This window comes from Rana temporaria, chromosome 4, assembly GCF_905171775.1.
Source record: "Rana temporaria chromosome 4, aRanTem1.1, whole genome shotgun sequence".
NCBI lineage: Eukaryota > Metazoa > Chordata > Amphibia > Anura > Ranidae > Rana > Rana temporaria.
Window position 1 is genome coordinate 85,860,008 of NC_053492.1, and position 125,154 is coordinate 85,985,161.

At 47.3% G+C, this 125,154-nt stretch overlaps 3 protein-coding genes across 4 annotated transcripts; 2 read left to right on the plus strand and 1 right to left on the minus strand.

Annotated features, from left to right (window-relative positions):
- The first annotated feature begins 16,945 nt into the window (after positions 1-16,945).
- LOC120936341 (ornithine decarboxylase 1-like) lies at positions 16,946-42,240 on the plus strand. Its single transcript, XM_040348597.1, has 10 exons — positions 16,946-17,106; positions 17,226-17,517; positions 17,612-17,785; positions 17,878-18,050; positions 21,716-21,850; positions 24,249-24,414; positions 28,853-29,015; positions 29,123-29,235; positions 41,709-41,923; positions 42,012-42,240. The coding sequence occupies exons 2-10, from the start codon at positions 17,431-17,433 to the stop codon at positions 42,133-42,135; spliced, it is 1,350 nt and encodes a 449-aa protein (XP_040204531.1). The 5' UTR covers positions 16,946-17,106; positions 17,226-17,430; the 3' UTR covers positions 42,136-42,240.
- A 10,579-nt stretch (positions 42,241-52,819) lies between these two features.
- Positions 52,820-99,905, plus strand: LOC120936344 (ornithine decarboxylase 1-like). Of its 2 annotated transcripts, XM_040348600.1 has the most exons (10): positions 52,824-52,966; positions 62,943-63,216; positions 63,311-63,484; positions 63,575-63,747; positions 65,270-65,404; positions 68,401-68,566; positions 90,180-90,342; positions 92,325-92,437; positions 99,021-99,235; positions 99,323-99,905. In XM_040348600.1, the coding sequence occupies exons 2-10, from the start codon at positions 63,130-63,132 to the stop codon at positions 99,444-99,446; spliced, it is 1,350 nt and encodes a 449-aa protein (XP_040204534.1). In that variant the 5' UTR covers positions 52,824-52,966; positions 62,943-63,129; the 3' UTR covers positions 99,447-99,905. The 2 variants fall into 2 exon arrangements, with proteins under 2 accessions (XP_040204535.1, XP_040204534.1); XM_040348601.1 differs by lacking the exon at positions 65,270-65,404 and having other exon boundaries at positions 52,820-52,966.
- LOC120936342 lies at positions 93,504-98,907 on the minus strand. Its single transcript, XM_040348598.1, has 2 exons — positions 97,794-98,907; positions 93,504-94,123 (listed from the first exon to the last, which is right to left on the minus strand). Exons 1-2 carry the CDS (start codon positions 98,899-98,901, stop codon positions 93,528-93,530), a joined length of 1,704 nt encoding a protein of 567 aa, XP_040204532.1. The 5' UTR covers positions 98,902-98,907; the 3' UTR covers positions 93,504-93,527.
- Positions 99,906-125,154: the final 25,249 nt, after the last annotated feature.

Consider the following 125,154-nt stretch of genomic DNA (forward strand, 5'->3'; position numbering starts at 1 on the left):
AAGAATGCCCCTTATGTAGGTGGTCAGTAAGTAGAATGTCTCTAACATTGGTGGTCAGTGAGTAGAATGTCTTTTACATTTGTGGTCAGTGAGTAGAATGTCTCTTACGTTGGTGGTCAGTGAGTAGAATGTCTCTTACATTGGTGGTCAGTGAGTAGAATGTCAACTATCAACTTCCTGAAACTTAATAGGGGAAAAACTGAGGTGATCATCTTCAGCGATCTGGCCACCCCACCAGATATCCCACCTTGGCCTCCCTCATTTGGTCTTGCTCCGGAGGTGGCCCCCCAGATCCGTGATCTGGGATTTGTCCTAGATTCAGGTTTGACTTTGGCTCCTCAGGTAAAAAATTGTGTCAGTACATGTCACTGGCAGCTAAAACTCCTGAGGGGGCTGTTTAAATATCTGAATATCTCGGACAAATCTGTGCCACGATAGGTAGCTGCCTAGACTACTGCAACTCTCTTTATCTGGGATTGCCAAAGATGTTAGTGCAGAAGCTTCAACCTATTCAAAATGCTGCGGCAAGGTTACTCATGGATGTCCCACTGAGGGATCATATCACCCCTGTCCTTCGTGCTTTGCACTGGCTGCCGGTCCACTATCACACCTTATTTAAGGCTGGATGTATCATGTTTAAGATTATGAGAGGCCTGGCCCCAAGCTATCTCTGCTCTCGTTTTCATAAACAAGCTTTTGTTAGATCACCCAGATCTACCGGCAGAGATCTCCTTTACATCTCGGTGCCCAAGAAGATCCAGCGTGGTGGTCAGGCCTTCTCCCACCATGGTGCCGTTCTATGGAATAGCCTCCCTGTCGAGCTCTAGGAGGCCCCTACTATTCCGGTCTTCCGCGGGTTACTGCAGACTTGGCTTTTCACGCAAGACTTCCCTGCGTAGCCTCTCTCTTCCACCCTTTCTGCTGCTTCTGGTTCCCTGGTCCTCTTTTCCCAGGAACTCTGCTATGCGCGTCGGGACCCTTCGGGGACCCTTTTTACCGCGCTATATTAAGATACCTCTTAACTCAACTCAATTCTTACATTTGTGGTCAGTGAGTAGAATGTCTCTTACATTTTGTGGTCAGTGAGTAGAATGTCTCTTACATTGGTGGTCAGTGAGAAGAATGTCTCTTGTATTGTGGTCAGTGAGAAGAATGTCTCCTTACATTGGTGGTCATTGAGAAGCATGTCTCCTTACATTGGTGGTCAGTCAGAAGAATGTCTCCTTACATTGGTGGTAAATGAGAAGAATGCTCCTTACATTGTTGGTCAGTGGGCAGAATGTCATTTACTTTGGTGATCATTGGAAAGAATGCCCCTTACATAGTTGGTCAGTGACTAGAATGTCTCTTACATTGGTGGTCAGTGGGAAGATGCACCTCATATTAGTGGCTGATGAGAAGAATGCCCCTTAAATTGGTGATGAGTAGGAACGCTTCTTACATTGGTGGTAAGTAGGAAGATATTGTTGGTCAGTGAAGAAAATGCTCCTTACTTTGGCGGTCAGTGAAAATCATATAAAGTAGATAAAAATATATATATTTTAAAAATGTAATGTAGGGTGTTATGTAGGATGAGCACATGTATGTAAACAATAATAGTGCCACACATGTATGGTAGCCGCTGCATAGGTCCAAAGACCATAAAAATACAATTAGTCCCCAATCACTGTGCTCTTGCAATAAGTTGTGAAATAACTTTCACTTGTAAGGCCCCATACTCACGACCAAACATGTCTGCTGAAACTGGCCCGCGGACCAGTTTCAGCAGACATGTTTGTTCGTGTGTAGTTACGAGCGTGCAGAATTTCACCGTACATTTGCCCGCCGGGCCGTTTTTCAGCAGACATTTATTTGCAAACTTGTTTTAAAACCGTCCGCTCAAATCCTGTCCGAACGGACATGTTTGGTGGTGAGTACACAAAACCAACGTACAAAAACCCCGCGCATGCTCAGACTAAATGAGGCCACGGGAGCGCTCGTTCAGGTAAAACTCACGTTTGTTTGGGATATGGCACATTCGTCAATAGAAAGATTAATTCTAGCAATAGAACACTGAAGCAAACCACACAATAAACAACGCTTGATGCCGTCGTTTTATTCATTCTTCTCTTGCTATAACTAATCAGTTATTTAGCTCATGTTATTTCAACTGAGTTGTTCCATACTGAAAAGTGACATTTGTTAGCTGTGATGTAGTAAGATTTTAGCAAACTTTTATTGGCCCGACGTATCATATTTTTAGTGGTCCTCCACATGTCAAATTTTTTGCTTTTAATGTTTAATGGTTATCTTTCCCACTTTATTTAGGTGTTTATAGTTATGTCACCATTTAGAATATTTTAATAGGAAATATTTTTGATTTTGCTTTTGTTTGTATATTTAACAGGATTATTTTGAAGGTTGTTTAAATTGTCTACCATGTTGGCACACCAAATGCCCCCCCCCCCCCATGAGTTAGTGAATATTTTAGATTAAACATTTTATTTGTTTGTAATGTTTGATGCCTAAAATAATACCCACAGTATTACAAACAATAGGCACGTTTTTCAAATCAACAAAAAGGCTTTTATTTGAGCAAATGATAAAAAGGAACAAAACCAGAATGGCAGCACTTGAACAGCTAGCAACATACATGCAAACTTGCATTTCAAACATGGTGAAGGATAAACTAGCCAACCTCAGGAGGCACACAAAATAAAATCTGAAGCAGCAGCACATAACACCAAAGGAACCCAAGCTGTGATAGTCCAAACAAGATGCCATTTGTGGGGGATCAAATGGAAGGCAGGGCATCAACGTCTCCTCTTCCTTGCAACCTTCCTTCCAGGCTGCCTTACAGCGGGTCTTCCCTGGGCCCTTGCAGGTGGGGATGATGTGGCAGCAGGAGTATGATGTTCAGCAAGCCGGGCCGGGTCACATAGCCCAGTGTCTGGGCAGCTCCCTCTGCATCCACCAAAGGGCCTGGTTGATGATGCCCTTGGCCAATTGCCTCTGCTCCTCCGTGCCTTTATTGAGATCATGTGCCACGGAGGCACTGTAGGCCTCAGTGGGGTTGAGGGGGGCCCTCATGATGGCACTCGCCTCCTGAATCATTTTGAGGCTGGCTTCCTCCACTGCCCCCAATTTCTTCTTACGGCCTGGTGGCCTAATATAAAGGGGAGGAGCCTGGCTGGTGGTGCTTGTCCTGGGGAGCTGCTGAACGCCACTGGGCCCGGCCTCCTCCTGGCTGCCACTGACCCCTTCGTCCTGGCTGACAGTGAGGAGAGGATCTGCCACCTCCTGGCTGGTCTCTTCTTCCTGTGTAAAAAAAAGGGATATGTTGTAATATATTTAGGAATATAATCACTCACATTTTCATGCTTGAATCTTATTTTTTGCCTTGAATTTAAACTTGAAAACAGACTCACCCTCTGACCCCTGCAGTTGTCATCCCTGACACCTATTTGTTTGCCCACGACTTTAGATTTTTGCTTCCCAGCTTGTATTTTATTAACCAATATCAAGTCAAGAATCAAACAATAAATAATATTATTCCCTAAATAGTTATGAAACTACTATACCTCATCATCGTAGAGGCGCAGATCTGCCTCTCTGTCAGCCAGGCCCTCTTCATCCGACTCTGCAGGGCTGTGGTGATCTGGGGAAGTCCCGCTGGGAGGTAGCGTGGAGGGAAGGTTGGGATTCAGACTTGACATAGATGGCCTGCCTTCCAGTTGATCCCGCAAAAATGACATCTGGCTGTAATACCACAGCTTGGGTTCCTTTGGTGGTCTTGCTGCTGCTCCAGATCTTAGCTGCTTTTGGTGAGCTTTGTATGCTCTCCTATATGTGCCCCTGAGGTTGGCAAGTTTATCCTTCACCATGTTGGCACTGCATTCTGGCACCCATGTCCTCATGTATGCTGCTAGCTGTTCAAGTGCTGCCGCTCGTACGTCCTTGTTGTGGTAGGTGGGCTGCTTTGAATCCCACAGGATGGGCATTTCCCTAAATTTATCCAGCAAGTGCTGGATAATCTCTTGGGTCTGCAGGAGATCCATTGTGAAATTATGTTTTTTTTTTTTTTAATTCTAGATTTAAAAAATAAAAAGAAACCAAAAACACAATTAAAAAAAGCCTCAGCATTTACATTGATAGAATCTGTTGTTTAAAAAGTAGTACCTATATATAAATACAAACACAGTGTCTCTTGTTTAGAAAATGCTGGCCAGCTCGGCCCCATTGGTTGGTTTTAGCTAACATTTTTTTGATACATGCCGCCCCTTTGGTTACATTGCAGGAAATAATAGAAATGTACAACCATACACAATTATTACAAATGACAGCATTCATCAAGGCACTATTGCATGTGTAGATATCCTGCCCCTCAGCATTGATTACATGAAAGAAACTTCCTAATGACCTCTGTCCAACCAACACTGAACAATACTTGGCCTGATCTGAATACACCCTGCATAATTGATAATGAGTCACAGCATTTTTGACCTCTCTATTTTGTGATGTCTACAAAAGCATTTGGGTACGAAAATCACATTCTGGTATCCAAGAGACATAATAGCTTAATAAAACTGTGCAACCAACAGACCAAACCCCCATCCCATGGCTCTACATTTTAGAGCCCGCTGCTGATCCAATGTTTAAATTTCTTACCTGCCTCTCTCAAAATCCTCGTTTGTTACGCTCGCTGAATTAACACGTAACCTACGTAATCACGTCAAGCGCCTTTTATCCACTCCGCATATGTATGAAACGCCGCCCTCGTCACCTTTGCCATGCCCCTAATCAATTTAAAAAGTAAATATGGCGTTAACTGTGTAGGTTCTGGAATCGCGCGAATATTCTCCGCGTAACCTACGTCAATACGTTGTTGGCATTCGCGACACTCCGCATATGCAAGAATCCCCGCCCTCATCTCCGCCCCTGACGGGACATTTCCTCGTTTCCACGCCCCTAATCTCTGTGGGAAGGAAAGATGGCGATGTCACACGAGCGGGCACGTAGCTCTCATGGCGCAAGTGAAGGGACAGAGGCAGGACCGTCCCGATCCAGGCCTAAAAGATATAAAGCCACTAATATGGCGTTTGAAGAAATGGTGGAGTTGGTTTACATCATGAGGAGGAAGGATTATGATGGTGAATGTGGGCCCTACAAAACACCGAACCGTAGAAAGTCACACATAATGGACAAGGTGGCAAGGAGAATGAGGAGAATGTTTGGTGTCACCAGGTCAAAGGAGCAACTCCGGAAGTGTTGGTCCGATTTAAAATTGAGGGAGCCACATCACATGAAGAAGATACTCAAAATTCTGCGGAAAAGTAAGTCCATATTATTTAAGGGGGGGGGGAATGTCTGCAATAATGTGTTGACATGTAGTTTTTCACATCTGCCTCCTTGGCCTGCTTGTACTTTTGAACACGTGTAGATACTGTATTGTGTTTATGTCAAATAACAACCCTTACCAAATTTAGTTAAATAGTAAACGCGTAATATGACATTGTTTTGCTAAAATGTGACGTTACTCCAGGAACAACACACCTGGACATGGCTGACTGGCCCCAAACTTGGTTTTCCAACATTGTTGAATAGCAAAATCACAGAAATTAAATTGAGTGCATGTGACAGGCAAACAAGATTCATTCTCCAAAATGAAAATAAAGCTGATGTTTTAACATCTGGAAATGCAAAGCACCTGTGTCTCAATAATCAAAGTATATTTATTTGGAGGGTCGACGAGAATTAATGTTTTGGGGGGACATCCATGTGTGTCACTTCTTTGCAAAAAAGGGGCAGGATCAGAGCTTGGCCTAGAACTACGCCAAAAATGGAGGATTGCTGAAAGAATAAACAAACAAAAATCATCATAAATGTATCGTCTATGCAATGTGTGCGATTTATGATATCCAATATCTGTGTGCTGATGAGTATACCTTTTGTTTTTACTTATTTCTTATAGGGGAAAGAAGACGCCAGCAATTGGAGGAGGCAGAGAGGGCCAGACACCCACAAAATCAAACACCTCCACATGTTGAGCAGGAGGAGGCTGGGGAAGGAAGAGAGGAGGATGTGGAAGGAGAAGAGGATGTGGAAGGAGAAGAGGATGTGGAAGGAGAAGAGGATGTGGAAGGAGAAGAGGATGTGGAAGGAGAAGAGGAAGGAAGAAAGGAGGAAGGAAGAGAGGAGGAAGAAGTAATTTTGGACTTAGAATTTATAGCAGATGAAGGGCAAGTGGCGGAAGAACAATTTGGCGAATTGAAAGAAGGTGGATTGATGGATGAAGGAGGAGTCGAAGATGATGGGGAGGTGGTGGAAGAAGGAGGAGTGATAGAAGATGATGGGGAGGTGGTTGAAGAAGGAGGAGTGATAGAAGATGAAGAAATTGGGGATGTGGAAATTATCAGGCCATCAGGTCAGTGTCACCCCTATATTAATAGGGCCAAACATATGCAGATAGGCTGGAAACTATTTACATATTTTGAATGCCAATTTGTTTCTTTTTAGGGGATGAAGATGGTGTAGCACATTTTTCACGTGCAAGTGCTTCTATAATTGTACAGCAAGTAATGGAGTGCAGCACGGAAATGGACAATATGCGAGAAAGGATGCTAGTCATGGAGCAGAATGTGCGAAATGTCATTTCAGAGTGTAGCACGGAAATGGACAACATGCGCCAAAGGATGCTAGTCATCGAACAGAATTACAAAAATATCATTGACATGATGGGCCGTGTCAAAGACTGAACCACAGAAGCCCATCCCCCGCCCATCCCCCGCCCACAAAACCCTTTTTAATTTTTGTACTTTATAATACGCCAAAATTTCTAAATGCACACACAGTGTGCCAATATGTGCTATCTGCCATCACAGACTATCTATTGTCTATGCTTTGTGGGTACAAACCCCTCCTCGATCCTCAAGTAGTTGAGAGGAAGGGTTTGCTCCCACAAAACACAGACATTGATCACCCATGATGTCAGATAGCACATGTGGCCATTTGTCTGTTTAACCAATGACATTTGGCGAGTTTGCACTGAATGTGTGCATTTAGAAATTTTGGCGTGTTCCAGTGTGAAAGCACACCATCCATGACTGACTGCTGTTCTTTTTTTTAATTTTTGTTTGGTGTTGATCTTTTTTGGTTTGTAAATGTTTACAGTTTCAGATCTCAAAACGAACAAGAAATCTCACCTAAAGAAATAAGTTAAGGAATTTTCTTTAAAAAAAAAAAAAAAATTTTGTTGTGTTAAAATCTTGGTTAAAAAATTATACACAAACAAATACAAAGCCAAAAAATGTTTTGTATAAAAACAATACCCAAACATTTCTAAATGTAAATAAATGTCTTCGAAACAAATACCAAAAAAATATAAAAAAATAAAAAATACCCTAAAAAATTTCAACATAAATTAGTCTGGGTTATTGAAAACCAAACTAAATAAGAACTTTAATTTTGAACCAAAGTCTAAAAAAATTATGTTTAGAAGTGTGTATATATATATATATATATATATATATATATATATATATATATATATATATATATCTATATCTATATCTATCTCTAGAGATAGATATATAGGAGACAAGCCCAAAAATTCTTGCGTATAGTTTCAGTGAAATTATTCTTACATTGTGTTTCGATCAGTATTATTGCTAATCACTGTCAATAAAGACAAAAAAATTAATAATTCAAAGCCAATATTTTGTACCAAAAATTTGCAGGAAATGTTTTCAGCCAAAAAATAAACATTTCTTGTTACAAAATGACTAAAATAAAAATTTTTTATTGTGACATCAAAAGCAGAAAAATGAGTGGCTTCTTATTTCTAGACTGAATACCCAGTTAGTAGATGAGTGAATAATGTGCAAATGTGGTTAGTTAATACATCTGAGTAAGTAAATCTGGCACTAGAAGTGCACTATTTTTGGAGAGAACCTGGAAGACAGAAACATAGAGAAAAAGCAGTAATGACAAACAACTGGATAAAGTCCAATGGTCTAATTATTTATTAGTTGTGAGAATATTCCTTTCTTTGGGGGCCGAATTAGAAAGAAATATGATCTGGCATAGCAATGGCCCCCCGACCCATGAAGTACTCAACATATTTGTCGCGTACCTCACGAGCAGATTGGGGGGCCAAGCCAGCGCGACCAGTGTCCAGGCCAGGAATGTTCTCTGAGGGTAGTCCTGCCTCAGAGCCCATGGAGGCTAGGTACGTCTGGGAGTGCCTGCGTAGAAAATTGTGCAAAATGCAGCAGGCAAATATAATGGTGTTCAATTTATATTCCGCCAAATGTATCGATGTCAGGAACAGGCGGAACCGGTTGCTGAGGATCCCAAAGGCATTCTCGACTACCCTCCGAGCCCTGGACAACCGAAAATTGAACACACTCCTCTCTGAGGTGAGGGTCCTCTGGGGAAAAGGCCGCATTAGGTGAGGTCCAAGGCCGAAAGCCTCGTCCGCTAGGAACACAAACGGAAGTCCTTCCACATTATCTTCATGCAATGCCAGACCACCAGTTTGGAGACGATCATAGAAATCAGTCCGTGCGAACACTCCCCCATCTGACATCCGGCCGTTCTTCCCCACGTCCACATATAGAAACTCATACTGTGCCGACACCACCGCCATCAACACGATACTATGATAACCCTTGTAATTATAATAGTAGGACCCCGAGTGGGGTGGGGGCACAATGCGGACGTGTTTCCCATCTATTGCTCCACCGCAGTTAGGAAAATCCCACCGCTCGGCAAATTGGGAAGCCACAGACTGCCATTCCTGTGGTGTGGAGGGTAGCTGTGGGGACAAACAAAAAAAGAGATTTAGTACTTTGGCACATAAACATTGCAAACATAATCCTACAAGCATCCTTGTGCAACTTTACATTTTTAAAATAGCATTTTCAAATTATGAAGGGAGAATTTCGGGGCACAAATATATAGGCCCACTTAATTAATAAGAGACTCCCCAGCCCTCTGATGGGGACAAAAACACTTTGAAGGGGGGGGGGGGGGTTTAAACAGTTTTTAGAAAACCAAAAAAAATAAAAATAAGTGGCAAGGTGGGGGTTGGCCCGAAGATAGCATGCTGGACAGGTTAATATTGGGTTAAATCAAAATATGCAGGTAGGCCAAAATAAAAAGAACATGTAAAAGCTGATATCAACATGCATAGGGAGAAAAGGGAACGTTAGTTAAACACACAGCATATCTGGGAAATAAAATAAAAAGTTAGTTTGCCACATTATTAAAGACACATTGTGAGGTTAAAATGAGGAAACTTACCTTCATATACTCCTCGTGCATAACTTTAATGATGGCAGCACACGTGTCCGGTATGATGACCCCAAGCGCCTGCGGAGAGATGCCTGTCGAGAACTTGAGGTCCTGCAGGCTCCTCCCAGTCGCCAGGTACCGCAACGTGGCAATAAGCCTCTGCTCGGCCGTGATGGCTTGGCGCATCACAGTGTCCTGCCTCGTGATATAGGGGGACAGAAGTTCCAGCAGACTGTTGAATACGGGGTCCGTCATGCGGAGAAAATTCCTATAGTCATTAGGATTATTCTCCTGGATTTCCCTAAGCAGAGGCATATGAGAGAACTGGTCACGCTGGCGCAACCAATTCTTGGTCCAGAAACGCCTCCGCCCCCTGTTTCTGGCCAAAGTACTGGAATAATGAACATATCCAGCAGCCATCCCATAAACAGCACCAACTCGCGAAAATTGACGCTGCTGCTCCATCATGGCTTCAAACCGGCCGGCTGGTCAGTCAAGAACACACTCCAACAGAAAGCACAATCAAATCCAGCGGTACCTGCAAAGAACGCACGACACACAGATACGAACGCACAGTACGAATCTGCAAAGCAGAACGAACTGCACGCCTGTACCCGAATGCCAACCTACGTACCCACAAGCACACGCACTGAACGAGAAAATACTACCTGCTAAAGCCTGGAGACCGAGAAGCGCGAATCAGCTCTAACCAAACCTTCACTAACACGAGCAAAGCCGTAACTAGCAAAAGCGGAACAGAGGGCGTCGCCATTGACTTTGGCCTTTCCCTTTATAGTGACGTCAAACGTGGATTACGTGCACGCGTTCAGGTCCGCAGGGAAATATCGTCCGCTGGTGTGTACAAGCCAGCGGGCCAAATGAAAAAACAGCCTTGTACGCCGGAAACAGCCCGTCGGACATTTCGAGCGAACATGTTTGGTCGTGAGTACTCGGCCTAAGAGTAAATAAAAACCTTATAGATCATATAGAATCTTAAAGAATTGGAATTTATGAATAAAGGGGGCAACCGATAAGTTTTAAATTTCACACCCATCTATTTATATGTGCAAAATAGGTCCCTATAGGCATGTAACAGTTCACTATTTTATGAGCTAGTGTTTATAATGATATTTGGAAATATATGTCATTAGTTTCTTCTTCTTTGTTTGTTCCCTCTTTCTCTCTCTTCTCCTTTCTTTTTCACCACTCAGTCACTTTGATATACAATGAATGAGTAACTTGTATAGCACTACAAATGCGAACTAAATCACCTCAAGGTGCTTTTGCAGCCAGTGTCCGCCTGTGCCTTCAGAAGAGATGGGTCTTAAGATTCTCCCTGAAGGCGAGATGGTTTTCTTCCAAGTGGATGTCTGTGGGTAGAGTGTTCCATAGCGGGGTCCTTGGACTGCAAATCTTCGTTCGCCTTTTGATTTGAAGCGGGTCTTGGGAATGTGGAGGAGGTTCTGGTTAGTGGACCGCAGGGGGTTACATGGGGTGTAGTGCTTTATTTTTTCGCAGGTATTGCGGGGCTTTGCCTTGTGTACATTTGTGAGTGAGGCAAAAGGTCTTAAATGTAACACGATCCTTCACGGCTAGCCATTGGAGGATTCTCAGGGACAGGGTGACTGATTCTCAGTTTTTTTCCCAGTTACCAGTCTGGCTGCTGTGTTCTGGATGACTTGTAGATGTAAAATTTGGTATTTGGGAAGTCCTAGGTAGAGGGAGAAACAGGTGAAGAAGGTGGTGAAGAAGGTGGTGAGATCCGCTGAATACTGATCCTATTTGTGCATCCATTGCATGTCCAAGTCAAAGATGACTCTAAGGCCCCGTACACACGACCGAACATGTCTGCTGAAACTGGTCCGCGGACCAGTTTCAGCAGACATGTTCGGTCGTGTGTACGGCCGACCGGACAGGTTTCCAGCGGACATTTGTCCAGCCGACCGTTTTCCAGCGGACAAAAATTTCTTAGCATGCTAAGAAACATGTCCGCTGGAAGCCTGTCCGTCGGACATGTTCGGTCGTCTGTACAGACTCACCGTACATGTCCGCTCAGCCGCCATCCCTCGCATGCGTCAAAGTGATTGGATGGGGTGGGGTGGATCCAGGCGAAAGGGATGGAGAGCCAGGTGGATAGGAGGGGCTGCAGCCAGGTGTATAAGAGGGGGGGGGTGTAGCCAGGTGGATAGGAGGGGCTGCAGCCAGGTGTATAAGAGGGGGGGGGTGTAGCCAGGTGGATAGGAGGGGCTGCAGCCAGGTGTATAAGAGGGGGGGGTGTAGCCAGGTGGAGGGAGTCATACATCAGTGATAAGGTCTGACTAGAACTTGGAAACCTTCACCCCCAGCGCTTCCCCGACCACCTGACAAGTTCTTACCTTGTACACTTCTCTTCAGATCAGCTCCCTCCACATGGCAGCGGGCAGCAGTCAGTGTCACAAGTCCCAGGATTAGCGGATAAGGTCTCTTACAGGCTGTGAGTCACAGCTCCTGCACAGGAGACCTCCTCCAGCTTGTCCCCCGTCCGATTAGCTGATCGGTTGGTTCCACCCCCGGGCTTCGGCAGACGACTGCGGAGAGGCTGGGTATGTAAGCAGGGCGGGCTGCAGGACCCAGCGTGTGTCCTATGGCTAGTCCATCCGGGTGTCTCTGTGCACAATGCCCCTCATCCTGCTCCTCCAATGGCTGCACGCCTGCACATCACCCAGGGAGGGAGGTGGGGTGGGCAGAGAGGTAACACCCACAGGTGCTGGACATTGATATGGTCGCTCTGGGTGAGGGGAGGGGGGGGGTCTGCCTGCTCCTTCTCCCAGACAGCCAGATGGAGCTGCGGGAGCCGCTTCCCACTACACTCCGCACCTCACCAGCCACCACCTGCCAGGGGGGAACCAATCTTCTTGAGGGGACAAAGCGGTTCTCACTCGATCCGATCGCAGGCATTTTTACTTGCAGTGTTTGGCTTCTACGGACATGAGAGTGAGAGAGCACAGTGCAGGCAAAATGTGACGTCACTGGTTGCTACACGCCAAGCGGGGCGGCCTTAGCAACCAGTGAGTTTAGCTTTGTTTAGTTACAGTGGCAGGCTGGCTGGCTGTGGATACTCTATTGTCCCGGAATTTCGGTGCATCCCTAGTAATTACGTTAACGCAGCCCAAGTAATGAGAACGGCGTTGCCGTGAGGGGGAGAGTAATCTGGTAGATTACTTGTTACCCTCAAAAGGGGCTGCATTAGGTAACGGCGTTTATTTAAACGCCGTTACTTACAACACTGCAAATCACTGTACCTTTCTCTGTGCTCTCAGCTTCTGTGCTGTTCAGCCCACAGCTTTGGGTCCTCTGTCTATACCATGCAGACATGCATGCTTCTCCCTTGCTTGCCTGGACTCCTCAGGAGGGTGGAGTCCAGAACACTGGTCCTGACTCTACTATAAGCCCAGGAACCACCTGTTCAATCAACCAGCCAGACTCCTGGCTGTTTCCAAAACCCGGTCCCAGGATTGGAAAATCCTGCCTATTTGAGAGTCCTGGGCGACCCTTACCAGGACAGTGAACTGTACTATCACAATATATATAAATTAAATAGAAATCACCAATGTGAATGGTGTACAATCAAAATGAATGATCAAATGCAAGAACATATGTGAGTTGGAAAACCATTCCAATAGGTGAAAAAGTCCTATACAGACATTTGTGGATTGAAAACCGTGAATTTCCAATATGTGAAAAGTCCTATATAAACAGGAAGGCCGAATGGTGTTTCCACAATCTGGACGTGACACACACTGTGAAAAGGCCGCCACCAAATTGAAAGAGGCTTACTAAAAATGTTGAACCCTGAAGAGCGTATGTTCAAAGGGTCAACAGAGCTTAGTACCGGTATGATCACTGGATATTATCACTGCAAGACCGAATCTTCAATAGCAATAAACGAATGACTTTCAGCGATGATGATGATGCTGCTGGGTTAAACGATTATGCCTTTTTTTTCCCTTTTACTCCAGAGCGCAAAATAGGAAGCGATGACGTGAGATGAATAGACGTTTAAGGGTAAAGCGCAGCTGAACAGAGGCATAAAAGCTCCTTTTTGCAACCGCTCAGCAGGAAAAGAGAAGGAAAAAAATAAAAAGAACAGGAGAGGGGAAAAAAGGGAGGGGATGGTAGGGGTGAGAGAGTCTCTCACCCCTCCCATCCCCTCCCTTTTTTCATCATACCAAGCTCTGTTGACCCTCTGAGCATACGCTCTTCAGGGTTCAACATTTCTGGTAAGCCTCTTTCCATTTGGTGGCGACCTTTTCACAGTGTGTGTCACGTCCAGATTGTGGGAACACCATTCGGCCTTCCTGTTTATATAGGACTTTTCACATATTGGAAATTCACGGTTTTCAATCCACATTCGTTTGTATAGGACTTTTTCACCTGTAGCGCCTGTGTACTTTCAGTCCAGGTGCTATCTTAAATTTAGAGGGGGATGAAAAGAGTTACTTGGCTCTCATCCAGCTAATTTATGTAAATTGTGCCTCTGCTTTAGCTGGGCTATACTGTCAGTTCATTTTGTGTTCCAAAGGTGCCTTTCCACCTCGGTGCGACAGGTGGCGGCAGTGGAGTTCAGTCTGAAGCGCCTCTTGCCAGCAGCCAATCAGGAGGGGTTTTCCCTCGCGGGGCATGCTAGGGGAGGGTACTTCTGACGCAGACGCCTTTGGGCGGGAGTCGGTTTCCGGGTGCGGCACCCACCTTCAGGGTGTGTGCACATCACGGGCCCCGGCGATATGGCCTACCAGGCCGGGGCGCACGTGCTACAAGGTGTTCTTAGTTCCGGAACCATGTTGGCCCGGAGCGACTGAAGCTATGGCGGGACCCAGTGATCTACTGGGTTCCCCAAACTTTGAAAAAGATCCTAAGCGAGTTGTGCTGTTCGGTGAGGAATCAGTCTGAGGAGAGCCCGGAGGCAGGCAATCCAACAGGGCCTAGACAATCCACCAGGGATCAAGGTGACCGGACATTGAGAGTTTGTCTGTTGGCAACCTGTCAGTCGGTGACCATTTTAAAGACTACCTAAGGGCGATTCAGGCACTAAATTCACTGGGGAAGATTCACTTCATATTTCTACGTTCGAGGGAAGGGCCTGTGGCAGAGGTTCTCTCCCGTATATCCATTTGCACCAGGTCTGTGGCAGAGACTTGTTCTTCCCCCCAGTGCTCCGAGTGATACCCTGGCTGCCAGGTCGGTGTGAAAGGCCTGTCCAGGTACACTATACCCCCTCGGCTGAGGGGCGACGAAAGTAAAGTGTTATTTGAAGCAGGACTGCTTCTTCTCTTGTTCAAGCCTGAATCTGCAATTCTCCTTCTCACCCATCTTTTACTATCTACCTCAAGTTTACTGTTTTCCGTTTTGGGCAGTAATAAAAGCTACAAGAAAGGACACCTGCTGCTTGGACATTCCGTCATTGCTCTCATCATCATCATCATCATCATTACCCCTAGATGCTCACAAAAGGTAACACGCCATCCCTATTCTAACCAGCGGCTCCTGCAGGGGTGAGCGCTACATGTGGGGGCTCGTCCGGGATCGTCTGTTACCGCTTGCAACGGAACTGTGAGTTTTATTTCTACTATTGAGAGCAAGGAATTGTCATGGTGTTGGACTGTGTAGCGAGGAAGGAGTTAACCTCAGGTAGCGAAAGTTTGGGCGCACTGCTCCATTCCCGGAAGCGCCTGTGTACTTCCAGTCCAGGTGCTATCTTAAATTTAGAGGGGGATGAAAGAGTTACTTGGCTCTCATCCAGCTAATTTATGTAAATTGGGCCTCTGCTTTAGCTGGGCTATACTGTCAGTTCATTCTGTGTTCCAAAGGTGTCTTTCCACCTCGGGGCGACAGGTGGCGGCAGTGGAGTTCAGTCCGAAGCGCCTCTTGCCAGCAGCCAATCAGGAGGGGTTTTCCCTCGCGGGGCATGCTGGAGGAGGGTACTTCTGACGCAGACACCTTTGGGCGGGAGTCGGTTTCCTATTCAAATATGGTAATGAGGGAGATACGTCGATTCACGAACGTACTTGCGCCCGGCGCATAATATACGCAGTTTGCGTAAGTCGTACGCCCGGCGTAAAGTTATTCCCCATATAGGAGGCGCAACCCATGCAAAGGTATGGACCAGGGAACACAGCCGTCGTATTTTACGTTGTTTACGTAGTACGTGAATATGACTAGGCGTAGGTTACGTTCACGTCGTAGGCAGTGATTCGTTGTATCTTAGGCAGTTGTTTCGACGTGATTCTGAGCATGCGCACTGGGATGCGGCCATGGGGCGGCGCATGCGCCGTTCATTTTAAGTACTTCTATGGCGATTGGCCCATCATTTGCATGGGGTCACGCCTCATTAGCATGGCTCACGCCCACTTCCACCTACGCTGGCTTACGCCGAGGAATCCCAGCGTATATTTGACAGCGAGTGGGAGCAAGTGCTTTGTGAATACTGTGCTTGCCTCTCTGCGCTGCGTCGGCGTAGCGTATATTCAATAACCCTACGTCGGCATAAATATGCGCCGATGTATGTGAATCCGGGCCGTAGCATTTTGCTTTTAGGCCAAAAAGTTCAATTTTGGTCTCATCTGACCACCTTCCACATGTTTGCTGTGTCCCCCATATGGCTTCTCGCAAACTGCAAACAGGACTTCTTATGGCTTTCTTTCAACAATGGCTTTCTTCTTGCCACTCTTCCATAAAGGCCAGATTTGACCAGTGCACAACAAATGGTTGTCCTCTGGACAGATTCTCCCACCTGAGCAGTGGATCTCTGCAGCTCCTCCAGAATTACCATGGGCCTCTTGGCTGCTTCTCTGATTAAGGTTCTCCTTGCCCAGCCCTGTCAGTTTAGGTGGACGGCCATGTCTTGGTAGGTTTGCAGTTGTGCCATACTCTTTCCATTTTCGGATGATGGATTGAACAGTGCTCTGTGAGATGTTCAAAGCATGGGATATTTTTTTTATAACCTAACGCTGCTTTAAACTTCTCCACAACTTTATCCCTGACCTATCTGATGTGTTCCTTAGCCTTTGTGATGCTGTTTGTTCACTAAGGTTCTCTAACAAACCTCTGAGGGCTTCACAGAACAGCTGTATTTATCCTGAGAATAAATTGCACACAGGTGGACTATTTACTATTTAGGTGACTACTGAAGGCAATTGGTTCCACTAGATTTTGATTAGAGTTATCAGAGTAAAGGGGGCTGAATACAAATGCATGACACACTTTTCAGATATTTATTTGTAAAAAAAATTGAAAACCATTTATCATTTTCCTTCCACTTCACAATTATGTACCACTTTGTGCTGATCTATCACATACAATCCCAATAAAATACATTTACGATTTTGGTTGTAACATGACAAAATGTCAAGGGGTGTGAATACCTTTTCAAGGCACTGTATACAGGTTCATTGGGTTGGTATTCCTTGGTGTATTGTATGTTTGCATTTTTGTACTTGCCATTTATGGTGCCATTTAATAAACCACGTTTTGTTTTCTTTCAGTAATTACCGGTAGTCTGGTCATCTCTGCACAGATATAAATCTGTCACATTTTCTTATGTTTTTTTTTACAGGATACCAGCACCCGGTATCCTGACAGACAGCATTCCGGTGTACACCCATGTTAGAACATCAGAGAAATTTCAGTTACATCCAATCACTTTCGTTAGAAAGTTACCATTGTGCTCTGGACCAATTATACATTCCTCATGATGGTCAATGGGAGTAGCTGGCTTAAATACCTGGAGGCCAGACACCTGTAGAGAGCACTCACAGAAAGAGGGAGATATTAAGAAGTGTTCACCTCCTAGGATTGGTAATATAAGATATATTTTTTCCTGGTTGAAATAGATTTGGTTTCTGCTGCATATTATGACATGCTGTTTCTTGCAATGTTGATGGAATTTATTGCATTTTGGTGGCTTTATCATGCAGAACACCATCAGCCCAGCAACAAAGAACAATAGCTATTTTGTTGGAAGTACATCTTGTGCTATCAGAGGGGCTTCTTTTTCATCAAACAACCACCTTGGGAGCAAAGCTGAGGCCCTCTTTGCATGAAACACCATCTCTTCCATGCCTGTCTTCTCTTTTACAGTTTGTGGCATTCTTCATTAATTGGGCTTGTGACTCCGATAGAATGAATAGCTTTGACTTTAGCTTCCTTGAGGAAGGATTCACTGCCCGGGACATCCTGGAACAGAAAATCAATGAAGTTTCCTTGTCTGTAAGTATCTCAAGTAATGTTTTATAGAGGCTTGGTTGCAGATGTAATGACTGTTGAAATGTCTAACCTTAGTAAATTTCTTGCATTTTTCCAGGATGACAAGGAGGCTTTTTATGTAGCTGATCTTGGTGACATTGTAAAGAAACATATTCGGTGGCTTAAAGCACTTCCACGTGTAACTCCATTTTATGCCGTTAAATGTAACGACGGCAAAGCCATTGTGAAGACAATAGCCAATTTGGGGGCAGGATTTGATTGTGCCAGCAAGGTGTGTAATAGAACACGAGCCAAGAGAAAAATCTATCTACAGTTTTCTTTTATAAATGCCATATGTGTTCTAATGTTTCCATTTCTCCTCAGGCTGAAGTTAAGATTATCCAGAACATTGGTGTCCAACCAGAGAGAATCATTTATGCCAACCCATGTAAACAAATTTCAGAGATAAAATACGCAGCAAGCTGTGGTGTTGAGAAGATGACATTTGATAGCGAAGGGGAACTAATGAAAGTGGCCAAGAATCACCCCAATGCCAAGTAAGGAACTAAATGATATAAATGCTTTAACCACTTAAGACCCGGACCATTATGCAGGTAAAGGACCTGGCCCCTTTTTGCGATTCGGCACAGCGTCGCTTTAACTGACAATTGCGCGGTCGTGCGACGTGGCTCCCAAACAAAATTGGCTCCTTTCCCCCCTCCCCACAAATAGAGCTTTCTTTTGGTGGTATTTGATCACCTCTGCGGTTTTAATTTTTTGCGCTATAAACAAAAATAAAGGCCTGGATTCACAGTCAGCTTACGCCGACGTATCTATTGATACGCCGCGTAAGTTCTAGGATGCGCCATCGTATCTATGCGCCGTATTCAGGAAACAAGATACGCCTGAATTTTGGCTTAATACGACTGACGCAAGTCTCCTACGCCGTCGTATCTTGGGTGCATATTTACGCTGGTCACGAACGTACTTGCGTCCATCGCAGTAAGCTACGCTGTTTACGTAAGGCGTACGTCCGGCGTAAAGTTATCCCACCTAAAGCAGGGGTAAGTCAGGCACTCATGTCAAACTCAGATATTGGAAGCTGGTTACGACACTTTACTCACGCCTTCAGTCAGCGGGGGTTAAACCCTTCCTAATTGCTCAGCGGAAATGGGGGGTGGATATTCCGGGGCTGTCCGAGGAGGGGTAGGAGGAGGCCTCGGAGGTTTGCTTACTTGATCTTATTGGGTCCAATGATCAGTATGTTCAATTTAAATTTATCCACCAGTTACACTATACTCCTGCCAGGTTGGCCCGTATGGGTCTGGTTTCCAGTGCTTCCTGTCCTAGGTGTGACTCCACCGAGGCCGACTACTTACACATGTTTTGGTCATGCCCTGCTGTAGCATCGTATTGGAAGGACCTGTTTTCTTTTTTAGGGACACTCTACACTTCCCTCTTCCCCTCACCCCGGAGGCTGGATTGTTGGGTGTGCTCAATGACTCTATACCTACAACTCATGCTCGGACTCTGATACGAATAGTTTTGTTCTATGCTAGGAAACTGATATTGTTACAGTGGAAGAGTGAGTCCGCCCCGGACATTCAAATGTTGTATCGTATGGTGAATAAGGTTTTACCCATATTTAAGTGCATATATAAAGGCAGGGCCTGTCCCAAAAAGTTTAACAAGATCTGGCAACCCTGGCTGGATATTGCAGACTCTTTCTGGAAGGATACCCCACTCTCTCAGCCATAAAGGGTTATGGGCGGGGAGGTTCTGGGTGCTCTGGTGATCGTCGGGGGGGGTGGGATGTGGACGGTCTGGGTGTCAGGGGGGGGGGGTTGGTAGAAGGTCCGGATGGATGCTTGAGTGTGCGTGAGTGAGTCGAGGGTTTTGTTCTGTACCTATCGGGTAGCTCCACTTGCGTTGGGTATCTATGGTAGGTGGCCATGTTTGGTCCACGTGGGTTACCCTGGAGCAACTGTTGTTCTTGTTCCTCCGTTGAGGGACCGGGTACTTATTCTAAGGGAGGGAAGTACTGTTGAATGATATGAGCTGGTTGAATTCTGCGCCATTCTATGCCAATGTTGTACCGTTTAATGTGCCTTTTCTTTTTGATGACTGTAATTGCAGAAAACGAATAAACAAAGTTTAAAAAAAAAAAAAAGCAGGGGTAAGTCATGTTAAGGTATGGGCCGCGGGAACAGTGTCGTATTTTACGTCGTTTACGTAAGTCGTACGTGAACGGGGCTGGGCGTAGGTTACGTTCACTTCGTACGCATTGAGCCGTCGTATCTTAGGGAGGATACGCGACGTGATTCTGAGCATGCGCGCGCATGCGCCGTTCGTACAGCCATTCATTTACATGCGGTCACGATTCATTTTAATACAACACGCCCACTACCTGCCTACTTTGAATTAGGTGGGCTTACGCCGGCCTATTTACGTTACGCTGGCGTAAATATGGGAGCAAGTGCTTTGTGAATACTCAGCTTGCCTCTCAATGTTACGTCGGCGTAGCGCATATGAGATGCGCTATGCCCGCTTAACGATACGCCAAGCTACCTAAATCTGGCCCAATGTGACAATTTTGAAAAAATTCTATATTTTTTAATTTTTGCTATAATAAATATCCCCAAAAAATATATATATAAAAAAAAAAAAAAAAATCCTCAGTTTAGGCCGATACGTATTCTTACCTATTTTTGGTAAAAAAAATCGCAATAAGCGTTTATTGATTGGTTTGCGCAAAAGTTATAGCGTTTACAAAATAGTGGATAGTTTTATGGCATATTTATTAATATATATTTTTTACTAGCAATGGGAGCGATTAGTGATTTTTTTCATGACTCCGACATTATGGCGGACACATCAGACACTTTTGACACATTTTTGGGACCATTGTCATTTTCACAGCGAAAATTGCTATAAAAATGCACTGATTACTGTGAAAATTACACTGGCAGTGAAGGGGTTAACCAGGAGGGGGCACTGTAGGGGTTAAGTGTGCCCTAAGGGAGTGTTCTTACTGTGGGGGGGTGTGGCTGTGCGTGTGACGTCACTGATCGTCGTTCCCTAACACAGGGAACAGACGATCAGTGACAGCCACACTAGGAAGAATGGGGAAAGGTTTGTTTACACTTACCTCTCCTCGTTCTTCAGCTCTGTGACCCAATTGCGGGACACCGGCGGTGATCGGGTCCCACAAAATAGGGGATAGATTTATGACATTTTTATTATTTTTTTTTTTACTACTAATGGCGGCGATCAGCGATTTTTTTCGTGACTGCGACATTATGGTGGACACATCGGACAATTTTGACACATTTTTGGGACCATTGTTATTTTCACAGCAAACAATGCTATAAAAATGCATTGTTTACTGTGAAAATTACAATTGCAGTTTAGGAGTTTACCACTAGGGGGCGCTGTAGGGGTTATGTGTGACCTCATATGTTTTTCTAACTGTAGGGGGGCGGGGCTGGATGTGTGATGTCATTGATCGTGTTTCCCTATATCAGGGAACACAGATCAATGAAGCTGCCACTGTGAAGAACGGGGAAGGTGTGTTTACACACACCTCTCCCCTTTCTTCAGCTCCTGTGACCGATCGTGGGACACCGGCGGCGATCGGGTCCCGCGGCCACAAAGTTTTGGACCGGGTCTCGGGCGCGCGCCCGCGACCCACGGCTGGGCACTTAGAGGACGTACAGGTACGTGCCTGTGCCCAGCCGTGCCATTCTGCCAACGTATATCTGCAGGAGGCGGTCCTTAAGTGGTTAAGTGGTTAAAAAACATTCTGTATATACCTGTGTAGCGGGTGGTTGCTATGAGTTACTACATCCACACATTTTAGTCTGCTACCAGACATCCATTAGACACACTCCTTTAGTCAATGAACAGTCTTTTGTTTGTTTTTGTTATATTATTAGGGTTTTGAACTTGGTTGGAGAAGGGACATGGGATGCCCATAGAAACAATTAATATTTTTTTGGGGAATATCAATGTATACACTTATTTAGCACAGTCTAATCTCCTGTGGTATGCTAGAGCTGTTATGTTGGCAAATGGCTGGAGAAATACTACTAAATTCCTGAAAAAATTATGCTGTACCATAAGTAAATTTTTATTTGGATCAAAAGCCTAAAAGTAGGATGTTTAACAGTTTTTCTGTGGGTATAATGGAAGAAGAAAAGTTCTCTGCCTTTTTATTTTGCAGGCTTGTTTTGCGAATAGCCGCAGACGACTCCAAGGCTGTATGTAAGCTCAGTATGAAGTTTGGTGCCACTCTTAAAACAAGCAGGTTGCTTCTGGAGCGTGCTAAAGAATTGAACATTGATGTCATTGGCGTAAGGTATGGATGTTATAGAAAGTCCTACTTTCATTTAACCACACACAGATAAAAAAACTTAAGCTGTTAATATAAAATGTTAAGGTCTGATAATACTTTAGGACATTTTATGGAGAAGGAAGGAATAAATATATGTATTTGCCCATGGTGTAATAGTTGAAAGCTCTCGGGAGTGATGGTGTGTAATTATTTACATGTTGTCTGGATCAACACATTCTGTTTGCTGCATAGCTAATAGCTTTTTTTCCAATAAGATTAGGCAGTTTTACAAAATCATTGTTTAAGATGTACAGATGGATCTGGAGTATTAAGAGTTCAAAGTCTTATGACAGGGGTACTGAATTTAAATTCAGTGGTCTGATCAGTATCATTTTCTTCCTGCAGGGTTACGAATCTCATTTTTGTTCTATCGCTCAGATCCTAAACCTCACAGTCCCTCCCCCCCTTTACAAGACAGCCCCCTTTGCATCAGTGACCTCAGTACCTCTTTCACATCACAGACCCTCCCCCTTCTCACATCACAGCCCCCAATTGCAACCACAGATGAGCCCCCTCACGCCCTTCTTTACATCACATCCCCTTTTACATCGGTGCCCTCAGCCCCCTCTTTCACATCACAGATCCCCATCCTTACATAACAGCCCCCCCCTTCACATCACTGCCTCACATCACAGCCCCCCCTTCACATCACAGATCCCCATCCTTATGTAGCACTACCCCCGAAGGAGCCACTGATTTGTTGTTGGGATCGGCGTATTAAGTTACCTTAGTTCTTTCTAGGGGTGCAGTTGGAGAACAGAGTATTGAGCGAATGTCCAGACGAGGAATAGAGGTTTTCCAATGCTTTATTTCCAGACCAACACAGCCAGCATCAACATCAAATAGGAAGAAAAGGTTGATGAAGGAAGAGGAAGAACTGTGCGGTATCAGGCCTGGATAAGAACCGAGCAATCCTGCTCTCAGTAGTATCAAATTTGCAGTTTGTCGCCCCCGGACAGACTCCTGTCACGAGCCTGGCAGCCGAAGTGTCACTTTAGATTGCTGGGAGGAACAGACCTCTCTCACAGATCTGGCTCTAGGGCCTCTGCCACAGGCCTATTACTTGAATGAGCTAAATGGACGAATTGAGCGAATCCTCCCAGTAGGTTTTAGCATCGGTCACTGGATGACAGCAAAGCGTACCTGTCAGCATTCCGGTCACCAGATCCCCGATTGGTTCGTTCAAGCCCTGTTGGACAACCTGCCTCCGGGTTCTCCTCAAGCCGACCCCCTAATCGAACGGCATCCAGCCTGGGATCCTCTCAATAGTCACTGGGGCCCCTCTCGGCAACATAGAGCTCCGCGTAGCCTGGAAGGCCATCGCCGGGGTCCGTTGGATGCGCGCACCCTGAAGGTGGATGCCGCACCTGGAACCCGAGGGAAGAACCAATAAAAAATGGCGTCTGCCACAGATGTACTCTCCCCCAGCATGCTCCGCGAGGGAAAACTCCTCCGATTGACTGCTGGAGAAAATTGCTCTGCCAGAACCCCTCTAGCGCCACCTGTCGCCCAGGAGTGGAAACAACACCCCTGGAGCGCAGGCTGACCTACAGGACATTTCTGGAATGACAGCAGCCCAAATTTGACAAATTGTGAATGGGAGCAAGAATAACTCTCCCATTGCCCACTAACTTTAGTGTAGTGCCCATACTGGAAGTAAGGGGGCGCTACACATACATAACAGCCCCCCTTCACATCACTGCCTCACATCACAGCCCCCCCTTCACATCACAGCTGCCTTTGCAATCACAGCCCTCCTTCTCGCATTACAATTCCTCTTGCAATCACAACTCCCCCTCCATGTATCACAGGCCCCCCCCTCTCACATCACAGACTGCCCACAAACACATTCCCCCTTAAAATCACAGCCCCCCATTAAATCACAGTTCCCAGTGCAGTTACAGCTCTTACCCTTCAGTCCTACCCTAAACAAAACAGGGCACAGGGTGGAAGGCATAGCAGGGTGGACTCCTCTTCCGTATGTACTTGTCTACCTGCTGTCACCACTCCTGCTATTAAACATGCAGCAGAGCAGATGGCGGGAGATAAGGAAGGTCTGCACTGTGGATGGAAGTTGCCCAACTCTTCTTGCTAATAAGCGAGTGATTGGTTGATAGGTGTGTTTAGCTTCCTAGAAACCACTCACCCACTTGTTAGTATATCTTCTGTATATCTTCCCTGCTGCAATTTTAACAGCGGCGGGGGCAAGCGGGTAAGGAATAGGATACACAGGAGAGGAGTCCACTAAGGCTGCCAAGTGGTACAGCAGAGGTCCTGACAGGACTGTCACTCGATCCATGTCTGGACCACGATCCACCATTTAGCAAAATTTTGTCTTATGATATCCCTTTTCTTTATTTAGCTTCCATGTTGGCAGTGGCAGCAGAGATCCACAAACCTTTGTACAAGCTATATCTGATGCTCGCTGTGTCTTTGATATGGGGGCCGAACTTGGTTTCAACATGCACCTACTTGACATTGGTGGCGGCTTCCCTGGATCCAAGAATTCCATGCTTAAATTTGAAGAGGTAAAAATGCTCTTTATTGTGATTATTAGCTAGGGGTAACATGGACTGATATTAATATTAATGATGGCTAAGTATATGTTTGAAACTTTGAAACTTCTAACAGATTACAGGTGTAGCACTACCCCCGAAGGAGCTGCTGATTAATTTGGGTGGCATGTTATCTCTGTGACTCCGCCGTCTAGGGGAGTTGATGACGGCCGTAGTAATAGAATGTCCATGCAGCAGGTGTTTTTTTCTTGTGCTTTTATTTACCCAACAAGGTAATAACAATAAAACTTTCAGGTGAAGGGTAAAGAGGCAGTAGGAGAAGAAACAGCAGATTCAGGCATAACGATACGGAAACGGTCCTGTTTCCAACAACACTTTGTTTTCGTCACCACTCCCGCCAGAGTGGGTTTAGTGTACCTGGACAGGCCTTTCTCACTGACCTGGCAGCCAGGGTATCACTCGGGACCTTGAGGGAAGAAAGTCTCTGCCACAGACACTCCCTAGAATTTAGATCACAGAGACAATTCTCCTCAATAGACTTTGTGCCTGGATCTCCTTCAGGTAGTTTGTAGTTAGGTACCGACTGACAGGTGACTAACGTCCAGCCTTTCAGTGTCCGCTTACCTTGATCCCCGATAGATTTTTGAGGCCCTATTGGATTGCCAGCCTCTCTTGGCTCTCCTCAGGCAGACTCCCCATCGAACAGCTTCCTCTCAAAGGGACAACGCTTGGGATCTTCTCAGGATTGGGGACCCAGTCGATCACTGGGGCCCTGCCACAACTTAGACATTCCGAACCAACGTGGTCCCGGAACCAGGAGCACCGCGTGGCACGCGCACCCCGGCCTGGTAGGCCATTATGCCGGGGGCCGTGATGTGGTCACCTCAAAGGTGGGTGCCACACCGGAAGAAGACCCCGCCTCAATGGTGTCTGTTCCAGAAGTACCCTCTCCCAGCATGCCCAGCGAGAGAACACTCCCTCCTGATTGGCTGCTGGTAAGAGGCACCCAAGCCTTGAATCCACTTGTGCCACCTGTCGCCCCGGTGTGGGATAACACCCCAGCAACAACAGAATGAGCCCACAGTACAGCCAAGCCGAAACAGAGACCCCTTTTAGAATTGAAATTGAAATCGGAGTCACTTACACTCTGATTATCCCTTAAATTTAAGACAATCACCGGTACTTGGAAGTAACCCGGCGCTACACAGGGTTTGCTAAAGTAATTAAAGTCTACATAGATATGAACCATCTTCTTTTTTTGTTCCATATATGTTGTAATTCTGTGGTCTGCGCTATTACCTAACCTCAAGTGCAAAAGGAAGAACTGTGTAGTCATTCACCTGAATCCTTGGGGACTAAGCTTTTAGTAACACTTTATGGTGTTTCCTTATTAAACTCAAAGCATAAGCACATTGGGAACACCTAAAGTTCAAAAGTTAGGCGCAAAAACTGCTAAACCACAGGATTTCATCTTTTATGCTTGTGATTTGGTATAAAAGTCATAAATTTGGTGTAATTGGAAATATAATCCACTCCAATATTAGGAAAGCATGTGAGCTGGAGTGAGCAGTCTATTTTGTGCCATCGAGTAGACTGCCTCCTACCTCCCTGCCTAGCTTAGGGTTGTAATGAACACAGAATATTTTGCCTTGATGGACCTTAAAGTTGCAACCTTTTATAATATGTAAGTTTTATTCATGTTGAAGAAAATGCTTCTATATCAATATAGTTATACAGTGATACCTCGGTTCACGAACTTAATTTGTGAACTGACTCTGGTCGCGAACCGAATTGGTCGTGAACCGAGGCACATTTTCCCATAGGGTTCAATGTAAATCCGGTTAATCCGTGCTGACCTTTTTTTGGGGGTTTTTGAAGCACAAAAATATGAAACAAATTACAATACACATTAGTACAGTATAGTAATGTATAAAGAGAGGACACTAACCTTGCTTGAGATGACTTCTGGCATGGAGGAAGGCAGGTGGGAGGCAGTTATTGTTTGGAGGGAGAGTCCCCCTCCATAAGGACATCAGGGGGATCTCCTTCAGGGGTTTCCTCTCTCCTTTGTCTCCTAGCTGCAGGCTCAGTTTTTCTGAAAAATCTGTCCAATGTCACTTGTCTCTTCCTGCGCTGCATAACCCTCCGGAAATGAGAGACCACATTATCATTCATGAGATTTAACACTCTGTTCACGACAGTTATGTTGGGGTGGTGCTTTTCAAAAAAAGCACTTTCTTCTTTCCACTATGCTTCTTGGGAGCCATATTGGGCGTCCAGTGAACTGTACAATACAGCAAGGACAGTACTGTAGTACAGTACAGTACTGTACAGTAGGTGAACCCGATTTTGTGTCAATCTCGCTCTCTTTCTCGGCGAGATTGAGCACCTACGAGCCCCATCGCGGGAGCCAGCGCCGAGCTGGCTTGCCGCGATGGAGACAGAGCCGTCATAGAAGCGACGGGAGATCCGACTTGGATTCCCGCCAATTCTACACGTGTGCGGCGTTTGTTATGAATCCTGAGGGGGAAGTCCCCGCCGGATTTTAAATAAAAATCCGGCATGGGTCCCCCCCTCAGGAGCATACCGGGCCCTTAGGTCTGTTATGGGTTGTAAGGAGAGCCCCCTACGCCGAAAAAAACGGCGTAGGGGGTCCCCCTACGATCCATACCAGACCCGTATCCAAAGCACGCTACCCGGCCAGCCAGGAAGGGAGTGGGGACGAGCGAGCGCCCCCCCCTCCTGAGCCGTACCAGGCTGCATGCCCTCAACATGGGGGGGTTGGGTGCTCTGGGGCAGGGGGGCGCACTGCGGCCCCCCCACCTCAGAGCACCCTGTCCCCATGTTGATGAGGACAGGGCCCCTTCCCGACAACCCTGGCCGTTGGTTGTCGGGGTATGCGGGCGGGAGGCTTATCGGAATCTGGGAGCCCCCTTTAATAAGGGGGCCCCCAGATACCGGCCCCCCACCCTAAGTGAATGAGTATGGGGTACATCGTACCCCTACCCATTCACCTGCAAGAAAAGTGGTAAAAACACAAATAAACCACACAGTGTATTAAAATATTTTATTAGTCTGCTCCGGAGGCCGCCCCCTGTCTTCTTTATTAGCTCTTTTACCAGGGGGGGCTTCTTCTTTGACGTCTTCGGGTGGGTGGGGGCCGCCGTCTGGTTCTCTTCCACCGCCGGGGGGGGGGGTGGCTTTTAAAAAAGCCCCCACCCCCCCCGGCGGGTTTCCTCCGGCGTCTTCGGCGGGGCTCTTCTTCTTCCGCTATCCCGACGGGTCTTCTCCGCTATCCGGGGGGTCTCGCCGCTCTCCGCTGTTGACTCGTCGCACCCCGGTTCTTCGTCTCGCAGTCCGGTCCCTTCTTCCGTGCTGTACGTCTTCTTCCGTGCTGTGAGTTCTTCTTCCGCACTGTGACGTCATGTTCTTCACTTCTCTTCTTCTCCCGATCTTGACACGCCGGTCCTCCTCGCTGAAATGACGGATGCGCGCCTTGCATCGGACCTATATAGGCCTCACAGTCCCATCATGCTCTGTACCTACCCATGTGATACCTACCCACGTGCTAAATGTGGCACCGGATGGGGGAAGGAGTAACCACTTTCAGACGGGAAGATTTTCCCCCTTAATGACTAGGCCATTTTTATGCAATACGGCACTGTGTCGCTTTAAATGACAATTGGGTGCGACACTGTAACCAAACAAAATTGACGTCCCTTTTTCTCTCACAAATAGAGCTTTCTTTTGGTGGTATTTGATCACCTCTGCAGTTTTTATTTTTGGCACTATAAACGGAAAAAGAGCAAAAATGTTGAAAAAAAAACAAAACAATATTTTTTACTTTTTGCTATAATATCAGTTTAGGCCAATATGTATTCTTCTACATATTTTTGGTAAAATAATAAAATCGCTGTAAGCGTATATTGATTGGTTTGCGCAAACGTTATAGCGTATAGGGAATAGATTTATGGCTTTTTTGTTATTATCTTTTTTACTAGTAATGCGATTATAAGTGGGATTGCGACATTGCAGCAGACAGATCGTACACTTTTGACACATTTTTGGGACCATTGACAAATTTATACAGCGATCAGTGCTATACAAATTCACTGATTACTGTGTAAATGTTACTGGCAGGAAAAGGGGTTAACACTAGGGGGCGATTAAGGGGTTAAATGTGTTCCCTGGGAGGTGTTTATAACTGTGGGGGATGGAACTGATTGGAGGATGAGATATATTGCTGTTCCTAATCACTAGGAAAAGACTATCTCTCTCACTCCTCCCTTGTCAGAATGGGGATCTGTCTGTTAACATTGACAGATCCCCGCTCTGGCTCTCTTTCCTGCGATCTCGGGTGGCCAGGGGAAACATACACCCACTGGGACTTTTTTTACCTTAATGCAGGGGATGTATAAACGCAGTGCTCATTTTATTTATTTATCTTTAGGTGACATCAGTGATAAATCCAGCTTTGGATAAATATTTCCCTGCTAGCTCGGGTGTACAAATTATTGCAGAGCCTGGGAGATACTATGTGGCATCCGCATTTAAACTGGCTGTCAATATTATCGCCAAGAAAGTCACGCTGACTGAACAGATGGGCTATGATGGTATGTAGTGCACATTGATACAACTTGCTGGTGTCATCCTGAGCATGCTTTAAGTCTTACTTGCCGTCTCCCACACTCATGTTAACAGATACATTTTTTTTTCTTAGATGAAGATGATGCTTCCAAAAAAACGCTCATGTACTATGTAAATGATGGCATCCATGGCTCCTTCAACTTAATCTCAAGGTCGAAGATGGAAATGTGCATAGTCAGAAAAAAGGTATGCTAATAGAAGTGTAGCACCCCCCTGACTCCCTGGCATCAGGGACAGCTGACATTTCACCTCAAGGTGCTGATTCTTCGGCATAATGAGTGTGGACAGTTGCAGAAAAGATGGACGCTAGTCACTTTTTGAATGAACAAAAGTGAGTTTATTGCTCACATCAATAAAATATAAAGAGGGTTAGGGCACAAATAACACTAGGACAGTAGGTAAATAGATCAGCAGACTCAGAAAACAAAACAGCCAGCAATGCAGAACAAGGGCCTTGGCTCCACACCCAATGTTTTGTACCTACGTAGCAACAGCTGTCTCCTATAGCAACAAAAACTCAACACCATGCAGGTTTTCATTGGATGAGTCCCTCTTGACCAGGGCCGGACTGGCCTACCGGGATACCGGAAAATATCCCTGTAGGCTACATTTGGTGGGCACTGCACAGGTAGGCTGCATTAGGTGGGCTGCATTTGGTGGGCACTGCCCTGGTATTCTGCATTTGGTGGAACTGATAAGGCTGCATTTGGTGGGCACTAATAAGGCTGCATTTGATGGGCACTGGTAGGTTGCATTTGATGGGCACTGGTAGGTTGCATTTGATGGGCACTGGTATGTTGCATTTGATGGGCACTGATGAGGCATCATCAGTGCTGCCAAGCCAGTCTGGGGGGGGGGGGTCACTGATGTAATGGGGGAGTGAATACAATAATGTAAGGGGGTACTGATATAAAGGGAGGGGTTCCCCCTTAAATCAGTAACCCCTCCCCTTACCTTAGTGTATGCTTTCTGAGGAAAGTGGTCTCTGGTCACCAGAGCCCCCACATTCCCAGAGTCCCTGGGGTCCCCCTTAATGAATGCTACACTTTTTTACCACTTTTAACTGGATTTTTATCGTATATATCTCCATATGTGCTTTCATATCTGTCTTATCTATATATGATACACTTCAAATGTGCTTTAAAATGTATGGTTTTCCCTTTTATGAATAAGAAAATGACATAATGATGTTGGGCTGGTATAATAATGCTATGGGGCTGGTATGACATTATTTCCAGGGCTGATTTTTATTCCCAGTCCGGCCCTGCTCTTGACACTTTCCCAGTCTCTACACAGTCCCCAGGTCATGATGAGTAACTTCTGTTACTTCATCTCAGAACTCCATCCGTTTCCTCTTGCCTCCAGGCAACAAGAGGCTCTTGCTATCTGGCAGAACCTCTCCCATGCCCCCAGGCAGTAAATGGCTCTCTGGCAGAACCTCTCCCATGCCCCCAGGCAGCAAACAGACTCTCTCTGGCAGAGCTTTGAGCACATGACCAGACTTTAGACTCTGGGCCTCACCCAACTGAGCTGTTCCTCACACATCCACTCTAGAACAAGGTCTGGGTGGGAGGACTTCGATCACCTGACTTCCTCCAAATATATACTCTCTCCCAGCATGTTCAGTGGCCTGAGCCAGACGCCATTAGTATGGATCTTCTTCGAAATGCGGCACCCACCTTTAGGGTGACTGCGCATCACAGCGCCCCGGCGTAATGGCCTTCCAGGTGGTGTTCCTGGTTCCGGGACCATGTTGGTCCGGAACATTTGAGCTGTGGCAGGAAGCCCAGTGGTCGACTGGGTTCCCAATCCTGAAGATCCCAAGCGGGATAGCTGTTTGGTGGGGAGTCCATCTGAGGAGAGCCAATGAGAGGCTGGTGATCCAATAGGGTCTAGACAAACCACCAGGGATCAAGGTATACAGACACTGAGAGACTGGTCACCTCTGTCGGTACCTGAAAATTATCTGAAGGAGTTCCAGACGCAATTCTATCAAGGAGGATCATCTCCGTAATCACAATCAAAGAGAGGGCCTGTGGCAGAGGCTTTTCCCTGAGTCCATTTCAGGAGGGTCTGTGGCAGAGACTTTTCCTACAAGTTCGAGCGGTACTCTGGCTGCCAGGTCAGTGAGAGTAGGCCTGTCTGGGTACGCTATACCCACTCTGGCTAGAGTGGCGAAGAATACAAAGTATTGTTGGGAGCAGGACTGTTTGCCTATTGTTGCGCCTGAGTCTGCTATTTCTTCTTCTACTTCACCTCTACTCTTCATTAGGGATGAGCCGAACATACCCGGGTTCGGTTCGCACCAGAACGTTCGAACAGACCGCGGGTTCGCGCGAACATTTAGAACCCCATTGAAGTCTATGGGACTCGAACGTTCGAATTCAAAAACGATCATTTTAAAGACCAATATTCAATTTAACGTTGGAAAACGTCTTTCAGAACCCGGGTCTTGCCCCAGGGAACATGTATCAATGGAACAAAAATATTTTAAAAACGGCCGTTTTTCCGGAGCAGCGATTTTAATGATGTTTAAAGTGAAAAAAAAGAAAGAAAAATTCCTTCAAATATCACACCTGCTGTGTGTCTATAGTAGTGGCACGTGTTTAGAAATGTCCCTGCACAACATGAAATTATTATAAGAACAAAGTAATTTAATACTGCTTGCGCACGTGCTGTGTGGGAACAATATCTCGATTATTTTAGGGGTGGTGGGGGGGGGGGGGGCATTATTTTTTTGGGAAAGCAAAATTGTAGAAAAAAGGGCACCCCTCAAACATACTGTAATTGTAGCGCAACAAAGAGCCACGTGCAAAGTATTGCATCAAAAATTGTTATTAGACGCCCCTGTTACACAGGGGCAGAAAAATTAGGCCTTAGGCCACGTGCAAAGTATTGCATCAAAAATTGTTATCAGACGCCCCTGTTACACAGAGGCAGAAAAATTTGTCCGTAGGCACAACACAACACTGCAACCCCTCCCAATATCTGTAATTGGAGCGCAACAAGGAGCCACGTGCAAAGTATTGCATCAAAAATTATTAGGCGCCCCTGTTAAACAGGGGCAGAAAAATTAGGCCTTAGGCACAGGTGGCGGAGCACAGAAAAACAAAAATTTCTTACTAGCTATCAGCAAGAAAAGTGAGAAGGAGAAGGATATTCCATCAGCAGCATAACAGGACAGTCACTCAGCAATCTCAAAGGGATCTGACATTTCAACAAAAAATTCTTATTCAGTAACATCAGGATCAGGTGCTTGGTAGCTGGTCTTGATCCAAGCCTGATTCATTTTGATGAAGGTCAGTCGATCAACAGAGTCTGTGGAGAGGCGCACCCTGTGATCGGTCACAAAGCCTCCAGCAGCACTGAATGTGCGTTCTGAAAGAACACTGGATGCAGGGCAAGCCAGTAGCTCAATTGCGTACTGTGCAAGCTCTGGCCAGTGATCCATCCTCAAGACCCAGTAAGCCAGAGGATTTTCCGTGGGGAAGGTGTCCAAGTCGGATCTTGCCGCTAGGTATTCACGGACCATGTAAACCAGACGCTGGCGATGGTTGCTGGAACCGGTCAGACCTTGGGGCTGCGGACTAAAAAATTGTTTGAACGCATCGGTCAGACGCCCACCTTCTCCACCGCTCCTTCTCTGACTCACCGAAGCCTCAGCAAGACGTTGTCCAGGGCCAGGTTTTGTTAATCCCCCCCCCCGGTTCTGGGAACGCATTGCACAGACCCTTCTGCAAGGCCTCCCGCAGAAGTTTCATCTTCTGCTCCCTCTGCGATGGCAACATAAGGTCCGCTACCTTACTCTTGTAACGTGGATCAAGGAGAGTTGCCAGCCAGTAATGATCCCTCTCCTTGATAGCACATACACGAGGATCCTTACGCAAGCTTTGCAGGATCAGGGAGGCCATGCAGCGTAGGTTTGCAGAGGCATTCGGGGCACAGTCCTCTGGGTCACTGAGGACGACAGGATCGGCAGCCACCTCATCCCAGCCACGTAAAAGTCCACGTGTTCCTTGGGACTGTAAATGATCCCTTGAAGACTGCTGCTGTTGATGCTGAGTGCTAGGCTCCACCTCCATGCTGCTGATACAATCCTCCTCCTCCTCCTCCTCATCCTCCTCCTCCTCCTCATCCTCCTCCTCCTCTTCCTGTGTTCTAGGTGGGCAAGCAGGAACAGTGTCTGGATAAAGGGGGCCTTGAGAGGTAAGGAAGTCCTCCTCTTCCTCCCTCTGTTCTGCCTCAAGGGCCCTGTCCATTATTCCACGTAGGGTGTGCTCCAACATGTGAATAAGTGGGACAGTCTCACTGATGCATGCACTGTCACTGCTCACCATCCTTGTGGCCTCCTCAAATGGTGACAGGACAGTGCATGCATCCCTGATCAAGGCCCACTGGTGTGGTGAAAAAAAACCAAGCTCCCCTGAGCCAGTTCTGCTGCCATATTGGCACAGGTACTCATTGATGGCCCTCTGCTGCGTGTGCAGCCGCTGCAGCATGGCCAACGTAGAGTTCCATCTGGTGGGCATGTCACAGATTAGGCGGTTCTTGGGCAGGTTGTATTCCCTCTGGAGGTCTGCCAGCCGAGCAGTGGCATTATATGACCTCCGGAAATGCACACAGACTTTCCTGGCCTGCCTCAGGACATCCTGTAAGCCAGGGTACCTGCCCAAGAACCGCTGCACCACCAAATTGAGAACATGCGCAAAACAGGGCACATGGGTGAGTTTTCCCTGTCGCAGGGCAGAGAGGAGGTTGGTGCCATTATCGCTGACCACCATTCCAGGCTTCAGCTGGCGTGGCATCAACCACCTCTGAGCCTGCCCCTGCAGAGCTGAAAGAACCTCTTCCCCAGTGTGGCTCCTGTCTCCCAAGCACACCAGCTCTAGCACCGCATGGCATCTCTTGGCCTGCATTCCTGCATAGCCCGTCGTACGCCTACGGAGCACGGCTGGTTCTGAGCAAACATCACCACAGGAAGAGGCCAAAGAGGAAGAAGAGGAGGGGGTGGAGGAGAGAGGTGTGTCACAAGCAGTAGTAGTGTTTTGGAGGCGTGGTGGCAGAACAACCTCCAAAACTACTGTACCTTGCCCTGCGTCCTTCCCAGCTGCCAGCAGAGTCACCCAATGGGCCGTAAAAGACAGGTAACGTCCCTGTCCATGCCTGCTGGACCATGAGTCAGCGGTAAGATGCACCTTACCACTGACCGCCCTGTCCAGCGAGGCATGGACATTGCCTTCCACATGGCGGTAGAGAGCCGGAATCGCCTTCCGTGAGAAAGTGGCGTTTGGGTACTTGCCACTGAGGTACTGCACATTCCACAAACTCACGGAAGGGGGCAGAATCTACCAACTGAAAAGGTAGCAGTTGAAGTGCTAGCAATTTTGCTAAGCTAGCATTCAACCGCTGGGCATGTGGATGGCTGGGAGCGTACTTCTTTCGGCGCTGCAGCAGCTGGGGCAGGTAAATTTGTCTGGTACTATCAGAAGATTGCCCGCATGTACTACCACTACTACGTTGTGACACACCTATTTCTACACCTTCGGTGCAGGCTTCAGAGAGGACTGGGGGTCTAGTGGAGTTGGAGGTCACAGAAGGGCAAGGGGAGGTCCGCTTTGGTCTTTGGTGTGGGTCTTTCTGGTATGCCTGCCAACAAGCTGCATGGCAGGTCGACATATGTCTGGACAAGCATGTGGTGCCCAAGCGGGTGATGTTTTGGCCACGCGAGATACGCTTCAGACATATGTTGCAAACAGCAAAGGTACGATCTGATGGACAGGTTTCAAAAAAGGCCCACACCAAAGAACTTTTGCTGTACCGTTGAGACACAGCAGCGCCAGGTAATGCAGTTGGTGTGCTGCCCTTAAGCTGACCCTTGGAGGGCATCCTGCCTCTTTGGAGATGTGCCTGTGCCTCGTCCTCCTCCTCCTCCTCTTCCTCCTCCTCTCTCCTATCAGGCACCCAGGAAGAGTCAATGACCTCATCATCCCCTCCCTCCTCATCATCACTGGCGAAAACCTGGCAGTATGCTCCAGCTGGGGGAACATCACTCCCAGATTGTTGTCCCTCTCGGCCACCCCCTCTCCCTGGGCTCACATCAATGCCTTCCTCTATCAGTGTTCCGTCATCAGAGTCTTCAAAACGCTGCGCATCTTCATGTAGCATGTACCCAACACTGTGTTGAAACAGTTCGGGGGACTCCTCAGGAGGACATGGTGGGACTAGGGAAGGATTGTGTGATGCCATTGTGCAGAGGGTAGAGGACGCCTTGGCAGCTGCATTGCCAGACAAACTATGATCAGTCTGTGTGAGAGAGGATGAGGAGGATGAGGACGGCTTGGTCATCCACTCAACTAATTTCTCTGCATGTTAGGATGAAGGAAAAAAGCTGGGACAGCCGCACTCCAAAAAAACTCCTCCTTTAATTAAAAATCACAAAATACATGCCACAGCAAAAAACAGCACAACAAAAGAAAAGCTGACGTTTCGCACTATGCCTTAGTGCTTCTTCATAGCCACGGCCACGTGCTGAAGAGGATGCACCACATCCACCACCAGCGTTACCTCTAGATGCAGAGCCTGCTTGCCCTCGTGACTCTCTGCCTCTCTTTGTCCTTCCAGCCATATTTATGCGTTCAGGTGCTATGTAACAAAACAGACGCAGTCACACCAACTGCTTTCAGGTGTTAGTAAACTCCACACAAGCAGTAAGAGCGACTGCGTTCAGGTGCTATGTAACAAAATAGTCGGAGTCAACCAACTGCGTTCAGGTGGTATTAAACAGCAACCGCACAGTAAGAGCAACTTCGCTCAAGTGTTATGTAACAAAATAGTCGCAGTCACACCAACTGCGTTCAGGTGGTATTAAACAGCAACCGCACAGTAAGAGCGATTGCGCTCAAGTGCTATGTAACAAAATAGTCACAGTCACACCAACTGCGTTCAGGTGGTATTAAACAGCAACCCCACAGTAAGAGCGACGTCGCTCAAGTGGTATGTAACAAAATAGTCGCAGTTACACCAACTGCGTTCAGGTGGTATTAAACAGCAACCCCACAGTAAGAGCGACTGCGCTCAAATGCTATTTAACAGCACACACGCAGTGACACCAACTGCCTTCAGGTGGTATTAAACAGCAACCGCACAGTAATAGCGACTGCGCTCAAATGCTATTTAGCAGCACACACGCAGTGACACCAACTGCGTTCAGGTGGTATTAAACAGCAACCGCACAGTAATAGCGACTGCGCTCAAATGCTATTTAACAGCACACACGCAGTGACACCAACTGCGTTTAGTTGCTATTAAACAGCACACGCAGTAAGAATGTCTGCGTTTCTGTGCAATTCAATAGCCCAGTTGCATTAACAGCGACTGCGTTTCTGTGCAAATAAATTGCACACGTGCAGTAACAGGTAATGCGTGTGTGTGTGCAATTAACTAGCACACGTTAAATAACACGAAGTACTATGTTTAAGCTAATCCCTAATGCAGGCAATACAACACGTTAGAGCGCTGCATGAAGAACAATCTGACAGACAGATAATAATAGCAGATCTAGCTGAGCTATACAGTTTATAAATATATTGACAACTCCTAGGGATGTGAATATATTCTCTACAAACTGTAGATTTAACTATACTGACTAGCCTTCCTACTCTATCTATCTATCTATCTATCTATCTGGTAGAAAATACACTGTGTCTCTATCTCTCTATCTCTAACTGTCTGTCTGACTTGCTTTCTTTAACCAAGCCGGAACACACTACACAAGGCCGCTGTGCAGGCTGCCTTTTATAGTGTGGGGCGTGTACTAATCCCCCTGAGCCATGATTGGCCAAAGCCACCCTGGCTTTGGCCAATTATGGCTCTTTGTTTTTTGCGCGCTGTGATTGGCCAAGCATGCGGGACATACAGCATGCTTGGCCAATCATCAGCGCTCAACGCCGCAGTGAATTATGGGACGTTTTGCGTCATTCGAATTTGGCGCGAACGACCCGTTTTGTTCGAGTTTCGACGAACGATCAAACGACCGATGTTCGAGTCGAACATACGTTCGAATCGAACGCGAAGCTCATCCCTACTCTTCATCACAAGTTTTAATGTTTTTACCCGGCTGGGTAATAAAGAGCACAGAAAAAGACACCTGTCGTGGACATTCCGTTACTGCTATATGCACCATACACCCCTAGGCCGGCAGAAGAGCCATGAGGTAACATGCCACCCAAAACCAACCAGCAGCTCCTTCGGGGGTAGTGCTACAATCACAAAGACTACAAATTAGCCAGGTTAGTTACCACCCAGCACAGCTAAATTTACCAGTAGCTCCTGTTTAAGACAAGGGTGATACAGAAGGAAAACCCATTGCCCAAATGGGAGATCTAGAAATATTGTCTCACTTCATGGTCTCCTATGTTATGAGGGTTTGTGGTCTTAACAGGCAGCAGCTCCTAGGCTTCTGGCAGCCTCTTACTCATGACTTAACATTGCGGATGGGAGTGCAGAGTGTTGCAACGGCAATAACTCACACAGCCAGTTGAAGTAGAAAACGTATATTTAAGTAAGGCAGCAAGAGTTCACAATACCCTGATGGGACAGCTACCCAGCCGAGCACTCTCACAGTTTCCAATAATGTGAAGAAGCAGGTTCCAGCCGAACCAACAGCATCTGTTTAGAAGGGACAGAAGGTGGCCTGGCTGTTTCGCGCCTAATCAGGAAGGTATCCAGAGAGATGTGACCTTACACTTTACCTCCTCATCAAGTACCTTTCCCTACTGCTGATACTGTACATAACAGACAGTGTTCCTCTCACTTCTCTACCCTCCCAGAGAGTCACACGGGCGGCCTGCATCAAATTGAATCACTACACCAGTGATTTAGGAAGCCATAGAGGAACCCTGTTCTCCATGACTTCATCTCCCTCTGAATTGCCTCTGTGGCTGAGCATCACCTGCAGTAGAAACAGTAGACTGCACCTGCCTACACTCAACATGAAAACACAGTAGCACTGATAACATAATGGAGTATATTTAAGTAGAGAAATAAATTTAAAACAACATGGTCCGAATATCTTGCAGGGAGTTGCCCGTGATTAGACTGCAAAGGGCGCTGGTTCTCTTGAGTTTCAGTCGCTTGGCAAATTTTTTTCTGCAGGTAGTGGCTCAGGGGCCACAATTGTCAAGGGGTCAGACATGTCCTCTGCTGGCCCCAAGGTTGCATCTTCAGACATATCAGTACAGTCGGTTATACTGGATGGGCTTGATGGGTCTCCTAGGCTTCCAGTACCAGAGTTGTTAGTCTTGGAGTCAGTGGAGGCCTGAAGCTCAGTACAAGGGGAGGCAGGAACCATGGAGTTGGAGCTTCATACAATCGGGGGAAGATCCGTGGCATCAAACGACTCCCGGTCATCGGTAGGCTTCTTGGGGCAGTCACTGCCCAGCACACAAGGTCTCACCATGTTTTGATGCAGTCTCTTTTTCACGGGGTCGGGCCCCTCTGAGACTAGGTCATAGACCTGGGTAGGTGGAAAAGGCTTCCCCACTACCAGGTACAGGATGTCCTCCCACCTGAGCTCCATCTTACTTCCTCTGGTTTTCTTGGTGTTCTTTACCAACACTCGGTCCCCTGGATCGCAATGGCTCAAAGAATCAAAAGCCATCTCTTTGTACTTGTCCAATACCTACCGCTTGGCTTTTTGCATCAGCTTCCCTATGCTCCTGTACCCAAGAGTTGTGTGTTCTGGGCTGGAGGTGCTCCGGGATTCCCATCAGGAAGTCCACAGACATTCAGCCATATCGCCCACGCCCAAACATTAGGAAAAAGGGAGTGTGCCGGTGGACGGTGTTATAGGTCCACGCCATGGCCTCTACATGTTGGTGCCACCAATCCTGGTGACTCAGCTGAAGAATCTGCAGCATTCCCAGAAAGGCCCGTTTTGTAGTGCGTTTTGCATTTTTAAACCAGCGTTTTTTTCTCTCTCTTTAAACGCACTGTAAAAACACTGGGCTAGATTCAGGTAGGGGCGCGCATAGTTACGGCGGCGCAGCGTATCGTATTTACGCTATGCCGCCGTAAGTTAGCGAGGCAAGTGCTGTATTCACAAAGCACTTGCCTCCTAAGTTACGGCGGCGTAGCGTTAATGGGGCCGGCGTAAGCGCGCGTAATTCAAATGAGGATGAGGGGGCGTGTTTTATGTTAATTCTTGGTGACTCGACGTGGAATTTCCCAGTGTGCATTGCTCCAAAGTTTGCCGCAAGGACGTCATTGGTTTCGACGTGAACGTAAATTACGTCCAGCCCCAATCACGGACGAGTTACGCAAACGACGTAAATTTTTCAAATTTTTACGCGGGAACGACGGCCATACTTAACATTGCGTGCGCCTCCTAATAGCAGGAGTAACCTTACGCCGAAAAGGCCTAACGTAAAAAAATAGCGCCGGGCGTACGTAATTTTGTGAATCAGCATATCTAGGTCATTTGCATATTCTACGCCGAAAACGACGGAAGCGCCACCTAGGGGCCAGCGTAAATATGCATCCTAAGATACGACGGTGTAAGAGACTTACGCCAGTCGCATCTTAGGCTAATGTCAGCGTATCTTGCTTTCTGAATACAGAAAGAAGATACGCCAGCGCAGATTTGAATTTACGCGGCGTATCTATAGATACGCCAGCGTAAATTCTCTCTGAATCTAGCCCACTGTATATAGCTGGTTGCTAAGGGGGGCTGGGAAGCTGGCCTCCGCACCCTTCACAACCGATGAGTCATCTGCTGTCGGCAGGCTTCCCCGCTGAGAGTTGAATTAAAAAAAAAATATTAATATTAAATTAAAAGCATGATCCCATCATCACCCAGAGCAGTCATCTCTCAGAGCCGTCATCTTTCAGTGTTGTCTTCTTCTTGTGCTGTCTTCTCCCACTAAGCTGTCTTCTTCCTCGCTGCTGTCTTCCTTCGTTGTAATGTTCCCGCTGTCTGGCACCTCTTATATAGCCATGGGCCGTGGCCATCCACTGACTTCGCCTGGAGAGAGCCCGCCCCTTGTGACGTCATGTTGAGGGCATGCGGCCCGGTGTGGTTCAAAAGGGGGGGCGCTCGCTCCATTTTGTAAAAAAATCCATACTAGACCCATAAGACCTGGGGGGAACCCGACGCTTTTTATTTTGCGTTTTTTTTTTTTGCTGCCAATCTTTTCTCTTTTTTTTACATACAGCTTTCTGCAGGGGAACCAGGCTGACATCTGATGACTCATCAGTTGTTAAGACGTGGCGGCTTTATTCCGGGCTCCCTCCTTAGCAACCAGCTATATAGAGTGTTTTAAGTGGGAAAAAAAATGCAAAAATGCAAAACACATCAAAAATCTCATCACAAACACAACATTTGCATTTCTGGTCTATTGCATGCAAAACGTGGAAAAAGTCCCCGCCCCTTTCCAAAAACACACCAGATGTGAACCTATACCATAGAAAACCATGTTAAATGGACTGTAATGTGTTTCTTCAAACTGCAAAACGCACAAAAAAATGCATAGCTGTAAAACTAGGCTAGCGACAGAGTTCAGCCATAAAGACTTGGCCCCTGTGACGTACTCTGAAAATTTTTCAGTGACAGCTCAGACCAGGATGAGCAACTTGCGCTTAAAAGAACTAGTTGTGTGGGTTCTTTTCTTCTCAGTGAGCGAAGGCTTCTACTGGCATAGGCAATTACCCTCTCTTGGCCAACCTGCACTTGGGCCAGGACAGCCCCCAGACCCTAAAGGCTACCTCTGTGTATCTCTAGAATGTCTGGGTGTAGTTAGCGTAGACCAATAACGGGGCTGAGGTCAGTCTTTGCTTAAATGTTTCAAAAGCTTGCTGTTGTGGTTCTTGCCATTGGGCTTGAGTGGAATACGATAATCTGCCCTTCTATTGGATGCTGTGCCCATGCAGCAACTGGGTAAGTGGGGGCAGCTATCTGGGTGAGTTTTGGGATGAATCACCAGTAATTCCCCCCCCCCAGACCCAGGAAGTCGTTTTGGGGGGGAGCCTGGATGACATCTCTCCATTAGGTGCTGGGGATGTTGCTGAGGCCAAAGAGCACTGGGTGGAACTAGAACAGACCCAGGGGTGAAATGGAGACCATTGGTCAGGTTCAGGGTAAAGAAGAACCTAGCTTGACCAAGGGCCATTAGGGACTCCTCAACCCAAGGAAGGGGAAAACATCCCTGTGGGTGCAGGCGTTGAGTTTAAGATAGTCTACACAGAACTGCAGCCTGCCTTTCTTACGCACCAGTACAACAGGAGCAGCTCATGAACTGGTGGCTTTCCTGGATTACTCTACCTTGTAGCAAATCGTGGAGTAGTCTTTAACCTCTTGGCACAAAGCTGGGGAATGTGGAGGTACCACTCCCGGATGGGCAGTGTGTCCCCTGTATGAATAGGGTGGTCAATGGCTTTAGTAAATCCATAATCCTCAGGGCTGGTGGCTAACACCAATACGTTGTTTTTTTTAAACAGCTTATGAAGCAGTCTCTATTGAGGTCATCTGTAGTAGAGACAGTAGACTGCACCTGCATACAACCCTTTAGTCGAGGTAAATGTAAAACTAAACATGGTAGAGTAAATAAGATTTGATATTCAGATTCCTGCATAAACCCAGAGATCTCTCCTTTTTTTTATTGCAGAAATCCAAATCAGATGAGAGACTCTATTCTAGCAGCATTTGGGGACCAACTTGTGATGGGCAGGATTGCATTATTGAACAATGTGACCTACCAGAGCTGCATGTTGGGGACTGGATACTGTTTGAGAACATGGGTGCCTACACCATGGTTGCATCGTCTGCATTCAATGGATTTCAGCGACCAACTCTCTATTACGTTATGTCAAGAGCACACTGGTAAGAAAAGTCACTCTCCAAAGAGACTATTCGAGGAAAGCTGGCATGGGAGTATAAATTTGAAAATGTATTTTTTTTTCCCTCATAGGAAATTCATGCCTACTCTCCAAGAACATGGTATTATTCCTGAGGTGCCGGAGCTGAGTGATGTCCATGTTTCCTGTGTCGCAAAGAATAGAATTGAGCTGAATTCCATTGCTTGTGTTGTGTAGTTGTCATTGTCCAGTGTATTTAAAAACAGTTGTATTGCCCACTTGGTGATTTTTTTACCTACAGGTAAGCCTATATTAAGGCTTACCTTTAGGTAAAATGAAAACCTTGCACACACACCTCACAGAATGTGAGTCACATCAGGGCCGATCCTAGATGGGGTGCAGTTCACCCAGGCGCCACAGAGGTGGGGGCGCTCAAGCGCCAGAGTGCTCCCCTCCCTCCTCCTCCCCCTTGTTGATGTCTCTCTCGCAGCTCACAGCCGCCGCGTTTCCCAGGTCCGTCCTGGTCCCCCCCCCCAGCAAGCCGTGTGGGGGGGGGGGCTGCCTGCCTACCTGTAAGGCCGGGTACTCACGACCAAACATGTATGGTGAAAGCGGTCCGTCGGACCGTTTTCACCATACATGTCTGCCAGAGGGCTTCTGTACGATGGTTGTACACACCATCGTACAGAAGTCCGCGCGTAAACAATACGCGGGGCGTGTCCGCGGTGTCGCCGCGTCGATGACGCGGTGTCGCCGCGACAATGACGCGGCGACGTGGGCGGCCCACCTTTAAAATGCTTCCACGCATGCGTCGAAGTCATTCGACGCATGCGAGGGACGGCGGGCGCCTGGACATGTACGGTAGGTCTGTACTGACGACCGTACATGTCCGAGCGGGCAGAATTCCAGCGGGCTGTTTTAAAACAAGTCCAGGAATATTTGTCTGCTGGGAAAAGGCCCGGCGGGCAAATGTTTGCTGGAATTCGGCCCGCTCGCGCCCACACACGACCAAACATGTCTGCTGAAACTGGCCTGCGGGCCAGTTTCAGCAGACATGTTTGCTCGTGAGTATGGGGCCTAACACTCCCCCATCTAATGCTGTTCCTCAGGGATCTCCAATGTCTCCGGAGGCAGCCTGAGTTGGTGGGCGTAGCTGGGGGTGTGGCTGCTTCCTCCACTCCTCCCACAGACTCCTTCACTCTGGCTGATCCCACAGCTGAAGGAGAAAGAAACGAGGACACAGCAGCATCTCCAGGCATGCTGTAAGTTAGTTACTGCACATGTTCCTACATAAAGTCCTGACCTGGCACCATACCATCCCAGCCTGCCCTATGCCACCTCAGCCTGCCCTATGCCACTGCAACTTGCCCTATGCCACTCAAGCCTGCCCTATAGCACCCCAGCCTGCCCTATAGCACCACAAACTGCCCTCTACCACCTCAGCCTTCCCTCTACCACCTCAGCCTGCCCTATACCACCGCAACCTGCCCTATGCCACCGCAACTTGCCCTATGCCACCGCAACCTGCCCTATGCCACTGCAACCTGCCCTATGCCACATCAGTCTGTCCATTACCACCGTAACCTGCCCTATATCACCCCAGCCTGCCCTATGCCACCACAACCTGCCCTATACCATCCCAGCCTGCCTTATTGCCACCCCAACCTGCCCTATGCCACCGCAACCTGCCCTATGCCACCCCAGCCTGCCCTATACCACCCCAGCCTGCCCTATACCACCACAAACTGCCCTATACCACCTCAGCCTGCCCTATACCACCGCAACCTACCCTATACCCCCCAAGCCTGCCCTATGCCACCCCAACCTGCCCTATACCACCACAAACTTCCCTATACCACATCAGTCTGTCCATTACCACCGTAACCTGCCCTATATCACCCCAGCCTGCCCTATGCCACCACAACCTGCCCTATACCATCCCAGCCTGCCTTATTGCCACCCCAACCTGCCCTATGCCACCGCAACCTGCCCTATGCCACCCCAGCCTGCCCTATACCACCCCAGCCTGCCCTATACCACCACAAACTGCCCTATACCACCTCAGCCTGCCCTATACCACCGCAACCTACCCTATACCCCCCCAAGCCTGCCCTATGCCACCCCAACCTGCCCTATACCACCACAAACTTCCCTATACCACTCCAGCCTGCCCTATGCCACATCAGTCTGCCCTATATCACCCTAACCTGCCATATGCCACCGCAACCTGCCCTATACCAACAGAGCCTGCCCTATACCACCTCAGCCTGCCCTATACCACCTCAGCCTGCCCTATACCACCCCAGCCTGCCCTATGCCACCACAACCTGCCCTATACTACCCCAACCTGCCCTATACCACCACAAACTGCCCTATACCACCCCAGCCTGCACTATGCCACCGCAACCTGCCCTATACCATCCCAGCCTGCCCTATGCCACCGCAACCTGCTCTATACCACCCCAACCTGCCCTATGCCACCGCAACTTGCCGTATGCCACATCAGTCTGCCCTATATCACCCCAACCTGCCCTATATCACCCCAACCTGCCCTATACCACCCCAGCCTGCCCTATACCACCACAAATTGCCCTATACCGCCCCAGCCTGCCCTATACCACCCCAGCCTGCCCTATACCACCCTAACCTGCCCTATGCCACCTGCCCTATGCCACCGCAACCTGCCCTATACCACCCCAGCCTGCCCTATACCACCCACTCTGCCCTATGCTACCGCAACCTGCCCAATGCCACCACACCATGCTCTATACCATCCCATCCTGCCCTATGCCACCCCAGCCTGCCCTATATCACCCCAACCTGCCTTATATTACCCCAACCTGCCCTATATTGCCCCAGCCATCCCAATACCACCCTATACTTTAATTTACAGGGGCCATTTGGGGGGGGCGCCACAGGATTATCTCACACAGAGCGCCTGAACACCTAAGGCCGGCCCTGATGGTACTCTGCAGGAACTTGCTGGAATGAAGGGCTCCCGCGCGTATACTCACAGCGCCGGAGCCAGCAATCCTGGAAGAAAAGCAGAGGGAAAATATCATGCAATACATACTAGCACATTATGCTATTGACAGTTTTTATTGTTTATTTTTTTCAGTGGGTTACTACCGCTTTAATGTTCGTACATAAAGTTATTAGCACAAAACGACCAACACAGCTCCAGGTCAGTTGACCACTATATACCTCACACACAGGTGCCAGTTCACAAAACATCCTGTATTTGATTGAGCGTTTAGATAGGCGTGATACACATCAACCCCCCCCCCCCCCACTGCTGTTTCTGTGCTGTTGCTGGTCAATTTAATGATATGCTAAAATAAAGGTGTCTTTTATACTCAGAATGCAGCCATCTGGATTGTCCTTCCTTGTTAGGCCGCATACACACGATCGGTCAAAACCGATGAGAATGGACCGAAGTTCAGTTTCATCGGTCCAAACCGACAGTGTGTACGGCCCATCGGTCTTTAGTCCTTCGGACCAAAATGTTAAAACTTGCTTTAAAATCGAACTGATGGACCGCTGACCGATCGGTCCAAACCGATGGTTAGTACACAAAAGCATCGGTTCAAAACCCGCGCATGCTCAGAATCAAGTCGACGCATGCATGGAAGCATTGAACTTCTTTTTTTTCAGCACGTCGTGTGTTTTACGTCACCGCGTTCTGACCCGATCGGTTTTTGAACTGATGGTGTGTACGCACATCAGACCATCAGTCTACTTCAGCGGTGAACCGATGAAAACGGTCCGTCGGACCATTCTCATCGGATGGATCGACCGTGTGTATGCGGCCTCATAGTTATTAGCAGTGTGGGAGATTATCTCATGAGGATTACCTTTTCTGGAAATTAAGGTCAGCGTGCAGGCAGTTTTATTTTAAATCTGGTGGGTTGCCAGCATTATTTAGAAGAGGTTTGCAAAGTCATGAAAACAAACAAAAAACAGTAAAGTAAATCATTGCCCAGCACTAAACTAAACAGTAGACTCCTCTCTATACCTTGTGGGGCTGGTCCCCGCCACCCACAAAACATGTGGTAAAACAAACCTTTTTAAATCCAAACAGAGCTCCTCTCTCTGATTCCCTTCTGAGTCTCAGGCCAGAGCTCTCCTGTGCTCTCTTCCTGCTCATTTAAAGTCCCCCTAAGCATGGACTCAAGTGGACCACAACATCCAGACCGGAACCAAGCCTGCTACAGAGGCTGGAAAAACCCAGGCTGGATTCCGGTTCAGTCTCTTATAATAGAACGCATGCGAGGTGAAATATACCGATTTTCCATTACCTTACCTCGCATACCGTCACAGCAGTTATTGTACTTGGATTTAGTTTTAGGACTGTTTTCACTTTTAGAGTAAATGCTCAGCATTATTACAACATGTATGACGGACATGGGGGTCACCAGGGCTCAAGTCCTGCGGGAACGAGTGGGAACGGAGTTCCTGCACTTTTTTCACAGCAGGAACGCAGTTCCCTTTGCAGGACTAAAGCAGCTGAGCCGCCCAAGCCAATCCTTCACTAAGCGGCGATGACTAAGCGGTCACTGTCAGGGCAGGCGAACCATAGTAACCATATACAGGAACCTTAGGCTGCTTCCTGTATATGGAATCATCGGGTAGTGTGCGGGTATTCCGTCACTTCCTCGATGCCACAATGTCTCCTGGGAGCTTTTGTCATTGTTCCCAGGAGACATTGCGGAGGTCTTGCTTAAAGTTCTTTCTAAATCCCACGATAACTCGTGGCAGACCTCCGCAATGTCTCCTGGGAGCAATGACAAAAGCTCCCAAGAGACATTTCGGCATCAAGGAAGTGACGGAATACCCGCACACTACCCGACGAATCCATATACAGGAAGCGGCCAGTAACATAAGGTACAGTGGATCTTGGGTGGGGGAGTGGATCTTGGGTGGGAGTTCCCACACTTTTTTCCCCCGGACATTTATCTGTGTTCCTATGAAAACTGAATTAGAGTTTACTTTTTGTTCTATTTTTATCATTTAAAATGGTATTATTTAGATGGTATAAGATGTGCATTTGTAGTTTATGCACTAGTATAAAGTAATCTAACCTGTTTTTAGTCAACTATGTTAGAAACTATGTGCTGGCTCAAGGCTATGGGTTAAATATCTTTCAAAAATATCAGGCTACAGTGTGTGGTTTGCAACAATTACATGTGTAGCGCTATTCTTTCCTCTCTCTGCGGCTACTGAGGTATGATGGCGTCACCTGTATAGTATCTAGGAGCAGTCTTCATAATCAGTGTGATCAGGACAGGATCTCCAATAGGGATGAGCCCTGAACACCACCCCTACCCCCCCCCCCCCCCCCGGTTTAGTTTACAGCAGAACATGCGAACAGACGAAAAGTTTATTCGAACACCGTTAAAATCTATGTGACACGAACGTGAAAAAATCAAAAGTGCTCATTTTAAAAGCTTGTACAGTAGGTGAACCCGATTTTGTGTCAATCTCGCTCTCTTTCTCGGCGAGATTGAGCACCTACGAGCCCCATCGCGGGAGCCAGCGCCGAGCTGGCTTGCCGCGATGGAGACAGAGCCGTCATAGAAGCGACGGGAGATCCGACTTGGATTCCCGCCAATTCTACACGTGTGCGGCGTTTGTTATGAATCCTGAGGGGGAAGTCCCCGCCGGATTTTAAATAAAAATCCGGCATGGGTCCCCCCCTCAGGAGCATACCGGGCCCTTAGGTCTGTTATGGGTTGTAAGGAGAGCCCCCCTACGCCGAAAAAAACGGCGTAGGGGGTCCCCCTACAATCCATACCAGACCCGTATCCAAAGCACGCTACCCGGCCAGCCAGGAAGGGAGTGGGGACGAGCGAGCGCCCCCCCCCTCCTGAGCCGTACCAGGCTGCATGCCCTCAACATGGGGGGGTTGGGTGCTCTGGGGCAGGGGGGCGCACTGCGGCCCCCCACCTCAGAGCACCCTGTCCCCATGTTGATGAGGACAGGGCCCCTTCCCGACAACCCTGGCCGTTGGTTGTCGGGGTATGCGGGCGGGAGGCTTATCGGAATCTGGGAGCCCCCTTTAATAAGGGGGCCCCCAGATACCGGCCCCCCCACCCTAAGTGAATGAGTATGGGGTACATCGTACCCCTACCCATTCACCTGCAAGAAAAGTGGTAAAAACACAAATAAACCACACAGTGTATTAAAATATTTTATTTTTCTGCTCCGGAGGCCGCCCCCTGTCTTCTTTATTAGCTCTTTTACCAGGGGGGGCTTCTTCTTTGACGTCTTCGGGTGGGTGGGGGCCGCCGTCTGGTTCTCTTCCACCGCCGGGGGGGGGGTGGCTTTTAAAAAAGCCCCCACCCCCCCGGCGGGTTTCCTCCGGCGTCTTCGGCGGGGCTCTTCTTCTTCCGCTATCCCGACGGGTCTTCTCAACTCTCCGGGGTTCTCCTTCTGTCTTCGCCGCTCTCCGTTGTTGACTCGGCGCACCCCGGTTCTTCGTCTCGCTGTCCGGTGTCTTCTTCCGTGCTGTACGTCTTCTCCTTCCGTGCTGTGATGAGTTCTTCTTCCGTGCTGTGACGTCATGTTCTTCACTTCTCTCCTTCTCCCGATGTTGACACGCCGGTCCTCCTCGCTGAAATGACGGATGCGCGCCTTGCATCGGACCTATATAGGCCTCACAGTCCCATCATGCTCTGTACCTACCCATGTGATACCTACCACGTGGGTAGGTATCACATGGGTAGGTACAGAGCATGATGGGACTGTGAGGCCTATATAGGTCCGATGCAAGGCGCGCATCCGTCATTTCAGCGAGGAGGACCGGCGTGTCAACATCGGGAGAAGGAGAGGAGTGAAGAACATGACGTCACAGCACGGAAGAAGAACTCATCACAGCACGGAAGGAGAAGACGTACAGCACGGAAGACACCGGACAGCGAGACGAAGAACCGGGGTGCGCCGAGTCAACAACGGAGAGCGGCGAAGACAGAAGGAGAACCCCGGAGAGTTGAGAAGACCCGTCGGGATAGCGGAAGAAGAAGAGCCCCGCCGAAGACGCCGGAGGAAACCCGCCGGGGGGGTGGGGGCTTTTTTAAAAGCCACCCCCCCCGGCGGTGGAAGAGAACCAGACGGCGGCCCCCACCCACCCGAAGACGTCAAAGAAGAAGCCCCCCCTGGTAAAAGAGCTAATAAAGAAGACAGGGGGCGGCCTCCGGAGCAGAAAAATAAAATATTTTAATACACTGTGTGGTTTATTTGTGGTTTTACCACTTTTCTTGCAGGTGAATGGGTAGGGGTACGATGTACCCCATACTCATTCACTTAGGGTGGGGGGGCCGGTATCTGGGGGCCCCCTTATTAAAGGGGGCTCCCAGATTCCGATAAGCCTCCCGCCCGCATACCCCGACAACCAACGGCCAGGGTTGTCGGGAAGGGGCCCTGTCCTCATCAACATGGGGACAGGGTGCTCTGAGGTGGGGGGGCCGCAGTGCGCCCCCCTGCCCCAGAGCACCCAACCCCCCCATGTTGAGGGCATGCGGCCTGGTACGGCTCAGGAGGGGGGGGCGCTCGCTCGTCCCCACTCCCTTCCTGGCTGGCCGGGTAGCATGCTTTGGATACGGGTCTGGTATGGATTGTAGGGGGACCCCTACGCCGTTTTTTTCGGCGTAGAGGGGGCTCTCCTTACAACCCATAACAGACCTAAGGGCCCGGTATGCTCCTGAGGGGGGGACCCATGCCGGATTTTTATTTAAAATCCGGCGGGGACTTCCCCCTCAGGATTCATAACAAACGCCGCACACGTGTAGAATTGGCGGGAATCCAAGTCGGATCTCCCGTCGCTTCTATGACGCGCTTGCTGGGATGTGCTGTCACTATTCCAGTGAGTGTGAGATGTCGGCGAGATCTCGGCACCCTGTCGCCGAGTATCAGCGCGACGCTGTCGTGCTAAAAGCACAATATCACAAACACCTACTGTATGCAAGTTATTGCCATAAAAAGTGTTTGGGGACCTGGGTCCTCCCCAAGGGGTTTTGATAAAAACAAGACCAAGGATAAATCCAAGGAAAGATCCAAGCTTTACTCATCGGCCAGCCTGTTGACAACTGAATCAACCTATCTAACAGTATGCGTTAAAACAGGGGCTTAGTCTGCACACATGTGCAAATACATGTGTAAGCTACAGAGCCTCGTCACGGCACCATGGTATCTGTGGTCCTATCTCTAGCTTATGAGAGACTCCACACTGGAAGCACATGCATTCTGATGGATAGGTGGACTGAAGCCCATCCCTTCAAGGTGCCTTTGGCCAATCTTGTTTCAGGGGGACTAAGTCAACGTCCGACACTATATAATACTGTAGTGTTCTTGGTGTGGACAGAGAAATAGTATGATTTAGATTAAGCAGGCAGGTTATTCAGTTAGTGGCAGTGTAATTGTATTATGGACTCTGTTTTCTATTGATACCCCTTTATGTATTGTTTTTAAATATTTTTGTGCTATATATGTTTATTCTTGAATATTAAAAATACTATTTTGTACTACCTTGACTACTTTAAATATTGTTGCCTTAAAAGCCGCACCTTGGGGGTCTCTCCACAATTTCCTGTCTATCAGGGGTGTTGGCAACTACATGAGATCACTTTAAGATGTTCCACTTACACAATTGATATATTACAGTCAGTCTAGTGGTATGTGTGTGTGTGTATGTATGTATGTATGTATGTGTGTGTGTGATAGAGATATATATTTATGGTCGAAGCCCTATGTCCGATATGGATATGAACAAGATAGATAGATAGACTTAACATAAGACTTACCACATGAAAGAGACCTGAAGTGTGCCCTGATCTGATGGACGGTATGCCAAGATAAGTTGGCATACCCAAGATTAGAGATGATTATTTTGTGGGGAGAAATGAATTTGAGAAATGCCCTAAAAAGGGGATGGGAGGGTGGGTATCGCTCACAGGAAACCAACAATGACTACAGGTGAGTGGGTTGGTAAATACCCCCGGGCTCCTCCCATAAATTCAGGCCAGCATACTGGCCTTGTTACATATATTCTGCATCCAGTGTAGCCTATATCTAGAGTGCATTCCGTGCATTCAGATATCTGATGAAAAAATCCATCGGTCCGTTTTCTTAGGATGAACCTGTCGTGTGTACGTGGCAAAAGGCTAATTTCACATTTACTAAAAAACATCTTGATTATCCCCAAGACTTTTAGGCAAATATTCTGTGGACTGAGACAACAATTTTACTTTTTGGAAGGTGTGCGTCCCGTTACATCTGGCATAAAATGAATACAGCATTTCATAACAAGAACATCATACCAACAGTCAGACATGGTGGTGGTAACGTGAAGGTCTGGGGCTGCTTTGCAGCTTCAGGACCCGGACGACTTACCATAACTGATGGAACCATGAAGTCTGAGCTCTACCAGAAAATCCTAATGGACTTCAGCGGGAAGTGTGGTGGATACACAGACTGAATACTCGATTTCCTAGTAGAATGAACAGTAGAATGGATGTGAACTTGTTTTTAAAATAATATATTTGTTTCCACAATAGGTTAAAAATCGAGGTTTCCATCTTCCCTCCCCCTCTTTTCTCTGGTTCTACCAACCTCACATGATTTTAATTGTTAATCGATTTTAGATTGGATTGTACCGCCCCCTTTTGGGAGGAATGGATATTTTCCCTATATAAACTTGATTTTATTGAAAATCTGTATGCTATGAGGAAGGCTTTTTTGCCGAAACATGTCAGCGCTTTGATGTCGCACTGCTGTTTGTGCTCAATAAAGATTTAAGAAGCAATCAAGTTTCCAGCATTCTTTTTGCAATTTAGAAAATCCTAAAGGAGAATGTCCGGCCATCAGTTCGTGACCTCGAGCTCAAGTGCAAATTGGGTTATGCAGCAGGAAAATAATCAGAAACAACATCAAGTCCACCTCCAAATGGTTCAAACAATGCAAAATGTTGGTTTTGGAGTAGCCTAGTCCAAGCCCAGACTTTATCCAATTGAGATGCTGTATCCCCCCTACTTTGCCCAAGCATCAGTGTGACAGAAGCTAGGGCTAGAGGAAGCACGTGGCTGCAATAGAGAGCACTGATCATAGAGACACGCAGGGGATGTTTGCTTCCATTCCATCAGGACATGTTCTCCAGTGCTGCGCCTCTAGAATGACGCTACAGAGCGGATGTCTGAGTAACATGTAGCAGAGGCATCCCCTGCATCCCCCTTATCCCAGCAGCGCCCACTAGAGGGTATAACATTTATTACAGAGGTATTTATAAGACAGCATAGAAAACTTACTTACATAGCACAGAGACGGAGAGTAGGGAAACCAGCGGCCGGGCGCCCTAGGCAGCAGTGCGCCCTAGGCAGCCGCCTAGATTGCCTAGTAGTAGCACCGGTCTTGGTTGTTGCCACCAAGGGTGGCACAACCAGTTATTAGGTTTAGGAGGCAATTACTTTTTCACAGCATTGTATGTACTGCTGCCAAGATTTCTCTTAATGTTGGCTTAGAGATGTCAGTCTTTATAGTATCAGGAGCACCACCCATACTTAACAAGGACTAATGTCCTCTACTCCTTGAGTTAACAGTGGAGGAAGATGCCGTGGGCGACAAATCTCTCGTACTAGTCTGGATAAAAAACATTTCTGCCAGGTTCTGCGGCTGCTGAGATGCTGGAGAAAAAGATGAGGCAGGTAGAGCAGACTTCAACAACGATTTCTCCTTACTCAAAGTGCTAGGAGTATGAGTAAACGTACTCAGTTTTTCCATTGCCTCTTTCAGGTTTTTTTTTCCCCATTTCTGTGAGGATTGCATTGCTCCATGCTGTGACTGCCGACCAGTTGTTTCTACACCTTCCTTCTTTCTAGTCATTGCCGCAAAACCTTGGATGACCAGCAGGCGGAGACAGTACAACATGTTCACTATAGCCAAGGAGCTCTGATAGCCGACCAATCCTGCAGAAACCTCAACGGGGGCCAGTGAGGGGAGTAGGAGACACATTCCGTCCACACACGTCCGACTTCAGGACCAGCAGGAACACAGCACCCCCAGATCCACAGCAGCAGAGGTAACTTTGCAGATTTGTTTTTGTTTATTTCTATTTTATTATCTATTAACCACTTGCTTACTGGGCACATATACCCCCTTCCTGCCCAGGCGAAATTTCAGCTTCCGGTACTGCGTAGCTTTAACTGACATTTGCGTGGTTGTGCGACGTGGCTCCCAAACAAAATTGACGTCCTTTTTTTCCCACAAATAGAGCTTTCTTTTGGTGGTATTTGATCACCTCTGTGGTTTTTATTTTTTGCGCTATAAACAAAAAAAGAACGTCAATTTTGAAAAAAAAAACACTTTTTTTCTTTTTGCTATAATAAATATCCCAATTTTTTTTAAAAATGTTCTCAGTTTAGTCCGATACGTATTCTTCTACGTATTTTTGTTTAAAAAAATAAGCGATAGGTTTGCGCAAAAGTTATAGCGACTACAAAATAGTGGACAGAATTATGATTTTTTTTTTATTAATTTTTTTTTACTAGTAATGGCGTACACTTTTGACACATTTTTGGGACCATTCACATTTATACAGCGACCAGTGCTATAAATATGCACTGATTACTGTATAAATGTGACTGGAAGGGAAGGGGTTAACACTAGGGGGCGAGGAAGGGGTTAAATGTGTGCCCTGCATAGTGTTTCTAACTGTGGGGGAAGGGGACTGACTGGGGGAGGTGACCGATCTGTGTCCCTATGTACAAGGGACACAGCATCGGTCTCCTATCCCTGACAGGACGTGGATCTGTGTGTTTACACACACAGATCCACGTCCTTGTCTGTGTATCCGCCGATCGCGGGCACCTGGCGGACATCGCGGCCGCCAGGCACGCGCATTGGCACTTCAGTGATGTGGCGGGGGCGCGCTCACGCGCCCCCCAGTGGCTGGAGGAGCGGAGGACGTCCATTGACGTCCTCCCAGCAATTGAGAGCCACCATCTTTTGTCAATTGGCCAGATGTAAAGTGGTTAATATTAATATTTAAACTTTTTTTTGTTTTTGAGTGTTCATTTTTTTTTTTTTTTTTACTGTTACATTTAAAGAAGCACAAAATTGAAAACAAAAATAAAAAACTTTATTTCATTTGTAAATAACTTTGCAATGCTTTGTACCAGAATCATTTATTTTAAACAGGACAAATTACAGAATAAGGCTGGGTTCAGACTGTTGTGCGGAACGGCTCACAGCAGGGGTTCCCTGTTCATTTCAGGTCAGATTTTTTGCCTGAATTTGGACCTGAAATGGACCAGAAGACGCACAGGACTCTTCTGCAGCCCTCCCGGAGATGTGTGAACCGACTCCATTGAGAGCCGGTCACAGTCTCCTGACATGCAAATTGAATGCGAGGAAACCCACATCCAATTCACAATAGTGTGAACCCAGCCTAAAATGTGTACCTTTTATCCAAAGTATCCAAAGTTAGGTTATTTATTTTTAAATTTAAAAAAAGTGCTTTTTATTTCGTTATTATGGCCTGGATTCACGTAGCACTTACGCGGCGTATCTCGAGATACGCTGCGTAAGTGTAAATGTGCGCCGTCGTATCTATGCGCCGTGCCCATAGAAATAGATACGCCTGAAATTAGGCTTCATCCGACCGACGTAAGTTTCCTACGCCGTCGTATCGTCAGCGCATATTTACGCTGGCCGCAAGGGGCGCTTCCATTGATTTACAATTCGAATATGCAAATGAGGGAGATACGCCGATTCACGAACGTACTTGCACCTGGCGGATTCATATACGCGGTTTACGTAAGTCGTACGTCCGGCGTAAAGGTAAGCCTCATAAAGCAGGGGTAAGTCATGTTAAGGTATGGACCAGGGAACAGCCGTCGTATTTTACATCGTTTACGTAGTAGTACGTGATTAGGGCTGGGCGTATGTTACGTCACATGATAGGCAGTGATTCGACTAATCTTATGGAGTATTTTAGACGTGATTCTGAGCATGCGCACTGGGATGCGTCCACGGGACAGCGCATGCGCCGTTCGTTCGGCCCATCATCACTGTCCACCTACTTTGAATTAGGCGGGCTTACGCCTAGGAATTTACGCTACGCCGGCACAACGTTGGGAGAGAGTGCTTTGTGAATACTGTTCTTGCCTCTCTACTTTACGTCGATGCGCCGCTCTTCGTGAATCCAGGCCGTTATGTTTAAGTGTCTAAGGATTGCAAAATAATCATATAAAAGCAAGAAATTTTTTTTTGTTGTCCTTAAAAATAATATATGTAGAGGATTACTTTGTTATCTTAAAGAGGAAGTAAAGGCGGATTTTTTTTCCTACAAAAAAAACCCCTGCAAGAGAAAGGCATAATGAGCTAGTATGCATAGCATACTAGCTCATGAATTACTTACCTGAGATCGAGGCCCCCGAAGTGCTTCTCATTCCCATCCGCGCTTCTTCCGGGTATCGCCACTCCAGGGCTGTGATTGGCTGGAGCGGCGATGACGTCACTCCCGCGCATGGGACCGGCACGATCCCGCGCATTCACGCAGGACGGACATAATCCCGGCATGATCCCAAGCATAATGCCGGGACGCTCAGTGCACCTGCGCTGTAGACATTCTCCTTAATACGTATCTCTTTGTACCTACAGGTAATGTAAAAAATTTATCAGAAAAAACCTACGGATTATTCTGATCCCAGCGCTCGATGGAAAGGAAGTTAAATGTATAATTGTTTTATGCAGTAGAAAAGCAGCTATTATAATAAAATAGTGACATAAAAAACGATGTATTATTAAAAAAATTATTAATAAAACATTAACAGCGCTAAAAAAAGAGCCTATTAATGGCTTATGAGTCCAATACTCATGTACTGCAATGGTTAGTTGAGGAAAAGATTTATGAGGCTATATATGTATCGCATAAAGAATATTATGTAACATATATTCACACTCTTTGTGAGTCAATTAATAGTAGTCCGTGCAATTCCTCTGATATGCAGTTCTTTGTGCGGAGTAATCTCACAGTATAGCTGTTTGTCTGCTCAAATGCTGATAGGGACTCTCTGTGATTTCCCCCTAAGGTTTTGTACTCACCAAAATGTAGTACTTTAGAGGCATTGGATACATCCACTGGTAGTAATCACTCATCGGTTCTCCTCCTTTGGTGTGTGGTGATGATCCGTGTGCTCTTCAGTCAGTGTAGCTTGGCAGTCATGCAGGGAGGCAAAAGAGACTTTGCATAGTGTAAAATCCTTTTATTTAAATCATAAAACCCCTGCTACCCGCTCATGCTTACACAAAGTTAAGATAAAAAAGCGCTTGTCATAAAGGCTGCTGCCTCTGCTCACTCAGGAATATGGCTCCAAATTGCTCAGGCTCAAATTTCCCTTCGTAAGTCCCGGGTAGAAGCTAGGCTGCCTTGCAAGCTGAATCGTCGTGTAGTCACGCCCTGACGCGTTTCGTGATAGGTCCACGTCTTCAGAGGGCGTGGCTACACGTCTTAGTCTGTTTAATTTATAGTGGGGACTCTGCTCTGGGTACCTCCCCTCCGTGGACCCTATTGGTCAGCCTTTGACAGGGCTGTAGAGAAACTCCCCATCAGCTGTGCACCATTACTCTGGGTTCATTCTCCGTGACGTCTACCGCTCACCCCTGATTGGTGCGTGGCGGTCACGTGGTGCGGGGGATCGGGATACAGAGTTCCCACCCCTCTGCTATGCTGACTGGACATACGTCAGCAGCCTTGGTGGAAGTCCTCCCACTTTGCTGACCGTGCGTTCCAGCCACTGAAACCAGCCCTCGTTTTGACCATCGCTTGTATTAGCTGATGTGTCTAAACGGCTGATGGATACTCGCACTCCAGCCATTCTTATTCGTTTGTGGAGGCGTGTATCCTTCCTTGTTAACCCCTTTGGTTCAGTTAATACTCTCGCATTTTCGCTGATCTCACTAGGATCAGCGAAAATGCGAGAGTATTAACTGAACCAGAGGGGTTAACAAGGAAGGATACACGCCTCCACAAACGCATAAGAATGGCTGGAGTGCGAGTATCCATCAGCCGTTTAGACACATCAGCTAATACAAGCGATGGTCAAAACGAGGGCTGGTTTCAGTGGCTGGAACGCACGGTCAGCAAAGTGGGAGGACTTCCACCAAGGCTGCTGACGTATGTCCAGTCAGCATAGCAGAGGGGTGGGAACTCTGTATCCCGATCCCCCGGACCACGTGACCGCCGCGCACCAATCAGGGGTGAGCGGTAGACGTCACGGAGAATGAACCCAGAGTAATGGTGCACAGCTGATGGGGAGTTTCTCTACAGCCCTGTCAAAGGCTGACCAATAGGGTCCACGGAGGGGAGGTACCCAGAGCAGAGTCCCCACTATAAATTAAACAGACTAAGACGTGTAGCCACGCCCTCTGAAGACGTGGACCTATCACGAAACGTGTCAGGGCGTGACTACACGACGATTCAGCTTGCAAGGCAGCCTAGCTTCTACCCGGGACTTACGAAGGGAAATTTGAGCCTGAGCAATTTGGAGCCATATTCCTGAGTGAGCAGAGGCAGCAGCCTTTATGACAAGCGCTTTTTTATCTTAACTTTGTGTAAGCATGAGCGGGTAGCAGGGGTTTTATGATTTAAATAAAAGGATTTTACACTATGCAAAGTCTCTTTTGCCTCCCTGCATGACTGCCAAGCTACACTGACTGAAGAGCACACGGATCATCACCACACACCAAAGGAGGAGAACCGATGAGTGATTACTACCAGTGGATGTATCCAATGCCTCTAAAGTACTACATTTTGGTGAGTACAAAACCTTAGGGGGAAATCACAGAGAGTCCCTATCAGCATTTGAGCAGACAAACAGCTATACTGTGAGATTACTCCGCACAAAGAACTGCATATCAGAGGAATTGCACGGACTACTATTAATTGACTCACAAAGAGTGTGAATATATGTTACATAATATTCTTTATGCGATACATATATAGCCTCATAAATCTTTTCCTCAACTAACCATTGCAGTACATGAGTATTGGACTCATAAGCCATTAATAGGCTCTTTTTTTAGCGCTGTTAATGTTTTATTAATAATTTTTTTAATAATACATCGTTTTTTATGTACCTACAGGTAAGCCTTAAGGCTCATACACACAGTCAGACATCCAACAAAATTTCCCTTGGATTTTTTTCCTAATTGATTTGTCCGGTCACACCCAAAGCATACACACAGTCAGACTTTTCTGCAAACTTTTCTAAAACCTTCCTAACATCACATGTTTTTTTTGCTATTTTCTGCTCTTTACCGCCACCCTTTGGTTAACTTCTGCTATTGTTTGTTGCTTTTAACATTGGTTCTGAGCATGCGTATTTGCACTTTGTCCAAAAGTTGGTTGGATTGCTGTACACACAGTCAGACAAGGCACCATCGGACTTTTGTTGCCGAAAAGTTGGTCCGTTTGCAGACCCAACTTTTTGTCGGATGAAACCCGAAAAAGTTGGTCCGATGGAGCGTACACACGGTCGGACAAATTCGAAAGTTGCAGATTTTGAAGTTGGTTGGCCAAAAGTCTGACCGTGTGTATGGGGCTTTAATCTAGGCTTACCTGTAGGTGCAAGCTGTCAGAGTGAGTTTACAACCACTTTAAATAATGATAAAGTTACTGCTGAGTAAACAGGTCCGTAGCAGAAATGTAAAAAGTGTTCTGGTCCAAAGGAGGTGTACAGATAAGAGAGTGGAAATGGTTAAAATATACAAAAAAAATCGACTTTTTATTTTTTTCATAGTTTTGTACATTTTTTTTTATTTTAAAATGTATTCTGATTGAATAGTTGTCTTAATTTTGAAAGTATTTTGCATTTCGCATATTTGTGTTTTTTTTTTGCAATGCTTATGAGCTCTTAAAGCAGTATTAAACCCAAAAGCAAAAATCTATTGTTTTTCAGGGCACAAACTCTCCAGCAGACTGTATCAGTTTAAATGAATGACACAAACCACTTAACACGGGCAGGGGTGATTTAAATTATGAGATGTTTGCTGTAACTGCTTATAAAGTGTGAGCTGGAGTTTAGCTTCCCCTCCCTCCCCAGACTTACAATGCTGCTGTCTGCTGTGCCTCGTGTTCTCATTCCTCCAGAGTTGTGTCCTATTAATACAAGAAGTGTGTTACTGGCCAAATCACCAGGTAAAATCAGAAGAGAAAAAGCCAAAGAAAAGAAAACGATGCAGCCACCACGTCTAATGCCTCGTACACACGGTCGGACTTTTGACTGTGCAAAAGTCCGCTGTGAGTCCATCAGAAATCCGAGGGAAAGAAAGAGAACAGGTTCTCTATCTCAGGTCCGTCGGACTTCCGAAAAAAAAAAAAGTCCCATGGAGGCTACAAACGGCCGGACTTTCCGAGGGAAAAAAGGCCGTCTGACTTTTTTCTCGGAAAGTCCGACCGTGTGTACGAGGCATAATGAGCTGCAATATATTACATTTTTGGTTTTGGGTTTAACACCACTATTTCCCATACATAATTTCCCAGTGCCTTTACCAGCTAGCCAATGCTCCAATATGGATACTCTCACCGATTAGAGGACATTGGAGTCATAGACTTCTCCTGCTGTCAGTCAAACTTCATTGAGGAGCTGAACATTAATATTTTTTAGGAGAGCTGTCATATTTCAAGTACTTATATAGCACTGTCAATTTACGCAGTGCTTTACATATGCAGTGCCTTGAAAAAATATTTATACCCCTTCAAATTTCCCACATTTTGTCAAGTTACAACCAAAAAACGTAAATGTATTTTATTGGGATTGACCAACACAAAGTGGCACATAATTGTGTAGTGACAGGAAAATGAAAAATGCTTTTCCACATTTTTTACCAATAATATCTAAAAAGTGTGGCATGCATTTGTATTCAGCCCCCTTTACCCTGATACCCCTACCTGAAATCTAGATGAACCAATTCAGAAGTCACCTAATTAGTAAATCGAGTCCACCTGTGTATAATTTAATGTCACTATAAATACAGTTGTTCTGTGAAGCACTCAGAGGTTTGTTAGAGAACCTTAGTGAACAAACCGCATCATGGAGGTCAAGGAACACACCAGACAGGACAGGGATAAAGTTGTGGAGAAGTTTAAAGCAGGGTTAGGTTATCAAAAAAATATCCTAAGCTTTGAACATTTCACCGTCACTGTTCAATCCATCATCCAAAAATGGAAAGAGTATGGCACAACTGCAAACCTACCAAGACATGGCCATCCACCTAAAATTAATCAGAGAAGCAGCCAAGAGGCACATGGTAACTCTGGAGGATCTGCAGAGATCCACAGCTCAGGTGGGAGAATCTGTCCACCGGACAACTATTAGTCGTGCACTTCACAAATCTGGCCTTTATGGAAGAATGGCAAGAGTGGCAAAGAAAGCTATAAGAAATCCCATTTGCAGTTTGTGAGAAGCCATGTGGAAGAAGGTGCTCTGGTCAGATGAGACCAAAATTTTACTTTTTGGCCTAAAAACAAAACGCTAGTAACAACAAAGCCTGGGGAATGCCCAGGAAAAACCCAAGCCTACTGTGGTGGAAAACAAAAACTGCACTTCACCCTGAACACACCATCCCCACTGTTAAACATGGTGGTGGCAGCATCATGGTGTGGGGATGCTTTTCTTCAGTGGAGACAGGGAAGCTGGTCAGAGTTGAGGGGAAGATGGATGGAGCCAAATACAGGTAATTTTTAGAAGAAAACCTGTTAGCGTCTGCAAAAGACTTGAGACTGGGGCAGAGGTTCACCTTCCAGCAGGACAACGACCCTAAACATACAGCCAGAGCTACAATGGAATTTTTTTGATTAAAGCATATTCATGTGTTAGAATGGCCCAGTCAATTTCCAGACCTAAATCCAATTGAGAATCTGCGGCAAGACATGTAAATTGCTGTTCATAGACACTCTCCATTAAATCTGACAGAGCTTGAGCTATTTTGCAAACAAAAATTGGCAACAATGTCACTCTCTAGATGTAAAAAGTTGGTAGAGACATCCCCAAAAAGACTTGCAGCTGTAATTGTAGTGAAAGGTGGTTCTGTGGAGTATAGACTGGGGGGGGGGGGGGGGGGGGGCTGAATACAAAGGCACACCACATTTTTTTGATATTTATTTGTAAAAACTTTTGAAAACCATTTTCAATTTTCCTTCCACTTCACAATTGTGTGCCAATTTGTGTTGGTCTATCACATAAGATCCCAATAAATAAATTTACATTTTTGGTTGTAACATGTGGAAAATGTCAAGGGGTATGAATACTTTTTCATGGCACTGTACATTCACATCAATCTCTGCCAGGGTGGATTTCATTTAAATCAAGTTGATGTAAATAACAATTTAAATCACTAGTAAAAAGGCTTGATTTAAAACAACTCAATTTTAATCATAATTTTTAAAGAGCAACTGTCATCTCTGTCATGCAGCTGCTCCTTCTCTGACCCACTGTTGACTTACCGACATTCCCATTCACTTTAATGGGCCGGCTGCTGATGCGGCAGTGACACAACAAGTTGAGGGATGTGGTGGCAGCAGGTGAGTGGATGCCCCCATAACAGGCGATGACATGATGGATCTGAAATGACAGGGGCTCTTTAAATGTAAGGACTTATTCTTGCTGGTAGTTAGAATCTTTAATATTTGCAAACAAAATGAAGGTTTCCTATTTAGAATAATAAGCTATCAGGTTAGTAAAACAATATGAAATATAAAAATTGGCTTGGGCAGAAAGGGGGTGAAAGTGCCCAGTAGGCAAGTGGTTAAAAAACTGGAGGCCAGACACATGAAGAGATTATTCACAGAAAGGGGGAGATACTTAGAAGTTTTCACCTTCTAGGATTGATAATATGGGATATATTGTTGGATGGTTGAAATATATTTGGTATCCCAGCAGCCCCCCTTTTTGGCCACCCCCTGTTTTCACCGGGTTTGTACCCTGACAGGTGGCTGATTAGGGGAATGTACCGCATAGGCGACTATTTTAACCATAGGGGCCTACGTCCCTCCTCATATTTCACGGGAAGCCTGGAGATGCCCCCCGCTGAGAGCTTACACTTACAACAAATGTATCACTTTCTCCAATCCCTACATAAAGACAGCTCTGATGAAGCAGTCCGTATTGTGTTCGAAAACAGATGCATGCAGGATGCTGCTCTGCGAGGGACCATCTCGCTATTCTATAAACTGTTTATCACCAATAATGATTGATTACCCTATCAGGTGGCATGGCATAGGGATCTGTCCATAACCCCTGGGGCGGAAGACTGGCGGAAGACATTCTGACTGTAGCCTTAATAGAAGCAGGTTATAAAGTCCACGCCAAATGGTACTTGGTGCCAGAGCACTTGTCAAAAATGTATCCAGGCGCCACAGCCGGGTGCTTTAGGGGTTGTGGTCTCCTCCTTTCCTCTTTTTCTACTCAAACAGATTTAATGCTATAATTGAGGGTTTGAAGCCCCCATCAGGGGAGACATGGGGAAGATATTTGGAGAAAAATGGTCACTGGACTAGAACCCTCTATATTTTTGAGAGCCTGCTCACAGTGACTTTGTTTCAGCAAGGTCTCAATCTCAGGATCTTCCTACCCTCATTCATCATCAAATTGATATACAGGGCAATAATCCTGACGGCCACCTCTCAGGGATAATAATGTCTCTGTAATGCACTATGTTCATAACCCAAAGATTACTTTTCTTTCTACTTCTGTTATACCCACATGTTCCACTGAGGCCTTACTAAAGACCTAACCGGTTTACCAAGCTCTTCCCCTGATGATTCCATAGTCTCCTCCCCTCATTTGTCTTGTACCAGTTCTTGTTGTATGATTCCGAGCATGCGAGGATTGTTTGCTGCTCTGCACAGTGTTCAATTAATCTGCATCTTCTTAAAAATACCAATAAAAATGAATGAAACAGAAATATGTTTGGTTTCTACTGCATATTATGACATGCTGGTTATTACTATATGGATGGAATTTATAGCATTTTCCTGGATTTTATTTTTGCAGCACAGCACCAAAGAAGGATCCTTTGTTGGAAGTACGTTTTGTGCTATCTGAGGGGCTTCTATTTCACCATACAACCACCTTTGGGGCAACGTTGAGGCTCTTTTTGCAATAAACACCATCTCCCGCCTAGTCTTCTCTTTTACAGTTTGTTGCATTCTTCATTAATTGGGCTTGTGACTCCGATAGAATGAATAGCTTTGACTTTAGCTTGCTTGAGGAAGGATTCACTGCCCGGGACATCCTGGAACAGAAAATCAATGAAGTTTCCTTGTCTGTAAGTATCTCAAGTAATGTTTTATAGAGGCTTGGTTGCAGATGTAATGACTGTTGAAATGTCTAACCTTAGTAAATTTCTTGCATTTTTCCAGGATGACAAGGATGCTTTTTATGTAGCTGATCTTGGTGACATTGTAAAGAAACATATCCGGTGGCTTAAAGCACTTCCACGTGTAACTCCATTTTATGCTGTTAAATGTAACGACGGCAAAGCCATTGTGAAGACAATAGCCAATTTGGGGGCAGGATTTGATTGTGCCAGCAAGGTGTGTAATAGAACACGAGCCAAGAAAAAAATCTATCTAGTTTTCTTTTATCAATGCCATATGTGTTCTAATGTTTCCATTTCTCCTCAGGCTGAAATTCAGCTTATCCAGAACATTGGTGTCCAACCAGAGAGAATCATTTATGCCAACCCATATAAACAAATTTCAGAGATAAAATACGCAGCAAGCTGTGGTGTTGAGAAGATGACATTTGATAGTGAAGGGGAACTAATGAAAGTGGCCAAGAATCACCCCAATGCCAAGTAAGGAACGAAATGATATAAATGCTTTATAAAACATTCTATATATACAGGTACCTATGCAAAATCTAAAGTTTTGTATTTAGCATATGAAAAGTATAGAACTCATGCCACTACTTATTGTCTGTTTAGAGAGATTTCCCTTAAAGTATTAAAATTATACCAAAGGTACGTAATTTTTTTTTTAAATAACAAACATGTCATACTTCCCTCCACTGTGCAGCTCGTTTTGCACAGAGTGGCCCGATCCATGTCTTCTGGGGTCCCTCAGTGGCTGTCTTGGCTCCTCCCTGCATCAGATAACCCCCTTTGGGAAGCGCTTTTCCAAGGGGGTTACCTTGTGGGCGCGCTCCCGGGTCTAGCATTTGCGTTCATAGACACAAATGCTGGACTCGGCCCCTCCCCCCGGCGCCCGCGTCATTTGGATTTGATTGACAGCAGTGTTAGCCAATGGCTGCGCTGCTATCAATCTATCTAATGAAGAGCCGAGAAGACCAGGCCGAGAAGAGCCGAGAAGACAGCGCGTTCTCGACGAGGGACTTTCGAGGGCTCAGGTAAGTAAAATGGGGGACTGGGGTGCCTGTAATCATCGGATGTTTTTTCACCTTAATGCATAGGATGCATTAAGGTGAAAAAAAACAGGAAGATTTACATCCCCTTTAAGTTCCCCTTTGCACAAAAATTTATAAATCTGTGAACTATCACCTTACATTTCCCACGCCCCCCAGTCCCTGCTGCACTTACCTTTTCGGGTGATTAGCTGTCAGTGCCCACAAGGCCAGTGCAGTTGTTTGGGGATATTACATCACCCACTCTTCCTCCCTCTAGGTATTCCAGGATGGATCATAATGATTTTAATTGGCCAATGCCGGCAGGTTAATGCTTTGACCAATTGGAGCCACTCTGGTCTGTCCCAGAATCCCTACAGAAGGGGAAGAAGAGAGGGGATTTCAATATCTAGGACCCCTATATCAGCTGTCTGGGCAGTGACAGCTTATCACCCACAAAGGTATGTGCAGTTGGAAACAGGGGGGTGTGAAGGGTGAAAGATGCTCATCTTTAATTTTTTTTATAGAAGAGGTGAACTTAACTCCTGTCCTGTAGACCATCAGGAAGTGAGAGGATATCTGAGGTAAATACCCACTTAGACAGATGTTACCAGAACACACCTCCCTGCCTTGTTCAAAACTACAAACACGTTTGCTTTATAATGGCGTTAATAAAATGGCAGCAGTTGCTTTGGGGATGTATACACTTACTTGGCACAGCCCTAATCTCCCATGATCCGCTAGAGCTGTTATGTTGGCAAATATTTTGCTTGGAGAAATACTACTAAATGCCCAAAGAATTTATGTTGTCCCAAAATTAGTCAATTTTACGTTATTCAAATCAAAAACCTAAAGGTAGGACGTCTGAGGCGGACCAGTTTCAGCAGACATGTTCGGTCGTGTGTACGAGGCCTGACAGTTTTTCTGCGGTAGAACTATAATGGTAGAACTCAAGTTCTCTGCCTTTTGTCTTTCAGACTTGTGCTGCGAATAGCAACAGATGAATCCAAGACTGTGTGTCAGCTCAATATGAAGTTTGGTGCCACTCTTAAAACAAGCAGGTTGCTTCTTGAGCATGCTAAAGAATTGAACATTGATGTAATTGGCGTAAGGTATGGTTTCTTCAGGAAGTCCCTCTATTTTAACCACACACAGATAAAAAAAAAGAGTAACTAAAAAGATGTTAACATAAAATGGTGTAATAGTTTAACCACTTCAACCCCGGAAGGATTTGCGCCCTTAATGACCAGGCCATTTTTTGCAATATGGCACTGCATTGTTTTAACTGACAATTGCGCGGTCGTGCGTTGCTGTACCCAAACAAAATGTATGTCTTTTTTTTCTCCATAAATAGAGCTTTTTTTTGATGATATTTGATTACCTCTGCGGTTTTTATTTTTTGCACTATAAATAAAAAAAGACTGACAATTTAAAAAAAAAAAACCTTTTTTTACTTTCTGATATAATACATATCCCAAAATAAATAAAAAATAAATAAAAATGTATTCATCAATTTAGGCCGATATATATTCTTTTACATATTTTTGGTAAATTAAATCACAATAGGCGTATATTGATTGGTTTACTCAAAAGTTATCGGCCCAGATTCACAAAGCACTTACGCTGATGTATAACAAGTTACGCCGACGTAAGTGCAAATGTGCGCCGTCGTATATATGCGCCAGACCCACGAACAGACATGTGCCTAGAAACAGGCTACACCCCGACCGACGTAACTTGCTTACGCCGGCGTAGGGTGGGCGCACATTTAGGCTGGGCGCATGGTGCCGCTCCCATTGATTAGCCATTCAAACATGCAAATGAGGGAAATATGGCAATTCACGAACGTGCGCGTGCCCTGCGCATGCTACGCGAGATGCGCGTAAGTTGTACGTCCGGCGTAAAGTTATTCCCCATAAAGGAGGTGCAACCCGGCAACAGACATGCACAGGTCTGCACCAGGGAACACAAGCCGGCGTATTGTGCGTTGGACATGTGTCTGGCTGGGCGTACGTTATGTTCACGGCGTACGCAGTGATCCGGCGTAGCTTAGGCAGTTGTGCGGGAGTGGTTGTGAGCAGGCGCATGGGGGTGCTGTACTTTGGTCCACATCACGGCGCATGCGCAGTTCGTGATACGTACCTGTCTGGCGCTCGGCCCATCATTTGCATGGGGTCACGCCTCATTTTCATTGGTTCACGCCCAATTCCACCTACGCCAACGTGCGCCTTCGAAACCCACGCCACGCTGGCGCAGCATTGGGAGCACTGGCTTGCTGAATGCAATGCTTGCCTCTCTGCGCTGGGTTGGCGTAGCGTACATTGTTTGCTCTACGGCAGCGTAATGTGCGCCTTGCTCTCTGTGAATCTGGGCCATCATATCTACAAACTACGGGATAGACTTAGGGACTTAGGGATTTTTTTGTATTGTCTTTACTGGTAATGGCGGTGATATGCGATTTTAAGCGGGACTGTGACATTGCAGCCGAAATCTCTGACCCCAAATGACACTATTTTGGGGACCAGTGACATTATTACATTGATCAGTGCTATAAAAATGCACTGATCAATTAAAAATGACACTGGCGGGGAAGGGGTTAACACTAGGGGGCAATCAAGGGGTTAAGTGTGTTCCCTGGGTTTGTTCTAATGGAAGGGGGATAGGCTTACTGGAACATAACTGAGATCACTGGGCCAGATCCACAGTCGCCGAGCGCAACTTAACTTTTCAGAGTTAAGTTACACTGCCGCAAATCTCCCAAGTTAGGAGCCGATCCACAAAGCACTTACCTGGAAATTTGCGGCGCTGTAACTTAAATCCGTCCGGCGCAAGGCGTTCCTATTCAAATGGGCGAGTCCCATTTAAATTAGGCGCGCTCCCGCGCCGGACGTACTGCGCATGCTCCGTCGGGTAAATTACCCGACGTGCATTGCGCTAACTGACGTCGCTCCGACGTCATTTGCTTAGACGTTAACGTAAATGGCGTCCAGCGCCATTCACGGACGTCTTACGCAAACGATGTAGAATTTAAAATTTGACGCGGGAACGACGGCCATACTTAACATGGCTTAGGACAACTAGGGCTTAGCCCTAGTTTTACGCGGCGGAACTCGACGTAAACGACGTAGATTTAGAGCGTCGGGCCCGTCGGAGCGTTCGTGGATCGCCGTAACTGGTCATTTGCATATTCTACGCCGGCCTCAATGGCCTCGCCACCTAGCGGCCGGCCTAGAATTGCATCCTTAAGATCCGACAGTGTAATTCAATTACACATGTCGGATCTTCGTCCTAACTATGGGAAACTGAGTCTGTGGATCAGTTCCATAGTTAGGACCAGGGATACGACGGAGTAACAGCAGTTACTCCGCCGTATCTCTTTTGAGGATCTGGCCCACTGTTCCTGATTACTGGGAACAGTAGATCTCTGTCATGTCACTAGGCAGAATGGGGGAATCACCATAGGCGTGCGCACAGGGTGTGCCATGTGTGCCCAGGCACACCCTTAACACTCCCTGCTGTGCAGATTCCCACTGCTGCCCGGTATCCCCTCCCAAAGCATGGCTGCGCTTCCCACATCTCCCATTGGATACTGCAGTGGGCATACATAGATGATATTTCAGGTTGAGTGGGGGAAGGGATAATGTGATTTACCGCCCCCCTTCCCTTTCTGAATGAACACAGTGAGAGATCAGTACCATGTTTTTGAGCTTTCAGGTGCACACCCTAATGCAACAGGCTGCGCACACCTATGGGAATCACCTTGATTACATAGTCAGTTACTTGTTCTGCCTCTCCTAACCGCAATTGCGGGTCATAAAATCCACTGGCACGCACGGATCGATGGACAGGTACGTAGATTCACGCAGGAGAGCCGACCTGCCACAGTATATCTGCATGAGCTGGTCTGCTAGTGGTTAAGCTCTCGAGAGTGATGGTCTGTAAAATTACTTATGTAGTCTGGATCAACACAATCTGTTTACTGAATAGCTAATAGCCTTTTTTCCAATAAGCCTAGGCAGTTTTGACGAATCATTGTTTAAGAAGTTGTTCAGATGGGTCTGGAGTATTATGAGTTCAAAGTCTTATGATATTCCTTTTCTTTATTTAGCTTCCATGTTGGCAGTGACAGCAGAGATCCACAAACATTTGTACAAGCTATATCTGATGCTCGCTGTGTCTTTGATATGGGAGCTGAATTTGGCTTCAACATGCACTTACTTGACATCGGTGGCGGCTTCCCTGGATCCAAGAATTCCAGGCTGAACTTCGAAGAGGTAAAAAATGCTCTTTATTGTGATTCTTAGCTAGGGGCAATATGGACCGATATTATTATTAGCTAAATAGCTAAGCAGGGATGGACTGGCCATAGGGACTACAGGGAGTTTCCCGGTGGGCCGATGGCTCAGTGGGCCGTTTTTTAGTGTAAAAAGGGGTCCTACACTCACCCCCTCTCTTTTACACTCACCCCCTTTCCCTCAACCCTCCCTCTCTCTCTCATTCCCCTCTCTCTCACCCTCTCATGATATACAATAATGAATGTAGGGGCCTTTTGGTGGGCGTGATTTTTCGGGGGGGTGGGGGCAGCATTTTATTGAATTAAAGTGGGCCGGTCTGGATAAAGTCCAGGGCCGAATTTTGATCCCAGTCCAGCCCTGTAGCTAAGTATATGTTTAGAACTTAGAAATTCCTAACGGATTACAGGGTTTGCTAAGTAATTAAAGTTTACATACATATAAATGTATAATGTATACATTTTTGATGTCATGAGACACGAACAACTAGCGCCCAGAAGCGATTCAGTTCGCATGCGCCGCGCTTTATAAGTTTTTCATTCATTCATTCATTCATTCATTCATTCATTCATAAACCATCTGCTTCTTTTGTTTCATATACTTTATGTTGTAATTCTGTCGTCTGCACTACTACCTGTAGCGCCTGTGTACTTTTGTGGTGCTATGCTTAAATTTAGTGGGAGAATGAGAGAGTTATGTTGCTCTCATTCTTTGATTTGTTAAATTTGGCTGTCGCTAAATATGGATTGTCCTGTGGGTCAGTCTGTGCTCCAGAGATGCAGTTTCATCTCTGGGCGGCAGGTGGTGCCAGAGGGGTCCAGGCGGAGCCGCTTCTTCCCAGCAGCCAATTAGAGGAGTTTTCCCTCGCGGAGCATGCTGGGAGGGGTATTTCTGTGGCGGAGGCCATTGCTCTGGGTTATTTGCGGGTTCATGGTTCCAGATGCGGCACCCACCTTTAGGGTGTGCGCACATCACGGGCCCCACCACTATGGCCTACCAGGCCGGGGTCACGTGCTACGCGGAGTTCCTGACTCTGGGCTCTCATAGCCCGGAGCAACGTATGCTGCCAGGGGACCCCAGTGACTTACTGGGTTCCCATACCTATTAAGAAGATCCCAAGCTGGATGCTGTTCGGTGGGGGATCGGTCTGAGGAGAACCCGGAGGCAGGTGATCCAACAGGGCTTGAACGAACCATCGGGGATCTGGGTGACCGGACACTGACAGGTTACATTTAAACTGTCAGTTGGTAACCCCAAAAGACATACTGGGAGGATTCGCTCTATCGTTCACAATTTCAGCACTAGGCCTGTGGCAGAGGCCTCATCTAACATCTTAATCTAATTAGAGCCAAGTCGGTGGCAGAGACTTGTTCTTCCCAGAAACTCTAAGTGGCGCTCTGGCGGCCAGGCCTGTGAGAGAGGTCTGTCCAGGGGCACTTTTACCCACTCCGGCTGGAGTGGCGACGTAGACGAATACAACTACAGAGGGCAGGACTGCCTTTAATATCCATAGCCTGATTCTGTGAAGTTGCTTTTCCTTCACCAACCTATCCTGTCTACCTCAAGTTACATGTTGGTCATGTTTGACCAGAGAATAAAGCATTGAAAACGTCAACCAACGGTCCTGGACATTCTATTATTGCTCTCAACACTACCATCACCCCTACACACAGTATAGAGGTAACTTAAATACGCTGATCCCAAATCTAATCAGCGGCTCCTCCAGTCTCCTGGCATACGAGCTGGGCACTCTTGGTCTTGCTTCCCTCTGGATGGTTAGTCTTCCGGAGAAGTCCAGGCCCAGGCTTCAGGCCTAGCAACACTGCTGTGTGGCTCTACACAGCTCCGCAGAGGAGAAGATGCAGGTCCCGAGAGAGGGAAATCAGCTCCTCCCTGTCTTTAAATAACCTCCCCATAAGTCTTTGCGGAGGTGTCACATGTTCCAATAAGGCAGGGCATTGTGGGAAGTGTAGTCTGTTTCTACTGAGAGTCAATGGAGTCCATATCTCCCGATACTTCTGATCCCACAATGCATGGCTTCTAAAAGGGTGTGAACATGTATATACAAACATAACTAGAACTCAGTGGGGATTCACACTATATAGTCCACGATAGTGTGACCCCGCTACACACTCCCCCCACTCAAAGTCTTTGGTCCCCAAAGAGGACAACAGTATGTATCCTGATACATGCTTTGCAAATACAAGCGGAGGAAAAGTTTGTTAAGACATGCAAGGCAACAAACACTGTGCATTATTTCTGACGTTGCTTAAAGCCAGAAAAATCATCCTCTGACATAAAGTGGACAGAGGATTCTCCCACCAGTTGTTGGCTAAGGGCAGACTACTCTGTCCACTGTTTACTAACACAGAGGCATCTGGTTCAGATGTGCCAGGGGGTGAGCAGGGGTTATCCTCCACCAAATCTACGATAGGAGGAGTATACACAGCTTCGGATCTTTTTGAAGTGATGACAGCTTCTTCAGAACATTCGCCCAGTTGGCTATAAGTTAGTCTTTTTGGTGGGTGAATGATCCTACTTTCCCCCTGTTCTTTGGGCATTACAGGTGCAGGAAGAATAGGGTCCGCTGCACTATTTCTGGGATCAACATTGTCCTCTGTATCTGATACATTAGATTCCGCATCTCTTGAATCATTTGAGTCTCCATCAGGCAGGCTTGAGGCCTCTATGAAACCTTCTGCAGAGTATAAGTCAGCATCTTCCTCCAACTCTTCTTCAAGCACGTTTTGAGGAACAAACTCAGGAGCCTCTGGCCGAAGTGTCCCACTGTTTGTCACTTCAGATGAGGGCAGGAACGAAGTACTAGGCTCTGATTGTTGAGAGGACCATAACCACTCTGACCCTATCCATTCATCTGCGGACTCTTCATCTTCCGAATCAGGATGCATAGTTTGGGATCTAGTAACCGGCCCAGTTGATCTGGATGTTGAGGGTAAATCCAGAGGATCAGATACAGGAGGCATCCGTACAGCCTCAGTGAGGGGCAGCAAGTGGTTCCTGTGCCAAGTCTTTAAAGGGCCCACACTCCCCTCCGGCCTGATCTAGTATACAGGGAGGTCAGGTAATATTTTACATATAATGTAAGCGGTCAGCTAACTTGTGTTTCCCGGAGATACCCAGATTTCTCAATAATACTCGGTCTCCTGGCTGCAAGTCTTGAATCCTGACTTTCAGGTCAAAGTTCCTTTTATTCCTCTGCTCCCTTTTGTCGGAACTGGCATGGGCCTTCTCATAAGCTGTCTTTAAACTTCTCCTCAGCCAGTCCACATAACAGTTATGGGAAGTTACGGAAGTATGATCCAGGGATACTCCGAAAGCTAAGTCAACTGGCAGTCGGGCTTCCCTCCCAAACATTAGACGGTAGGGTAAGTATCCAGTAGCATCGTTTGTGGTGCAATTGTATGCATGCACAATGGCAGCCACATGCTTGCTCCAGTGTTGCTTATTTTCCAAACTCAAAGTTCCCAGCATGTTCAAGAGAGTCCTGTTAAATCGCTCAGGCTGGGCATCCCCCTGAGGATGAAAGGGAGTGGTTCTGGTTTTGTCTATGTTCAGCAAATCTAACAGCTTCTGTATCAGCCTGCTTTCAAAATCTCTCCCTTGGTCTGAATGGATTTGTTGGGGTAGCCCATAATGGACGAAAACATTTTCCACCAGAACTTTGGCTACTGTCGAGGCCTTTTGATCTTTAGTTGGATATGCCTGAGCATACCTAGTGAAATGGTCGGTTACCACGAGAACGTTGCCTACTCCACTCAAGTCAGGCTCTAGGCAGAGAAAGTCAATGCACACCAATTCCAATGGACCTTGACTTCGGAGATGGCCCATTGGGGCAGCTTGACGGGGTAAAGTTTTCCTTTGTATACATCGAATGCAAGAATGGCAATATCCTTCAACTTCAGCCCTCATGCCCTGCCAGTAAAAGTCTCTGACTAGCTGGAAGGTCCTTTCAGGGTGTAAGTGGCAGTGCTGGTCATGAAGTGCAGCTAGGACAGTTCCTCTGTGTTTACTGGGCAGGAACATCTGCCATTTCTCTTCGGGACCATCAGAGGGGCCCCTTCGGTAGACCACCCCTTGATGGAGCTGCAGCCTGTCCCACTGTTTATGCACCAGCCGTGTTTCGTTTGAGGGACTGGTAAGGAGTACACCTGGATTTGGTATTCCAGAGCTTCTAGGACCAACTTTCCAAAGGAATCTTTTTCCTGATATTTCCTGAGATCTTTTCTTGACAGCTTGGGTAAGCCTTCGCTCTCCATTTAAGTCACATTACAGTAGAACTTTGGTACTCCCACTGCTAAAACTCCTATCTCTTCAGCCCTGGGCCTCCCTCTTATCTGTAGCTCTGTTCCCTTGCATAGAGCACGCACTCCATCAGAGGTTATTTGAGTCCACTCTTTCTCAGGAGCAACTGATCCACGGGGCCTTCTGGAAAGGGCATCTGCATCCCTATTCCCCACTCCTGGTCGATATCTCAGGCTGAAATTGAATCCTGAAAGAGCTGCTAACCATCGGTGTCCCGTGGCATCCAGCTTGGCTGTGGTTAAAAGGTAAGTGAGTGGGTTGTTGTCAGTTCTCACCACAAATTCGGCCCCATATAAATAGTCTTTGAGTTTATCGACAACCGCCCATTTCAATGCCAAGAACTCGAGCTTGTGGGTGGGATAATTATTTTCAGAAGAAGTCAAACTCCTGCTCACATAAGCTACCGGGCGTAGGTGACCGTCGTGTTCTTGGTATAACACCCCTCCTAAGCCTTCTCTACTGGCATCCACATGCAACTCATAGGGTTTAGAGGTATCTGCATAGGCCAGCACAGGTGCAGTAGTTAGATTCTTTTTGAGTAGAAGGAATGCCTCTTCACACTGGGGATCCCATTGGTCACAGATGGACTCTTTGGACTTCCGGGGTCCCGAATTTATTTTCACCGGCCTTTCCGACCCAGGGATATCGTCCTCGTCTTCCGTCTTTAACAATTCAGAGTTTAGAGGCTTGGCAATTTTTGCAAAACCCTCCACAAATCTCCTATAATAGGAGCAGAATCCCAGAAATGACCGTAATTCTGTTACATTGGTGGGCCTAGGCCAAGAGGTGACTGCTTCCAACTTCTCTGGGTCTGTTGATATCCCCTCTGCGGAGACAATATGGCCAAGGTAGTGAACTGATGGCTGGTAGAACTGACACTTCTCTCTGGAAAGCTTGAGGCCTTCGTCATGAAGCCGTTTCAGTACCTTCTCCAACCTTTGTTCATGCTCTTCCAGAGTTCTTCCAAATACAATGATGTCATCCAGGTACACCAACACTTCAATCAAGTTCATGTCCCCCACAGTCTTCTCCATCAGCCTCTGGAAAGTGGCGGGGGCTCCTGACAATCACTGTGGCATGCGGTTGAACTCAAAGAAACCCAATGGGGTAATGAAAGCTGTCTTCTCTCTGTCTTCTTGGTGCATGGGAATTCGGTAATAACCACTCTTAAGGTCCATTACACTGAACCACTTAGCTCCTGTCAGGCTCTGGAGTGCATATTCAATCCGAGGTGTGGTATATTGATCAGGTATGGTGCGCTTATTGAGGGTTCTGTAGTCAATGCATAACCTCAACGAGTCATTCTTCTTCCTCACCACCACTATAGGAGAAGCGTAAGGACTTCTGGACTCCGGTGGGTGGCGCTCTTTGCACATCCAACATCAAACTCAGTTTTTGAGAATATCTTCTGCCACCTGTCAAGTTGAGCTTTCACTCTCTCTCTCCACTCCGGTGGGAGTTCAGCACCATCAGTCTGATGGCCCTCTTTCAAGTCTTCTACCTTCTTGTTTTCCTCTAGATCCGAGGGGGCAACTGGGGTAGCCTGGTGTACCCGGCCCAGTAGCACTCTGGCCGGCTCCTCTACAGGGCTATTGGTAGTGTTCCTGATGCTGATGGACACTCTTCCGCGATTCCTCTCCAACACCTTCAATGGGATCACTTCAGGGATTACTTCTACTCCTCCCGAGTGTCCAACCGAGTCAGGTTCTAAGACTAGGAATGGGCCTGGCTGGGACCAAGTAAACTTCACTGAGGCCCTCAAACCAGTCACTTCTCCTGGGTACAAGGTTTTCATGGTCCTTCCCAGCTGCCAGATCTTCCCCACTCCTTCTTCAGGGGCCTTCTTTTCCATCACCAACTGGTGGTAGACCCTCCTTAACATTGGATGGACCTTTTGTACAGAAGTCTCTGCTACTTCAGTTAAGGGAGCCAACAGTCTTCTGACTAAATCCGTTTTCGTCCCTATGATGAGGGAGCTCTTGTGGGCCCCTGGTGGCCGGGGGCAGACTATCGCCAATGCATGAAAAGTCTCTGCTGCTCCTGCTACTGAAGGATCAAAGGTTAAACATATTGGTAAGTACCCATCGTAATGGAAGCTCTGAGTTCCAATGCCCCATATTTCCAGCTCTTCCAGCTTCTGTAAAGGCAAATGAGAGAGGTATTTATCATAGAAGTCTCTATACAGAAGGGTCACTTGGGCTCCGGTGTCCAAGAGGGCTCTAGTGTAAATCCCTTCTACTTGGATGGGAACTAACGGGGAGGGCCCCACTAATTTTTCAGGAAATTTCCGAGGTGTAGCTTCCCCTCTTTTTCCTGTGAGCTGTACCCTTACTTCCCCCTTGTGGGGATTTCTCTTGGCTTCTACCCAATCACGTAGGTGGGAATTAGAAGGTGGCTTTGGAGAGAGTTTCTCTTTCTGTCTCTATCCCTCTATTTCCTGCTTCATTTTGAAGTTGTCTACAATAGGCGGGCTCCCGGTTGACTCCTTCACCGGGGCCCTCTGAAGTTTTCCGCCGGCTTATACATTGTTTGGTTGGCCTTAATCGGGCTGGGGCAAACTTCCCTTCTGTGTCCTACTCCTCCGCAATTGAAACAGAATGTAAACCTTCTTGGTTTGTTTTGCTGATCGTAAGGCCCATAGGCAGGCCTCTCAGGTTTATCCCTTCTGGTTTGGTAGGGGGAAAACCCTGCTTGACTGGTTAAAGCAGCTACCATTTCCGTCAATTGAGACACTTGCATCCTTAAGAGCTCGACTTGGGTGTCACGGTCTTCAGTGGCCACGACACGTACTCGTGCAGGAGCCTCTGGGGTTTGGTACCTATTCTTTTGATCTAATAGGACCTCCTCCTGTCGAATGATCCGAATAAGGCCAGGGTACTTCAGCACCCCGTCCCCTTGCTGGGTTCGTAGCTGGAAAGCAATGGGATCCATGGGCTGGGCTCCCCTTATTACTTGTTGAATCCGAGCTTCATCCACTTCCCTTGGATCTATTCCTTTCTTCAACAGGATCCGGTGCAGGATCTTATCCAGGCGGCCAACGAATTCAGATAACTTCTCTCCTTTCTTTTGAAAGCAGTGTTCCAGTTGGTAGGGGAGTTCACTGGTGTTTTCAGTCCTCCCGAACACATTCTGTAGAACATCTAAATAATCCTGGGCAGTGCAATTATTTTTGCTGAGTTTGAGGTTACGTATGGCTTCTAGTGCTGGTCCTCCGAGACTTTCCATAATCCTTTGTTTCTTATGCTTTTCTGGGACTCCCCACTCTTCTAGAGCTTGGGCGGCATTATCCATCCATTCTTCAAAACCATCCTCTGTGGATGGCACCGGGTGTCGTCCCGGAGAAGGTTCTAAGCTTCCTATATCCCGTCATCAGGTAGTCCGGAGAATCTTTCTTGCATTGGGCTACGATTTCCTCCAGGATGGCACATAACTCTGGGTTTGTCATGACCCGGGTTGTATTCGAACCGGGATCTTCCTGGTCTCTTAAACCATAGCCTTACCTGTTGTGCTACAGAAGAGATCTAGACTTTGGGAATGTCCTTACTGTGTTCAACACTACATCATACTCTCTAGCTCCACCTGCTGCCAGCTGTGGACAATTCTCAATCTGGACAGCCTTTAAATAGGAAGTGAGGTCATCACTCAGTGCCCGTTTATTTGGATTTCTTCCCTGGGTGTTTTGACTTCAGTGATCTTCCTTGTATTGAACTCCTGCCTGATATCCCGACTATTCTACAGCCTGCTGATTTTGTACCTTGCCGCCAGATCGTGAATGACCTTAGCCTGCCTGACTCTTCTCCGGATTTTGATTGTGAACTATTTGCCTGACGACGCTTTGCCTGGATCTCAAGCACACTACTTCCACTTCGGACACTACCTTTTACAGGTACCTTACATAATAAACGGGCCACAATGGCAATGGACCCTGCTGAGATTGTTAAGGCGATTACACGTCAGGGACAATTGATCAGAGCTCATGAACAGCATCTTTCTTCCCTGGACGCCAAGTTAGATGAACTTTGCACCATGCTCAAATCTTGTTTGCCTGGTTCCTCTGCAACGGTTCAGACTCCGGATCCTACTCCTGCTACGGTCCAACCCGCCTCTTCTGTACCACCAAAACTTCCCTTGCCTGACAAGTTTGGTGGTGATACTGAGGACTGCAGAGGCTTTTTAAATGTTTGCCGTTTGCATTTCCGCAACAACCCTGCGATTTTTAGCAGTTCGTCTGCCAAAGTGACTTTTGTAATTTCCTTGTTAAAGGGGAAGGCCCTGGCCTGGGTCTCTCCTTATTTGGAACGCAACGATCCTGTACTCCAAGATGCTGAAAAATTTCTGGCCTCTCTCCAGATTGTATTTGACAAGCCAGGTAGAGCTTCTGCAGCTGAGTACTCCCTCTTGGACATACAACAAGACACCAGATCTGTGGCACAGTATGCTATTGATTTCCGTACCCTTGCTGCTGAAACTAATTGGGACTCAAGGGCATTACGTGCAGCCTTCCGAAAAGGTCTTACGGATCGCATCAAGGACGAATTAGTCTATAAGGATCTCCCAGAAGACCTTGAGAAATTCATAGAGCTGTGTGTTCGTCTGGATGTCCGGTACCATGAAAGGTGCCAAGAGAGACTTAGAACCCGCAAGTTTCCTAGGCCAGTTTACCGTTTGGCCCCTAACTTCCAAGCACCACCTCAGCCAGAACCTGAAACCTCTGTTGAACCCCAGACACCTGTGGAACCCATGGAGGTGAGCCGTCTCCACCTAACTGAGTCAGAGAAACAAAGGAGGCGTTCATTGGGCCTATGCCTGTACTGCGGACTTAGAGGACATTTAGTATCTGTCTGCCCCTCCCGTCCAGTAAAAGGCAGGGTCTAACCAGTGTTGGAGGAGCTGGCTTAGACCTTACAGGTAGATCCTCCAAGACCAAGATTACTGTTCCGGCTACTATCCATTTATCTTCTAAGCTTGTTTTCTGTGAGGCTTTTGTGGATTCCGGAGCTGCGGGTATATTCTTGGACTACACTTTTGCAAGAAAGAACAACATCCCGTTTGTTCCTAAGTCTAGACCCCTGAACATTACCACCCTGAATGGACAGCCCTTGGGAGATGGCATTGTGAAATTCGAGACTACGACAATCACCCTGCAGGTAGGCCTCCTCCACAAAGAGGAAGTTGTCTTGTCTCTTATTGATTCTCCGCTTCTGCCTATCATCCCTGGGGATCGTCCTGTCGCCTTCGCTGTTTGTCTCAACCCAAAAGACTTTCTGCTTGCATGTTGGCTCCTGTGACTATCCCACCTACCTTGCCTCGTGAATACCATGACTTTGCAGACATATTTTGCAAACAAAAGGCAGAGGTGTTACCTCCACATCGTCCTTTTGACTGTACAATTAAATTGATTCCCGGAGCACCTCTTCCCAAAGGAAAGACCTACCCCCTGTCTCTGCCCGAACAAAACTCTATGGAGGAATACGTAAGAGACAACTTGGAAAGAGGTTTTATCCGACCCTCTTCTTCTCCAGTAGGAGCAGGTTTCTTCTTCGTTGAAAAGAAAGATGGGGGCCTTCGACCATGCATAGACTATCGGGGGTTAAATCAAATCACCGTAAAGGACTCCTACCCTTTGCCACTCATTCTTGAACTATTTGATCTACTTAAGGGGGCTGTTATATTCTCCAAGCTAGACTTACGAGGGGCTTATAACCTGATTCGAATTAATGAGGGGGACGAGTGGAAGACAGCATTCAACACTCGTAATGGACACTTTGAATATTTGGTCATGCCATTTGGCTTGTGTAACGCACCTGCTGTCTTTCAACGTTTCATGAATGAAATTTTTCATGATTTCAGCAACCGTTTTGTGATCATCTACTTGGACGACATTTTAATCTTTTCCAAGACTCTTCCAGAGCACATCTCGCATGTGAAACAGGTATTACAACAGCTTAGAGAAAACCATCTTTATGCAAAAATCGAGAAATGCAGTTTCCATCAAAGCTGTATTCCTTTCCTTGGGTACATCATAAGTGCTGACGGTTTCCAAATGGACCCTCAAAAACTTTCCGCTGTCTTGCAATGGCCCCAACCGACCACTTTAAGAGGACTCCAAAGCTTTTTAGGGTTTGCAAATTACTACAGACGCTTCATTAAGAGTTTTGCCTCCATTGCGGCACCCCTTACTGCCATGACTAAGAAGGGTACAAATTGCAAGGCCTGGTCTTCAGAAGCAAAATCAGCTTTCCAGCGATTAAAGGACATGTTCAGTAAAGCTCCAATTCTTCAGCATCCAAATCCTGACCTCCAGTACATTGTTGAGGTTGATGCCTCTGAGGTTGGAGCAGGTGCCGTACTCTCCCAGAGACAGCCAAAGTCTGGTAGAATCCATCCAGTAGCTTTTTCTCTAGAAAGTTTTCTCCGGCAGAGATGAATTATGATGTTGGGAATCGAGAACTACTGGCCATCAAATTGGCATTGTCTGAATGGCGACATCTTCTGGAAGGGGCTCCCAAACCTTTTACTATCCTCACTGACCATAAGAACCTACTGTATCTTCAGACTGCTAGACGTCTGAACTCACGTCAGGCTCGATGGGCTCTGTTTTTCTCCCGTTTTAATTTTGTCCTTTCTTACGTTCCAGGGCATAGAAACAAAAAAGCCGATGCTCTTTCCAGACAGTTCGCTTCCTCTGAAGAAGATCAACCAGCCGAGCAGTATATAATCCCACCTCACAAAATTGTCGCACAGATCTCTACGGCCCTTTCCCAACAGCTACAAGAAACCCAGAATCGTGTTCCCCAGGGCTTGAAGATACCACCAGGTCGCCTGTACGTAGCCCCTAGTCTCAGAAAACCTATACTCCTCTGGGCACATGATGGCGTGTTATCCGGTCATCCTGGTGTCACCATCACTCTTAAGACCTTGCAGCGTCATGTCTGGTGGCCTCGTATGAAAAAGGATGTTACTGACTATGTGGCTGCCTGCCCAACTTGTGCTGCTAATAAAGTACCCCGCACATTACCTGCTGGACTGTTACATCCACTTCCGGCACCTCGCCAGCCTTGGACCCATTTGACCATGGACTTCATTGTAGACTTACCCAAGTCCGAGGGCATGACTGCTATATGGGTCACAGTGGATCGCTTTTCCAAAATGTCTCATTTTGTGCCGATTCCGGGATTACCTACAGCGAAAGCACTGTCCACTCTTTTCCTTTCCCATATTGTAAGACATCATGGCATACCTACCAATGTCATCTCAGACCGCGGATCCCAGTTCGTTTCCCGATTCTGGAGAGCGTTCTGCAAGAAACTGGGAGTAACGCTCTCACTCTCTACCTCACATCACCCTCAAACTGATGGTCAAACCGAACGCATGAACCAGACCCTAGAAACCTACCTTCGACATTATGTCAATGCCTTACACTCCAACTGGTCTGAGTATTTGCCTTTAGCTGAGTTCGCCCTAAATTCCCGTTGGCACAGTGCTCTTCATACCACACCATTCTACGCAGCCCTAGGCTATCACCCTCAGACTTTTCCCCTACTTCAGCCTTCTTCTGGTGTACCAGCAGCAGATCAGCGGGTGAAAAATATTCTACTACATTGGAAGAAGATTCGTTTATTACTACGGAAGTCAGCAGGCAAGTACAGGCTTTTTTCTAACAGACGAAGACGCCATATACCTCCATATGTGGTGGGGGACAGAGTTTGGCTATCAACCAAGTATGTGAGACTGAAACAACATTCTACCAAATTGGGCCCTCGATTCATTGGTCCTTACAGAATCATTGCTCGAGTTGGACCAGTTTCCTATCGCATAAGATTACCTTCTTCTCTCCCGATACATTCCGTGTTCCACGTTTCACTCCTCAAAAAAGCTATTTTCAACCGCTACTCCAGATCACAACAGCTACCTCCTCCTGTTCTTGTTGATGGACAAAATGAGTTTGAAGTCTCCAAGATTCTTGATTCCAGAAGACAGGGCCGTGGCCTTCGGTATCTGGTTCATTGGAAGGGGTATCCTGTCACAGACCGCTCCTGGGTTCCAGCCAAAGATCTGCATGCCCCTTCTCTTATACGAGACTTCCATACCTCGTTTCCCACTAAGCCCCGCTAGGCCCCCGGAGGGGTCCATTGGGGAGGGGGCCCTGTCATGACCCGGGTTGTATTCGAACCGGGATCTTCCTGGTCTCTTAAACCATAGCCTTACCTGTTGTGCTACAGAAGAGATCTAGACTTTGGGAATGTCCTTACTGTGTTCAACACTACATCATACTCTCTAGCTCCACCTGCTGCCAGCTGTGGACAATTCTCAATCTGGACAGCCTTTAAATAGGAAGTGAGGTCATCACTCAGTGCCCGTTTATTTGGATTTCTTCCCTGGGTGTTTTGACTTCAGTGATCTTCCTTGTATTGAACTCCTGCCTGATATCCCGACTATTCTACAGCCTGCTGATTTTGTACCTTGCCGCCAGATCGTGAATGACCTTAGCCTGCCTGACTCTTCTCCGGATTTTGATTGTGAACTATTTGCCTGACGACGCTTTGCCTGGATCTCAAGCACACTACTTCCACTTCGGACACTACCTTTTACAGGTACCTTACAGGGTTGAGGTCTTTAAGTGGCGTGTTGTCAGACCCATTCCCCTTTTGTCCTGTAGCCCCATTGGGTGCCAGCACACTGGAAGAAGTAGGACTGTCTGATCCTCCTGTAGGGTGTATCAGAATAAGCTCTATGTCATCTGTGGTCTTCACACTAGGGTTTTTAAAACAGTCTGGGATTCCATATTTCCATTCACATAGGGCATATGTGTGTGGGTTGGTGTTATCTAGCCTCGTGTCCGTCACCCAGAACTTTTCGTCTGTGGACAAAGTTTTCAGGACTTGGAGTATTTTCTCTTCGGTCCAAACTTCACCCTTGATTTCTACTACTAGGCCAGTGTTTAAGAGAACATTCTCATCTGTGCACCACTTGGATGCGGCGGCTGCATCCATGGCTGGTCTTGGTAAGGGCGAGGTTCAGTATGAGGGGAATTTTATTGCGAGAAGTAGAAATCCCGGACGAGCCCCCACGTGTAGCGCTACCCCCAGCGGAGGCGATGATTAGATTTGGGATCGGCGTATTTAAGTTACCATTATACTGTGTCTAGGGGTGATGGTAGTGTTGAGAGCAATTATAGAATGTCCAGGACCGTTGGTTGATGTTTTCAATGCTTTATTCTCTGGTCAAACACGACCAACATGTAACTTGAGGTAGACAGGATAGGTTGGTGAAGGAAAAGCAACTTCACAGAATCAGGCTATGGATAGAATAGGCAGTCCTGCCCTCTGTAGTTGTATTCGTCTACGTTGCCACTCCAGCCGGAGTGGGTAAAAGTGCCCCTGGACAGACCTCTCTCACAGGCCTGGCAGCCAAAGCGCCACTTAGAGTTTCTGGGAGGAACAAGTCGCTGCCACCGACTTGGCTCTAATTAGATTAAGATGTTAGATGAGGCCTCTGCCACAGGCCTAGTGCTGAAATTGTGAACGATAGAGCGAATCCTCCCAGTATGTCTTTTGGGGTTACCGACTGACAGTTTAAATGTAACCTGTCAGTGTCTGGTCACCCAGATCCCCGATGGTTCGTTCAAGCCCTGTTGGATCACCTGCCTCCGGGTTCTCCTCAGACCGATCCCCCACCGAACAGCATTCCAGCTTGGGATCTTCTTAACCACTTCCCGACCGCCGCATGTATATGTACGTCCACAGAATGGCACGTACAGGCAAATGGGAGTACAGGTACGTCCTTGCCTTCTAGCGGGTGGGGGTCCGATCGGGACCCCCCCCTTGCTACATGCGGCGGTCGGATTCCCGCGGGGAGCGATCCGGGACGACAGCATGGCTATTCGTTTATAGCCTCTCCGTCGCGATCGCTCCCCGGAGCTGAAGAACGGGGAGAGCCATATGTAAACACAGCTTCCCCGTGCTTCACTGTGGCGGCTGCATCGATCGAGTCATCCCTTTTATAGGGAGACTCGATCGATGACGTCAGTCCTACAGCTACACCCCCCTACAGTTGTAAACACACACTAGGTGAACCCTAACTCCTACAGCGCCCCCTGTGGTTAACTCCCAAACTGCAACTGTCATTTTCACAATAAACAATGCAATTTAAATGCATTTTTTGCTGTGAAAATGAAAATGGTCCCAAAAATGTGTCAAAATTGTCCGAAGTGTCCGCCATAATGCCGCAGTCACGAAAAAAATCGCTAATCGCCGCCATTAGTAGTAAAAAAAATAAAAAAAAATAAAACTATCCCCTATTTTGTAAACGCTATAAATTTTGCGCAAACCAATCGATAAACGCTTAATGCGATTTTTTTTTTCCAAAAATAGGTAGAAGAATACGTATCGGCCTAAACTGAGGGAAAAAAAAAAATTTATATATGTTTTTGGGGGATATTTATTACAGCAAAAAGTAAAAAATATTGAATTTTTTTCAAAATTGTCGCTCTATTTTTGTTTATAGCGCAAAAAATAAAAACCAGAGAGGTGATCAAATACCACCAAAAGAAAGCTCTATTTGTGGGGAAAAAAGGATGCCAATTTTGTTTGGGAGCCACGTCGCACGAGCGCGCAATTGTCTGTTAAAGCGACGCAGTGCCGAATTGTAAAAACGCCTTTGGGCATTTAGCAGCATATTGGTCCGGGGCTTAAGTGGTTAATAGGTATGGGAACCCAGTAAGTCACTGGGGTCCCCTGGCAGCATACGTTGCTCTGGGCTATGAGAGCCCAGAGTCAGGAACTCTGCGTAGCACGCAACCCCGGCCAGGTAGGTCATAGTGGTGGGGCCGTGATGTGCGCACACCCTAAAGGTGGGTGCCGCACCTGGAACCCGCGAAGAACCCAGAGCAATGGCCTCCGCCACAGAAATACCCCTCCCCAGCATGTTCCGCGAGGGAAAACTCCCATAATTGGCTGCTGGGAAGAAGCGGCTCCGCCTGGACCCATCTGGCACCACCTGCCGTCCAGAGATGAAACTGCATCTCTGGAGCACAGACTGACCCACAGGACAATCCAGATTTGGTGACAGCCAAATTTAACAAATCAAAGAATGAGAGCAACATAACTCTCTTATTCTCCCACTAAATTTAAGCATAGCACCTGTACGAAAGTACACAGGCGCTACATACCTAACCTCATAAGTGCAACAGGGAGAATTGTATTCTCATTTAGCCTTTTTGAGTCCCTTTCACACTGCCAGGACTTAAAAGTCGCACAATTTTGATGTGATTTTGCAGCCACGATTTTGACGTGATTTCAGGGAATGCCTGCAACTCGCATCAAAGTCGGAGCGATCGCACAGTTATGAATGGTTATCATTGGGAATCATGGGGTATGACTTGTCATGTGACCAGTGGCGGTTCGTCCATAGAGGGCGCTGGAGCGCCGCCCCCTCTGGCTCTCACCGCCACTGAGTGAAATAACATAGATTCATGCATTGCACGAATCTATGTTATTTTCGCCGCTGCCGATGTTATTCAGATGGTCGGCGCTCAATGTCCGGCCATCTGAATAACGCCAGCTGGTTGGCTGTAGGGAAATGTCTATCAAAGCCAACGGCTCTGATAGGCTTTCCCAATACAGCCCGGAAGCTTATTCTCGGAGCGCACAGACTGTACGCCCCTTGAATAAGATGACAGGCGTCTCAGCCAATCACGTTGGCCGGTTCTGGCTACCTGTAACCTGATTGGCTGAGACGCCTGTCAGTCATCGAGGGCGGGAGAAGACATCGTGGGACGTGGATGCCTGACTCCAGTAAAGGTAAGTGCCGGGGGGGGGGGGGGGGGACGCAATTTACAGGGCAAAGTGGGGACAATTGGCACAGCGGCGACCATTAAAGGGCACAGTGGCTGCGTTTAATGGCATGGCACAGTGGTGACAATGGATGGCACAGTGGCTGCGTTTAATGGCATGGCACAGTGGTGACAATGTATGGCACAGGGGCTGCGTTTAATGGCATGGCACAGTGGTGACAATGTATGGCACAGGGGCTGCGTTTAATGGCATGGCACAGTGGTGACAATGGATGGCACAGTGACTGCGTTTAATGGCATGGCACAGTGGTGACAATGTATGGCACAGTGGCTGCGTTTAATGGCATGGCAGAGTGGTGACAATGTATGGCACAGTGGGGTGACAATGGATGACACAGTGGCTGTGTTTAATGGCATGGCACAGTGGTGACAATGTATGGCACAGTGGCTGCGTTTAATGGCATGGCACAGTGGTGACAATGTATGGCACAGGGGCTGCGTTTAATGGCATGGCACAGTGGTGACAATGTATGGCACAGGGGCTGCGTTTAATGGCATGGCACAGTGGTGACAATGTATGGCACATTGGCTGCGTTTAATGGCATGGCACAGTGGTGACAATGGATGGCACAGTGACTGCGTTTAATGGCATGGCACAGTGGTGACAATGTATGGCACAGTGGCTGCGTTTAATGGCATGGCACAGTGGTGACAATGTATGGCACAGTGGCTGCGTTTAATGGCATGGCACAGTGGTGACAATGTATGGCACAGTGGTGACAATGGATGGCACAGTGGCTGCGTTTAATGGCATGGCACAGTGGTCACAATGTATGGCACAGTGGCTGCGTTTAATGGCATGGCACAGTGGTGACAATGTATGGCACAGGGGCTGCGTTTAATGGCATGGCACAGTGGTGCGAATTGATGGCACAGTGGTGCGAATTGATGGCACAGTGACTGCGTTTAATGGCATGGCATTGATGGCACAGTGGCTGCATTTGATGGCATGTAACAGTGGCTGCAATTGGGCACAGTGAGACTGCAATTTTTTTTTTTCCTTTGCGCCCCCCCAAAAATTTTGAGCACCAGCCGCCACTGCATGTGACTCCAAAGTGGCAGGAAAAGTCGCACAAGTGTGAAAGGGGCCTAACACTTTAAGGTGTGTCCTTATTAAACTAAAAACCTAAGCACATAGGGAACACCTAAAGTGCAAAAGTTGGGCATGCAAGCTGGTTAACCAAAGGATTCCATCTTTTGTGTTTGTGACTTGGGATTAGGGCCATAAATCCAGTGTAACTGGAAATATAATTCACGTACACTCCAATATTAAGAAAAGAAGTGAGCTGAAGAAGTGGCCTAGCATGAGTTGTCAGTGCCCGGGGCAAAGCAAGTAATTTGCACCCCTAATCTGTGGACTTTTAGCACCCCTGAGTTATTTCCACTAGTACAGTATTAAACCCCTTTTGGTACATTTTAGGATTATACATACATATACTGTATATATGGTCTTTGTAGTTTAATAAATATACTATATACAGTATATATTATTATTTAAGAAAGATACTAAGGGAAGAATATATATTATACTGGTGGTCCTTACTAAATAATGTAGGCCCATGGATTGTTATGCCTGTTTTGCTGCTGCTGCATACATGCTGGGGTCTGCCCACTGGCTGGCCCACTGAATTCACCCACTGGCCATCCCACTCCTTCAGTGCACAAGGAAAAACGCGCAAGACCTGAATACAAGAATTCCTTGATATTATAGAAATAAAAGTAGGGTAATGATAAAAGTAATAATAATAATGTACACAAGATTTGCACAGTATATAAGAGTCCAAGCTCAGGGAGGTACAAGTTTAGGGGGAAAAAGTCCAGGGATGGATGGAGAATTGTTTTGCAGGGGTCACAAATAAAACCTCAGGGCTGCCATCATAGAGAAACAGAAACCATGTTCCAAGACTGTAACCAGCCTTTGTTCCACGCCTTCAGTGCACCCACTTTTATTTTAACACTCTTGCAACTAAATATATGAAAATGAAATGTGTATTCCAAGTCATTAGTGCTTTCAAGATTTAACAGTAAGGAATTATATTTTGGCCAAACAGCAGCAAAGAGATCCTCATATATTCAGCTAAGAGTCATCCCCATATATTTAGCAAAGAGACAGCCCAATCCAGCAGAGACACATCCTCATATATTCAGCAACATGACAGCCCCATATTATCATCAAAGAGACAGCCCAATCCAGCAAAGAGACATCCCCATATATTCAGCAAAGATACAGCCCAATCTAGCAAAGAGACAGCCCCGATCTATTCAGCAAAGAGACATCCCAATCCAGCAAAGAGACGGCCCCAAATATTCAGTAAAGTGACATCCCTATGCAGTAAAGAGACAGCCCCAAATATTTAGCAAAGAGATGGCCCATGCAGTAAAGCGACATCCCCATATTTTCAGAAAAGAGACAGCCCCAAATATTCAGCAAAGAGAGAGCCCAATTCAGCAAAGAGACAGCCCAATCCAATAAAGAGACATCCCTATATAGCAAGGAGACATCCCCATATAGCAAATAGATAGGCAGGCTGAAACCTGGACACATTACTCAAAACCTCCACTGTCTGGGTGAATCTCGAACAGGTGGCAACACTAGGTGTCACTCATGCCCTTCATAATACAGTGGGTCCCCATAGAGACCCCCATTAGACTATTATAGGGGACTCTAAATGGGGTGGGGGGTGCTGCCATAAGGGCACTCTGATCTAACAGGGGTCTCTAAGGGGGGCTTCTGATATAAGGGGACTATGATCTAATGGGAGAGGGGTCTCTAAAGGAGAGTGATAATATAAAGGTACTCTGATCTAATGGGGGGCCTCTAGGGGGGGTTGCTGACTACTGATTTAATGATTGGTCACTAACCATTAGATCAGCAGTCAGCACTCCACCTTAGAGAGCCCCCATTTGCTCAGAATCACCTTATATCTGTGCCCCCACTTACAGAACCAATTCGGCCAGATTCCTTTTATATTAGCACCCCACACCCTTTAAAGCCCTCCATTAAATCCAACTTACAAAACCAATTAGGTTGAGTCCTCTCATATCGGCGCCCCCTTCCCCTGAAGATCCTAATTAACTTGCCTTACCGGCGGGAGCCGTTACGACCTAGGAAGTGTGGGGGCTGGAGTTTGGGGGCAGAGCTGGGAAGGTGGAGCAGCTCTGTTGTAGCATTATTTTCCTCCCACTGTGCCAGGGTGGGGGAAAGGAGGGGGAGTCAGAGAGAATGCAGAGAGAGCAGGCAGGCGCTGCTCTACTGTACTAACACAGAATTGTAATCCCAACTGGTGCCTGGGATGGGGTGGGACTAATTTCTGCGCCCCTTTAAATGTTGCACCCAGGGTGACCGCATCGGCAGCCACCCCCGCTATGCCACTGAGCTGGAGTGAGTGAGCAGTCTATTTTATGCCATCAAGTAGACTGCTTCCTACCTTCCTAAATAGCTTATGTTTGCAATGAGCACAACATATTTTGCCATGATGGACCTTAAAGGAGTTGTAAAGGAAAAAATATTTTGGGCTAAAATTAATGGCCCGGATTCAGATACAATTGTGTATCTTTAGGCGGGCGTAGCGTATCTCCTATACGCTATGCCGCCGCAACTGTGAGAGGCGAGTATGGTATTCAGAAAGATTATGCACCCAAAGTTACGGCGGCGTAGCGTATAAGGGCGGGCGTAAGCCCGCCTAATTCAAATATGGAAGATGTGGGAGTGTTTTATGTAAATTAAGTGTGACCCCACGTAAATGACGTTTCTAACGAACGGCGCATGCGCCATTCGTGAACGTATCCCAGTGTGCATGCTCCTAATTACGCTGCAAATAGTCAATGCTTTCGACGTGAACGTAACTTATGCAAAGCCCTATTCGCGAACGACTTACGCAAACGATGTAAACGACGCAAAATTCGACGCTGGCCCGACGTCCATACTTAACATTGGCTACGCCTCATATAGCAGGGGTAACTTTACGCCGGAAAAAGCCTTACGTAAACGGCGTAAGAAATGCGCCGGGCGGACGTAGGTTTCTGAATCGGCGTATCTACCTAATTTACATATTCTACGCGTAAATCTCTGGAAGCGCCACCTAGCGGCCAGCGAAAATATGCAACTAAGATACGACGGCGTAAGAGATTTACGTCAGTCGTATCTTAGCCAAATTTCGGCTTATCTTGCTTTCTGAATACAGAAAAAACATACGCCGGCGCATCCTAGAATTTACGCGGCGTATCAATAGATACGCCGGCGTAAACTCTTTCTGAATCCGGGCCAATGTATGCAAGGTAGACCGACAGAATAGTGTAATGATTCTGTTAAAAAAACGAGTAAATACCTATTAAATTCCTTCATCTATATCACCTCCGGCGTTCTAGTTTCTGTTCTCTCATTCACTTCCTGGTTTGCGGCGCTCGTTCATGTAAGAACTACATTTCCCAGTATGCATTGAGGCACGCCCAGTAATTCACCACTCTTTGAAGTCTCTAACACGTAGAGAGCGTCCTGCCGCACAGATGTAGTTCCCAGGAGGGGGCGAGCACGTCACTGACCACGGCAGTAAAGCCTCCCCTCACGGTGGTAAATAACAATCAGACAAGCAGAAAGTGAACAGAACAGAGAAGAAATAGAGCAACTTCTGAGCAAAAACGAACAATGAGGAAGTGAAAAGAGGAATGTCTGCAGGTAAAGGATGCTTATTATTATTATTATGAAATTCCTTTACAACCCCTTTAAAGTTGCAACCAATTGTAATATGATGATTAAGCCTTTTATGTATGCACAATGGTTGCTCTTTTAATCTGGATGAACCATTTAACACCTAATTCTCAGGCTCCTGATCCTGTAAGTAGAAATAGGACATCAACTTTCCCAGTTGTCTGATTTCAAATTCATGTAGCAAATTCTTGTGTAAACCAAATGACTTTTGGAAAAAGTCAATTATGCCTTGTACACACGATCGGAATTTCCGATGGAAAAAGTCAGACAGACTTTTTCCATCAGCTATTCCGATCGTGTGTAGCCCCATCAGAGTTTTTTCAACGGAAATTCAGATGAATTCCATCAGAGTTTAGATATAGAACATGTTCTATTTTTCTCAGATGGAATTCCGTCGAAATTCCGATAAGATTTGGCCGGGCAAAAGCCTGATCGTGTGTACGCGGCATTACCGGGGTTTCTGCATTTTGCTAGGAGTAGTTTTTAATATGTTGAAGACAATTCTTTCATATCAGTATGGTTACATTTACTTTAAATTGCCCTCTAAGCAACTTAGAGTGGCTATAAAGGATAAAAAAAAATAGTATACAACTACTGGGACATTTTTTACCTTAATGCAGGGACTCCATTGGGAAAAAATTGTCTAGCTTTGAACTATACATTGTTTAAATGTAAAAAAAGCAATGCTCATTTTCTTTAATTCTCTTTAGGTGATATCAGTGATAAATCTAGCCTTGGATAAATATTTCCCTGCTGACTCAGGTGTGAAAATTATTGCAGAGCCTGGAAGATACTATGTGGCATCTGCGTTTACACTGGCTGTCAATGTTATCGCTAAGAAAGTCATGCTGACTGAACAGACGGGCTCTCATGGTATGTAATGCACATGAATACAACTTGCTGGTGTCACCCAGAGCATGCTTTAACCACTTCTCTACCGCTGTATTGTCATATGACGGCAGCAGGAACCCTTCGTCCCTCCGGGCCGCCGTCATATGACGTCTTTGGCTTCCTGAGCCTCTAGGGGGTGCCCCCACGGTGTCACTCGTGAGCCGATGCATGTGCCCGGCGGCCCTGATGTCCACCGGGCACCTGCGATTGCCTGTCACACAGCAGGGACGTGGATCGGTGTGTGTAAACACATAGATCCACGTCCTGTCAGGTGAGAGGAGAACGCTCCATGTGTTCCCAGTACAGAGAAACACTGACCAGTCTCCTCCCCTTGTGAGTCCCCGCCCCCTACAGTTAGAATCACTCCCTAGGATACACATTTAACCCCTTGATCGCCCCCTAGTGTTAACCCCTTCCCTGCCTGTCACATTTACACAGTAATCAATGCATTTTTATAGCACTGATCGCTGTATAAATGTGAACACGCCTCGGGGGGGGGGGGAACCCCTCCTCAGAGCCAGGCTATTCAAAGGCATTCAGGTGGCACAGATCACCTGACCTCACCCAATTATATAGGCTCTCCCAGCAGGCCAAGGGATTCAAGAAAACCCCTGCCCATTGGCTGAGATACCCCATATACCCATAACCTGACCTTGCGTTGCCCTTCTCATATCTAGTACCACCAAGTACCTGACCACCTAGTGGTAGAAGAGAAAAGAAAACAAGGTCAAACTTAGGGAGAAATCAATGGATATCTAACAATCAACCAGGATAACTACTCCTGGAAAGTAAATTTGTGGGGAGCAACCATGCCTAAATTCCAGGGTGCTACATTTCTTTTTGATTCATGTGGGGACGGAGATCTGGGGGCCCCCTTGTTAGACCCCTTTCACACTGGAAGCATTTTTCAGGCGCTTTTGCGCTAAAAATAGCACCTGTAAAGCGCCTTGTAATGACACCCCGAGTATGAAAGGGGTTAAAGTTGTTTAGAATATTCCATTCCCAAACACCAAGGCAGCTACTGCACACTCCAACCAGCCGAACAAGAAACCCATACGAATAATTCTCCCCCAGATACGAGACAAGGCTCCGTGCTGAGTGTCAAACAGGAATATATTCTTTATTGAAAGACTACAGGCTTATGTACAGTAAAAGAGAGGAGGTGCATTCATATCCTGCTCATATTACTCTGAAAACACACCTGTGATCAGACCTAATTAACATGAGCTAATTAACTAATCCCTTTAAGCAGCCAAGATGACTCAGAGACATGACCCTTAGGCTAGATTTGACGTCTTGTAGCTCAGAAGACATAATCAACATTATCACCCAATTACAGGGTCAATTAGCACAAGCCACAATGAAAGACCCTTAGAAGTTATCCTAGACTCATTTACATTATACCAGACAACAGACAGGTGGATGGAGTTTAACACATCAGCCTCTTTCAATTAACATGTTGAGTTCAGAATCAAGTGGGGGGGGGCAGGTTATGGCCTGGTATGGTTCAGGAGGGGGGTGCTTGCTCATCCCACCCTTTTCTGGCTGCCAGGATGCATACTTAGATAAGGGTCTGGTATAGATTTTAGGGGGACCATGCTTTATTAATTTTAAATTTGGCGTGGGGTTCCCTAAAAATTCCATACCACACCCGAAAGAGCCTGGTATGGATTGGACTGGCCCCCATGCTGTTTTTTTCACACCTCAAATTCTTGTTTAAAACTGATCAGATGTGCAATTCAAATGCTTTCCCATAGAAGGACTCTTTTTACATTTGCAGCAAATTCCCACTGCTGCTGCACAGCATATATGTAAACTGTCTGCATAAAAAGCCATTTTGATTCACATGTCATGCAAATCGGATGCGGTTCAAAACGCATTCAATTTGCATATATGTGAGCAAAGCCTAAGTCTTACTTGCTTTCTCCCATGCACTTGTTAACAGATTATTTTTTTCTTTTTAGATGAAGATGATGCGTCCAAAAAAACAATCATGTACTATGTAAATGATGGAATCCATAGCTCCTTCAACTTAATCTCAAAGTTTAGGATGGAAATGTGCATAGTCAGAAAAAAGGTACGCTTAAAGAAGGACGACCCATTCCTCAAAATGGAGATCTAGAAGTTATATTATACTGTTTTCAATTTGTTTTCCCTGAACATTTATGTACTGATTACCAAACATTCTAATTAAAAGCAAACTGTCAGGCATTAAATATGGGGAGAGTTGGGGGTCTGAGCTCACGCTGTTGTCTTACCACATGGTCTTCTATGTTATGAGTGTTTGTGGTCTTAACAGGCAGCAGCTGCTAGGCAGCCTATGACCTATGACTTAAGCCTCGTACACACGCTCGGTTTTCTCGGCAAGAAACAGCAAGAAAACTGCTGGCAGAGCTTTCTTGCCGAGTAAAAATGTGACGAGTGCATACTCATCATAGTCGATGACGTCACCGCGTTCGTGCCATTCAAAAGAACGGCGGTTCTTTTGAATTGTACGTGTGTACACTCGGCCGGCAAGAGATTCTTGCCAGGAATCTTGTCAGGAAAAACAGTGTTTTTTTCCTGACGAGAATCCGGGCCGTGTGTACAGTTCTTTAGGCTGATGTTCAGTTAAATGTAAAACTAAACATGACTATGGTATACCAGAATTCACCCTGACCTCTAAAGCCCCTTTACAGTTAATACCCCCACTTAACCTTTAATAAATAATGAGACCACTACTTAGTGTTGGAGTAAAAACTGGCCGTAGCAGCCTCCTTTATTTTAAATACTCTTTAAATAATCATAAATAACCAATAACAAAAACCAATAACACATAGAGAAAAAACACTTATTTCCTGAGATAATAACCTCTCTAACATGGTGCTGGACTTTGCAGGACCCATTAACCCTTAACTCGTTAACCTTTAAACTTTGTAACTATGTAACACTTTTTTGGCACTGCGGTGTCCTAACCTCTGGTCATAGGCCTCAAGCCGAAGCTGGCTCAAAGACGACCATTGACCGCAGTGCCCCCATTCACCAACCTTCCAGCTACATTAGTAGACTGGGAACTAGAAACCCCTTCAGGACCCCTCCCACCGCTGGGTACTGGCGTCCATCTTTGGGGTAATATCTTCTCCTGCAAAGTCCAAAAACACCCGCCACCAGCACCCAAAGGTAACCCCTTACCTATGGGAGCACCTCCACACCCTCATCGCTTGCTGTACCCCCTCCTCTAAACGCAACACCCACATATCAATCCCCACGTCCGTGAGGTGAACACCATCACTCCTGAGGTATCTCCATGTGTCCACTTCCAATTCGGGGTGCCGAACCACTAGCCCCCCGTTCCTGAGCACAAACCGCCCCACATTTCTGTTTATCTTCCTGCGCGCCCGATTCACCCCCTCTACCGACCTGGCCATCCTCCATGTTGACCTGGCCACCATGTCTGACCACACCACTATCGTATCCGGAAAGGACATCCGGATCCGCTGAAAGTCAAATTTAATGTCCCGTGCTATCTCCATCATCGATCTCACTCCAAGATCATTCCCCCCGGCGTGAATAACCAGAACCTCCGGTGGCCTGTCCAGCTGTGCAAATTTGTGCACCTCCGGCACCACCTTGCTCCATAACATCCCGGGGACCCCCAACCACCTTACACTCGCCTCCTGTCTCGATATTCCCAGCTGGCGACCGGTCGGGCGATCATCCGCCCGTCTGGCCCCCCGAACCACATAGGAGTGGCCCATTATCCAGACCAAAAGCGGTCCAGTACCTGAAAAACAGTAAACAAAAAAAAAAACACGTCACCAACATACCCACATAGAGATAACCCGCTTTTGAGTAATCCCTGTCACCCCCTTTGCCCCGTAACTCAAAACCCCACTCCCCAGACCTTCAACCCAAACTAGCCACCAGCTGCGGCCTAACATATAATTGAAACCGCCTGGATTCCCAACGCCCTATCCTCTTTATTGCCTCTTCACCCAGTCCATTCCTTGCCGCTTCCGTAGCTGCCCCGATCCTAAAGGAATGAGCCGAGAACTCCTTTGCCACCAGGCCCAATGCCCCCAGACACTTCCTAAACACTGCCACAAACTGATATCGTGACATCGGGGACCCATTTTCATGTACCAAAAAGGCGCCCCCCACCCCCGGACGTATGTCCAGGTAGTCCCTTACCAGCCCGACCGGGCACAACTCCGACCCTTCAATTGGGAACACATGAACCGCCCTTCCCTTGCCACTCTGATCCGTTTTGGACCTTCTGAGCCACAACGTGACCCCCTCCGGGGTCCAACCGACATCCGCAACTCCCATGCCCCCCTGGACCAATTTCGACGGGCTCACCAGCTCGCCCACCCTAAAGGCCCCAAAAAATGCCAGCGCGAATGCCGCGCGGAACAATGTAACTTCAAACCTGGATGAACATATCGCCCCCACTTTAGCCAGGATTCCTCTCAAAACTTCGAAAGACACCGGGCGGCGAGCGTCAGGTCGCCGCCCCTGTTTCCTGTACCCTTTCAGAGCTTGTCGCACCCAGAAGTCCTTTGTAAGATCCGGCCACCCTTGCCATTTGAACAGAAATGCCAACCCGGCCAATTTCTTATCCAACGCCGACGGCGACACTCCCGCTTCCATGTTTCTAGACAAAAAATACAGAACCAGTGTCCTCACCTCCGGTCCCGAAAGGTGAACCTCCGATTCCCTCACCAAATCGCTCCACTCCGACCATACCTTCTCATAGGCCGCCCAAGTACCCGCACTCAACGATTTCCTAATCCAGGTGGAGATTGTTCCAATGGAATCTGCCACAGCCACTCCGGACAAGGGACCCCCCGTTCCTCTGCCTCCGGCACCAGCTCCCGGAACCTGTCCCACTGAAACCGAGACAAAGCGTCAGCCCCGACATTGTCCACCCGGTAAGTGCACCGCATACACAAACACATTCAGCTGCATACAGCGCAGCCCCAAGTGTCTCAGGAGACGAATCACTGGGGGAGAAGATGCGGTAACTCGATTGATCACCTGCACGACCCCCAAGTTATCCCCATGGAAGCGCACCTTCCGATCCCGGAAAGACGTGCCCCATAACTCAACCGCCAGCACCACTGGAAACAGCTCCAGCAGCACCAAATTCTTTGTAAAGCCCGCAGTCACCCAAGACTGCGGCCAAGAGCCAGCGCTCCACTGACCCTGAACGAAGGCCCCAAAGCCCGCACCCCCGGCCGCATCTGTATACAGCTCCAGGTCAAAATTGCTGACCGGGCCGGACATCCACAAGGCCCTGCCGTTAAAACCCTCTAGAAAAGAGTGCCATACCCGCAGGTCCTCCCTATGCTCCTTCACGAGCCGCACATAGTGATTGGGCAACCTAACACCCGCAGTGCTAGCCGACAGCCGACGACAAAAAACCCTCCCCATCGGGATAATCCTGCAGGCAAAATTCAGCTTACCCAACAACGACTGCAAAGCCCGCAGCTGCACCTTATGCACTCCAATCATACCCCTGACCTCCGCCTTGAGGCCTTCTAGCTTATCCTGCGGCAAACGACATTCCATCTTCTCGGCGTCTATGACTATGCCCAGGAATTGAATGACAGACCTAGGACCTTCCGTCTTTTCGGGCGCCAAAGGCACCCCAAAACGTTCCGCTATGTGTTCTAGCGTAGATAACAAAACTGCACAAATCCGTGACCCCCCCGGTCCAATGCAGAGAAAGTCATCTAGATAGTGGATGACTGAATTCACTCCCGCCACGTCTCGCACCACCCATTCCAAAAAGGAACTGAATTGTTCGAACAACGCACAGGATACCGAGCAGCCCATGGGCAGACATTTGTCCACATAGAACTCCCCTCCCCAGTGACACCCCAACAGTCTGAAGCTGTCCGGGTGCACCGGCAACAGCCGGAAGGCCGCCTCGATGTCCGACTTGGCCATCAACGCCCCCCGACCGTATTTCTTGACCCATCCCACCGCCGCGTCAAACGATGTGTAGCACACCGAACAATCGCCTGCATCAATCGCATCATTTACCGACCCCCCTTTCGGAAATGAGAGGTGGTGAATGAGTCTGAACTTGTTTGGTTCCTTCTTCGGTACCACCCCCAACGGTGATACCACCAGACCCTCCAAAGGGGGGGATTCAAACGGGCCCCCCATGCGGCCTAGCCCCACTTCCTTCCGTAATTTCTCAGAAACCACTTCGGGGTGTTGGAGAGCCGAACGCAAATTCTTGGACAGCGGCGGAACCACCGTCAAGCTACAAGGAATACGGAACCCCACAGTAAAACCTTCCTCCAGGAGCTGAGCCGCCGCTCTGTCCGGATACCTACCGAGAAACGGCAGCATCCTTCTCACCATCACCGGGGTGCTCCCTCTTACCTGAAGAATCCCCGGGACGTCCCTTGCCCTGCTTGAAGCAGCGGGAAGAGGGGTGATTACCCCCACACCCGGAGCACTCATGCTTGTATCGGCACGACCCCCCAAACTTGCAGCTACCCTCGTTGAACTGCCAACAAACCCCTTTTTTCTTTCCGGCCGACTGTCCCAGGGAAGAGGCTCCGCCGGCCCCCCCTGAAAAAACGGCGCCGACGTCCTCGGAGCCGTCATAAGCCGCATCCAAAGGCTAATGTCCTTGGCGTCCCAACGAATTTCCGGCCTGATCGCCCGACGTTGCCTGAACTGTTCGTCATATCTAAGCCAACCTGTGCCCCCATAGCACCTGTAGGCCTCACTGATCGCCTCCTGGTAACTGAAGAGCGCCGAGCAGTGCTCGGGGTTCTTCTCGCCAATCACACTGGCCAAAATGGAATACGCCTGCGACCAGTTTGCAAACGTGCGAGGTATTAGCCTGTACCTCCTCTTCTCCTCATCTTCCTTCTTAGAATCCTCTGGTTTTACCCTGTCCAAATTGAATTTTTCCAGCGGTAACAGCGCGAATATCTCCACGTACTCGCTCTTCCAGATCTTTTCCCGTACCTCCTGTTTCAGATGCGACCCCAGCGGCGCATCGTAACAGGTGTAAACCTGTCCCCTAGCCTCATCCGCTAACCGTATTAAATCCCGTTTTTTTGAAGCGGCCCCCGCCGACTCGGCGGTAACCTCCGGCTGCACTGATGCCCCGGCCCCCAAGCCGCCCCCACTTGCCTCCTTTCCAGCTACCACCAACGGCGTAGTGGCAGCCGCCACCGCCGCCGCGGCCACCCCCGTAGCTCCCCCGACCGGCCCCCAAGCCGCCGCCGGGCTTGCGGGAGGTCTGTCCCCCCCTTTTAGCTGACTGACCAGAGCCTCTAACCCCGACAAAAACCTTTGCAAACCCACATCACCTCCAGCAATACCCACCTGTGCATCCGTAACCTGGGACGCCGGTGCAACAACCACATTCCTCTCAACCACATCAACACATTGCCTATTAGAAACATCAGTGTAAAATGACTTACCGGGCTGCGTGGAAGCAATCCCATCAGCCGACCGTCTCGAATCCCTCGTTGCTGGTATCGTCCTGGGCAAGACCTCGTCCTCAGATCCCGACCGCTCTCCCTCCGACCGATCCTCCTCCTCCGATGATGACCCACCGGGCGGCTCGGTCCCGGAGGCCGAAGGCCCAGGGCCGGATTCACTCCCCCTGCGGGCCCTGGACCCGTGCGGCGATTTTGCCGAAGCTTTCCTGCTTGGCGTAACCCTGTTGCTGCCGACGCGCTCCACCTCCTGCAAGTGGCTAGCCGAGGAAGCTGGGGGGCTAGCCACCGTGGCCTGCGATCCCACTCGCCGAGACCCCACCACCGGGCCCGTCACTGCCTGATCCACACGCCGGGCGGGCAAGGCCGCCGCATCTGAGCCCCCTGGCCGTCCCCCCCTTGCACCCACGCTACTCCTGGTGCCCCCGGCTGGGCCTTCCGACACAATACCCGCCGCCCGCTTCGCGGGGGGGCCCGAAGGGGCCCTGCTATGTCCACTATCCCCCCTCTGCCGTCCCGGGGATATACTGGGCGAATACCGGCGGGGGGGGCGGGACGAGCGCGTCCGCGAGGCCCCCCGGCCTGTGTGACTAGGCCCCGACGACGCTGCTCCCATGCCTGTGTGATCAGGCCCCGATGCGACCTGAATTGTGTCCCCGTGTGCCCGCACTGCTCCCCGGACCGACCGTTCAGGCCCCGACTCCGCCAGCACCACACCTGTGTGCTCCGGCCCCGATGCTGCTTGTCCGGTCTGGACGCGGCTAGGCCCCGACGCCATGCGCCCCATGTCCCCTCCATCCTGCGATAAAAGCGCCCCCAACTGCCTCTGCAGCCAGTCCTCACCCCGGATAGCCGCCTCCGCCCTCAATCTCCCGAATAAATCCTCGATCGCAGCCATCGCCGTGACAATTTGGGACAAGCGAAATCCCTGCAGGCTGAGCAGACACAGCAGCAACTTCACTCCCCCACCAACTTCACTCCCCCACGCTGCCTCTGCCCGGGAAACTGAGAGTAAGAGATATCTGTGATCTCTCCTCCCCTGCTCTGCTCCTCCCCCCACAGCTACTAGGGTTTCTGTTAACCCTGTCATGGCCGGCCCTACACTGACTTCCAGTTGCTCCGGGCCTCACTTGAGAGAGGAAATACGATTTGGATATTCAGATTCCTGCAAAAACCCAGGGACCTTTCCTTATTTGTTTTTCATTGCAGAAATCCAAACCAGATGAGAAACTCTACTCTAGCAGCATTTGGGGTCCAACTTGTGATGCGGATGATCGCATTATCGAACAATGTGACCTACCAGAGCTCCAGGAGGGGGACTGGATACTGTTTGAGAACATGGGTGCCTACACTGTGGTTGCATCTTCTACATTCAATGGATTTCAGCGACCAACTCTCCATTATGTCATGTCAAGACCACACTGGTAAGAAAATTCACTCTCCAAAGAGACTATTAAATGAAAGCTGGCAAGGGAAGTATAAATCTGAACATTTATTTTCTATTCTCATAGGCAAATAATGCATACTATCCAAGAACATGGTACTTTTCCTGAGGTGTCGGAGCTGAGTGATGTCCATGTTTCCTGTGTCGCAAAGAATAGAATGGAGCTGAATTCCATTGCTTGTATTGTGTAGTTGTCATTGTCTGGTGTATTTAATGTTAGTAGCACAAACTGATCGATGCTGCTCCAGGTTGGTTCACCATCATATATACCTGACAAACTTTCTTTCAATACAGGTGTCAGCCCACCTCACACAACATCCTGAATTTGATTAAGCACTTACCCTATGTTCACACCTATGCGTTTTTAGTCCATTTAACATGGTTTCCTATGGTACAAGTTCACATCTATGCGTTTTGTGGCCAGTGCATTTTAAGAAAGGTTTGGGGACTTTTTTCCTTGTTTTGCGTGTAATAGACTTAGAAGGAACCACACCACAAATGCAAGTATTGTGTTTGTGATGCAATTTTTGATGTGTTTTATGTTTTTTATTTTTATTTTTTTTAGATTCCGATTCAATAGATTTTTATTAAAGATTAAATAACATTAGTCTGGATACAAGTGAAATTACAATACATAAAAAAAAAAAAAAGTACACATCCCAGGGAAGAAAATAACTTAAAAAAAAAAAGAGAAAAGAAATATATATATGAAATAAATAAATATATAAATAAATAAATAAATACAACACAGATGAGAGACAATACATTTATAATCATCAAGTCGGAATTCATGCATATTTATCTAAACCATTTTAATAATCAGACCTAAGGATCATGGAGTTTGGAGGTATTTAATCCATGGGGACCATACCTTGTCGAATCTTCTTTGTTTGTCTTTAAGGATACTGGCGGCCGCGATTGCCGCAGGGTGCCCGCGATTGTCGGTAATGACGGCAGGAGTGTGGATCTGTGTGTGTAAACACACAGATCCACTTCCTGTCAGCGGTGAGGAGACCAATGTGTGTTCCCAGTACAGAGGAACACACATCGGTCTCCTCCCCTTGAGAGTCCCCTCCCCCCTACAGTTATAACACATCTTAGGACACATATTAACCCCTTCCTTGCCCCCTAGTGGTTAACCCCTTCCCTGCCAGTCACATTTACACAGTAATCAATGCATATTTATAGCATTAATCGCTGTATAAATGTGAATGGTCCCAAAAACTTGTCAAAAGTGTCCGATGTGTTCGCCGCAATGTCACGGTGACAGTAAAAAAAATCGCAAATCGCCGCCAATACTAGTAAAAAAATGTATAAAATAAAAATGCCATAAATCTATCACCTATTTTGTAGACGCTATAACTTTTGCGCAAACCAATCAATATATGATTATTGCGATTTTTTTTTTTACCAAAAATATGTAGAAGAATACGTATCGGCCTAAACTGAGGAAAAAAAAAATTTTTTAACAAAAAATTGTGATATTTATTAAATAAAAAAGTAAAAAATAGTGTTTTTTTTTAAATTGTCGCTCTTCTTTTGTTTATAGCGCAAAAAATAAAAACCGCAGAGATGATCAAATACCACCAAAAGAAAGCTCTATTTGTGGGAACAAAATGATAAAAAAAATTGTTTGGGTACAGCGTAGCACGACCGCGCAATTCAAAGTGCGACAGTGCTGAAAGCTGGCTTGGGCAGGAAGGTGCGTAAGTGCCCGGTATGGAAGCGGTTAAAGGTTCACTAAAGGAAAAACATTTTTTTTGCTGAAATGACTGTTTACAGGGTATAGAGATAGTTAACTGATTCCTTTTAAAAATGATTAAAAATAGATAAAAAACAATCATATAATGTACCTACAGTTTAGTTTCGTTTTTGCTGTTGTTTCCTGGTTCTCTGATGTACAGAGCCAGAGAGCCATTAGAGGGCAGTGATGCTTTGTCTAAAACCCCTCAGCACCAATCCAGTTTCGTTTTACAAACAGTAATCACACCTCCTTGATTAGTCACCACAGTGAGAAATCTCCCAGTACTGTGGTGATCAGGAAACAGACAACCAGGAAGTGTCCAGAACAGAGAGGAATTACAGCAACATCAAAGCAAAAACGAACAATGAGGACATGAAACCAGGACTGCAGTAAGGTAAAGGAAGCTATTTAGCTTAAAAAAAAATTAGTTTAGTGACCCTTTAAGTCCACAAATAGCGCTGTTTTAGGATTATTAGGTATATGTCCAGTCACTGAGTGGATCAATGAAAAAACTCTGACCCAAAAGCATTGTACCTTGGGACAGGTCCACCAGACATGAACATTGTACCCTCTTATCCGCATTCTCTGAAGCATAGGGGTGAAGCATCAGGATATACTTTTGCTAATTTTGCCAGAACTAAATACCATCTGGATAGTACCTTAAAATTTTCTTCCACTAGGGAAGTATTAAGTATTCCCCTGTGTACCATGGTCGACCAGCGCTCCCAGATCTCTTCCTCTATAGTTTCACCTAGGTCCGATTCCCATGCCAATTGGTAAGAGGGTTTGGTCTGTTTATTATTGAAGAGATTATATATAGATCTGAAATTCCTCCACGCGATTCAGGTCTATTTAGGCATTCATTTTCAAATAAGGTCTTAGAGGTTATATTTGCTAGATCAGTATCTAGCGATTTTATGAAGTGAATAATCTGATGTAGACGGAAGGACTCTGTCTGAGGCATCTGCATATTTTTCTGGAAGTATTGCGAGGTTTAATCCCTTTATGGTCTATGAAATGTGCTATCCTGTAAAGGCCTTTGTTAACCCACCATGAAAATTGTTGGGGATTTTGTCCTGGAGGAAAGTGTGGGTTATTAAGTATAGGGGCTACAGGGGAATGGGAAGATTTCAGTGGATATAATTTACATGTCGTGTCCCAAAGATGTAAAGAGTGGGATAAAGTAGGACTCAAAATGGCCCGATGTTCTTTTGTTGAAAGCCACATCAGGAGGTCCATAGGTATAGAGGGACTGGCTTGTGTTTCTAACAGTACCCAATCGGGTTGATATATTTTCGAAAAAATTTGATATAGTTGTACCATTTGAGCAGCCTTATAATATTTTAGAAATGAGGGACTCCCAGTCCGCCTTTCCACTTGGAGATATGAAGAGTGGAGTGTGCCACCCTGTACCTACTATTACCCCAAATAAATTTGAAAACTAGTGATTGAAGTTTCTTAAAAAATGTAAATGGTATCGGAATTGGTAACGTACGGAAACAATATAAAAAACGAGGGAGAATCGTCATTTTAATAGCTGATATTTTACCCATCCAGGAAAGATTACATGTCTGCCAGTTCTTCAAGTCTTGTTCAATGGAATTATAAAGAGGGGTATAATTAACTTGAAACAGTGTGGACATTTCTCGGGTGAGTTTAATTCCAAGATAAGGGATAAGGGAGAAGTGTACACCATTTTTTTATTTTAACACTGTATATAGCTGGTCGCTAATTTTTTGAAAAATGGCGTGGGCCCCCCAAAATCCATACCAAACCCTTATCTGAGCATGCAGCTCGGCAGGTCAGGAAAGGGAGGGGACGAGTGAGCTCCCCCTCCTGAACCATACTAGGACACATGCCCTCAACATGGGGGGATGGGTGCTTTGGGGGGCTCTTGATGGGGACAAGGGCCTCTTCTCGACAATCCTGGCCGGTGGTTGTCGGGGTCTGCGGGGGGGCTTAACGTAATCTGGAAGCCCCCCTTTAAGAAGGGAGCCCCCAGATCCTGCCCCCCCTATGTGAATGGGCATCGGGTACTTTATCAAAAAAATAGCTCTGAGTTGTCTTCTTCCCGTGCCATCTTTTCACACTGTTATCTCTCCCGATACCATCTTCTCCCCGAACCAACTTCTCTCTTGCCACCGGCTTCTCCGGCTGCTGTCTTCATTCTTCTCTGCCAGTTACCCGCTGTCTTCTTCTGTTGTGTTGTCGCCCACCATCTGGCATCTCTTATATAGCCATGGGGTGTGTCCATCCGATGACATCACCCAGAGAGCCCACCCCTTGTGACATCACAGCGGGTAATTGGCTGCGAGAAAGAAGATGGCGGTTGGAGAAGATGGCGGCCAGAGAAGACGGCGGCGGGAGAGGAGGGAGAGACGGCAGCTGGAAAAGATGGCTCGGGACAGAGACGGCTTAGAGGCCTGGTCTGGACAGCTGACAGCTTAGACAGCTGACGGCTTAGAGCTTAGAGGCCTGGTATGGACAGCTGACAACTGATAACTCATCAGTTGTTAAGGATATGGTGGCCAGCTTCCCGGCCCCCTGCTTCATACAGTGTGTTTACAGTGTGTTTAAAAAAAAAACCAAAATGCATTAAAAAAACGAGGGTAAAAAACGCACTGCAAAACGTGTCTGAAAAATTCATCAATCGCAGCCGCATAGATGTGAACCTAGACAGGCGTGAATAGCATCAACCTTCAGCTCCCCCACTGCTGTTTCTTTGCTGTTGCTGCTCATTTTAAGGATATGCTAAAATAAAGGTGGATTTTATGATCAGAGTGCACTTTTTACTTTTATTCTCTTTTTTTAATTGTATTATAGATGGTATAAGATGTGCAGCTGTTCCTCAAGCATTTGTAGCTTATGCACTAGCAGGAAGTAACCTGACCTGTTTTTACATAGTAAGTTATGTTAAAAACTATGTGCTAGCTCAAGGCTATGGGTTTACATGCCTTTCAAAAATGTCATAGGTATAGGTTACAGTATGTGGTTTGCAACAAGTACCTATATTAGGTACCAGTATTGGGCTTGGTTAATGAGTTTAATAAGGTATTGTGTACACACAGGGTTTCATTGGTAAAATCAAGTGTGTTCTTTTGATACAATTTTACTTGTGAAACATGCAACATACTGCCGCATACCAATCCATTTCATACTGGCTAAATTCCATGTATTCCATGCTTGTATTTTGTACTTGTAATTGTCTAGTGTATTTAATGTTGGCAGTTATAGTTATTAGCACAAAACGATCGATGCTGCTCCAGGTCAGTTGACCACTATATACCTCACACACTCTTTCAATACAGATGTCAGCCCAGCTTGCAAAACATCCTGGATTTTGATTGGGCACCTATTGCAAAAATACGTATGGCTGAGATAGGGTCACATGTATCTGTGTTCCTATCAAAACTGTATTAGAGTTTACATTTAATTTTTTTTAATGTATTTTTATTATTATTTTTAATTGTATTCTAGATGATATGACAGTGTTTTTCAACCTTTTTTCAGTCAAGGCACCCATTAAAATTCTGTACAATATCAAGGCACCCAATTCTAAAATGTAACAAACTAAACAAATAGTTTTACATAATACAGCAGCATCCATACACATAGGACACACAACATTAGAGGTGATTTAATTTTACAAAGCAATATACCTTTGCACACTGGCACTGATTAGTATTCCAGGGTTTCTCTCCATCACTCAACAGGACCCCAGTGCTGACAGGGAGGGACAGGGGAGGGGCAAGTGAGGATGCTGTGCAGGCACCTGATGTCTTCCTTATCAACCAATGACATCATTGGTTGCTAGGATGCCAGCGGCTGGACCACACAGTTCCCAAGGCTGCAATGCTGCAAAATGAAATTATTTTTCATAACAATATGGCGAGTTGATCCACCCACTGGCTTGTACACAAATTTTGGGCAATTTTGAGCAATTTTAAGCACTTTGCCAAGGCACCCCTGAGGAACCCAGAAGGCACCTCACAATGCCTAGGCACCTGGTTGAAAAAGGATGGTATAAGATGTGTAGCTGTTTCTCAAGCATGTGTAGCTTATGCACAAGCAGAAAGTAACCTGACCTGTTTTTACAGAGTAAGTTATGTTAAAAACAATGTGCTAGCTCAAGACCGGGTTTACATGCCTTTCAAAAATGGCATAGGTTACAGTGTGTGGTTTGCAACAAGTACATATATAAGATGCCAATATAGGGCTTGGTTAATGTGCTCAATAAGGTATTATAGCGGTGTTCCACCCGCATTTTTTTCTTTAAAAGACAGCAGCTACAAACACTGTAGCTGCTGACTTTTAATAAGGACACTTACCTGTTCAGGGTGCCCGTGATGACGGCCCCCCCGAGGCAGCTTCACTGCGGCTTCACTGCCCATTTCTTACTGCGCATGCGCGAGTCGTGCGGCGCTTTGTGAATGGGTGGCTGTCTTCTGGGACACACACAGGTCCCAGAAGACAGCACATCCCATTTCCCAGGAGGCAATGCGAGGACGAGGAGCACCGCAGACTAGGAAGTAGGCAGATTAGGACGACTGCCTAGAAATGGGCTCTTTTAGGCACATACTTTTTTTGTTTAACAAAATGTTTTTTATTACATTTAAAGGAAACTACTAATGTGATTTTTTTTTAGGGTGGACCTCCGCTTTTTTTTTTAACAGAAAGAGGTTTTTATTAACAAAACAGCATTACAAGATATGCATTATTCGACAATCAGATTTGCATAGAAACGATGACAGTCAGAAACAAGCGATTTCAGCGATTGCAGATCATAAAACAAAGGAGAATCAAAAAGGAAATGGGAAAATAATACAAGTAAAGTAAGCAACGAGGTGCAAGTTCATAGCCCTCCCTCCCCAGCCCACCCCAACCGTAAGCCACCAGGCGCAGACCCAACTGGAGTCCTCCTCAGAGTACACGCGGGCAAAAGACCGGCGCCCCTGCGCCAAATCCCCAGATAACCAACCAAAACGTGTAAGGACCTCAGCAGCCGATCGAAGTGGGCAGCGCCCCGAGAGAGAGGGGGGGGCAACGGCCCCCATTCCGGGCGGGGGGGGGATCCATCTTTAGTCCCCCACCCCCCCGGCCCCCCATCCCGGTGCATCCACCCAAGCCGACCAGACCTTATCGTACTTAGCAGGGCACTGCCTACTCTCATACATGAGTTTGTAAAGGGGCAAAGCCGAGTCCACCGCCTTCCTCCAGGATCCAAGGGTGGGAGGTCCCACCGACTTCCACCGTATCAGTATCTCCCTCCTAGCATAAAACAGTGAGAACGTAATACATAGCTTAGTGTACCTGTCTCCCTCGACCTCACCCAAATGACTCAGAAGAAGCACCAAGGGGTCCAACGGCACTCTGGTCCCTCATATGTCGCTAAGCCTCTCTGCTACCCCCGCCCAATATGGCCGAAGCTTCGGGCAGTCCCACACCATGTGCCAGAAGGTCCCCACCTCAACCCCACACCTGGGACAGTTCGGATCAAGATGCGGGTATATGTTGGCCATTCTGTGAGGGGTGAAGTAGGCCCTATGTAGGAACTTGAGCTGGAGGAACCTGTCTTTAGCTGCTATCATGGATGGGATGTATGTGGAGACACATTCCTCCGATTCCTCCTCCCCAAAGCTGGAATGTCCCCCCTTCATTTATCCATTACCCAGGTGAGTTTAACATCATGGCCCACCGTCAGGTACATGTACAGAGTGGAAAGGGGCTTCCCCATTGCGCTCGACGTCAACAGTCGGTCAATTGAGTCAGGTTCCAGGGTCAGTGCGTCCGGGAATTGGGCCCTCATCGCATGCCTCAGCTGAAAGTATTTAAACTCGAGGGAATTAGGGAGGGAATACTGTCTTCTCAGGTCTTGAAAGGGCTTGATCCTACCATCTGCTATAACATGTTTAAGGGTGGTGATCCCACGTCTGGCCCACTGTGAGGGTTCAGGCAGATCGCAGAGATGAGGCAGGGTGGGGTTACCCCACAGTGGGGTGTGTGGAGAGATACAGTTCGGTTTAGTGTAAATAGCTCTGGCCGCCCGCCACACCCTAACAGTCGTCTTCATGGACGCCGTCAGAGGATGGGGAGCACCGGGACCCCTGTACACCAGATTAGACAATGCAGCATATGACCCCAGTATGGCAGCCTCTAGTCTCACCGCCGGGTTTTGTCTGGGCTGGGAGAACCACCAGCGCACCGTAACTAGGACAGCCGCCCAGTAATACAACAAAAAATTTGGGAGGGCCAGCCCACCCCCCGATAAGGGAAGATATAGTATCTGTCTCGCAACCCTGGGTGGCCTCCCGGCCCAAATGAAAGAAGTCAGTACCCCCTCCAGTCGTCTAAAGAAGGTTCTGGGAATGTGGGAAGGGGTATTGCGAAAGAAATATAAGAACTTAGGGAGGAACACCATTTTGAGCAGGTTCACCCTGCCAACTGGGGTCAGTGGGAGGGTGCGCCAAGCCGTGCATTTGTCAGTGAGATGAGAAAGAAGGGGCTCTACGTTCCCCTCTATATATTCCTGTGTGGTGTTATTAATCCGAATGCCTAGATACGTGAAGTCGCTTACCCACTGGAGGGGGGTTCCAGTATCTACTCTTGGAAGCGAGGGGTGCAGTGGGAAGAGAACGGACTTACCCCAATTTATGCGGATTCCTGAGAACCGGCCGAATTCCTCAAATAGGTCAAGTGCTCTCCGTAGCGACTGAGAGGCATCTGCCAGGTAAAGTAGAGTGTCGTCCGCATAAAGGGACACCTTCTCCTCTATATCCCCCACCGCTATGCCCTTGACCCCGGCCTCAGCCCTCAGGGCAATGGCAAGGGGCTCGACCGCCAGGGCAAAAAGTCCCGGCGATAGCGGACATCCCTGGCGAGTGCCCCGACCCAAGGGGAAAGTGTCCGAGAGGAGGCCATTCGTGCGGACCCTAGCTCTGGGATCAGAGTAAAGCATCCCCAACCATGTCAGAAAATTTGTCCCGAAGCCAAACCCGCGCAAGGACACCCCACAGGAACTCCCACTCCACCGAGTAGAAGGCTTTTTCGGCGTCCAAGGACGCCACTACCCCCGCCACCTCCGGCCGCGCCCTGTCTATATGCGTGAAAAGCCTTCTAATGTTAATGTCCGTTCCCCTCCCCGGCATGAACCCTGTTTGGTCTGGATGTACTAAAGCAGTTATGACTGTGTTTAGTCTCCTGGCCAAGACTTTGGCCAGGAGTTTCGCATCAACGTTTATCAGTGAGATGGGGCGATATGAGGAGCACACGATCGGGTCCTTACCCGGTTTAGGGATCACCACCACAACTGCCTCACTCAGGGAATGCGGGAGCTCCCGCACCCTCTGCGCCTCTGTTAACATACCGAGCAGTTTGTCCGTCAAGTCCTCAGAGTACTGTTTGTAAAATTCAACCGGTATACCGTCGGGGCCCGGCGACTTACCCGATTGGAGGGTCTTAAGAGCTTTCAAGAGTTCGTCAGCAGTTATGGGGGCATCGAGCAGTTTGCGGTATTTAGTAGTCAGAACTAGGATGTCAATGGGATCTAGATAGGAGGCCAGGTCATCACTAGAGTACCCAGCCCTGGAGCTGTAGAGGCTTTTGTAGAAGGAGACGAAGCAGTCGTTTATTTCGTCAGGGGCATACAGTAGGTCTCCCCCCGGTCCCCGTATGCAGGGCACACACATCCCCCCAGATTGTTCCCGTGACAGCCAGGCTAGTAACTTCCCGGATCTCTCCCCCTGCTCGAATATATGCTGCGATTGGGCGAGTAAACGTTTCTGGGTGAGAGCGGTGCGAATTCGCACCACCTCCCCCGTCAGGGACTGAAGAGCGTCATAGTCACAAGGATCCCTGGAACGGACATATTGTGCTTCCTGCAGAGCTGCCCTCCCCTCTGCTCCCACCAAGTCAGCCCTCCTCTCCCTCCGGACCCTAGCTATTATTGATTGATACCGACCCCGCGTGTAAGCTTTAAAGGCATCCCAGACCGACAACGGTCCGGCCGGGGTTGACTACCCAGTATTCCTGCAGCGCTTCCCTAAAGTGACCATCCACCGCCTCGTCCGACACCCAGAACCTGGACACCCTCCACAAAACTGTGCCAGGGGCCGAAGAGAGCTCCAGCGTCAGGAGAAGCGGCGCTTGATCCGAGATGCCCCTAGGGAGAATCCTAATGTCCTGAACCTTAGGCAATGCCAGGCCCCCCAGGTACGCCAGGTCTATTCTAGAGAAGGACCTATGCGATGCAGAGTGACAGGTGTAAGCCCTGGAGTGAGGATTCCTCCAGCGCCACACGTCCGTCAAGCCATACAGTTCTGCCCACTCCACCAGACCAGAGTGGAAGGATCCACTCTGGGACATCCTGTCCATGCTCTGGTCCGGGACCATGTTAAAGTCTCCCATTATGACCAAGTTATCGCTAGCAAAATCAGCTATTTTCGAGGTGACTCGGTGTAGGAGGGAGATCGATGCAGGAGGGGGCAGATATACCCCTGCTATAACCAACCTCATGGACCTAATCTGTGCATGAATTACGACATACCTGCCATCCGAGTAAAGTGTCAAGTTGAGCAGTTGAGGTATTATAGCGGTGTTCCACCCGCATTTTTTTCTTTAAAAGACAGCAGCTACAAACACTGTAGCTGCTGACTTTTAATAAGGACACTTACCTGTTCAGGGTGCCCGTGATGACGGCCCCCCCGAGGCAGCTTCACTGCGGCTTCACTGCCCATTTCTTACTGCGCATGCGCGAGTCGTGCGGCGCTTTGTGAATGGGTGGCTGTCTTCTGGGACACACACAGGTCCCAGAAGACAGCACATCCCATTTCCCAGGAGGCAATGCGAGGACGAGGAGCACCGCAGACTAGGAAGTAGGCAGATTAGGACGACTGCCTAGAAATGGGCTCTTTTAGGCACATACTTTTTTTGTTTAACAAAATGTTTTTTATTACATTTAAAGGAAACTACTAATGTGATTTTTTTTTAGGGTGGACCTCCGCTTTTTTTTTTAACAGAAAGAGGTTTTTATTAACAAAACAGCATTACAAGATATGCATTATTCGACAATCAGATTTGCATAGAAACGATGACAGTCAGAAACAAGCGATTTCAGCGATTGCAGATCATAAAACAAAGGAGAATCAAAAAGGAAATGGCAAAATAATACAAGTAAAGTAAGCAACGAGGTGCAAGTTCATAGCCCTCCCTCCCCAGCCCACCCCAACCGTAAGCCACCAGGCGCAGACCCAACTGGAGTCCTCCTCAGAGTACACGCGGGCAAAAGACCGGCGCCCCTGCGCCAAATCCCCAGATAACCAACCAAAACGTGTAAGGACCTCAGCAGCCGATCGAAGTGGGCAGCGCCCCGAGAGAGAGGGGGGGGCAACGGCCCCCATTCCGGGCGGGGGGGGGATCCATCTTTAGTCCCCCACCCCCCCGGCCCCCCATCCCGGTGCATCCACCCAAGCCGACCAGACCTTATCGTACTTAGCAGGGCACTGCCTACTCTCATACATGAGTTTGTAAAGGGGCAAAGCCGAGTCCACCGCCTTCCTCCAGGATCCAAGGGTGGGAGGTCCCACCGACTTCCACCGTATCAGTATCTCCCTCCTAGCATAAAACAGTGAGAACGTAATACATAGCTTAGTGTACCTGTCTCCCTCGACCTCACCCAAATGACTCAGATGAAGCACCAAGGGGTCCAACGGCACTCTGGTCCCTCATATGTCGCTAAGCCTCTCTGCTACCCCCGCCCAATATGGCCGAAGCTTCGGGCAGTCCCACACCATGTGCCAGAAGGTCCCCACCTCAACCCCACACCTGGGACAGTTCGGATCAAGATGCGGGTATATGTTGGCCATTCTGTGAGGGGTGAAGTAGGCCCTATGTAGGAACTTGAGCTGGAGGAACCTGTCTTTAGCTGCTATCATGGATGGGATGTATGTGGAGACACATTCCTCCGATTCCTCCTCCCCAAAGCTGGAATGTCCCCCCTTCATTTATCCATTACCCAGGTGAGTTTAACATCATGGCCCACCGTCAGGTACATGTACAGAGTGGAAAGGGGCTTCCCCATTGCGCTCGACGTCAACAGTCGGTCAATTGAGTCAGGTTCCAGGGTCAGTGCGTCCGGGAATTGGGCCCTCATCGCATGCCTCAGCTGAAAGTATTTAAACTCGAGGGAATTAGGGAGGGAATACTGTCTTCTCAGGTCTTGAAAGGGCTTGATCCTACCATCTGCTATAACATGTTTAAGGGTGGTGATCCCACGTCTGGCCCACTGTGAGGGTTCAGGCAGATCGCAGAGATGAGGCAGGGTGGGGTTACCCCACAGTGGGGTGTGTGGAGAGATACAGTTCGGTTTAGTGTAAATAGCTCTGGCCGCCCGCCACACCCTAACAGTCGTCTTCATGGACGCCGTCAGAGGATGGGGAGCACCGGGACCCCTGTACACCAGATTAGACAATGCAGCATATGACCCCAGTATGGCAGCCTCTAGTCTCACCGCCGGGTTTTGTCTGGGCTGGGAGAACCACCAGCGCACCGTAACTAGGACAGCCGCCCAGTAATACAACAAAAAATTTGGGAGGGCCAGCCCACCCCCCGATAAGGGAAGATATAGTATCTGTCTCGCAACCCTGGGTGGCCTCCCGGCCCAAATGAAAGAAGTCAGTACCCCCTCCAGTCGTCTAAAGAAGGTTCTGGGAATGTGGGAAGGGGTATTGCGAAAGAAATATAAGAACTTAGGGAGGAACACCATTTTGAGCAGGTTCACCCTGCCAACTGGGGTCAGTGGGAGGGTGCGCCAAGCCGTGCATTTGTCAGTGAGATGAGAAAGAAGGGGCTCTACGTTCCCCTCTATATATTCCTGTGTGGTGTTATTAATCCGAATGCCTAGATACGTGAAGTCGCTTACCCACTGGAGGGGGGTTCCAGTATCTACTCTTGGAAGCGAGGGGTGCAGTGGGAAGAGAACGGACTTACCCCAATTTATGCGGATTCCTGAGAACCGGCCGAATTCCTCAAATAGGTCAAGTGCTCTCCGTAGCGACTGAGAGGCATCTGCCAGGTAAAGTAGAGTGTCGTCCGCATAAAGGGACACCTTCTCCTCTATATCCCCCACCGCTATGCCCTTGACCCCGGCCTCAGCCCTCAGGGCAATGGCAAGGGGCTCGACCGCCAGGGCAAAAAGTCCCGGCGATAGCGGACATCCCTGGCGAGTGCCCCGACCCAAGGGGAAAGTGTCCGAGAGGAGGCCATTCGTGCGGACCCTAGCTCTGGGATCAGAGTAAAGCATCCCCAACCATGTCAGAAAATTTGTCCCGAAGCCAAACCCGCGCAAGGACACCCCACAGGAACTCCCACTCCACCGAGTAGAAGGCTTTTTCGGCGTCCAAGGACGCCACTACCCCCGCCACCTCCGGCCGCGCCCTGTCTATATGCGTGAAAAGCCTTCTAATGTTAATGTCCGTTCCCCTCCCCGGCATGAACCCTGTTTGGTCTGGATGTACTAAAGCAGTTATGACTGTGTTTAGTCTCCTGGCCAAGACTTTGGCCAGGAGTTTCGCATCAACGTTTATCAGTGAGATGGGGCGATATGAGGAGCACACGATCGGGTCCTTACCCGGTTTAGGGATCACCACCACAACTGCCTCACTCAGGGAATGCGGGAGCTCCCGCACCCTCTGCGCCTCTGTTAACATACCGAGCAGTTTGTCCGTCAAGTCCTCAGAGTACTGTTTGTAAAATTCAACCGGTATACCGTCGGGGCCCGGCGACTTACCCGATTGGAGGGTCTTAAGAGCTTTCAAGAGTTCGTCAGCAGTTATGGGGGCATCGAGCAGTTTGCGGTATTTAGTAGTCAGAACTAGGATGTCAATGGGATCTAGATAGGAGGCCAGGTCATCACTAGAGTACCCAGCCCTGGAGCTGTAGAGGCTTTTGTAGAAGGAGACGAAGCAGTCGTTTATTTCGTCAGGGGCATACAGTAGGTCTCCCCCCGGTCCCCGTATGCAGGGCACACACATCCCCCCAGATTGTTCCCGTGACAGCCAGGCTAGTAACTTCCCGGATCTCTCCCCCTGCTCGAATATATGCTGCGATTGGGCGAGTAAACGTTTCTGGGTGAGAGCGGTGCGAATTCGCACCACCTCCCCCGTCAGGGACTGAAGAGCGTCATAGTCACAAGGATCCCTGGAACGGACATATTGTGCTTCCTGCAGAGCTGCCCTCCCCTCTGCTCCCACCAAGTCAGCCCTCCTCTCCCTCCGGACCCTAGCTATTATTGATTGATACCGACCCCGCGTGTAAGCTTTAAAGGCATCCCAGACCGACAACGGTCCGGCCGGGGTTGACTACCCAGTATTCCTGCAGCGCTTCCCTAAAGTGACCATCCACCGCCTCGTCCGACACCCAGAACCTGGACACCCTCCACAAAACTGTGCCAGGGGCCGAAGAGAGCTCCAGCGTCAGGAGAAGCGGCGCTTGATCCGAGATGCCCCTAGGGAGAATCCTAATGTCCTGAACCTTAGGCAATGCCAGGCCCCCAGGTACGCCAGGTCTATTCTAGAGAAGGACCTATGCGATGCAGAGTGACAGGTGTAAGCCCTGGAGTGAGGATTCCTCCAGCGCCACACGTCCGTCAAGCCATACAGTTCTGCCCACTCCACCAGACCAGAGTGGAAGGATCCACTCTGGGACATCCTGTCCATGCTCTGGTCCGGGACCATGTTAAAGTCTCCCATTATGACCAAGTTATCGCTAGCAAAATCAGCTATTTTCGAGGTGACTCGGTGTAGGAGGGAGATCGATGCAGGAGGGGGCAGATATACCCCTGCTATAACCAACCTCATGGACCTAATCTGTGCATGAATTACGACATACCTGCCATCCGAGTAAAGTGTCAAGTTGAGCAGCCTAAAGGGGAGGGACTTGTGCACCAGGATGCTAACTCCCCTGGCAAAGTTGGAATAGGTGGAGTGATAGTGATGCCCTATCCAGGGTTTTTTCAGGGCCAGCGTTCTACTACCCACCAGGTGGGTCTCCTGGAGGATACAAATATGTGGGCTATGAGCCCTAATGAATTGAAATACCAGCGACCGTTTCGTTGGAGAATTTAGACCCCTAGTGTTCCATGACAATATATTAAGAGCTGACATACCTGCAGCTAGGGGGAGTTATCTCAGGATGAAAAGGGCGCCCACCCCCTGAGACCGCTCTCCTGACCCGGAAGGGACAGGCAAAACATACACCTGACACTGACTTAAGTAATGCATATTCAGAACCTACTTGCAAGACACTTTTATGAAGAAAACAAAAATAAAACACAAACCATAAACCATCCCCAACATGGGAACCCTCCCCTCCCCCCACCCAACCCAACCCCTTAAAACTGAGGCAGGTTTCCATCCCAAAGCCAAAAAACAGCTCGCCGGCTGCAAAGGGGGGTCCTGTGCAAGAGCCGCTCCCAACCCCCCACAAGTTCAGCGGGGTCAAGGAGTGAGTTGCGCTATGTCCTCCTAGCTGTAGCATCCGCCGGGATATATCTCAGACTGTCGGGAACAAAAAATAAAAATACAATTCAAAAAAGCATATGTAAATGAAGGGTCCCTTCAGTAAGAAAGGGGAATAAGTAAACCATCAACTCGTAAGGATTGCAGGTCTGTCTGTCAAATCCTTGGGTGACAGGAAGCCGCAGCTGCAGAAGTCTCCTGGTTCGTCTAACCAGGGGCACCATCTTGGTGTCCCACACGTGGGGAGTCCCTGGGCACCCCGTAAAGGCAGCCACAGCATCAACGGGCACAACAGTTGCAACAGACGCTGTGGGTGTGCATCAAAACAGAGGAATAGTGTAGCGCTCACCAGAGCGAGACTAAGGACGGGGCCCAGAGCATAATAATGGTCGTCAGTGGGTACTCACGGCTCAAGCTCTTGGTTGATGATCACGAGGCAGGGACTCCAGCCAGGCAGAGGCGTCTCTCGGGGAAGTGAAGAAGCGGGTTGTCTCACCATCCTGAACTCTCAAGCGGGCTGGAAAGAGAACGCTGTAGCGGATGTTGCGAGCCCTCAACGCCGCCTTCACATGATCAAACGATTTCCTCAATTTCTGCGTTTCTATAGAGTAGTCAGGGAAGATCATCAGTTTGTTGTTCTGGAACCTCAAATCCCCCACCGCCCTAGATGCACGGAGGACCTCATCTCTGTCCCGAAAGTTGAGGAGTTTGAGGATAAATGTGCGGGGAGGAGCTTCCCGGAGGGCCAGGCCTGGGTGGAATCCTGTGAGCCCGTTCCACCGCATAGTGAGGGGACAGGCGTGCATCAGGCAAAAGGTTGCGTAGCATGTCCTCTACAAAGCACGTTGGGTTATTGCCCTCTGCGCCCTCCGCCAGGCCGACTATGCGCAGGTTGTTGCGTCTATTTCTGTTCTCTGCATCCTCAGCTCTATACTCCAGGGCTTTGACCTTAGTTTGAAGCGAGCGCAGTGCCGCACTGTGTTCCGCGACTATATCCTCTGCGTTACTGACTCTCTGTTCAGTCTCTGCCACCCTGGACCTGAGTTTGTCCATGTCCTGTCTGATAAGGCCAACATCCATTTGTACTGCCTCTATTTTAGCCGTGAGTGTGGATTGGCTATAGCCGCCATAACTTCCGCCAGCCACGGAGGCCTCTCTCCTTCAGCCTCCATTGGGCCCGTCTGTGATGCCCTGTGCTGGCCGCGAGTGGCCCGAGGGGTAGCCAGGGGGTCTGGCGTCAGCTGAGGGGACTCTGGGAGAGGAGGGAATTTGTATGTCTTCCCCTTACCACCCGTTGATCCTGACCGGCCTCGCCTCATTCAAATGTCTCTGCGTCCACAAATGAAGCCTCTGGACGCACCCCGGCTCCCTATTCCAGGGACACCCAGGTGTCAGTCAACCGTGGAGGGAGAAAGGCAAAGTTCAGCAGGCCGCACAAACGGCAGTAGTACCCCCCAGGTGTGGAGACAGCAGGGCCACAGCTCTCAGCGAGGGGGGCAACTGGATCGGGGGGAGGCAGAAGCATCTATCAGTCCTTCTGGGGGGCTCCCCAGCAAACACTCCACCTCCGGGTCCGCCTGTGTGCTGGGCGGGATCGTGGCCACCGGGGGACCACAAAGTAAAATCCAGGTCGCGGCCTCGTTCAGGCCTAGTTCAAGGCCCTTGCGGTGGAGCAGGAGCGGGCAGGAAGCACATCCGTGGCGGTCCCCTGGAACGGATCAGCAGCCGAGGGTGTCAGGTCTCCCCCGCCCGCTCGCTGGGCGGGATCGTGGCTACCGCGGGCGGAAATCGAGGCCGCGGCTTCGGTGCGGCCTAGTGCGGATCCCGCGAGGAAGGGCCGGAGCAGGAGGTGAGTGCACCAGCGGTGGTCCTCGGGTGCCGGGTCAGTGGTGAAGTACGTCAGGGCCCCCTCACCAGAGCACCGTCACGAGGGAGGGCCGGGTCGGGCCCGGCCCGGGAGAAGATAGTACGGATCCCCCCACAGCAGATCCGAAAAGGAAGGATCCTCCGACCGGTTCCCCAGGTCCACACCAACGTAGGGTATCACCGGCAGGCAGCAGAGCAGTATCCCGGTGCCGATGGCTCGGATACAAGAGCGGATGCCGGCGGAGCTCAGAGGTTAGCTTCTGCTCACTTCGCCATCTTGGACACGCCCACTGGACAGGATACGCGTTGACGTGGCCGCGCCATGGCCACGACGATGACGCGGCGACTTACGCGACCCTGGAAGGTCAATGCTTCCACGCATGCGTCAAATCACTTTGACGCATGCGGGGGATTCCTGCCCAGCGGACATGTCCGATGAGTCATACTGACCATCGGACATGTCCGGCGGACATGGTTCCAGCGGACATGTTTCTTAGCATGCTAAGAAACATTTGTCTGCTGGAAACCTGTCCGATCGGCCAGAAAATTGTCCGGTCGGCCGTACAGACGACCGAACATGTCCGCGGAAACTGGTCCGCGGACCAGTTTCAGCAGACATGTTCGGTCATGTGTACGAGGCCTAAGTGAAAATGTCCAAACATTGTGAGTGCCTCATTTCCCTGACTTTGAAAAAGCGCACTGAGCGCAAAACGCGTTGTCGAGACCCCCCCTTCCCTTCATCTATTTTAGATTTCATACTTTGATCCGGTCCATGAGGATTTTATTCAGCAATTTTGCCAACTTGTGTTTTACGGACTAACAACTGGATGGTACTTCCATTCCTTTCGACCAGAGCGCAGCAGTGCACCTATGTTCCGAGTGTAGGCATTGCACCTACGGCACTGTCCGCCCATTTGGGAACAGAAGCCCATAGGTGCGCTACAGTCCCGGCCAGCGCTGCCTACGTTTGAGAGTTCCAGCTCCCTCTCCTTCACCATCGATGGCTGACAGCCAAAAGCCCTAAGGTACTGTGTATCTGCTTGATCATAGGAGCCGCTCTCTGAGTCCTGAGACCTTAACCCATTGTGTTCCCTGGATCTTGGACACTACCATTGCTTGCTGAACATTGCTGCTTTTTATATTTATTTTTATCTTCAACTGTATTCACTATTTGGACTATTACTCACTCATGATCGGATTCAGTATATGCTATTGTGACCAATAAATCGACTTATTTTACATTTCCTGGAATTTAGTTTATATATGTCTGAGAGCCATGAGCGCTGGTTTTAGTGCTTTTTTCTGTGTTAATCAGTACTTCCAGGTACAATTTTTTCCTGCGGCTCTGGTCTCTCACATTTACACTCTCCTAGGAGATATTTGGTAACCTTTTGAATCAATCACCATTCATTATTTTCATTCATACTACCATTTTTAGTGCCAGTGTTTTTTTTTTTTTTTCATATTCTTCAATCCCACATACTTTGGGTCTGCAAGCTGTTTCCTATTTTTTAGGTAGATCGGGAAGGTTCTCGCTAGTCTTGCAAGAATTTATTTTGATGGGGGAAGTCATCAATATATCTACAGTAAAATACAGTGTCCTTTTGATGTGGAATATCGGGTCCAAAAATGCGGAAATTCTCCCACCATCCCATGTATAAATTGGCCAGGAAAGGTGAGAATTTATCCCCCATAGAGGCTCCACATTTCTCAAAATAATAGTCCCCATCAAACATCAAAATGTTGGTGTGTGTGTGTGTGTAAAATATATATATATATATATATATATATATATATGGCTTTAAGGCAATAACTAGGGATGAGCCGAACACCCCCCGTTCGGTTCGCACCAGAACCTGCGAACAGACCAAAAGTTTGTGTGAACTTTAGAACCCCATTAAAGTCTATGGGACTCGAACATTTGAAATCTAAAGTGCTAATTTTAAAGGCTAATTTGCAAGTTATTGTCCTAAAAAGTGTTTGGGGACCCGGGTCCTGCCCCAGGGGACATGTGTCAATGCAAAAAAAAGTTTTAAAAATGCACGTTTTTTCGGGAGCAGTGATTTTATTAATGCTTAAAGTGAAACAATAAAAGTGAAATATTCCTTTAAATTTCGTACCTAGGAGGGTGTCTATAGTATTCCTGTGAAGTAGCGCGTGTTTCCCGTGCTTAGAACTGTCCCTGCACAAAGTGTAATTTCTGAAGGAAAAAAAGTCATTTAAAATCACTTGCGGCTATAATGAATTGTTGGCTCCTGGCAATACAGAGAAAAGTCATTCATACAAAAAAAAATGCGTGGGGGTCCCCCCAAATTCAATTACCAGGCCCTTCAGGTCTGGTATGGATAATGTATATGTACGTCCACAGAATGGCACGTACAGGCAAATGGGCGTACATGTACGTCCTTGCCTTTCCGCGGGTCGGGGTTCCGATCGGGACCCCCCCCCCCGCTACATGCGGCGGTCGGGTTCCCTCGGGGAGCGATCCGGGACGACGGCTCGGCTATAAACAGCCGCTCCGTCGCGATCGCTCCCCGGAGCTGAAGAAAAGAACGGGGAGAGCCGCTTCCCCGTGCTTCACTGTGGCGGCGTATCGATCGAGTGATCCCTTATATAAGGGAGACTTGATCGATGACGTCAGTCCTACAGCCACACCCCCCTACAGTTGTAAACACACACTAGGTGAACCCTAACTCCTACAGCGCCCCCTGTGGTTAACTCCCAAACTGCAACTGTCATTTTCACAATAAACAACGCAATTTAAATGCATTTTTTGCTGTGAAAATGACAATGGTCCCAAAAATGTGTCAAAATTGTCCGAAGTGTCCGCCATAATGTCGCAGTCATGAAAAAAATCGCTGATCGCCGCCATTAGTAGTAAAAAAAAAATAATTAATAAAAATGCAATAAAACTATCCCCTATTTTGTAAACGCTATAAATTTTGCGCAAACCAATCGATAAACGCTTATTTCGATTTTTTTTACTAAAAATAGGTCGAAGAATACGTATCGGCCTAAACTGAGGGAAATTTTTTTTATATGTTTTTGGGGGATATTTATTATAACAAAAAGTAAAAAATATTTAATTTTTTTCAAAATTGTCGCTTAATTTTTGTTTATAGCGCAAAAAATAAAAACCGCAGAGGTGATCAAATACCACCAAAAGAAATCTCTATTTGTGGGGAAAAAAGGACGCCAATTTTGTTTGGGAGCCACGTCGCACGACCACGCAATTGTCTGTTAAAGCAACGCAGTGCCGAATCGCAAAACCTGGCCTGGGCATTTAGCTGCCTAAAGGTCCGGGGCTTAAGTGGTTAAGGGGAACCCCGTGTCAAAAAAAAATGACGTGGGGTTCCCCCCAAATATCCATTCCAGACCCTTCAGGTCTGGTATGGATTTTAAGGGGAATTCCATCCCGAATAAAAAAAAAATGGCGTGGAGTTCCCCCCAAAAATCCACCCCAGACCCTTTATTCGAGCAGGCAACCTGGCAGGCCGCAGGATAAGGGGGGGGGGGGCGCTCTCTATAGCAGTACATTTCCTAGCATTATGAAGGCCTTTAACACTTCAGGATAATACTATAATACTATGCTTTTAAATAAACTCATAGTAAGTCCTTAAAGACCAAACGTTTGTGTGAACTTTAGAACCCCATTAAAGTCTATGGGACTCGAACATTTGAAATCTAAAGTGCTAATTTTAAAGGCTAATATGCAAGTTATTGTCCTAAAAAGTGTTTGGGGACCCGGGTACTGCCCCAGGGGACATGTATCAATGCAAAAAAAAGTTTTAAAAATGCACAGGGATATTAAGGGGAACCCTGTGTCAAAAAAAAAACTCCATCCCAAATAAAAAAAAATGGCGTGGAGTTCCCCCCAAAAATCCACCCCAGACCCTTTATTCGAGCAGGCAACCTGGCAGGCCGCAGGATTAGAGGGGGGACGAGAGAGCGCCCCCCCTCCTGAACCGTACCAGGCCACAAGCCCTCAACATTGGGAGGATGCTTTGGGGGTCTGTGTCTTGGGGGTGGAGTTCCCCTTAAAATCCATACCAGACCTGTGATTTTAAATGACTTATTTTCCCTCAGAAATTACACTTTGTGCAGGGACAGTTCTAAGCACAGGAAACATGCGCTACTTTACAGGCATACTATACACCCCCCCCCCCATGGTACGAAATTTAAAAGGAATATTTCACTTTTATTGTTTCACTTTAAGCATTATTAAAATCACTGCTCCCAAAAAAAATTCAGTTTTTAAAACCTTTTTACATTGATACATGTCCCCTGGGGCAGGACCCGGGTCCCCAAACATTTTTATGACAATAACTTGCATATAAGCCTTTAAAATTAGCACTTTTGATTTCTCCCATAGACTTTTACAGGGTGTTCCGCGGCTTTTCGAATTTCCCGCGAACACCCAAAATTGTTCGCTGTTCGCCGAATAGGCGAACAGGCAATGTTCGAGTCGAACATGAGTTTGACTCAAACTCGAAGCTCATCCCTAGTAGAAAACATAGCAGTACATTTCCTAGCATTATGAAGGCCTTTAACACTCCAGGATAATACTATGCTTTTAAATAAACTCATAGTAAGCCCTTAATAATACAGTATGTTTACTAAATTAAGAAAGCTTATAATATGTAATACTTGCAGGAGGCCCCATAATAACCCATCTGACACCCTAGAATGGAAAGTTATGGCTCCATAACTAGGCCAATATGGCTTACTTTACAGTTATGCCCTGTACACACGATCGGTTCATCCGATGAAAACGGTCTGATGGATTTTTTCATCAGATATCCGATGAAGCTGACTTTCATCAGTCTTGCCTACACACCATCAGTTAAAAAACCGATCGTTTCAGAATGCGGTGACGTAAAACACAACGACGTGCTGAGAAAAATGAAGTTCAATGCTTCCGAGCATGCGTCGACTTGATTCTGAGCATGCGTGGATTTTTAACCGATGGACGTGCCCACAGACGATCGTTTTTTTAACCATCAGATCATTTTAAAACAAGTTCCTAGTTTTTTCCCTGATGGATAAAAAAACGATGGGGCCCACACACGATCGGTTCGTCTGATGAAACCGGTCCATCAGACCATTTTCATCAGACGAACCGATCGTTTGTACGCGGCATTACACCAACCATGGAGTCTTAACCTAGAATAAACATTAGCCACTTGACCTCTGGAAGATTTATCCCCCATCATGACCAGGCCATTTTTTCCTATATGGCAGTGCGTTTGTTGACAATTGCGCGGTCGTGCAACGCTGTGCCCAAATAAAATTTACCGTATTTAATCGGCGTATACCGCGCACTATTTTGCCCTGAAAATCAGGGCAAAATCGTGGGTGCGCGATATACGCCGATACCCGCTTTCCCGCCACGAGTTTGAATACTGCGCCGGCATATAAGATTCACGAGTGTACTGCGCTCGGTATATGCCGGCGCAGTATTCAAACTCGTGGCGGGAAGGACGCGAGGACACCGCAGAAGGACGCCGGACCCGCCGAAGAGGACACTGGACCCGCCGAAGAGGACACCGGACCCGCCGCAGAAGGACGCCGGACCCGCCAAAGAGGACACCCAAAGCCGCAGAAGGACGCCGGACCCGACGAGGCCGCCGATGGACGCCGCGCAAGACACCAAAACTGTAAGTACAAAAAAACTTTTTTTCCACAGGATTGGGGGCCACTTTAGGGATGCGCGGTATACGCGGGAGCGCGTTATACCGCGATAAATACGGTATATAATTTTTTCCCTACAAATAGAGCTTTCTTTTGGTGGTATTTGATCACTACTTGGGGGTTTAATTTTTGCGCTATAAACAAAAAAATCTTTTTTACTTTCTGTTATAAAACATGTCCAATAGAAAATAAAAAATAAATTGAATTTCTTCATAAATTTAGGCCAATATGTATTCTGATATGTATTTGTGGTAAAATAAAAATCCCAATTTGCGTATATTGATTTGTGCAAAAGTCTAGCGCCTACAAACTATGGTATATATACTTTAAAAAAAAAAAATATTCTAGTAATGGCGGTGATCGGCGACTTATAGCGGGACTGCGATATTATGGCAGTCGAAAACTAACTGACACTTTTGACACTTTGTGGAAACCGGTGACACTAATACAGTGATCAGGGAAACAAAATCCATCCCCCCTGTCCGAATGGAGATCTGCCTTGTTTACATAGTAAATGTGCTATGAGGCGGTGCTTAAGCCTTTAATTAAATTTAAAAAAACGTGAGACACTACATACAGTACATTCTTCACATACAACCCAAAAACAAAAAAATAATCAGGCAAAGAACCAACCAATTAACACCCTTCATCTCCCCGCAGGAAAATTGGGAGAACACTAATGGCGGCACATGCCCATTAGCCATGGAGCCCAGCTATGTAGGCTACTACTCTCTAGAGTAATAATAATTCTCCCAACCACCCTTCGCAGACCCATGCAAGTAAATTAAATAGCCCTATTGCAGAGGCAAACACAATTTAAACATACTATCATTCCGAGACTTGTAATCTCTGTTCATTACAATCCAGCCAACTGCAGCTGGAGATTTAAAGAAGGGAGTAGTTTCATCCACCATCACCCGTAATTTTGCCAGATATAGCATCACTTAGGACAAATTAAGGACTTAGATGCCATTTGTCCACCACATATTTAATTTGTTTGCATTGTACTTCGACTGAAAAGTACAGAAAGATTAATATATTAGCCCCCTATATTTCTAGGTCACTTCTCTGTCTTGCCATCTGTAAAATAATGTCTCTATCCTTAAAATGCAATAGTTTAATTATTGGGACATGGAATTGCACTCTATGGGGCTGCTCTACTGTAAAGAATGGCGAAAATATTTCTCTACCACATACAAACAAAAAACAGCATCCTATAAATTCCGTAGGTTTTTTTTCCGGCCTGCCCACTATTAGGTGATTGTTCCATTTCAGACAGTTCTCCATATCCTCTGTGCGTGCCATGGTATCAGACCTTTTAGCCAACATATCTTGCATGTCTTGTTTTAGCCAAGTTGTCCTTCAGGGTGCTTACTCTTTCCTCCAGTACTGTGGCTCACTCTCTCAATTTAGGCATATCCTGACGAATATGCAGGATCTCTTTCTTCATGCCTCTCACTTCAACAGTTAGTTGTAATAATGATGCACCATATGTACAATGCTGTGAAAAAGTATTTGCTCCCTTCCTGTTTTTTTTTTGTTTGCATATTTCTCACACTTAAATGATTCAGATCATCAAATAAATTTTAATATTACACAAAGATAAGCCAAGTAAATCCAAGATGCAGTTTTTTCATTATTATTTCATTTATTAAGGGAAAAAAGCTGCTCCAACCTGCCTGGCCCTATGTGAAAAAGAAATTGCCCCCTCCCATGCTGAATCATAAATGAACTGTGATTAACCACAATTTTTTGAAAAGCTGACTTAAATTTCACTTGCCACACCCAGGCCTGATTACTGCCAGACCCGTTGAATCAAAAAATCACTTAAATAGAAGCTGTCTGACAAAGTGAAGCACGCAAAAAGTTCTCAAAACGCAACACATCATGCCGTGATCTAAAGAAATTCAAGAACAGATAACAAACAAAGTAATTAACCTGTATCAGTCTGGAAAGAATTACAAAACCATTTCTAAGGCTTTGGGAAGCCAGCGAACCACGGTGAGAGCCATTATCCACAAATGGAGAAAACTTTGAACAGTGGTGAACCTTACCAGAAGTGGCCGGCCAACCAAAATGACTCCAAGAGCACAACAACGACTCATCCAGGAGCTCATAAAAGAACCCAGAACATCATCTAAAGAACTGCAGGCCTCACGTGCCTCAGGTAAGATCAGTGTTCATCATTCAACAGTAAGAAAGAGACTGGGCAAAACTGGCATCCATGGCAGGGTTCGAAGGCCAAAGCCACTGCTGACCAAAAAGAACACAAATGCCCTGTACACACGATCGGTTCGTCTGATGAAAACGGTCCAATGGACAGTTTTCATCAGACGAACCGATCGTGTGTGGGCCCCATCGTTTTTTTTCCCACCGATGAAAAAAAATAGAACCTGTTTTAAAACTTTCTGATGGTTAAAAAAACGATAGAAAAAAACGATCGTCTGTGGGGAAATCCATCGGTTAAAAATCAACGCATGCTCAGAATCAAGTCGACGCATGCTCGGAAGCATTGAACTCATTTTTCTCAGCACGTCGTTGTGTTTTACGTCACCGCGTTGGACACGATCGGATTTTTGGGCAAGACTAGTGAAAGTCAGCTTCATTGGATATCTGATGAAAAAATCCATCGGTCCGTTTTCATCGGAAAAAAACGGTCGTGTGTACGTGGCAAAAGGCTCATTTCACATTTACCAAAAAACATCTTGATTATCCCCAAGACTTTTAGGCAAATATTCTGTGGACTGAGACAACAATTTTACTTTTTGGAAGGTGTGCGTCCCGTTGCATCTGGCATAAAATGAATACAGCATTTCATAACAAGAACATCATACCAACAGTCAGACATGGTGGTGGTAACGTGAAGGTCTGGAGCTGCTTTGCAGCTTCAGGACCCGGACGACTTACCATAACTGATGGAACCATTAAGTCTGAGCTCTACCAGAAAATCCTAATGGACTTCAGCGGGAAGTGTGGTGGATACACAGATTGAATACTCGATTTCCTAGTAGAATGAACAGTAGAATGGATGTGAACTTGTTTTTAAAATAAAATAATATATTTGTTTCCACAAGAGGTTAAAAATCG

Excerpts from the sequence above, each read along its gene's own strand:
- LOC120936342 (XM_040348598.1), bottom strand. The coding sequence starts at position 98,901 with ATGACAGGGTTAACAGAAACCCTAGTAGCTGTGGGGGGAGGAGCAGAG. Across the intron at positions 94,124-97,793 it reads GATTGCTTCCACGCAGCCCG|GTACTGGACCGCTTTTGGTC; the intron begins GTAAGTCATTTT and ends ACTGTTTTTCAG.
- LOC120936341 (XM_040348597.1), top strand. The coding sequence starts at position 17,431 with ATGAATAGCTTTGACTTTAGCTTCCTTGAGGAAGGATTCACTGCCCGG. Across the intron at positions 17,518-17,611 it reads TCAATGAAGTTTCCTTGTCT|GATGACAAGGAGGCTTTTTA; the intron begins GTAAGTATCTCA and ends GCATTTTTCCAG. Across the intron at positions 24,415-28,852 it reads CCATGCTTAAATTTGAAGAG|GTGACATCAGTGATAAATCC; the intron begins GTAAAAATGCTC and ends ATTTATCTTTAG.
- LOC120936344 (XM_040348600.1), top strand. The coding sequence starts at position 63,130 with ATGAATAGCTTTGACTTTAGCTTGCTTGAGGAAGGATTCACTGCCCGG. Across the intron at positions 63,485-63,574 it reads GATTTGATTGTGCCAGCAAG|GCTGAAATTCAGCTTATCCA; the intron begins GTGTGTAATAGA and ends ATTTCTCCTCAG. Across the intron at positions 65,405-68,400 it reads ATTGATGTAATTGGCGTAAG|CTTCCATGTTGGCAGTGACA; the intron begins GTATGGTTTCTT and ends TTCTTTATTTAG.